Source organism: Vulpes lagopus, chromosome 7 (assembly GCF_018345385.1).
Source record: "Vulpes lagopus strain Blue_001 chromosome 7, ASM1834538v1, whole genome shotgun sequence".
Classification (NCBI taxonomy): Eukaryota; Metazoa; Chordata; class Mammalia; order Carnivora; family Canidae; genus Vulpes; species Vulpes lagopus.
Window position 1 is genome coordinate 16,619,633 of NC_054830.1, and position 142,324 is coordinate 16,761,956.

Consider the following 142,324-nt stretch of genomic DNA (forward strand, 5'->3'; position numbering starts at 1 on the left):
TTTCTTCTCTCTCTCTCTCTTTTAAGATTTTCTTTATTTATAAAGAGACACAGAGAGAGGCAAAAAGAGGCAGAGAGAGGCAGAAGGAAAAGCAGGCTTTCTGTGGGGAGCCCGATGTGGGACTCAATCCCCAGACCCCGGGATCACAACCTGAGCCACCCAGGCATTCTGGCCTATTTCTAAATAAGGTCATAGTCACAGATACCTGGGGGTTAGGATTTTAACATACCTTTGTGGGGGTTACAATTCACCCCATAACAGACTCCAATTTATTATTTATTTTTTAAAATTTATTCATGAGAGACACAGAGACAGAGAGGCAGAGAGACACAGGCAGAAGGAGAAGCAGGCTTCATGCAGGGAGCCTGACGTGGGACTCGATCCCAGGTCTCCAGGATCGCGCCCTGGGCCAAAGGCAGGCGCTAAACTGCTAAGTCACCCAGGCTGCCCCAGACTCCAATTTAATTGTTTCCCTTTAGGGAACTAGTCGATCTGCATCATTTAGTCAGTCACCTTTCCACTCCTCTCTGGCCTGCAGTGCTAGAGTCCACTGAGTGGACATGGAAGGCTTCAGTCTTTTACTGGGTTTTCTACTCCATTCCGATGCCTAATGTTATATTCCTGAAGAAATACCCACGCTGTTCCAATTACCCAGGTTTCTACCAGGACTAGACATCTGGTGGAATAGGTCTTCTCATTTTGTTTCTCTTCTTTAACACTCTTCTTTAAGGCTCTTGAGGCCTTTGCTTTTCCATCTAAATTTGAGAAGCATCTTCTCAACTTCCACACACACACACACATACACACACACAGACACACACACACACACACAAATTAGGAGTTTGACAGGAGTTGCACTGAGCCTAAGGATCACTTCTCTTCTTCTCCTCACCAACCCCATTAGGCTCTCTCTGTCCCCCACAGATTCAGTTTCCCTACCCTGTTCTGTGGAGGTGATTGGGCCTGAGCACACCAAACCCCACCCCTGTTCTGCCCCTGTGGTACATTCTTTCCTCTAGTTCCCCCTCACACATTTCCTATGTGTGCCTATCCCAGACCTCTCTGTGAAGATCCTGAGGCAGCAGTTCTTCTGCCCCTACTGCTCTCTATAGGGCCCAGAACAGAGTCCTGGGAATCCATAATTCTTGGTATAGGTCCTTCCTCTGAGGCACCACCCTCTACAGCCCATCAGTATACCAGCCAGTGTAACCCTTAAACCTAGGTCCGATCATATCCTTCCTCTGTTCCGGAGCCTCCCATGGTTCCGGCATCCAAAGAAAAGCCCAGATCTTCACCATGGCTTTTGAGACCCTGTACCGCCTGCAAAACCCTACCTGACCTCTACCAAGTGCCTCTCTGACCCTGTCTCTTACTGTTTTCCACACACCCTGGCCTCTTTGTTGTTCTCCAGACACAGCCTTGGCTCAGGGTCTTTGCCTTTGCTATGCTTTCTAGAACTCTCTTCCCCTAGCTATGTCTCTGGCTTGCTCCTTTACTTCCTCAAATTACTGCTCAGACATTATCAATGAAGCACTTTCTCACCATCAATATAAAAGCTACAAAACTGCAGATATCCCTTCCTCATGCTCCCATCCTCCTTTCTCTGCTGCTTTTTCATCTTAACCATAGCTGTTATCGCCATCAAACATACCATATATTCTTTGTTCTGTTAATGTCTGTGTCCCCTCACTAGATTATGACCTCATGATGGCAGAGATTTTGGCCTGTTTTATTCAACAGCACCTAGAACAGTGCATAGGACACAGGCAGTGTTGAGTAATTATTATTATTTTTTAAAGATTTTATTTATTTAAAATTTAAAATTTATTTATTCATGAGGCACACAGAGAGGCATTGACATAGGCAGAGGGAGAAGCAGGGTCCCTGCAGGGAGCCCAATACAGCACTTGATCCCAGGACCCAGGGATCATGCCCTGAGCCAAAGGCAGATGCTCAACCACTGAGCCACCCAGGTGCCCCAGTAATTATTTGTTGAATAGCTTAACTGAGAGGGAGGACACCCTGACCCAGCCTGGACTCTTCCATTCACTTGCAGGGAGACTTAAGGGATCCAATCATCAATCCAGACCTCAGTTTCCGCTTCTGTAAAATGGGGAGGATGTCTTTGAATCCTGGAGCCTAGTCAGAGTTCCCTTTTGCCACTGCAGTTCCACTCACTTGGAATGCCTGCCTCTACGTAGAGGTTCTCTGTCTTAGGAGACTTCCTACTCCTGACCTGTCCCTTTCTGACTGTCCCTGCCCATACTAACCTACAACTGCTTAATTTTGACCCCTTGCTGGTCTTAAGGTTGGGGCCTGAGCTGTCTATGTCCTGTGGCCAAACTGCTTCCTGTATCTGCCTGCTTCCCTAGCCCTATGTCCTGAATCTTGTCTTTTTTTCTTGCTCAGCAATGTTTTTTTTCTTTTCTTTTTTTTTTTTGCTCAGCAATGTTATGCTATAATTAGTCTCCCATCCCCCAGCCTGCTCTGGTTCTAGCTGCTGTATCCATGTCTAATGCTTCCCTGATGGCTGGCCACTACCTCACTATCAGAGAACCCCTACATAAGCTGCTTTCTGCTTCTGCATTTCATTTACTATAAACTGTGTTGGAGCAACTTTCTCCTCTTTCTCGTGGTTGGGATTTTTCAGGGCATGGGCCTTATCCTCAAGGATAAGTCACCGGTGATCAGGTGACCCCAAGATGCTCCTCCAGAAACAGGCTCTTTTAAGATATCAGTAAATTTTTCTCTTCTTTAAAAAAAAAAAATTAACTGTAAGATCTTGCCTTTTCTTTTTTTTTTTAATTTTTAAACATTTATTTATGATAGTCACAGAGAGAGAGGCAGAGACACAGGCAGAGGGAGAAGCAGGCTCCATGCACCGGGAGCCCGACGTGGGATTCGATCCCGGATCTCCAGGATCGCGCCCTGGGCCAAAGGCAGGCGCCAAACCGCTGCGCCACCCAGGGATCCCCAATCTTGCCTTTTCTTAAAAAAATTTTTATTGTAGTAAAATGAACCTAACATAAAGTTCAGTATTTTAACCATACAATTTGGCATTAAGCACATTTACGTTGTTTTGCAACCACCATCCATCCCTAGAACTATTTTATCATTTCATACTGAAACTCTATATCCATTAAACACTAACTCCCTCCCCTGGCTCTGGTAACCACCATTCGACTTTTAGTCTCTATGAATTTAACTATACTTAGGTACCTCATATAAGTGGAATCATACAGTATTTGTCCTTTTTTTTTTTAAACATATTTGAGAGAGTGCGTGTGCAGGAGAGCACAAGGTGAGGAGGGGAGCAGAGGCAGAGGGAGAAGCTGAGCAGGGAGCCCCACCTGGGACTGGGTTCCAGGACTCCAGGGTCACGACCTGAGCTGAAGGCATGCTTAACCAACTGAGCCACCCAGGCGCCCCAATATTTATCCTTTTTGCTCTGGTTTACTTCACTCAGCATAATGTTTTCAAGTTCATTGATATTGCAGCAGGTGTCAGAGTTCCCTTTTTTTTTTTTTTTTTGACAGGTGAATAATAGCCCGTGGCATGCATTTGTCACATCTTGTTTATCCATTCATCCATGATACACATTTGCTTTGTTTCCACCTTTCGGCTGTTGTGACTGACATTGTTAGGAACACTGGTGTGCTCTCATTTTCTTTTCCACGAAGGTTGGCTCGTGACTGAGTCTTGCAAAGTCTGGGGCCAAACTGGGCCCAAACTGCGCTGTGGGTGAATCCTCCCTGTGAGCCCCCATACCACATTCCAGGCTCTCCTTTGCATTCCTTGAATGGCTCAAAGCCATCCATATCCGGCTTCACACAAGACAGACCTGAACTCTTCGCTTCCCCTGGCGTTTCTCCGCTTTACACCCCATCTAGGCGTTCTTCTCCCATCCCTGCAAGGGGACACGTCAGTGTCTGAGTCCCAGGCCTTTCAGACCGAACCGAGTGTACCAGTCTCCAACCACTCACTTCTTTGCCCCAAAGCTCCGCACTTGGGATAAAAACCCTTTGCTGTCTTCTCAGCCCCATGTCCTACCCAGCCCGGGGGTCCCTCCTTCAGGGCTCAGTTTCCAAGTCACCTTTAGGGCGGCCCACCTGCCACGCTATCTCTATCAGAGCACCTGCCTCTCCCCTCTCTGTCCTTCCGCTCCGCTTGGGACTTCAAGCTTCTGGGTGAGTTCTCTAACGCCCTTCCCACGAGATAGGAGCGCCGAGGCGAGGCGGAAGGCAGGCCCGCAGGTCCCCCCGGCCGGCCGGGAAAGGAAAACCAGCTCGCGCCGGCTTCGCAGCTACGTGCAGGAAAACTATCACTCCCAGAAACCCTTTCTCCGGGCGCTGGAGAGTCGCCCTCCACGCCCTTCCTGCGGAGGAGACTGAGCATGCGCAACGGCCGCAGCGGTTACCCCGCAAGGCTGCGCGGGCGGGGACTGCATCTCCCAGGAGGCCCTGCGTGCAATTTTCATCGCCGCGTGACGAGCGGCTTCCGGCGCGGAGGGGCGGGGCGCGCGGCTGAGGCAGCAGCTAGGGCAGCTAGGGGAGCGGTCGGGTGGCCGGCGGGCGCCAGCCGCCATGGAGGCCGTGCCCCGCATGCCCATGATCTGGCTGGACCTGAAGGAGGCCGGAGACTTCCTCTTCCAGCCGGCCGTGAAGAAAGTAAGTCCTTCCCCCCATCTCTCCCGCGGAGCGCCGTCTGCCAGCGCGTGACGCCCCCTGCGCGTCCATCATCTCCCTAGGCCCTGGTCGCAGGGTCGGGTGAGGCCGGGAGGGGCCTCCGCTGGATTTCCTCAGCCCGCGCCCCCCCCCCCCCCCGCAGACATTCCTGTCCCCTCCTCGCCCGCTCGGGGCTACCACCCGCAGCCCGTCGAAACCTGCTTCCCGACTTCTGCTCCGGGCCATCCACGGTTCCCACCGAGGCACCGCACTTCCTCCGTGTGACGCTCGGGACCTGGTTCTGCCCCGCCCCTCCTCCACGCCGGGACCGCCTCGCGGGGAGAGGTGGGCGGCCCTGGCCGTCTGCTCTGAACTGTGCCCTGCGTGCGCTGTCTGTCGTTCCAGGACCTGCCTGGGACGAGCGCCTGGGATGGCTCAGCGTGTGTGTGTGTTGAGGCGGGAGCCAGAGGAATGCCTGACCTCTGCGATTGGGGTCTCTCTGACACTTGGTGCAGTTCCCTCTGGACTCTTAAGAAGAACCATATTCGGGAGCCCCCTTAAGACCAAAAGATACAATTCCTTGTCATTTTTTTGGGAGAGTTACTGCTTTTCTTAATTGCCAGGAGGGGGTAGACAGCGTTGTAGCTCCTGGAGAAACCTTAGCAGTCGTGTTTGGACCTTCAGTTGGACGGAGGAGACCCAGGCAGGTTTGGTGGTGATGGAGGCAGGGGACCTGTGTTGTGAGATCAGGTGGGGCTGGTACAGAGAAGGGGCCAGGTGTGTTGAATGAGCATCGGGTGCCCTCTGAGACTTCAGCCTTGGGGAGGGCCACCTAAGAGCATTGGGTCAGAGCAGAAGTAAACAGGAACAACCAGGTCGTTACAGGTTGGCATCCTCGTGATTTTAGTAGTTTAGAAAGACAGGAAATTGGATTCATCTAAAACTTAAGAGTTTTGTTACCTCTTCCCCAGACTTTGGCCTTCTAGCCATCTGCTCTTTCATACAAGTACAGTTAGATGAGTTTTCCTGAAACATAACAAAACTTTGTTTTCTAATTCAGCTCTAATCCATTTAGAGTTCTCCCCGACCAACCACAGCTCTTTCCGTAGTTTTTGAAGGCCCACTGTATGTTTGATCTGTGTTTTTTTTTTTTTTTAAGATTTTATTTATTTATTTGAGAGACCAGGTGAACTAGAGACCACAAGCAGGGGGAGGGGCAGAGTGAGAGGGAGAAGCAGACTACTCCCTGATCAGGGAGCCGGATGAGGGGCTGGATGCCAGGGCCTCGAGATCATGACCCACGCGGAAGGCAGACCCTCAACCGGCTGAGCCACCCAGGCATCCCCTTGATCTATGTATTTCTGATATAGGTTCTGTTCACAGTCAGCCATTTGCTGTTCTCTTAACATTCTCTGTATATTTGCTCTTCTATGCCTTTGGTTGTGGAATCCTCCCACCCAGAAGTGCCCTATTCTTTGTCGTGTGGGATGGGCATGGGGCCCTTCTTTAATCTCATAGGTTGATTGTCTCCATCTTTCAAGGTCCAGTTTAAGTTCTTTCTCTTCCAAAAGTGTTCTTTAATTCTTTGATTTGGGTTAAACTTCCCCTTCTCTGAATCCTTTTTTCCATTCTTTTTCTGGTGTTAGTATGTGTGCTATGTTTTAACTCCTATTCAATTCTTAGTGACCTGAGAGGCATCTCCCTGCTCCTCGAAGCCTAGCGGGGTCCTCTCTACACAGTTGGCATTCAGGAAAATATTGCTCAAATAAGGACATTTGAGAGAGAATTTAGTCATGGTGACCATAAATTTATGGAAATCCAGTGGATAAAATCTCAGCCCAGAAAAAATCCTAGGAGATATTTTTGTTTAAACTTAGCCTTTGAGGGCAGCCCTGGTGGCTCAGCGGTTTAGCGCCGCCTTCAGCCCAGGGCCTGATCCTGGAGACCTGGGATCAAGTCCCACGTCAGGCTCCCTGCACGGAGCCTGCTTCTCCCTCTGCCTCTCTCTCTCTCTCTCTGTCTCTCTCCTTCTGTGTATCTCATGGATAAATAAATAAAATCTTAAAAAAAAACCAAAAAACTTAGCCTTTGATATTCTGGTTACTCTTACCTAACCAACATGGTTTTATGTGAGTAATGACTTCCCTGGAAGCCTTCCTGAGTCTCCATGAAAGTAGTTGCTAATTAGCCGTTTAGCCTGAGGTGGTATTAAATGCTGAAGAAACTATTCATTTCCTAGACTTCAGCTCTTTTTCTGTGTTTCCTCCTGGGGATTGGGGAAGATACCGCCATGATTGTGGCATGTATTTGCATGAATCCATTGAAAAGGACTAACAACCTGTGGGTAGGCTGGGCTTGCAAATGGCCAACTCCCTCAGGGTACCCTGGAGCTCTTCCTACAGGAGACTGCAGAAGCCACTGCAACCTGGGAACTCTTCCTGACCTGGACTCTTCCCCAGCCCTTGAGCCCTTGCTCTGCCCTTGTCCTCTTCTATCCTTTCTCTTAACCATGGGAACCTTCACCAATGATTTGGAGCTGAGAGAATTTAAGTTAGGATACTGGGGTAAAAATTGATTCTGTTGAGGTCACCCTGTTGAACCCATCTGTATTGGTAATACAGATGAATAACAGACAATTCTGTTTGTTTTTCTTTCATGGAGTTCAGTTTAGTAGAGGAAACTTAAAAATTAAATGGCAATATCAGTGGAAGAATATGTGTAGGGTACAGAAGTACCAGCCTAAGGAGGGGCCATCAGAGAAGCCTTGGTGGGATGAATAGCCTTTGCAGGATGAATTGAAGTTTTCCAGATAGCTGAAAGGGTTTGTTTCATTGTAAGGCCTGGGCTGTTGAAAGACCTTTAATAATGATTAGTATTGTTTTTTGCTGCTGATGGACATGCCTTCAATTATGAAATAATGTAAAATAAGAGCCAGGAGAACAGCAAGCTGGTTTTGAACTTTGAACTGCAGTGCCATGTTTTGGGTTGAATACCGCGGCCCATGTAATTTTTTAGTGGAAAAATGCTGCTGTTCCTGCACTTCCTTTTTTTTTTTTTCTTAAGATTTTATTTATTTATTAATGAGAGACACAGAGGGAGAAGCAGGCTGCACGCAGGGAACCCGATGTGGGACTTGATCCCGGGACCCCAGGATCACGCCCTGAGCTGAAGGCAGGTTCTCAACTGCTAAGCCACCATCATCCCGTCCCTGCACTTTCTTACCTGAGCCCAGATTGCTGACTCACTGGAAACTGATGAAGGCTGATTTGTACTTTTCATCATTGAGTGATTTGGTGACAAGTGTTGGTATTTGAAGTTGTTTTCTCTTCTGGTGCCAAACACCTTCCCCTAATCAACTGCACTGGAGCATAAATCAAACTGACTTGGACTTAGGTGTTAACATCATCTCTGATTCATTCATTGAGCAAGTGTTTATTGAGTGACTGTATGTGCCAAACCCTGAGAATTCAGGGCTGTGTGTAATGATAAAAATTGTTGCTTTCAGGGAGCTTATCTTTTAATGATCCACATGGTAACCCATCCTCAAGGGAAGATGTATCATGTGGTAGCCACCCTGCCATCTGAGTGGCTCCTTGGCCTTTCCCCCACTCCCACTCTGGCTGGATTGATCTCTAAATCTTCCGTTTCCCACCAGGTTCCTCCAAAGAAACTGCTTCAGCCTGCCTCTCTCTAATTCATTCCCTCAGGCCTCTCCTCTAGGAACTGTCAGCCTCTTTTCCTTCCACATCTGATCATTGCTCTTGCTCTGGTCCTTACTGGAATTCCTTTTCTCTTGTTCATTACTCTGGTTGAACCATACCTCCCCAGCTGCCTGGCTATTGAACAACACTCCAAATTCAGACAGGTCTTAGCACTCAGCTTGTCTGTACCACAGAGTGCACACTCTTCTTACCTCTTGTTACGGTTCCTCTTATTCACATGTAGGGAGAGTCTGGTTTTTAGGTTTGTGGAATTACCCCCCCTTCCGTGTTTCTCATAGGATAGCTGCTGACTCCTTTGAATCACTTGCAACATACACAGAAAAGATTATGAGACAACTGGAGGCCTAAAAGGGGACCTGCCTCCTCAGCAGTGAGGAGCAAGGGACATTGCCAGTTACCTCTGGTGTTGGGTGACCTGTCTTTTCTCTTATCACAGATTTAGAGTTACCAAACCTGTTTGCCTACTTATGTTTTACACAGGATGACTTTAGGAACAAATGACATGCATTGTCTAGTTCATTCTTCTCTGACTTTAGTCTTATACACCAAAAACCTGTATCCATTTCACTCCAGATTCTTCCCTTTACTCGGGAAGTAATAAATATCTGTATGTGGAGAATGCTTTACAAGTGTTGGTTGAATGACCTAGTCTAGTTCTAGCACCCACTGGGAGATGTAACATGAGTTGTCCTTGCTGATATTGTTTAGATGAGATGTGGAATAGGGGTTAGGCTAGGCAGGGACGAAGGTCTGTTCTCTTCCTCTGTGCGGTAGGGCTGTAATTTGGTTTTAGGCTTGCTGACATCAAGGGTGGGACTTGATCCCGGGACTCTGGGATCACACCCTGAGCCAAAGTCAGATGCTCAACCACTGAGCCACTCAGGCGTCCTAATAAAATTAATCTCATTTGAAATTCAGTAGCAAAGTATATATTGTATTTATTAACAGTCCTGTATGTGGGACTTAGTTTTATGTGTGTTTCCATGGACCTGCCTAAGGAATGGGCTTCAGAGTGTCTGTGAACTAAAATTGTGTGCACATTTTTGGGTTTGTGCATAGTTGAATATTTCTAGGGAGATTTCTTTTATGGCTTTTGTAGTCTCAAAGGACTCAGAAAAAGGCTAAGAACTATGGATATAGGGGAAAGTCTTTTTCAGGTACCGTTTAATTCTTCAGCAACTCTTAAATATTTGTTTTCCACATTTCCAACGTACAGAAAAGTTGAAAGAATAATAAATTTAATAAATAATAATAATAAAATTCTCTCTACCTATTTTTGATAATTATGTTTCACCATATTTGTGTGTTCTCTGTGTCTTTGTGTATGTATGTGCTTACGTGCATGTGTATGTATCTTGTGAACCTTTGAAAGTAAGTTGTACACATCTCAGCACATTGTAAGACTAAGGACATTCTCCTGTGTAACCATATTATCATCACACATAAGAAAATCCACAGAAATTTTCTACTATATGTTAAAACTTCACCTATTGTCCCCAAAGCATTTTTTAAAGATTTTTTTTCATTTTTTTAAAAATTTTATTTTTAAGTCATCTCTACACCCAATGTGGGGCTCAGACTTATAACTCTGAGATCAAGAGTCACATGTTCTACTCAAGCCAGTCAGGTGTCCCTCCCCCCAATTTCTTTTCCCCCAAAGATTGTATTTGTTTATTCATGAGAGACAGAAAGAGAGAGGCAGAGACATAGGCAGAGGGAGAAGCAGGCTCCACACAGGGAGCCCGATGTGGGACTAGATCCCGGGACTCCAGAATCATGCCCTGACCTGAAGGCAGGCACCCAACCACTGAGCCACTCAGGCGTCCCCCCCAAAAAAAAATATTTTTTATGACTTTTTCTTCCTCAAATTTGGATTCAGTCAAGGTTCTCATATTGAATTTAGTTCTCTTTCTTTAATATTTTAAAATCTAGACTGGTCTCCTGTTTACCCCACCACCACCATGACATTGATTCTTTTCAGAGACTGGGTTAACTGTTGAGCAGAAGTCCCAGCTTTTGAATATTCTTGAGTGTCTCCTTTTAGTATTTTCAGTTTGTTCACCCATTCTCTGAATTTCCTGTAAGTGCCACCATTTGCAGAGCATCTGACACATCTGATAAGGCTCCTACCATTCCCAATGCACTCATTGTTTGGTGCGGGTTAGAGGGGTGTCACTGGCATGACCCTGCCACGGTGCCAGGCACAGTCTGGTGAAGGCATGTTTAGAATGTAGAGAGAGCAGCAGTTAAAGTTTAAGGGATTGACATTTCAGCTGAGTCCCTTTTTTTTTTTTTTTATTCATGAGAGACACAGAGAGAAGCAGAGACATAGGCAGAGGGAGAAGCAGGTTTCCCGTAGGGAACCCAGTGCGGGACTCGATCCTGGGACCCCGGGATTATGCCCTGAGCTGAAGGCCGACGACACTCCATCGCTGAGCCACCCAGGCGTTCCTCAGCTGAGTTAATATTGGAGAGGGGACAACATGTGGGCAAGCATTGAGACCTGAAAGCAGCAGTTCCACAGGACTGTTGGCTTGGCGTCCCCAGGAGTCACTTGAAGACAGTCCTTGAAGGCAATTGGGAGCTGGTTGTGAAGGGCCAGGAACTCTGTGCATAGGAGAGATTGGAGACTTTGGAGAGCCATTGTTGCACATCCTTTTCAGATTATAATTTTTCTCTTTAGATTGCAACTCATTTCTCATAATCTCACTAACCTGAGAAAAGTGTTTGGGTTTATTTTTTCCCCCGGTGTGTGTGTGTGTTTCAGAAGGCTTTGAAGTTAGGAGTGACAGTGAAGTTTGCTAGAAAGAGATCTCTGGCCTCTAGGTAAGGGGCACATTTAAAGGGGTGGCAACAGGATAGAGAAGAGGGCTCATGGACACACGGGATTTGCAGGAGGTAAAACCAGCAGAAGAGGTGGGCATCACTGCCCTTTGTGGTTGTGGAATGGGTATATCTGGCTCCCCCTAGATTGCTAAATCAGCCAATAGGAACCATAACAGGGGTGGTTCCAGCTGCCTTAGTCTGTTGACCTTAGGTGAACAAGGGGTCTTTTGATGCAAGCTGTGCCTCCAGACTGATGAGTTTGCTCATTTTTGAGAGAGTCTGCTCCTGAGGTGGTGAGTGCTGTTGTGGCCAGGCATGCCAGTCCCCTATCTGATGTGGGCACTGACTTTTCCTTCTATCTTGATTATTCCCAACACACACCTGCAGGCCTTTCTTCAAGGTGAGGAAGATGTAAATTATTTATTCTGTGTTGCCATATCGTAGCCTGGAGAGCTGGCAAAGAAGGCTTCGCACTCCCACTCTTGTTTGGTATCTCTTGCCTATGTTTGTGGTTGGATTAGGATTATGGTTGTAATCCCAGAACACAGTAAGGTCTAGTCCTTGAGGGAGGCTTGAATTTGTGGCCTATTGGGATGTTCAGTAGGATCCCTTTTCAGCCAGCTAAGTTCCCCTGCTTCCTGAGCTGCCAGAGTCCTGGACTTCACAGAGAGGGCTGCAGCATGATGAAGACCAGTCAGGGTGTCCACCTAAAGTCACCCAGCATTATTTTCTATTTTGCTCAAAGGTAGAGGCATCTTAGTGCTGCTCCATCTTTGAGGTAGAGTTCATAGTGGTCCGGGAGATAGGCTCATGATTGTGGATCTAGACTGGTGACTGCCAAGGACTCAGGGCAGGAGTGAGAGCAGGGGAGTGTTCTGCATTCATGGTCTAAGTTGTTTTCTCTTTCTCTTTTTCTTTCTAGTTTGTCCTAAAAAATTATGGAGAGAACCCAGAAGCCTACAATGAGGAACTGAAGAAGCTGGAGTTGCTCAGACAGGTAGGAGGATAGTATTTTTATGCACTTGTAAACAGGACTGCTTGGTAAGGAGGTAAAGAAACCACCTGAAACTGTTGTTAATTTAATATTTTTTCCTCTTTAAGAGCAGCAAAGTTAATGGTAAAAAAAATTTGAAAATGCTTAAAAAAAAAAGACAGTTTTTAAAAAATCCTTCTCACATTTTTGTATATATTTTATAATTTTTATATAATCAATCCTTGAACAACAGGGATTTGAACTGTGTGGGTTCGCTTATATGCAGGTTTTGTATCGTACAGGCTTTACATGTATTTTCTTTATGATTTCTTTAATATTTCCTTTTCTCTAGCTTACTTTATTATAAGAATACAATATATAATGTATATAACATACAAAATGTGTGTTAATTGACTGTGTTTCCAGTGGGGCTCTGGTCAACAGTAGGCTATTAGTAGTTAAGTTTTTGGGAAGTCAAAAATTATAGTAGATTTTTGACATGGGGGTCAGCACCCTTTAACCCACACTGTTCAAGTGTCAGCTGTGTATACTATATAAAAACACAATAGGATCCTACACTGCCTGTAGAGCTTATGTAGTCTGTGCTTGCTTGCTTGCTTGCTTGCTTGCTTGCTTTATTTATTTATTTATTTATTTATTTATTTATTTATTTATTTAAAGATTTTATTTATTCATGAGAGACACAGACAGAGAGGCAGAGATACAGGCAGAGGGAGAAGCAGGCTCCATGCAGGGAGCCCGATGTGGAACTCGATCCTGGGACTCCAGGATCACGCCCTAGGCCAAAGGCAGGTGCTCAACTGCTGAGCCACCCAGTCGTCCCATGTGTTTTCATATAATGCATTGTAGATTTGTTTCTTTATCAATGAACATAGAACAGTAGTATTTTTCATGTCTTGTGATCGTTACATTGCACTGTGATTTAATCCATCTGGTCTCATTGAACATTAGGTTATTTCAGTTTTCACCATTGTAAGTATAATCCATGTCTGTGCATACTTGGGGCATTTATGGGATTGTTTCTGTAGGAATTAGTGGGTGAACAGGATGCACTGGCTTTCGTTTCCACCTCCAGCATGGTACATGCTTATTCATGCTGTTACTTTTCAGTTCTGGCAATCTGGTAGGTGAAAAGGGTATTTAATTTTAATTTTCAGTTATTTGGCTAATAATAAGGTTTCACAATTGTTTTTTTGTTTTGTTTTGTTTTTTTTAATTTATTTATGATAGTCACACACACAGAGAGAGAGAGAGAGAGAGAGAGGCAGAGACATAGGCAGAGGGAGAAGCAGGCTCCATGCACCGGGAGCCCGACGTGGGATTCGATCCCAGGTCTCCAGGATCGCACCCTGGGCCAAAGGCAGGCGCCAAACTGCTGCGCCACCCAGGGATCCCAGTTTCACAATTGTTAATGTGTTTGTTACATATCTTCTTTTAGGGCTTGCCAATATCTTTTGTCCATTTTTCTATTAGAGTGGTATAGGCATACCTTGTATTGCGCTTTGCTTTATTGCACTTGACAGATACTGTGTGTGTGCGTTCTTGAAGATTTTATTTTTAAGTAATCTCTGCACCCACTGTGGGGCTTGAACCCACAACGTCAAGATCAAGAGTCACATGCTCCACCAACTGATCCAGCCAGGAGCCTCTAGATATACTGTGTTTTTTACAGATTGAAGGATTGGGCTGTCTTGCATGGAGCAAATCTGTTGGTGCATTTTCCCGATAGTACTTGTTCACTTTGTGTCTCTATGTCACATTTTGGTAATTCTCACAATATTACAAACTTTTTTTTTTTTTTTTTAACAAACTTTTTCATTATTGTATTTGTGAGGGTGATATGTGATCAGTGATTTTTGAGGTTACTGTTGCAATTGTTTTGGGGCACTGCACACCCTGTATAAGACCGAGAGCTTGGGGATCCCTGGGTGGCTCAGCGGTTTGGCGCCTGCCTTTGGCCCAGGGCGCGGTCCCGGAGTCCCGGCATCAAGTCCTGCGTGGGGCTCCTGGCATGGAGCCTGCTTCTCCCTCTGCCTGTGTCTCTGCCTCTCTCTCTCTCTCTCTCTGTCTATCATAAATAAATAAATCTTAAAAAAAAAAAAAAGACCGAGAGCTTGGGGCAGCCCGGGTGGTTCAGGGGTTTAGCGCCGCCTTCGGCCCAGGGCGTGATCCTGGAGACCCGGGATCGAGTCCCACATTGGGCTCCCTGTATGGAGCCTGCTTCTCCCTCTGCCTGTGTCTCTGCCTCTCTCTCTCTCTCTCTCTCTCTCTGTGTCTCTCATTAATAAATAAATAAAATCTTTAAAAAAAAAAAAAAAGACCAAGAGCTTAATGGGTAAATGTTCGGTGTGTTTTGACTGCTCAATCAATCCACTGTTCCCCTTTCTCTCTCCTTGGGTTTCCCTGTTTCCTGAGACACAACAGTATTGATATTAGGGCAATCAATAACCTCGCAACAGCCTCTAAGTGTTCCAGTGAAAGGAAGAGTCTCACATTCTCATCTTAAATCAGAAGCTAGGGACGCCTGGGTGGCTTAGTGGTTGAGTGTCTGCCTTTTGCCCAGAGCGTGATCCTGGCGTCCTCTGAGATTGAGTCCCACATCGGGCTCCCTGCATGGAGCCTGCTTTTCCCTCTGCCTGTGTCTCTGCCTCTCTCTTTCTCTCTGTCTCTCATGAATAAATAAAATCTTAAAAAAAAAATAAATCAGAAGCTGGAAATGATTAAGTTTAGTGAGGAAGACAGGTGGAAAGCCAAGGTAGGCTGAAAGGTAGGCCTCTTGCACCAGTTAGTCAGGTTGTGAATGCAAAGGAGAAGTTCTTTTTTTTTTTTTTTTTTTAAATTTTATTTATTCATTAGAGAGGCAGAGACACAGGCCGAGGGAGAAGCAGGCTCCATGCAGGGAGCCCGACGTGGGACTCGATCCCGGGCCTCCAGGATCACGCCCTGGGCTGAAGGTGACGCTAAACTGCTGAGCCACCTGGGCTGCTCTGCAAAGGAAAAGTTCTTGAAGGAAATTAAAAGTGTTACTCCAGTGAGCACATGAATGATAATAAAACCACATCAGCAATGGCTGATGAGGAGAAAGTTTGAGTGGTGTGCATAGAAGATCAAAGCAGCCACAACAGTCCCTTAAGCCAAAACCTAGTCCAGAGCAAGGCCCTTACTCTCTTCAATTATATGAAGGCCCAGAGAGGTTGAGGAAGCTGCAGAAGGAAAGTTTCAAGCTAGCAGAAGTTGGGTTATGTTTTTTTTTTTTTTTTTTTTTTTTAAGATTTTACTTATTTATTCATGAGAGAGAGAAAGAGAAAGAGAGAGAGGCAGAGACACAGGCCAAAGGAGAAGCAGGCTCCATGCAGGGAGCCCAACGTGGGACTCAATCCCGGGTTTCCAGGATCAGGCCCTGGGCCGAAGGCGGTGCTAAACCGCTGAGCCACCCGGGCTGCCCGGATTACGAGGTTTAAGAAAAGAAGCCATCTTCGTAACATAAAAGTGCAAGGTGAAGCACCAAGTGCTGATGGAGAGATCCGGAAGATAATTCATGAAAGTGGCTACACTAAACAACAGATTTTCAGTGGAGACAAAACAGCCTTCTGTTGGAAGAAGATGCCATCTAGAACTTTCACAGGTAGAGAGGATAAGTCAATGCCTGGCTTCAAAGCTTCAAAGGATAGGCTGACTCTCTTGTTGGGGGCTAGTGCAGCTTGTGACTGTAAGTTATAGCCAGTACTCATTTACCATTCTGAAAATCCGAGAGCCCTGAAGAATTATATTACTTTGCCCGTGCTCTAGACATGGAACAACAAAGTCTAGATGGCAGTACATCTATTTACAATGTAGTTTACCAAATTTTTTAAGGCCCCTTTTAAGATCTCAGAAAAAAAAAGATTCCTTTCAGAATATTACTGCTCATTGACAATGCACATGGTCACCCAAGAGCACTGATGGAAACTTACAAGGGCTTTTTATTTTGTTTCGTTTTTACCCCCCCGGGTTCCTCAGTAAAGTTTTCTTCATGTAGGTTTTACACATAACTTGTTGAGTTTATTTCCGGACTTTTTTTTGATTGTTGCTATTATTGAATATTCCTCCCCCTTCTTCTTTTATATTTTCCACTTCTTACAGTAGAAAAAAGCAACTGAGCAATATATTTTGTTTTTTGTTTTTTATTTTTAATTAATCTCTACATCCACCATGGGGCTTCAGCTCATAAACTCTGAGATCAAGAGTTGCATGCTTATCCGACTAACCCAGTCAGGCACCCTGAGCAATTTAATTGTTTTCTTTCTGATAGTATTTGAGTTCACTTTCTTTTTCTTATTTATTTTTATTTTTATTTTTATTATTTTTTAAAAATTTATTTATGATAGTCACACAGAGAGATAGAGAGAGGCACAGACACAGGCAGAGGGAGAAGCAGGCCCCATGCACCGGGAGCCCGACGTGGGATTCGATCCCGGGTCTCCAGGATCGCACCCTGGGCCAAAGGCAGGCGCCAAACCGCTGCGCCACCCAGGGATCCCTTGAGTTCACTTTCTTGGGTTTTCCAAGTACTTGAGTCATAGCATAAACACATAATGATTTTGCTTTCTTTCTAGTGGTTGTACTCCTTATTTTCTTGGAATTAGGCATTTCCAGAGCATTGCTAATAATTGTGAAAATGACTTGTTTCTGGTGTTGAGGTATCAGCTTTGAGCACAGTGCTGGCTGCTGTACCCTGTGTCTGAGGGCTTGTTTCTGCATTTGGGGGTGCAGTGGCCCGTAGCAGTGGCTCTTAGCAGCTCATGTCTGTCTCATAGGGGCAGGGGTGTCTGCACATTTGCTCATTTGGTGTTCTGATTATTAACAGATCATAAAAACTATAGAAAGCTTTGAAAATAAGAGAAATATAAAGAACAAGACAGTCATTCCCACAGACAGTCATTGTGATTTTACACATTTCATTTTTATTTAAAAAGCGAGAAGTTAAAATAACATTGCCAAAACACTATAGACTAAATTATTTTAATTGTTACAGTATTTGCTTAAATTTTACTATGTTTCTAACCTTTCTTAACCCTTGTTCCTTAGCAATAAACAATGACCAATAACCAAATGGTGTTTCTGTAATTAATATGAAGAAAGCATTTTTCCCAGTTTTTGAATAAGAATGACATAAAACTGAATGATTTCAGCTCAGCTCTTGCTGGGGGCAAAGCTTGAGCACCCAATAGAGAACTAAGAGGAGCTCTTTATCTGTCCTATTTATATACCGGACTTCCAGTCATGCTTTTTATTTATTCCATTAGCAAACATTTGTTGAACGTTTTCTTAATTTCAGGTACTGTTCTAGGTACTGAGATCCAACAGTGAAGAAAGCGAAGTTCTTTGTTATGTGACATTCTTTTTCTTTTTTTTTAAGATTTTATTTATTTATTCATGAGAGACAGAGAGAGGTGCAGAGACACAGACAGAGGGAGAATCAGGCTTCATGCAGGGAGCCTGACATGGGACTCGATTCCGGGTCTCCAGGATCACACCCTGGGCCAGAGGCAGCACTAAACCACTGAGCCACCCGGGCTGCCTGTTATGTGACATTCTAAATAAGATTCTTTGAGCACAGTGGCACTGGTGTGGCACCACTGGCAGTGGGCTAAGCTTCCAGTAGCAGGGAAGAGGACAGAGGAACCAAATTCTGAGGGTTAGGGGAAAAAAAAAAAGGATGCCCAGTGAACGAGAGGCTTCATGAGGGATCCAGGAAGCATGATGCTGGAGTGGTGGTTTCATTAGGCAGTCTTGGGTAAGGCCTTCATGCTTCCATAGGACTTACTAAATGCCTCCCTCAGCCTTCTGTGGTGTGGTCCCAACCATCCATATGGTGGTTCATCGAAGACACAGTTATGGAGCACCAAGTATGGGAACCAGATCTAGAAGATTTTTTTTTAAGGTTTTATTTATTCATTCATGAAAGACACAGAGAAAGAGGCAGAGGGAGAAGCAGGCTCCATCAGGGAGCCTGATGTGGGACTTGATCCCGGGACTCTGGGATCACGCCCTGAGCCAAAGGCAGACAATCAACTGCTAAGCCACTCAGGCTTCCCCAGATCTAGATTTGATGTAGGTGCAATTCTCAAGCAAGAAGTTGTTCTCCTGCCTACAGCATTTTGGAAACAGTGGTATCAAGGCCAAGTGCCAGTTTGCTTATTTTATTTTTGAAAAATTTACTCAAGTTTCAACAGTGAAAGGCTGCAATTAAGGAAGCTGCACATGAGTCCCCTTGCAGATCTTTTTTTTTTTTTTTTTTAAGATGTATTTATTTATTAGCAGGGAGTGAGGTAGAGGGAGAGAGAAAGCATGTGCACATTGGGGGGCAGGAGCAAAAGGAGCTTGAGATGGGGGAAGGACAGGGGGGAATCTCAAGCTGCCTCTGCACTGAGCATGGAACCTCATGCAGGGCTCAATCCTATGACCCCGAGATCATGATCTGAGCTGAAACGAAGAATCCGATGCTTAACCAACTGAGCCATGCAGGTGCCCTCTGGAAATGGAAGCTGGATACATCTTGGGGAGCTGTAGGCTCTTCTCACAATCTGGTCTGTTTCCTCATCGGTAAAGCAGAGGCTGGAAGAGTTGTCTCTAAGAACACCTTCCAGGTGCAACTCTGAGGTAAATTCTTGATTTATAGAGCATAAAGCTGGCAGGCATGGTGAGGGGCTTGCTGGGAATGGTAGGAGTGGCATGGTCTCAGAGCTTCCTTACCGACCCTCCTGCTCGCTTCAGCTTCTCCACGTGCAGGTATTAGAGAACAGGGCAGGTGGGACTGGACGAGGGGAGTTCCTGGCTGGATTAAAAGTGCCAGTGGAGGGGTGCCTGGGTGGCTCAGTGGTTGAGCATCTGCCTTTGGCTCAGGGCCTGATCCCAGTGTCCTGGAATAGAGTTCCTCATCAGGCTCCCCACAGGGAGCCTGCTCCTCTTCCTGTGTCTGCCTCTTTCTCTGTATCTCTCATGAATGAATGAATGAATAAAATATTAAAAAAAAAAAAAGTGCCAGTGGAGTTGTGTGGCTTAGAGAGAGGGCTGCTTTCATTGTTTCCCAAAGAAGTACAAAGACAAATCTTTTGTTTTAATCTTTTTGTATAGGCTTTAGTATTAAAAAAAAAAATGTAACTATAACATCAACCCTGTTGTTGCAAAGAGGTGACTGCTTAGGATGTGGCTCCACTTGGAAAAATGGCTCAGCCTAAAGGAAAATGTTAACTCTAGGTGGTATCTGATTATGGCAGAGAAAGATGGGGAGGGGGTAGTGACTCTGATTCCAGAAGTCCTGGTCTGAGGGTCACACCTTAGCAGTTTACGTGGCTGTGGGCCTCATCTTTGCTCTGGGCCCTCTGGAGGCTGCTTCCTGAGGGAGCTTACATTCCTGTTCAGAGAAGAGACAGGCCCTAGGGAATGCTGCTGAGTGCAACTGGTGCTGGCTAGCCCTGCCCTGTTGTTCTTCTGAGAGCATCCCTGGCAGGGCCTTTGAGCCCAGCTCTGGGGGGTGGTATCCTCCAAGAAGGGTTTCTTCTAGCCAGTGCTGGCCAGCTCTCTGCTGGGCCCCCTGGCTGCTAAAGTCTTCTGGGAGTGTGTGTGGGGGGATACTCTGATTCTCTCCAGCAGGTGGGGGAGAGTGTTCACAGTGCTGCTAGCCTGTCCCTTTGTTTTGTGTTTCTTGGAGAGTAGGTTGTCTGCTCTTCTGTTTGTTTGAGCACGGGGTTCATCTGCTTTGATTTATTTCCCCAAAATGGGAAGAGCTTTATTGTTTTTAATAAAAAGTGAAAGTGGGGGCAGCCCAGGTGGCTCAGCGGTTTAGCGCCGCCTTCAGCCCAGGGCGTGATCATGGAGACCCGGGATCAAGTCCCGTGTCAGGCTCCCTGCATGGAGCCTGCTACTCCCTCTGCCTGTGTCTCTGCCTCTGTGTGTGTGTGTGTATTCTCATGAATAAATAAATAAAATATTTAAATTAATTAAAAATATTTTTTTTAAAAAGTGGGGGAGGATCAAGGGGGATGGGGTAACTGAGTGTTGGGAACACGTGATGTAATAAGCACTGGGTGTTATATGCAACTGATGAATCTCTGAACTCTACCTCTGAAACTAATAATATACTGTATGTTAATTGGATTTAAATGATAAAATAATAGGAAAAAGGTGAAAGTGTTTAATATGAAGAATAAGCAATACAAAGAAATATATGTCTCTACATGTGTATATAGAATAGGATAAGTTACTTAAACCCTGTTACCTACCCAGTGGTAATCACTTAACATTTTGGTGTATACCCTAGAATCTTGTGTATGTATCTAGTTGGCTATCAGTTTCTATACGATTTCACATAAATGAAATCATACTGCTCGTCTGTTACCTTTTTTTTTTGACTCAATAAATATATCATGAACATTTAAACATAATACTCTCATCTTGGGTCCTTGTGGCTATAGGGGTATTTTCTTTTGTGGGTAGTCTTGACATTATTTAAACAGTCCTGTTTAATGGAAATTTTGGTGGCATCCAGTATTTGACCCTGTTAATAATATACTGTGATAAATATCCTTGTATGCTCACCAAGCATTTGCTTTTCTGGGTGTATTTTACTGTATGTTTTAGATACAGAACTGTGGGTCAGGATCAAGTACATGAACATTTTTAATGCATGTTATAAAACTGCCTTCAGGAGAAGTGGGACTGAATCAGCCAGCCCTGGCTGGTGGGGTGGTTGTTGAACAGCTGCAGGCATAGCTGTGGGCTGTCTCTGGATCCCTTGGAGTGTGCAGTTGCCTAGCTCAGATGCAGATTTCTTTCTTGGGGATCTATGGGCAGACAGACCTGCCTGTACTCTACCCCAAGTGATGGCAGGCCTGCTTCTCCCATCCACCCTCCAGAATGCTGTCCGTGTCCCACGGGACTTTGAGGGCTGCAGTGTCCTCCGCAAGTACCTAGGCCAGCTCCACTACCTGCAGAGTCGGGTCCCCATGGGCTCAGGCCAGGAGGCTGCTGTTCCTGTCACTTGGTGAGAGCTGGCAGGCAGGGCTGGGGGGAGCCTGAAGGGTGCCTGGGGCAGCCCAGGGTGTTTGGGTGATGGAGATGTCCCAAGCCCTTCCTTCCCTCCCCTCCCCTCCCTTCTTCCTCGCTGCAGAGGATGGGGAGTGGCTTGGTGTGGTTGGTCTCCTTAGGTATCCCTCTGACCTGCACTGGGGTGGCTGGTCCCTTCACCTGGCCTCAAGGCCCTAGCTGGCTCCTTTCCTTAAGATGATGTGGGTGGCATGTCTGCAGGACTGAGATCTTCTCTGGCAAGTCTGTGGCCCATGAGGATATCAAGTATGAGCAGGCCTGCATTCTCTACAACCTTGGTGAGCTGCCTACCACTTTCCCCATGGTCCTATCTCCCAGCCCTGCCAACCCAGGATCTCAGCTCAGCAGGTCACAAAGGCGGTGGGTTCATGGGCAGAGGACCCCTGGGTTCTGACCCCTTCACTGCCTTCCTCATAGCTCTGCCAGCACCTCTTTTATGGGCCAAGGGGAGCCACCATGCTGGGGAGGAGCTCCGCTGGGCTGGCCACCATGTGGTGTTGCTGCTGTGTACTCTGGCCAGGAGTGGTGACCTCTGTTTGACCGGACACTCTGACCCCCGCTTATGGCTTTGGGCTGCACCAGTCAGGAGAACAAAGCTGGCCTCAACTAACCCTGTTATCAACCCTGATGACTTAGCCTCAGTGTGGCTCAAGGGAGAATCCTGGGGAGCCCGAGTCCTATATAGGCATCCCTGGGGCTTCAAGACTGGACCTGTAGGCTGGGTGCTATGTATGGAAGTTCTTCCTTCCTCCACTCCCACATCTGCCTGGTGTAGAGCAAGGCAGAGGGGCTTGGGCTGGACTTGTGAGTTTTTCCTTCTGGGTGTCCTTGGACCAGCTCCCTGATCACGAGTGACAGCACTGCCCCTCCTGCCTTATGCTCAACAAAGGCGTGGGGCAACCTGAGAGCAGCCCCAGGGTAGTTCTGACATTGTGTCCTCTGACTTCCCAGGGGCGCTGCACTCCATGTTGGGGGCCATGGACAAGCGAGTGTCTGAGGAGGTGAGGAGAGGTGGGGCAATGGGTGGGACATAGGACATAACAGGGAGAGGTGCTGAGTGTTCTTCATCTCCAGAGCTCCAGAGTTTACATCCTGTCCCGTGGGAGTGGACCTGGGCAACTCTCTGGCTCTGCCTCTGGCCATCCTCCTCCTCTCCCCTCCCAGGGCATGAAGGTCTCCTGTACTCACTTCCAGTGTGCAGCAGGCGCCTTCGCCTACCTGCGTGAGCACTTCCCTCATGCCTACAGCGTTGACATGAGCCGCCAGATCCTCACTCTCAATGTCAACCTCATGCTGGTGAGGCAGTGCCCTTGTTGGGGCCCAGTTCACTGCAAGGGAGGGGGAAGCTGGCACTGGAGTCTGGACCAGGCCCCGTGCACATAACAGTGGGGCCTTGGCTTTGAATTTTTAAGCCCCAGGTGGATCAGAGTAGGGCAGTGTTTCTTGGAGTAGGAAGGCTAGGAGAGGACAGGGCAGGGTATCTCCATTGGTCCGATGGGGAGGGTGAGATCTCTGGGTGAATGAATGACTGCACCTGCATTTGTCCACCCAGGGCCAGGCTCAGGAGTGCCTTCTGGAGAAGTCAATGTTGGACAACAGGAAGAGCTTTCTGGTGGCCCGCATCAGTGCACAGGTAGGGGCAGGGGTAGATGGTGGCATGGCCCCCAAGGGACTGTGAGAATAGGCCTTTAGTTTACTCCTGATCCCCACTCCTGACCCCCTCCTGGTTCCCAGGTGGTGGATTACTACAAGGAAGCATGCCGGGCCTTGGAGAACCCCGACACCGCCTCACTGCTGGGCCGGATCCAGAAGGACTGGAAGAAGCTTGTCCAGATGAAGATCTACTACTTTGCAGCTGTGGCTCATGTGCGAGCACTGTGACCGCTGGGGTGGGGTGGGCTGGGGTGTCCACAGCTTGGGGAATAAGTTGTGGCCTCTCTTCTTTCTTGCCAGCTGCACATGGGAAAGCAAGCTGAGGAGCAGCAGAAGTTCGGTGAGCGGGTGAGTGAGCCATGGCAGGGAAGGATTCGACTGTTTCCAGCCTTTTCACGAGGTGCTAGAGGGGTCCCTTCTCTATAGCATAGAGGAGGCTCTCCTCACCGTCCCTCACCCCCACATGCTTGGCCACCCCCTGACTGCAGGCCTGGTGTTTTCTTTTGTGTTGTTCCATCTGCTTTACCCTCATCCCTAGGGAACTGCAGAGGTATAATAGGCTCCCCGCCAGTGGGGACTCCTGGTGGGAGGCGTAGCTGTAAGGTGGAGTGGGCTGTGTGCTCTTGGCTGGGCTGGTGCCTGGCTCCTTCCTCAGCTTCTGGTCTAGTGGGTCACCTCATAGCCAGGCAGGGCTTAATGGGGTGGCATAAGGAGGGAAGGATGGACCAGGCTCTGCTTGTTGCTCCCCACAGGTCGCGTACTTCCAGAGTGCCCTGGACAAGCTCAATGAAGCCATCAAGTTGGCCAAGGTAAAGCTGAAGAAGAGTCTGGTGGGTCTGAGGGTTGTCCTCACTCTGGCTTTGATTGGTGTTGAGTCCCCTCCCATCTCTGTCCTACAGGGCCAGCCTGACACTGTGCAAGATGCATTGCGCTTTGCAATGGACGTCATTGGGGGCAAGTGAGTCTGTGGAGCTGGGGATGGCCTTGGTTCCTTCCTGTTGGGAAGGGTCTTGGCCCTCTGCATTGTTGGGAGGAAGCCACTACCTGAGAGCAGTGGCCTGATTGCTGGACTTTCCACTTCCCTTTCTGACCCCAGGTACAATTCTGCCAAAAAGGACAATGACTTCATCTACCATGAGGCTGTCCCAGCACTGGACACCCTTCAGCCTGTAAAAGGTCTGGAGCTGAGGGGGGCCGAGGATTGGGAAGGGGTGAAGATGGGAGTATAGAACAGAGGCAGACCCGAGGCTTGTGTGGGCCTGGTTTCTACAGTTGTTACTCTCCCTCCCAGGTGCCCCCTTGGTGAAGCCCTTACCAGTGAACCCCACAGACCCAGCTGTTACGGGCCCTGACATCTTTGCCAAACTGGTACCCATGGCTGCTCATGAAGCCTCATCACTGTACAGGTGGGTGGGAATGGCTAGCTCTGGTCTTAGCACAGATGGGGTTGGGATGTCTCAAGACTCAGGTTTCCAGCAACTCCTTTGTCACTTTGGCAGTGAGGAGAAGGCCAAGCTGCTTCGGGAGATGATGGCCAAGATTGAGGACAAGAATGAGGTCCTGGAGTGAGTTCAGGGCTGGAGGTGGGAGGCGTGGGAGGTACACAGCAGACCTCTGCGGGGTCCCCAGTGCTGCTTGTACAGGGAGAGGAATAGCAAATGTCTTCTTGTACCAGGTTTCCTAGCTCAGCCTTTCCGGCTCATGGTCTTGGGTGCTAGATTTATAGGGGGCAGTCACTTGGCGTGGGAGGGCGATGTTCCTGTGGCCTGTTGTTTTTAGCAGTGCCCTGGGTGTATTCTGTGGGCCAGGCCAGACTCTGTTGGTGGAGGTCAAGAGGCTGATCTGCCTCTGCTAGGACCTCAGACTTAGTTTCAGTGGTGAGGGAGGGAGGAGTTGGGTTGGTGCCCACCTGGTTCTAACCCCCCTGCAGTCAGTTCATGGATTCAATGCAGTTGGACCCTGAGACTGTGGACAACCTTGATGCGTACAGCCACATCCCACCCCAGCTTATGGAGAAGTGTGCAGCTCTCAGTGTCCGGCCAGACACCGTCAGGAACCTTGTCCAGTCCATGCAAGGTGAGCAAGGGGGAGAAGCAAGTGAGTGGAGTCCTCTGTGGTGGCCTTCTCCATGGACCCTGTTCCTAAGGACAGAGGAGGTGCCAGCACCCGCCCTCATGCCTCTGTAGATCCCTGCACCGTGCATCTGTCCTGCTCGGCAAGTCTGGGGCCACACACAAGCCCTTGATCATGGGGGTGGTTCTGTCTCCCCGGGGACGGGCGCAGGTTGGGTGCCTGGTGTGCCTGCATCAGGAGCTGTTCCCCTTCCACAAACCCTCTCCAGTGCTGTCAGGTGTGTTCACGGATGTGGAGGCCTCCCTGAAGGACATCCGGGAGCTGCTGGAGGAGGACGAGCTGCTTGAGCAGAAGTTGCAGGAGGCCTTGGGGCAGGCTGGGGCCAGCCTGGCAGGCTCCAAGGCAGAGCTGGCTGAGGTGAGGCGCGACTGGGCTAAGTACATGGAGGTCCACGAGAAGGCCTCATTCACCAACAGTGAGCTGCACCGTGCCATGAATCTGCACGTCGGCAATCTGCGCCTGCTCAGCGGGCCACTGGACCAGGTCCGGGCTGCTCTGCCCACGCCAGCTCTCACCCCTGGTGAGCCACCCCACCCCCCATCCCATGCCCCTGAGAAGGGATGTGGAGCTGTGGCCTTGGGTCTCACCCACCCCTGCTGCACCCAGAGGACAAGGCTGTGCTGCAGAACCTGAAGCGCATCCTGGCCAAGGTGCAGGAGATGCGGGACCAGCGTGTGTCCCTGGAGCAGCAGCTGCGTGAGCTGATCCAGAAGGATGATATCACGGCCTCCCTGGTTACTACGGACCACTCAGAGATGAAGGTGGGATTGGTGGGCCAGGGACAGTCTCTGACTCTGGGATCCACCCCGAAGTAGTGAGGCCCTGAGTATCTGCTCTCCACCCCCCACCCCCGCAGAAGCTGTTTGAGGAGCAGCTGAAGAAGTACGACCAGCTGAGGGTATACCTGGAGCAGAACCTGGCGGCCCAGGACAATGTCCTGAGGGCGCTGACGGAGGCCAACGTGCAGTATGCAGCTGTGCGGCGGGTGCTCAGTGAACTGGACCAAAAGTCAGTGTCTGGCCCTGTGCTCCAGCCCAGACTCCCACCTGGAGCTTGGCCCGGCCACTCACCTCCTGCTGGCCCTTCTGCCTGCCAGGTGGAACTCCACACTCCAGACCCTGGTGGCCTCCTACGAAGCCTATGAGGACCTGATGAAGAAGTCGCAGGAGGGCAAGGACTTCTATGCGGACCTGGAGAGCAAGGTGGCTGCTCTCCTGGAACGGGCCCAGTCCACCTGCCAGGCCCGCGAGGCTGCCCGCCAGCAGCTCCTGGACAGGTGGGTGTGGCCTCGGGGCAGCTGCAGCCCAGCCCTAGCTCGGCTGGTGGGGGCCCTGCTCCACTCTCTGCTCCTTCCTGGTCTTCTGTAGGGAGCTGAAGAAGAAGCCACCCCCTCGGCCCACAGCCCCAAAGCCACTGCTGCCCCGGAGGGAGGAGGGCGAGGTGCTGGAGACCGGAGACCTGCCTGAGGAGCTGCGCAGCCTGCCCCCTGAAATGGTGGCTGCTCCCCGGCCACCTGACACCTACTTGGCCGCTGCTGCCGTCCTCCGTTTTCCTCCTAGCCCCTTCCCCAGCTCTGCGGGCCCAGGACCCCACTATCTTTCAGGCCCCTTACCTCCAGGTGCCTACTCAGGCCCCACCCAGGGCTTGCAGCCCAGGCCCCCTCAGGCCCCAGGCCCCCCTGCTGTGGTCCTGGCCCCTGGTCCTGCTCTCTACCCTGCCCCTGCCTACACTCCAGAGTTGGGCCTTGTGCCCCGGTCGTCCCCACAGCACGGTGTGGTAAGCAGTCCCTATGGGGGGGTAGGACCACCCCCGCCAGTTGCAGGTCTGCCCTCTGCCCCTCCTCCCCAGTTCTCAGGCCCCGAGATGGCCCTGGGGGTTCGGCCAGCCACGACCACTGTGGATAGTGTCCAGGCCCCCATCTCCAGCCACACTGCTCCACGGCCAAACCCCAGCCCCGCTCCACCCCAGCCCTGCTTCCCAGTGCCCCCACCACAGCCACAGCTGCTGCCCACACCCTACACCTACCCTATGGGGGCCAAGCCGCCCCTCACAGCTCCCCCTGCCCAGCACCACTTTGCTCCTGGGATTCCCCCAGCTTTTCCGGCCCCCAGGGTTGGGCCCCAGCCCCATCCCACAGGAGTGGCATTCACACCCCAGCCCCCCCAGCAGCCCCTTCCGCTCCAGCATCCGAACCTCTTCCCACCTCAGGCTCAGGGGCGGGTGCCCCCACAACCCCCCTACCCTTTTGCCCCTCAGCCTAGTGTCCTGGGACAGCCCACACCGCCTCTGCACACCCCTCTCTACCCAGGCCCCTCTCAGGACCCTCTGCCCCCCCACTCGGGGGCACTGCCCCCCCACTCAGGGGCTCTGCCCTTCCCTAGCCCCGGGCCACCTCCGTCTCCCCATCCCACCCTGGCGTATGGTCCTGCCCCGGCCCCTAGGCCCCTGGGCCCTCAGGCTACCCCGCTCTCCATTAGAGGCCCTTCACCTGCCGGCCAGCCCACCCCTACCCCCCACCCAGTGCCTTCACCTGCCCCGTCACCAGGGCCCGGCCCAGTGCCGCCTCGGGCCCCTGCAGCAGAGCCGCCCCCATGTGTGCGCCGGGGCCCTGCAGCTGCAGACCTGCTATCCTCCAGCCCGGAGAGTCAGCACGGGGGTACACAGCCTCCTGGGGGTGGGCAGCCCCTGCTGCAGCCCACAAAGGTGGATGCGGCCGAGGGCCGCCGGCCACAGGCCCTGCGGCTGATTGAGAGGGACCCCTATGAGCGCCCTGAGAGGCTGCAGCAGTTGCAGCGGGAGCTGGAGGCCTTTCGAGGCCAGCTGGGGGACACTGGGGCACTGGACGCTATGTGGCGGGAGCTGCAGGACGCACAGGAACATGACGCCCGTGGCCGCTCCATTGCTATCGCCCGCTGCTACTCGCTGAAGAACCGGCACCAGGACGTCATGCCCTACGATAGTAACCGCGTGGTGCTGCGCTCGGGCAAGGACGACTACATCAACGCCAGCCGCGTGGAGGGGCTCTCGCCCTACTGCCCGCCCTTGGTGGCCACCCAGGCCCCACTGCCCGGTACTGCTGCCGACTTCTGGCTCATGGTGCACGAGCAGAAGGTGTCCGTCATTGTCATGCTGGTGTCAGAGGCTGAGATGGAGAAGGTGAGGGGGTGGGCAAGGAGGACAGGGGAGGGGGTGCCCAGGAGGGGACCCAGAAGAAGAGCAGACCTCACCACCTTCCTTGTCTGTCCCTTAGCAAAAGGTGGCACGTTACTTCCCTGCTGAGCGGGGACAGCCCATGGTACACGGTGCCCTGAGTGTGGCACTGAGCAGCGTCCGTGCCACCGAGACCCATGTGGAGCGGGTGCTGAGTCTGCAGTTCCGGGACCAGAGCCTCAAGCGCTCACTTGTGCACCTTCACTTCCCCACCTGGCCTGAGTTGTGCGTCTGCTGCCCCCGGTGTGTGGGTGGTGGGTAAGGGTATCTATCTGGCCCTGCTCATGGCCCTCTGGCCTGCACCCTGCAGGGGCCTGCCGGACAGCCCTGGCAACTTGCTGCGCTTCATCCAGGAGGTGCACGCACACTGCCTACATCAGCGGCCCCTGCACACACCAGTCGTCGTGCACTGCAGGTGGGGCCCAGGCTGGTGGGTGAGGGTGGGGGGGTGTCTGAGGGGGGACCCTTGGCCCAGCTGACACCTCGCCTTCCCACCGCAGCTCTGGGGTGGGCCGCACGGGAGCCTTTGCACTGCTCTATGCGGCGGTGCAGGAGGTGGAGGCCGGGAACGGGATCCCTGAGCTGCCTCGGCTGGTGCGGCGCATGCGGCAGCAGAGGAAGCACATGCTGCAGGAGAAAGTGAGGGGCGGGCTGGACGGTTGGGTCTGGGGCTGGGGGGGGTGCAGGGGGGACACCCTCAACCCTAGGGCAAGGAGGCCCTGTGCTGTTGACCAAACCGAGGGCCCTCTCCAGCTGCACTTGCGGTTCTGCCACGAGGCGGTGGTGAGACACGTGGAGCAGGTCTTGCAGCGCCATGGCATGCCCCCTCCAGGCAGATCGTCAGCCGGCACAAGCGTCAGTCAGAAGGTAGGGAGCCCTTGGGGCTTGCGGGAGGGCAAGGGGGCACAGCCACAGCCTGGTGGACTCATGTACACCCATTTCTGTCTTCCCAGAATCACCTTCCTCAGGACTCCCAGGATCTGGTCCTCGGCGGGGACGTGCCCATTAGCTCCATCCAGGCTACCATCGCCAAACTCAGCATCCGGCCTCCCGGGGGCCTGGATTCCCCGGCTACCAGCCTCCCAGGCCCTGTAGAGCCCCCAGGCTTGCCACCAGCCAGCCTCCCAGAGTCCGCCCAGCTCCCATCCTCCTCCCCACCCCCTCTCCCTTCACCTCTGCCGGAAGCCCCACAGCCTGAGGAGGAACAGCCAGTACCTGAAGCCCCCAGCGTGGGGCCCCCCTCCTCCTCCTTGGAGCTGTTGGCCTCCCTAACTCCAGAGGCCTTCTCTCTGGACAGCTCCTTGCGAGGGAAGCAGCGCATGAGTAAGCAGAACTTTCTGCAGGCCCATAATGGGCAGGGCCTACGGGCTGCCCGGCCTGCTGATGACCCTCTCAGCCTTCTGGATCCGCTCTGGACGCTCAACAAGACCTGAAGAGGCTTTGCCTGCCTGGTCCTTACACTACATCATCTCCCCCGCCGGTCTGCCCACCCTAGCAGGGCCTCTCCAGCGGGCCTGGTCTCTTACTCCCATTCCTGCTGCCTTCAGCCATGCCTGGCCCAGCCCGCACCCCTGTGGGGTGGAGATGCCTTGCGGGCCTTGGGTCAGGTTCTCTCCTTTGTGGGACCTGACATTTTTCAGCTCTTTGCTATTAAAGTAATCAACCTGTTCTGTGGCCAGTGTCTGCCCATTGCCTCAAGCGAGGGAGCCTGGGCCTTGGTAGCACCGCCTGAACCATGGTGCCTTAGTGAGCCTGGATGTGGCCGCCCTGGCCTTTCACACCTCTGAAAGGTTAAGAAAGCAGGCCCGTAGACCGGGCTCGCTGAGCTTCCCCGCCCCGTAACCAGCTCACAGAAGCGTGTGAGCCAGTGCTCGCTTTTAGGCCCAGGGAGGGTGGGTGTGTAGCAGCTCTAGGGGAAGACGTAAGTGGCTCGAAAGGCCAGTGGCAGATGGGATTTAAAAAAAAAAAGTTTAATATTACAGTCACAAGGCAGAGACAGCTTCCAGAAGACTCGGCTCTGCACCACAGCTCCTGCCCGCCACGTCCCCACTCAGTCCAGCTTCTCCAGCACAGAGGGCACATACACCAGGCTGAGCTCGCTGCCAAAGTTGCAGACGATGGCAGCATTGTCGAGCACCAGGATCTGGCGGGTGGGCTGGGCCTCGCTGTTCTTTCCCAGGTAGACTGTCTGTAACAGGTCCCCGTAGTTTAGGTCCCAAAAGGAGACACAGCCCTGGCCGCCAGTCACCAGCAGGTTGTCGGAGATGACACCCAAGCTTGCACCACAGCCCAGGTCCTGGAGGCAGAGACACGATGAGCTCTAGGTCTCGAATCCCCCTCCCTAAAACACCCAAGAATCCTGTGGCCCCCAGTCTGCCCACCTGCTGAATGGAGTAGAGTTTGATGCCCGTGCTACGGTCCCAGATGCTGATGAGGTCATCCAGACCACTACTGATGACGCAGGAGGTGGTACAGGTGAGGGAGGTGACGTCACCACGGTGAGCAAACATGTGGCTGACCCGGCTGCCGGTCAGCACGTCCCACAGGCAGATGGCCCCATCTTGTCCTCCACTGGCCAGCACCATGGTCTAGGGGAACAGGCCCAGGGGAGCCGGGTCACTGGTGGAATACCTTTGTCCACGGGGGTGTCTCTACCCTGGGGACTGGGGGGCTTCCCGCTCTGCTTCCCACATGGTTCTGGGGGCCAGCTGTCCAGAGTCAGAAACAAAGGCCATGGCTTGGTACCCCTGCAGCCCACCACAGCACCCCCCTCCCCTGACCCCCTCACCTGGTCAATGTACACAGTTGTGATGGCCCCTGAGTGGCCCTGCAGGGTGAAGAGGCAACACGAGTCCTCCAGACGGAACACCTGGGGCAGGGGTGGGCATCAGGTTCTGGTCTCTGGGGGCTTCCCACTTGCATTTTGGCCAGGAAATCCCTTCTGCATCCTCTCCCTGACTGACCCTGAATGCTTGCCCTCCTATGGCAGGCCACCCCAGCACCCACAAGATGGAACCAACTCTCACTCTCAGCGTGTGGTCTTGGCTCCCAGTCACAAGCCGCCCAGCTGCGGCCTTGAGGGCAGTGATGGGTTTCTGGTGTGCACAGGGCACGGTGTGGGTCAGGCGACAGGATACTGTGTCACTGCTGCTGTACACAGGGGACGTAGGGGAACTGCTCCGCCCTGGAGTCCCTGGGGACAACAGACCAAGTGAGATCTCAGAGAAACACACTGCAAGCAGCGACCACCCTCCCCGCACCAGGTGCAGACACCTGCACAGGCCTCTGACCTCGGAACTGCAGGGGACTGAGGACGCTGTGGGTCTCCAAGGAGAAGAAGTCCAGGGAACCGTTGAGCCGGGCAGCCACAATCCTGCAAGAGAAGAGTGGCCGCTGGTGGCTCTCCCTCAGAACACCCAGGCTTGGGGCTGAGCACTGCGGCCACCTGAAGGGTCAGCTCCACTGGGCATATGGGAACAGACAGAGGGACCACGGCCAAGATGCAATCACAGGTGCTGAGAAACCTGCTGAAGCCAGGGAACGTGGGGTGCAACTCTCCTTTGCCTTTATCTGTGAAATGGGGACAACTACCCACCTCATGGGATGAGCCTGAGGGTAAATGAGTTTGTGTGTTAAGAGGCACCTGGAGAATATCATGGAAGCCTAGGGGTCAAGAGCCCTCAGCCTGGAGATTAGGAGGGCCTTCTGAGGAGGGAGATGGGCCCCAGGGCGGCTGTGGTCTCTGCTCTCTGAAAGCAGCTTTGATCCAAGCTCCACCCACTGCACTTCCTTTTTCCACAAAGAAAGGATTTCTTCACTGCCAGGGGGATTCCTAGGCAGAGACAGGGGCATCTGCCCAGCGGCCTCAAAGCTTTGAAACGAGTGGAGTTCCAGATCTTCCTCCGGCACAAGGTGGTGCTTGCCTATGAGCCCTGAACAGGGAGGGCCCACCAGAGCCTGCGAAGGCAGGGGTGCAGGGAGGAGAGGGCGAAGGGAAGGGGGAGCACACACGGGCACCGGGAACTCAGGGCAGGGCTGACACCTGGGGGCTTTCCCTGAACCTGAAAAAACAAGCAGCAGGGAAGAATTTCCAAATGTGGAGGAAGCCTACAAACCTGGCCAGGCTGGGGGAGAGAGTGACCGCCAAGGCCCACGCAAGCAGCCTCTGCATCAGGGCAGAGATGACAGTGGCAGCCACCAGAACCGAGGGCCAAGTGTACCCCGCCCCAAGAAGAAAAAGGCTCCAATTTTAGCTTAGAGGCTGGTACCACTGGGGACCAGCAGGGGTCAGGCAGGTCAAGTGTTGAGCAGGAGGCGTCAGGTCTCAGTGAGACCTGGGTTTATTGGCTAAGAATGAGGAGCAAAGAAAGCTCTGGTGGCTGGGCCCCCGGGGAGCACCCACAGCCAAGAAGCAGGCCAGGGAGGGAGGCGAGAGCAGCGGACAGCACCAAACATGAAGGAAAGTTTTAAAAAGGTTCTACTGAGAAAGCGTCTTTCTGTCACGGAAAATGCAGCTGAGACCTGGTAAGGTCTGCACTGATGCGCTCGTCTGGGAAACCCTGACTGAAACAGAAGGGAAACCAAGGTGCAGTCGTTAAGGGCCCCAGGCCCTCGGCGGTCACCCCCGCGGTTCACAGGTGTGGGGCTGCAGTACTGAGAAGGGCCATCAAGCACGGTGGGAAAGGGGCCAGGACATGGGCTTGGGGAGGGCAGGCAGCCCAGCGCGCTTACCTCTTGTCCAGGAAGACCAGGGCCGTGATGCCCGAGGACACCTCCTCGCTGCTGCAGCGCAGTGTACCCTCGATGGCATCCCAAACCTGCAGGCGCAGAGGCCGTGAGCGCCTGAGGCCAGGGAGGCCCCCAAGCCCACGCAGGGACGCCCTCCGCCCACCCCCGGCCCACCCCCGGCGCCGCCCACCTCTAGGCGGCCGCTGCTCCGCCCCACGACGATGAGGCTGCCCTGCAGCTCCAGGCTCCAGATGGAGCCGTCTGCGCTGGGGGCCCAGGCCAGGCAAGGGGAGCCCTTCTCGGGAGGACCCTCGTCCTCGGGGGTCAGGGGCGGCCCCGGCCCAGGGGAGGGCGGGCGCAGAGCTGGCGTGCAGCTGGGCGCGAGGCCGTCCTCCTGGTACACGCGCTGCACCAGGCGGCTGAAGTCGTAGCCCGGGCCGTCGCGCGCTCGGCTGCAGCCCGCCCGGTGCCGGGGCTCGGGCTGCGTGGGCTCCGAGAGCCTCGGCTGTGCCGAGAAGTTGGTGTCGATCAGGCAGGTGAGGTCTGGCTGGTCCCCGAAGAGGGCAGGAGGCGGAGGGCCCCGGGGCCGGTGCCGCAGCGGAGGGCTGTCCCCAGGCTCCTCCGGGCCCCCCTTCCCGCTGTCGGACAACCGTTCCCAGCTCTCCTGCGCCTCGAACGCGATGCCAACGCCACTATCTCGGCGTTGCCTGCGGGGGTCGGGGGAGGCAATGGAGTGAGCGTGGGGGTGGGGGGTGGGGGGCGGGGGGTAGGGGCGGGCGGGCACCTACCCCGGGCGCGGGATGCGCGTGAGACAGTCCCCGGTCTGCGCGTCCCACACGCAGACGTGGCCCGCCAGGCAGCAGCTCACCAGCAGCATGCCGTCGCTGGCCAGACACTCGATGTCCTGCGGGAGGCGAGCGGCGGTCAGCACGTGGGCCTCGCCCCGCCGCCCAGCCGCCCCGGCCGCCCCCTCACCATGAGGTGTCCGCGCAGCACCAGCGGCACGATCTCCGTCTCGGGCGGCGCGTAGCCGTAGTCGTCGCAGGGCAGCTCCCCGCGCCGCCGCCGGCCGGGCCCGCTGCCGGGCTGCCCGTAGTTGCGCGGACACAGCACGCGGTAGAGGCAGAGCAGCAGCAGCACGAGCGCCATGCCGGCCGCCAGGCCCAGCGCAGCCACCCTGCACGGGCGGGAGGGGTGAGGAGCGCCCCGGGCCCCCTTCGCCCCCGCCCACGCCCTCCTCACGGGCCTTACTTGTACAGGGTGACGTCGCCGTGGGCCGGCGCCACCCCCGGTGCCCTGGGGCCGGCCTCCCAGAGCCCACCGGGCCCGGGCCGCCGCTGGGGCCAGGCGCTGCGGCCGTCCTGGGGGTGCCGCCCCTCCAGGGCCTCCCTGGGGTTCAGGCGCAGCGTGACCGGGATGACAGGCAGCAGGCTGATGTACCTGGGGGCGGCCGCGGATCAGCGAGAGCCTGCGAAGGGCCCCTCCCCACTGCCCAGGCGCCGGCTCACCGGCCAACTCCAAGCCCCGCTCCCTCTGGGGACAGGCTTCCCAGCAGTCGGGGGTGGGGGTGCCTTGCTCTGTTACAGCCATCACTGCGCGCGGGCTCCCTCCTTCGCCCATCCTGGCATGGGCGGGTGACGGCTGGGGGGCTGAGGGACTGGCAGCAGCACCCTGTTACTGTCCTGGGCTGTGTGCTGCCTGGAGCGCTGGGTCCTACCTCACAGCCCTATGGGTGGTTCTTTGAAAGGAAAGCCAGATTTCAAAGCAATGGGTCTCCCACCTGAGGGGGAAGGGATGCTCTGGGGACCATGAGCCGACACCAAATGGGAAGGTGGCAGCTGGCACCGCCCAGCTCACCTCTTGGCCAGGGTGATGTTGTAGTAGCTGAAGAGCGTGGGCCAGTGGCGGAAGGACAGCTTCCTCCAGAGTTCCTCATCCTCAGGCCCCCACGTTACCTCGGGGACCAGGCTGTCATGGGCGCCCTCTGCTGGGCCCCCAGGCTCAGGCGGCTCTCCAGGCAGCGTCTGGTTCTCAGGTAACTTAGGGCCATCAGGTGGGAAGATGGAGAAGGCAGGGTCCGGGTGGCTGGCGGGCAGCACGCCACCAGGCACGGGCATGGGAGTCAGGGCACCCTCACCCAGTGGGCTCTGTTCTGTCACCTGGGCGGCAAGGTAGGTGCGCAGCCCTGCTGGGTCTGTGTACACCAGGATGCCGATCCAGACAACGGTGCCAGCCTGCAGTGGGGTAGTAGGGTGCTCTCAGCAGGGCCTTTGGGTGGCCCTGACCCCCAGCAGCCTTGGCCCTTGTGCCAGAAGGAAGCAGCACAGGGACCTCATGCCTGGTGGGGGGAGAACACAGGCCCCAATCTATCCTCCCTTCTGCCTCATGAAGTCCCACCACTACCATCTGGGCCAACTGCCATTGGAGGGACCTAGTTCCCTTTTCATGGTCATGGTTTCGGTTTCCTGGCCTAGAGATACAAAGAGTACCCTTAGAACTTCCCCAAACCCATCTCAGCTGGGGCCGGAAGGCAGGCACCATTCCCATGGTCAGCAGAGCAAGAGGGACCTGCTCAGAGATGCCGTGGGTCCCCCCCAGTCCTCAGAGGGCCTCAGCCTTGCTTCCTGCAGCCCCCTGGGGGCGCCACCTGGGCGGCAAGGTAGGTGCGCAGCCCTGCTGGGTCTGTGTACACCAGGTGCGGGATGCGCCTGCCAGCAGCCTGCCCTGCTCCTCTCTTGCCCAGCCCAGCAAGTGAATTATTCTGGCCAGCATCTTCTGATGCCTGTGCACTATATAGCAGGGGAGCCCTGGCTTGGGGAACCACGGTAGCTCCATTCCAGAGCATTCCATCTACCAGGTTCCGTCCTGGGTCCCTCTAGGGAGATGATGACTCTTCTACCCAATGCCCCAAGGGCTGCTTCTTCAAGGGATAGATTTATTGCCTTAGAAGCCCCGGTGGCTCAGAGGTTTGGCGCTGCCTTCAGCCCAGGGCGCGATCCTGGAGACCTGGGATCAAATCCCACATCAGGCTCCCTGCATGGGGCCTGCTTCTCCCTCTGCCTGTGTCTCTGCCTCTCTCTCTCTCTGTCTCTCATGAATAAATAGTTTTTAAAAAATCTGTTTAAAAAAAAAAAAAAAAAGAAGCCTCTAGGATCTGGGCAAGACGGTATGGCAGGCAGCTTCCCAAAGCCAGGATTCATGGAGCCACGAGGGCCTGAGGAGCACCCCCCACCTCCAAGGCAAAGTGCAAAAGTCCAGAGGGAACGGAGCGCTGGCCCTCAGAGGGCAGGGAGGGGTGGCCAATACCATGATAAGGCGCTGTGCCAGGCGGGTGCGGGCCAGGAAGTAGATGACGCGCAGCCTCTTGGGAAGCCGCAGGTTTCGGAAGGAGGACGGTTGCAGGGTGATGGTGTGGGGTGTGGATGGCCGTACAGCCAGCTGCCGTTCGAAGCGTGCTGGTCGCCCTACTGGTTTTGCTGGAGGCAGGCAGGCCTCAGAGGGCAGCCGCTTGTTCAGGTCCGCTAGCTGTTGGGGGCGCAATGGTCAGGGCTTGGGGCTGCCCAACAGGGTGGATGCCCCGGACAGGATGCCCTGAACGTGGCCAGGGCCAGAAAGGCAGGTAGGGCAGGGCCCAGCTCACTCCTACCTCCATCCGGCGAATGTCAATGGACAGGACAGTGGTGAAAAATAGCATCTGAAGGAAGAAGTCTGACACGAGGCCCACGACGGCAAAGAGACAAAACTCCTGGAATTAGAACAGATGAGGAGACACGATGACATCACAGCCCAGCACCTGAGAAGCATCTCCCTGCCTGCAGGCCCCTCAGAATCTGTGGGGCAGCAGCAGGGGGAGGGCAGCAGAGAGAAAAAGAGACGCTGGTTACATTCGGAGTCTCGGAGTGGCGGCGGAGGGGCAGTGCCAGCTGCCCCCCTCCCCACCAGGGGGCAGCAGAGAGAAGGCTGAAGGGGGGTGCTCTCCCGGAACTTTCCAGTCCCCCTTGAGAGGAGGGCCTGATCCAGCCTGGAAAGCACTGAGCCCCACCAGCCCGCTCCCCAAAAAGCCCTCCCCCACTGCCCCTCTGGCCCTGCTTAAGTCCCATGACCAATGCCTACCTAGAGCCCAGGCCTGACCCAATGTCAGGACACTCAGAAAGCTTGTTGGCCGGTGACTGCCAAGGACCAAAGGAAAGAGGGCAGGAGGAAATTAATTTACGCCCTGAAACTTAAAACAGGTAGTCTCTGCTCCCCAAGCTCTGCCAAGAGATGAAATCTGCTCAGATTTCAGTTTCCTCCCCTGCCCTTCACCACAGCTTCCACTCAATCTGCGGTAAGATGAAGGACCCAGCAGGTGGTGGCACAGTGGCCATGTCAGTTTCATGTCCCAAGATGGCACTGTGTCCCGCGGACACCCTCTGGGGAGAAGCCTACAGCCCTGTGTTGTCTGCTCTCCCCCACAACTCAGTAGGCCCACCAGCCATGGGGGCAAGTAGCGGGGAACAAGATCCAGCACTCCCTTCCTGCAACCCCTCAAGCAGTGGTCAGCAAGTCTGGGTTCTGACTCAGTGTAGGGTCCCCTCCACCTGCTCACAGCCCCACAGCCAAGTGGGGGCACTGGGCCAAGAGCAGGAGCTACTCTGAGCAATGGGTGGTGGCCCTCCTGGTCTGGAGGCTGCAGATGTGGGTGAGGGCTAAACCTAGGAAGGAGGAGGGGCCCCACAGTGCTTCTGCCTGAGAAATGAGCAACAGGTCTGCCTGGAGCCGCGGGAGCACTTCTGAAGCAGACCTGCTGGGAGCACTCTGTGCGTGGAACACCATCCCTGGCAGCGAAGAGGTCCCATCTCCTAGGCGAGGGTTGCCTGCACTGAGAAGGGTACACCCTGCACGCTGCTGCACAGCTGGGGAGCTGAGCAGCTGGCTCCACACTCACCCAAGGAGAGAGCCTTAGGGCCTTACCTGGATGGCGGGCACCAGGGTGAAGTAGCCAATGAGGATGATGCCCAGCTCCGTGGCCATGTTCTTCATGATGGACCAGCTCTCACTGCTTAGGCCTGCGGAGGACGACAGGGCCATGGGGCCAGCACATGTCTGCACCCAGCCTCCTGTTCCCCAGAGGGCAGAGGCTTTGGAGGCTGAGTGCCCAGCTTTTTGAGGCAGCCGGCCCACCACAGCGCCCAGGCTCCGGGTGCTGCCATCACTGCACAGGTGCTGCGGGGAGGGGCAGGAGGGTACAGAGGAGAGCTACAGCCACCATCAGAGCCAGGGAGAAGCAGGGTGCTGAGACGAGCAAATCCAAGAGGAAAGCCGAGCGCCACCCACTCTGCCACGTCCAGCCTCCAAGTACTGCTCTGCCTGGTGCGCACGGGCCCCACATGGGGCGGAAGACCCAAGCAAGGGAAGCGCTGGCTATGGTTTTCCTCCAGCCCTCCCCTATAGGAAGCCTCTGCTGGGTGAGGGGCCATGTCTCCTCCTGCCACCAGAGCCCCCCATCCAGTGCAGGGCCTGGCCTCTCACAGAATTTCACAAAGGTCTGTCCAACAAATGAACAGCCTGCTCTCAGCCCTGTTCCCACAGACTAGGGGTTAGGAGGAGGAAGCACAAAAGTTCAGACTTCCGGGTATAGGCTCTCTGCCCACTTTCCTCAGAATCCTGATCCCCAACTCCTGGGGGAGTTCACAAGGACTGAGTCCACAAGGACCTTTTGCAGCAGCTGTGGAGGCAGTCTCTGAAGTGACCAGCCTCAGGAGTCTGGGCCTAGTGTGGTGGAGTGAGGCAGGAAGCAGCAGCACCAGGTGCCAGTCTGGACAAAAGGCCACCAAACACAAGCCCTGCAGAGTCCAGTCTGTGTTCTTAGGGACACATGAACCAGGACAAAGTAAAGTCCAGCAATTCCATGGTTCCTCAGGGCATGTGCTAACAAGCTGCCAGGGCCTGGTGGTCCACACCATGTTACACTAGAGGTCAGAGCAAGGGCAATTTCTGGACCTGTCTCCTCCACAGCAGAAAGCACAGCATAGGCCCTCCCCTGTGTACCCCCCCAACTGCCAGCATTACCTTGAGCGATGCGCAGCTTCACCTCGAGGTCCACTGGGGTTGAGACCACTGACTTGGTGAGCACCAACACGTTCTCTAACCCAATAACCACCACAAGGTAGGGGAAAATCTCGCTGGGGACAAAGAGGGAGAGGGTGAGGACAGTACTGAGGAAGGCTTCTCAACAAGTCTGGGTCCCGGGAAGGCTGTGGGGTTTGCAGCCTGTAGTGGGAGGATGCTGAGCACAGGGCCCAGAAGCCCAGGGCCCAAGCCCTAACCTCCCCCACCTAGCCACACACACGCCTGTCTACCTCGCTTTCAGTTTTCAGGCGGCCCTGGAAGCCTGGCCAAGTGGCCAGCAAGCATCCCTGCCTCTATCTCTGCAGTATGGTGGCTCCCAGTGCACCCCTCTCTCCCTGTCCCTCCCATACCAGACTCTGCTGGCCAGAGCAAATGGCCAGGAGCCCTCAGCATTGTTGCCGGCCAAGCCGTCAGGATGAAGTAATGGCAGATGAGAGGGGTCTCAAGCCCTGCTCACCTCTACAGAGGGTGTTTGGAGAATGGGTCCTAAAGAAAACTACTAGCTTTCCAGGAGCTGAGGCTCACACTACTGGTGAGGGACTATGAGAAACTGGGCACACCAGCTGAGGTAAACCTGGTGGGACCCCTGCTGTGGGGTGGTGGGAAGGAGGGCTCTGAGGATGGCATGGCAGACAGCCATGAGGGAGGGGGTGTTAGCACCATCAGGTTCAGGAAGGAAGCAAGTGTTCCAAGAGCAAAAGAAGTAACAGAAAACACAACATCACTGCTCCTGCAACCAGTCTGACAAACTCCGGTAGGGGACAGGCCAGGTGGCCAGCAACCATGAGCAGACAGGGGGGCAGGGCCTAGCCAGAGCCATGCAGGCCCAAGACAAACATGGAAACGGGCTTCCAGCCCAAGAGTTGGAGAGAAATGGCAAGAGAAAGCACACATCAGTGGAAAGGTGGCAAATTAGTGTGTGTCTTTTAAAAACTTACTCTGAAATGACCTATTTTATTAGTCTTTTAAATGTTTTAGTGGTAAAAAAAAAAAAAAGGGAAGAAATGTACCTTTCTTAACTTCCTACCCATCTGTGCCTCAAACCATCATGAAGCAGTATGCGTGCTTGTGTATATAAATATATATAAATGAACACACACCCACATCCACTTATACACACAAGCAGGACAAGACCACACACGTGCAGAAATACACTTATATCTACGTATATGAATGCATGTCCCCCCCCACACACACACCTATACATGTATTATATGTATATACAGATACGCTATACATACATCAATATGAATACAGGCCAGGTAAGTCAAAGGTAAAAATGTTCCTCTTAAATGTCAAAATAACAATGCGAAGATATGAGAGCAATCATCCGGTCCCAGGCATGCCCAGAGGCTCTCCGGCCCAAGGGCACCCCTGAAGCTCAGTGGAGCCTGGTGAGGACCTACCCGCCATTGAGGGTAGGGGTCAGGCCGAAGAGTGTGCAGAGCCCCACAGACATGAGCAGCGAGCTGAGCACTGTAACCACGGCAGCCAGAGCCAGCCCCCATTTGGACTTGACCATGTCGATCTTGCCTGGAGGGCAGAGAGGGCACATCAGGGCAGCATCTTCCCCAGATCCTGACACACCCCGGGCCCTTCTGTGCTTATCTCCTAGGAGTAGAGAGTACCCTGACATCTGAGGAAGGGGAGGCCCCTGGTTTCACCAAAGAAAAGGACACCCACGTATACTTCCCAGTCTCAGAAAAGCAGTGTGTCTTTTGGGAACCCTAACCGAGAAAGGGTCTTTTCTGGAGAAGCCAGAGAAGGCCTGGACCCACCCAAGCCCAAGACTATTGGGGGATGAAGCCCTGGCTTTTGTGACCACTGGGCATGTTTGTCATCTCTGCCTACGCCACCTCCAGAGGCAGGGAAGCAGGTGGTGTGGAACGCCCATTTAGCTTGGAGGAAGCCCTGAGCCTCTGCACTGGACCTACGTGTGGAGAAATAGATGTAGGCAAACAAGATGATGTAGGTGGTCACGAGGGGGATGAGTTCGGCGATGCCAATCTCCTCCTTGAAGTGCACGTGGACCAGGCTCTCCGCCCGAAGGCTGCAGTTGGGGCTGGGGTGCAGGAGCATCAGGCGGGCCCGCAGGCTGCCCAGGAACCTGCTCATAGAAGGGGGTGATCGATGGACTGGCTCTCTTGGGCCCGGGGTAAAGACAATCCCTTGAAGGAAGGCCCATCAGGGCCAGGGCTTCCCCCCTCCCTGTGTTGGAAGGAACTTTTCTGTGGTGTCTGAGTTTCCCAGTCTTCAAGGGGCCTTGGAAGAATTATAAAGTTGTCTTAGGAGCACCCCAGGCTCCTTCCTCAACACCCTTTTCCTGACCTGTCATACCACTCTGAGTGCCAAAGGCCCAGGAGAGTCAGTTGGAGGCATCCCCAGTGCTCTCTGCCTAGGGAGGGAGCTGCCTGCAGCACTTGCTGGGAAGGCCTGAGGCCACATGCCTATGGCACCAGCCAGGCTCTACCAGAGGCTCAAGAAAGACCAGTGGAGGCATCAGGACCCTGAATTTGCCTTCATCCCTTATTCTTGACCACGTGTCAGGTCACCCCCACTCAAATGTGAATCTAAGGGAGATAAACATTTTAACAGGAGGCCTAAAAACTCCAATTCCTGGGGGACATTATGGATACCCTAAAACAGAACAGGGACTACTCCGAGCCTCGTGCCATTCCACAGCCTAGCCAGGAGCCGAGTGCCGATGGCCTTACTTGGCATGGTAGCGCTGGAAGACCAGGGTAATGGTATACGAGACCATCCTCTTTCTGGTGTAGAGGCTCACCCCGCTGTACTTCCCAGGAACACCAAACAGCAAGTCTGCAGACAGAAACCAGCAGGCACTGACAGAGGAAGACAGCCGCTGTAGAGCCAAGGACCCCTTCCCACCCCGAGCCAAAAAAACAAGGGGTAACCCTTGATCTGCCAGAGCGGCCATCAAAGAGGGCATGGTGACCAACAGACACCCTTTGCAGGTCCCTGGGGAACCTGCCCTGGGGGTACCTTTGAGCGTGGCTGAGGTCTGTAGGGTTTTGGGCTCATGCTGGTGGATAGTCCCGATGATGTCAGGATCAGCATGAAAGCGTTCCCGGTCATTCTGCCAGAAGTTCCCAGGGGATAATAACAGGCATCCATGCTCAGGAAGTAGATTCCGGAGCTTCCTGAGGCCTGGCAGCAGGTCGGTCACCTGCAGGCACACCTCCTCCAGACCCCTGGTCCCGGAACTGTGTAGGAGATAGCACAAGGCACCTGCTGTGTCTGTGAGCACAAGGCAGGCCCACTGCATTTATGGGGGACCCTCTGTCATCAGGCTCCCAGATGCCTGCTATCTCAAAGAGCCTAAGGATGAGGACAGCAGGGAAAAGTTCTTCCAGGTGGTTGACAGCATGTGGCTGATGCACCTTCAAAGTACATGTGGGGTCCCAAGGCTGTGAGAAGTGAATTCTGGGACCATACGCAACCTCTCACCCACTAAGATATCTCGGCCAATTCAGTGGGCAGAGAGGCTAGGGTGAAAATTAGGGGCTTCATTTCATTCACCAAAATGCACTGTCAAAACCCTCAGCTAACTAAAACCCAGCGGGTGAAGCAGCCTGTGAAGCCAGCACACTCCAGAGACCCACTGGGAGCCGGGGGGCACCATCTTGGCTGGGACGCCCAAAGTGATCCCCAGGTGGAGTGTGCTCCTCCTCGGCTTGGCCACCATCATATCCACACCTAAAAACCACTGGGAAGTAAGCCATCTGAGGCGTGAGGCAAGCAGCTCCCCATCAGCTCAGCCCTAAGGACACCTACTCTGAGACCTGAGGACAAAACTGCCTGTGCCATCCACAGAGGTCCAGGGGGAGTGCAGCCATGCGGGCCCCACAGGATGCTGAGCCAGGAAGCTGGCTCACCCGTCACTCTTCTCACTCGTTCAAGTTCTGCAGAGCTGGCTGGCTCAGGAGAGTTATGCCAAGGACTGTCCCTCCCTTCAGTCTGGGATGGATTCAGGGCGGCTGGGGTCCCTGGGAGGGGTACCTGTCTCTCAGCACATGGTTCCGGATCTCTTCCACCAGCTGGAATGCCCGGGACAGAGGTGAGCGAAACACATCCACTGCCAAGAGGTTCTTGTGCCAGGGAGACACCGAGGACTTCACAAATATCTGCTGGATATAAGCCACAGGGGCACCCACATACTGCAGAAAAAATAGGGGAGGGGTGGAAAGGTTAGCTCACACAGGAGGGAGAAAGGCGGGCCCACATTTAGTAAGGGTTTACTGAGCAACTCTACGGGCAAAGCACGTGGGGCCCAAAGGACAGGCTTTCAGAAATGAAGATATCCACAAGGGGCTTTTTATCAGCTATCAACCACTTTCCTACACACTTCCCATTAGACCAGGGGTTGGCAGACTATGGCCACGGGCTAAATCAACCTGGATACCTGCTTTTCTAAATACGGTCACCCCATTCTGTACTGTCCGTGGCAGCTCTCAAAACCAACAATAGCAGAGGTGAGTGTTTGCAACAGAAACTGTGTGAGCTGCAAAGCCTAAAGCATTTACCATCTAGGTCTCTACGGAACATACCTGCTGACCTCGTGGTGGACCATAAGCTCCCAACAGGGTGCAGCCTGTTTTATCAATCCTTCCACTTGTAGGTCAGTGGTTTTTAAAGATTAAAAGACCCAATTTTAAATCCCAGCTCTCCAACTGTATGGCCTTTGAAACACTTTGGATTTCAGTTTCCTGACTGTGAAGAGGGGGTAACCGACATCCTGAATCCTGGTTCATCCTGAACCATTGAAGATGCACACACACTCACACACACCTCACACCACCATGGACACTATTACACACATATGCATACAAACAACACATGCAGAGATTAAGTATTAATGGAAGTTTTAGCAATAAACAGTTGTGGCACATCTCTTCATCAACTCCCCCATGACAGTCCTATGGGAAGCAAGGTGACGATGCAAGATTTCATGACTCATGCAGGGTGGTGCAAGGACCCAAGCCCATGTCTCCTCACTGAACATCACGACTTTCTCTCTAGAACATGCCATCTGCTCCTGAAGAGCTAACAACAGGCACCTGACCAAAGCATTCAGACATGTAACAGGCAAGGAGTAACTCCCAGGAATGGAGAGTTCGGGGGGCACCCCCAAAATGAGGTACTGGATTAGCCGTGGCAGGATTATGGCCAAGGGAGAAACTGAGTGGAGCCACATGGAATGGCAGGAGAGGGACAGGGAGGGTCTCTGAGAGCACAGCCAGTCTAGACAACACAAAGGAGTCTTGCCAATAAATAACAGAAATCACAGCTAGAACGATGAGGGGTGGCAAGGAGGACGCATGACTGAGCTGTCTGGATTCTAACGAGCTGAAGTGAAAAGCCTCCAGGTGTCTCTGAGAGGAAGGGTGACCCCCGATTAAAGCAGTGCTCTGGAAGCCTACTCTGGAGTTACAGCGTCATCTAGCTGGAGGCCAGGAAAGACTGCCCACAGCCATGACACACGGTGGGACCAGCTGAAAGGGCTGTCCTCATGTCCGTGCCACAATCAGGGACTCTCAAGGGGAGAGGAGGAGGTGAAGGAAGGCCACTTAGCCACTCAATGATGCCTGACTAGAAATTACTGTACAAGCAAGGGTCAGGAAGCTGAACACAAATACCAAGTTACGGCTTCCTGGGCATAAAGGAACAACCCAAGGCAGCCACCTGCACCTTTGTGAAGTTTACATTTATGAAGCCATGTCTTACAAAGGCTCTGGGAAAACAAGGCCTCACCTGCTTTGTCATTTGCTCTGGCCTGCTAGAAGCTGTCCAGAGGAATCTGGATGGAGCTGGCTGCCGCAGGCTCTGACCTAAACAGCAGCTCAAGGGCTCAACTCATCACACAGGCCTGATTAGGGGAGGAGCTGTCTGGAGATGAACAGCTCTACAAGGAGAGCCATCCCCATGGAATCATCCTCAAACCCTGTGAAGGACACAGTGTGTCACCCAGGGACAGCATGACTGTGGAGCCTCCATCCTGGGTGGATCTGTCTGTTGGCCACAAGGTGGTGTCACACGTATCACCTCCTCTGCCAGCGCCCTTACTGGGCCCTCCACCTCCGACCTCAGGCCCACCGGAGCCTCCGCAACTGAACCCTTAGTTTCCAGGCGTCAAACTCCTCCTCGCTCCTCGGCCCTCCAGCCCCCTTCCCAGCCAGGCACCTTCTCCCCAGCCAGGAGCACCATTTCAACAAAGTACTAATGAACATGACAACCGGAACTTTCTCCCTGGGCTCTGGGGATGGCTCTAAGAGTTCTGCCTATAAGCGAACATATGTACATATGGTTTTGCTTTTGTTTTTAATGTTTCTGCATAAAAGTATACATATTGTCACTGCTATCGTCATTTTCGGGGGAGAGGATCCTTGGCTTTCATCAGATTTTCACAGGAACATGTAACCCCTCTATCCCAGACATCTCTCCATTGTCCTTCCACCAATGCTGGGCAAATCCACTACTCATTTGTTTGCACTCCTCAGCTGGCAGGCCCCGCCAGGCAAGAACCAGGGAATAGTGAATCCTACTGTAGAGCCCTGTTCCCTGGCATTGACCAGGCCTCCCTCTGCTGGCAGGCTCTTGACTCACCCTCCCTGATTTCCAAATGAACTTTCTAAGCAGTTATTCCACATCTTTCCAAACCTTCAAAGGGCTTGGTCTGCTCATGTTTTAACATGATTGTAGCAAACTCGTCGCCCAACATATGTGCCCTCAACCCCCCTCTTCTGGGCATCGAAATTCCCTTACAGTGGTTTATTCAACAGGCATGGACCTGACTCTTGTCATCCACTACCTAGTCTGGGTTCCCCAGGAGTGGACCCTAAGATGGGTGCTTTACTTGGGAGGTACAGAAAGCACAGGGAGGGGAGTAGGGGCAGGAACAAGGGAGGGAAAGCGGCCAACAAAGGGTATTACCGGCCAAGTGACCTCTGTGGGTAATGGGGTTTAGCTGAGTCATCTCACCTAAGGGATTAGGGAGCTCAGGTACTACACGTCAAGCCCTGCAGCTATTGCTTGAGGGCTGCTCATAGGGGCATGAACTCCCCAGCACTTCCAGCTGGCTGCACCAGAGGTCCTTTGACTTACGAGATGCAGGTACTGGTGGCTGGAAAGCAGGTAGGCAGGCACTGAAATGGCAGTGAGGATTGGCAAGGGCCCCCCACTCCCCATCTGGGTGCTATTGTCATCACTACTAGATATTCAAGTGAGAAACAGACATGGAAACAGACACAACACATGGTATCTGAAGTGAGTGACAGAGGAGGCGTAAGGGCCAGTGGATCCAGATGCCAGTGGGCACAGGGTGCAGACTCCCCACGAGATGGAGGCTGTGGCAGGCAGTCTTCTAACAGGGCCCCGGTCACCCCAACCTCCCTGTGCTCATGCCCACGTGCAATACCCCGAGTGGGCTGCGCCTAGTGATTTGCTTCTAACAAACACATTAGAGCAAAAATAGTGAGATGTCATTTCTGAGATTAGGTTACAAAAGACTATAGCCCTTGAGGACATTATGCTGAGTTAAAATAAGCCAGTCACAAAAAAACAAGTACTGTACAATTCTACTTATACGAGGTACCTAAAGTAGTAGAGACAGAAAGAACGGTGGTTGCCAGGGGCTGCAGGAGGAGGGCAGTTATTAATAGGTATATAGAGTCTCTGTTTTACAAGACGAAAAGTTATAGAGATGGATGATTGTACAACATGAATGTATTTAATACCAGTGAACTATACACTCTAAAGAGCTTCGATGGTAAATTTTATGTTGTATTTTGATACACACATACACACACTCACACACAATTGGAAGAAATAAAGATATAATTCTTCCTCTGTCCCCCTCTTCTGGAACCACGACTCTGATGAAGTCAGCCATTTTGTGAGCTTCTCGAAGGTCCACAAAGCAAGGAACTGAGGTGACCCTCAGCCGGGACATGATGAGGAATGGAGCCCCTCTGCTCAACAGCCTGCAAGGAGACTGTTGCCAGCTGGCCACTGAGTGAGCCTGGAAGCTGATTCTCCCCAGTTGGGCCTGGAGATGAATGCAGCCTTGGCTGCTCACCTTGAGTGCAGCCTCAGGAGACCCTGAGCCAGAAGACCCAGATAAGAAAGCCAAGGCCCAGAGAGATAAGCGATGTGTCCAAGGACAGAACTGACAGGCAGCTGAGCCAGGATTAAAGCCAAGGCCGCCCAATTCTCCAACCTGTTTTTTCTCAACAGCCAACGTGTCTGGGTAGTTGGGAACCATGCAAGTTCCCACAGAGAATAGGAAACGGATGGGAAGGCCCAGAACAAGCCGTGTAGGAGGGGAGCTGAGGTTCTGGGGACCCCTGGGGTCTCCAGCCATCAGCATTCACAGCAAGAGGCCCTGACCAGGGCTTCTTGGAAATCCTGTGTCCAGGCCAGGCTCAGCCACCAGCACAAACACTGCAATGCTGGCCCTGGGAGCCTAGCCAGCTCTGAGGCCTGCCAGGTAGGCCTGATGACCTGGTCTAGAGAAGGAAGCCAGACCTGTGCAGATCTCAGGCTTGTTTTGTTTTTTTTTAAACACGGTTGTTCCTCTACATTTGGATAGAGCAACCTAGAGCTCCAGGGATTTACCTTTACACTGACACACCCAATGGCTCCCTTTAGAACATGACAGAGGACACTTGTTACTCAGCAATTCCAAAAACCAGGGCTCCTGGTTTCTTGTCATCCAGCCCTGGGCATGTACGGGGTGTAGCGTGGGGAAAGGGCAGGCTCAGGGGACCCACCTGGGTCCAACTTTTAGTGCTGGCCTCAGCTGTGTGCCTTGGACAATGGTGCCTATACTCTCCAAGCCCTAGTCCCTTCCTAGGAGCAGGGATGGAACCCTAGAGCCTACATGTCACTGTGAGGACCAAACAAAACAACACACATAACCATCCAGCAAAGTGTCTGGCCAAAAACATGTCAGTTACGTGGAGCTACATCATCATGGCTTAAACTTACTGAAATTAGCTTTGCCATCCTCTGAAGATCAATCCCTCTGCTCCTTCCACACCCTGACCCTTCTCCTAAGCATGGGCACCTCCATCTCCAAGTTCAACATGACTGATCTCCTTACTGCCACTTTCCTCATGTCCTCACCTCTGGGGGACTGGCTTCCCACTGCCCAAAGTTGAAAGCCCACTGCCTCAGCTTCAACTAGGTCCCATCTACCTTATCACCTGTCATGCTCCAAGAAAAATACCTCACTTTACATTCCTGGCCTGCTAAATAAGTGGCACTGTTTCTCTGTTCAACAAGAAGCCTTTCTTCAGTATCTACTATGTGAAAATAGTGGGCTATACACACTTGAATGGAACACGATTCCATTCGAACACGATTCCTACTAGGTGGAAATACAGAGCAGAGAGAAGCAGGGAGAAAGAGCTGGGGAAAGCTTCCTGGAAAGAGTGGCATGTGAGCTCAGGCTAAAGGACTGCAGGCCTGGTGTGCCCCAGAGGTAATCCAAGCATATAAACTTTGGTCCTCCTCCAGAACTTTGGCCAGATCTGATCAATGACAATGACAACAGTGCCCAGGGACTGCATGCCTTCATGTAATCCTCTGACAACTTATGACATAGATGTGATTATCATTTCCATTTTATGAATGCAGAAATGAGGGCACGAAAGTGTGAATTAACTTGCCTGAGGTTAAAGCTTGTGCAAAGTGGAAAGCCTCTGCCATTTCTGCTTTGCTCTTCTCTTCCTCTGGGAAAAACATCCCTCTTTCCAGAAAGTTCCCTTCCCAACCCAACAAGGCCATTCATTAGTGACTCCAACAGAAGGTGGGCCTGACTCAGAGCACCAGGACCCGGCAGAGAGGATCAGAGACCTCTCTGCAGGACCCACAAAGGTGAAACTGCACAGTATAGCTGGCATTCCACTGTGGGGACCCTATAGCAAAAGGGGAGGAAGAGATAGCCATCTCCAGCATATGAAATGACTTACAATTTCATAAAAAGAAATCCAGACAACTTCATTCAAAATGGGCAAAAACCTAAAGGAAGACATGCAAATACAATAAGCACTTGATGTAATAAACCAGGGAAGGCAAATGAAGACCACAATGAGATTTCTCTATGTACCCATTAGAAAGCCTTTTTTTTTTTTTTTTTTTTTTTTAGGTTTTATTTATTTATTCATCAGAGACAGAGACAGAGAGAGGCAGAGGGAGAAGCAGGTTCCATGCAGGGAGCCTGGACATGGGACTCAATCCCGGGTCTCCAGGATCACACCCTGGGCTGAAGGCAGCGCTAAACCACTGAGCCACCCGGGCTGCCCTATCATATTTATTTTAAACTGACATCTTTGGGGTCCCTGGATGGCTCAGTGGTTGAGCGACTGCCTTTGGCTCAGGTCGTGATTCTGGGGTCCTGGGATTGAGTCCCGGATCGGCTTCCCACAGGAAGCCTACTTCTTTCTCTGCCTATGTCTCTCTGCCTCTCTCTGCAGGTCTCTCTTGAATAAATAAAATCTTAAAAAAATAAAAATAGGGGGCACCTGAGTGGCTCAGCGGTTGGGCAGAGTGTGCCTTCAGCTCAGGGCATGATCCCTGCCCAGGGATCAAGTTCCACATCGGGCTCCCTGAGGGGAGCCTGCTTCTTTCTCCCTCTATGTCTCTGCCTCTCTGTGTCTTTCATGAATAAATAAATAAAATATTTAAAAGCAAACAAACAGACATCTTTGTCTTCTCTTTCTAACTAGACAGAGATCTCTCTGGAAGCTGTGGGGGTTCTAGGTGTCCCCTAGATCATCCTGCTAGGCACACGACACACATGCAATAAACATTCGATGAATACAGGAAGGAATGAGGGAATGAAGGATGTTCTGGTTCCGGGGTGGGCAGCAAGTACTTGTGCTACCCGGTGCCTGAGCCTCCTGATTTTCCTTTGGAAATTGTCCTTCCTCATTCTCAGCCTCATGATGGAGACAACTAACTGATGAAGCCAGTCAACAAAGTACCCACCTTTGCCACAGGATTTGGGATGGAGACAGGCAAGTCACCTCACATAACATCAACGTGGCACCCTCTCATCCTGCACCAGATTGGATACTGCAAGAATAAAGCACTGAAGCTGCTGAAGCTACTGTTAGGTAGGATCAAGAGAGGAGCTGACAGAGCGGAGAGGTGGGCTCCTTCTGAGACCCCAGCCATACTATGCCTGAGTTCTGGGACTTCCAAAGTTCCCTTCTGGCTTACTCTGGTTTGGGTGGAGTTTTCCATTCCTTTTAACTAAAGCAGTTCTTACCACTCCTGTTTTGCTGGCCTGAATTTTTATCATGGACTGTCAGTGGAGGTAAGATAATGGAACACCGACTGGGTAACAGGTGGCCGCACTGAGGCCTTGAAGGGGTGGGGGCTCCAATGAGGAAGAGAGAAAACACAATCCTCTGACCGCGGAGCCCTGAAGTTATTGTACCCCTGCTCACTATCATCATCCCAGACCAAAGAAGGGCACTATGGAAGTTTAAAGAGCTTACAAACAAGTCTCTCCCCACTTGCCCCACCCCATAGCTGTATCATTAGACATCTCTCCTGTACCATCAGGCCCAATGAACTCTTGGGAGTCATGAAACATCCACAAACATAGACTACCCTGCTGTGACCAGGAGCCATCAGTTTCACTATGTGGTATAACTGCATCAGGAAGTTAATGAAGATAAAAAGTGTGAACCAAGAAGATCCCATGCTGAGCCAATGGTCAAGCTGGGACATGAAGTCACAGAGCTGGTTTCTGCCAGCAACAGATTGTGCTCCCTCTGACCTTCATGGACAGGGTCCTAGTAAGCCAGATTAATGTACAGCTTAACACTCACCCAGCTTCCCAGCTAGGACTCTCTCTGTTGAGCACCAGTTGGGCTAAGTTTATAACAAGGACCTGACCGCTACATTACCCACAAAGAAAACAAAAAGGCTGTCAGAGAGAAGGCAAGAGAGGAAGAGCTCTGTTCTCTGAACTTTGGTTTTCCTTCCCAACAACGGATTCAGCCCCAGCACAAATCCACAGGACCAAAGCACAGTGTGTGAAGGAAGGACACTTTATCCACTACCTGGCAGGTAAAAGCTTTAGAGATGGGCTAATTGAGCTTTTAAGATTTCCAAATAATGAGTCCAGCATCACAGTGAGTGACACCTGAGACTCTGGATTGGAGCAATGGTTATTTCTTGGTGGACATCAGGGCTCAGCTCAGAGATAGTTAACTGAGAACAGTATGGTCCAGAAGCAGCAGGGACCTGGGGTTCTCATGCAGCAATGACCCCATGTGTGCTAAAAAACAGAGGCCCTTCATCACTCTGGGCCCCACTTCCTTAACTGGAAAAGGAATTTTAAAAAACCCAAAACCTCAACACGTTTTACCTAACTGCACTCTAAGGAGAAAATAGGACCTAATCAATCTGAAAAAATTGGGTGCACACTGCAAACATTAGACAGTGTCAAGACTCCAATGACAGAACATTCTCTAGGGATGCTTCATGGTTCTCATGACCCACTGGGGCAAGGGGATGGCTTGTTTGACAGAGCACTGCTTGGCCCTGGGCATGGTTGTGTGAGCAGCCCAGGTAGGCATCCAGACCCATGTAGCCACAGCTCCGACAACCAGAGATCCCACCCAGTTGTTGTAGGACAGTTGCACTTCTGTGTCATTTGGTGTTTCCCTTCAAAAAGGGTTACTCGTTAGCTGTGTGACTAGGTATCTGTGGTGCCTTTGTAAAACCGGTCATGTATGTGTATTCACCAATCAGAAGCTGGCCACCTTCACTCTCACTCCCAGAACCCCTGCCTGGGCCCATCTCCACCCAACCCTTGGGGCTCTCCCCAGCCACACACTGAGCACCTACCCACTCTGGCCGCTCACTGGGCTCCCCTGGTTTGTGGTCAGGGGCCACAGGCGGGGGCGAGTAGTCCTTCACAGGAGTGGTGAACTCCACCGGTCCTGTCCCTGGCAGGGGCAGTTTCAGCAGTGGGCAGCTGGGATGAACAAGAAGGAGAGAAGGGTTAGGACATGGGCGGGAGCACCATCTGCGCCGAGATGAGTGATACAGGAGCCACCGCAGGTGCACTGCGTTCTCCCTGCTGGGACTGTATGTGTGCGAAATACTGGAATCTGAAAACTGCAGAGCTAGAAAGACACTCAGAAGCCACCTAGATCAGAATTTTTCAAGCTCATTTTTAGTCACAGAAAGCTTACAAGGAAGTCCAATTCATAAAACAGACTGGTTGAGTATTTTTGAAATGTAACAAAGACAAGATGAAAAAAAAAAAAAACACCACCAAAAAAACGAAAAATAAAACTTCTCAAATTAGATGTAAGCAAGACTATAAAAAACAGGGGAAAATCTATAAAAATCCCAAGGATCCTGATGCATATTGCAGGGCAACTGCTACAATTTAAAGAGACCACAAAAATTGTGTGTAACATGCTGAGGGTATGGTATGGTTTACACTCAGACCCACCATTTACATGGGAAAAATATTGGCTTTATATCAAAAAGCTGGCAAACCAATATGCATTTTGTTTCATGTCTTACTTTTTAACAAAACTTGTTTTTGAGAATTAACTTTTATATAATACAATGCACAAATCTTAACTAATGAATTTTTCCATATGCATACACCTGTGTAATTACTACCTTTATCAAGCTATAGAACATTTTCCAGAATCTCGAAAGGCAGTCCTCTGCCTTTGTGAGCATCCCCCAAACTACTATCAGAACTTCTAGAGTCAGTCAAGTATCTGACTTCTTGATCTCAGCTCAGGTCTTGATCTCAGAGTTCTGAATTCAAGCCCTGCATTGGGCTCCACACTGGGTGTGGAACCTACAATCAATCAATCAATCAATCAATCTTGGGACACCTGGGTGGCTCAGCGGTTGAGCATCTGCGTTTGGCTCAGGGTGTGATCCTGGAGTCCTGGGATCAAGTCCCATATCAGGCTCCTGCATGGAACCTGCTTCTCCCTTTGCCTATGTCTTTGCCTCTCTCTCTGTGTCTCTCATGAATAAATAAAATCTTTGAAAAAAAATCCATCTTCTATCACCATAAATTAGTTTTGCTTTTTTAATGGCTTATACATGAAACCACCCATTCCATGTGTGTACTCTCTTATGACTGGCTTTTTTCACTTAAATTTTATCTGCTAGAACCATCCATACCAGTGGGTGCAGCAGATCACTCCCACAGATATGTGCTATTCCACTGAATTATACTTTAGTGCATTTTTCCATTCTGCTGTCAAGGAATGTCTGGCTGTTTCCAGTTTCACTTATTAAGAATAAAGATATTATGGCCATTTTTACATGTGGCTTTGGTGGCCATAACCACTCATTTCTGTTGGGTGTGTTCCTAGAAGACAATTTCTGAGCTGTAGGGTGTACATGTTCAGCTTCGTAAATACTACCAATTTTCCAAAGTACGTGTACAAATGTATGTTCCCACCAGTAGCATGACAGGAGTTTTAACTGCTCCAGATCCCACCTCTAGATACTGTCAGGCCAATTAATCGTAACCATGTAGAGGAGGAGGCAGTGATGTCTCTCTGTGGTTTCAATGTTCAACAATGTTGAAAATTCTTTTGCATACTTGTTGGCCATTTGGATGTACTCTCTTTTGTGAAGCCCCTCTTCAACTCTTTCGACCATTTTTCCCCCTAGATATGAGTACTGAGTCTTCTTCACAGCTACACATTTTCCTCCTAGTAGTACTACATTCACAGCACCCCATCAGACTTGGTGTATTGTGTTTCTATTTCTGTCCTCACTTCAAGGTATTTCCTAATTTCCCTTCTGGTTTCTTGGCTCACTGGTTGTTTTAGAACGTATTGTTTAACTTCCATTTATCTGTGGATTTTCCAGTTTTTCTCCTAGTATTTTTTGTTTCATCCCACTGTGACTGGGAAAGACATTCTATATGATTTTGGTCTTCTTTCATTTATTAAGACTTGCTTGTGGCCTAACACATGGTCTCTATCCTGGAGAATGTTCCATAAACACTTAAGAAGAATGTCAATCTCGGGCAGCCCGGGTGGCTCAGCGGTTTAGCGCCACCTTCAGCCCAGGGTGTGATCCTGGAGACCTGGGATCGAGTCCCACATCAGGCTCCCTGCATGAAGCCTGCTTCTCCCTCTGCCTGTGTCTGTGCCTCTCTCTCTGTGTGTGTCTCTCATGAATAAATAAAAACTAAAAAAAAAAAAAAGAAGAAGAAGAATGTCAATCTTGCCGTTGCTGGGTGTTCTCTACATGTCTGTTAAACGGTCTAGCTAGTAGACAGTTTGTTCAAGTCCATCTTCTTATCATCTTTTTGGTTTTCGTAGCCAATACTGAAAGTGCAGTATTCAAATATCCAACTATAACTATGGATTTCTCAATTTCACATTTCAATTCTGCTCATTTTTGCTTCATATATTTTGGGGCTCTATTGTTAGGTGTGTGTGTGTGTGTGTGTGTGTGTGTGTGTGTGTGTGTTTATAACTGTCATGCATTCTTGCTGTATTAAAGCATTTTTAAAAATATTTAAGATTTTTTATTTATTTATTCGAGAGAGAGAGAGAGAGGCAGAGACACAGGCAGAGGGAGAAACAGGCTCCATGCAGGGAGGCCGACGTGGGACTCAATCCTGGGACTCCAGGATCATGCCCTGGACCAAAGGCAGGCGCTGAACCGCTGACCCACCCAGGCATCCCAGTTTCAATACTATCTAAACACTGACTCTATAGATCTCTGTCTCTCCTCTTTTGTACTGTTATTGCTACAGATTACAATTTATTTTTTTTTAATTTATTTATTTACTTATGAGAGACACAGAAAGACACAGGGAGAAGCAGGCTCCTTGTAGGGAGCCTGATGTGGGACTCGATCCCAGATCCTGGGATCACGCCCTGAGCTGAAGGCAGATGCTCAACTCCTGAGCCACCTAGATGTCCCAAGGATTACAATTTGTACACTGAATGCCCATCACCAAATATTTAAAAATTACTGTTCAATGCACTTGCTTTTAACTCACAAAAGACAAAGATGTTACAAACCAAAGTATACAAGTCTGGTTACTTTTACTAGTGTTATTTTTAATGATGGTCTCAAAGTACTGTCTAGTATCCCTTTATTTCAGCCTGAAGGCTGAACAAATCTCCTCAGCTTTTATCTGGAAAGATCTCAATTTCTCCTTCATTACCAAAGAATCATTTTGTAGAATACAGGAATCTTGGTTTTTTTTTTCATTCAAAACTTTAAATGTTATCCCATAGCCTTCTGGGCTCCATGGTTTCTGAGGAGAAACCACTCAAACTGACAGTCCCTTCTATATGAACAGTTACTCTTCTCTTGCTGCTTTCAAAAGCTAAAGTTCAATTGTTTGAAGGCAGGTGTCAAGGGCTGACTCCAGACTTAGCTAAGGTTGTGCTATGGAAAGCTTTGTACAACACATGGGCTGAGCCTGGGCTCTTGGTGTGCAGCACAGCCTTAGGGCCCAGAGCTAATGCTGATGGGAAAGCAGGCAGTATTTTTACATCCACATTCACTTTCCACACTAGAGCTGCTCAAACACTGACTGAACTAAAGGCAGCTGGTTTCTCAAACGGTGATTTAAAACATCTGTGAAGGGCAGCCCAGGTGGCTCAGCAGTTTAGCGCCACCATCAGCCCAGGGCGTGATCCTGGAGACCCAGGATCGAGTCCCACGTCAGGCTTCCTGCATGGAGCCTGCTTCTCCCTCTGCCTGTGTCTCTGCCTCTCTCTCTCTGTGAGTCTCTCATGAATAAATAAATAAAATCTTAAAAAAAAAAATCTGTGAATTCCAGGAGTCTAAACACTGCAGCAGGAAGAGAAAGGACAGGATACTTCAGAGCATCCAACTTTCTTAGGATAAAGGCTCCTAGGAAAATGTCTACAGGCCTTGAAATTCTTCAAAAGGTTCCTAGTCCTTCTCCAACCTTGCCCTGGAGCCACACAATTGCTCTTTTGCTGCTGAGGCTCTGCTCCTACTGGAACATGCTTGCCCATGCTTTTCCTAGATAACTCATCTTTGAAGCCTCAGTTGTAGTACCACTTGCCTCCGGAAGTCTGTCCCTTTCCCCAAAGTGTGGTTTGGGAGCCCTCCTCCTGTGAGCTACCCAAGTGCCCCATACTCATCCCAACCTGGTTCTTATCACTGACAGTGAACCCGTTTCTGTCCCTGTACCAGTAATGGTTTCTCTCACTGAGTACCTATGGGCCAGGCACCAATCCCAGTGCCTTCCATCTATTTGCACATTTAAAAGCCCTACCACAGGGGATCCTACCACAACCCAATGAAACACACAGAAACTATAGCCTCACTAGGAAGTGACAAAACCAGTATGTCAACACAGGCAGTCTGGCACCAGAGTCTGTGCTCTTAACATCATACTCTAATACCTAGTATTGCATTTGTTTTGTTAAAAAACAATTTAAACAACCATATATTCCTCTTAACATAGACAAAGAAAAACACCAAGAAAAAGATTCTACAAAATTGCAAAATGCGAGGTCAAAATCACCATCCATGGCTACCAAATTCTAGCCAAAAGGAAAGCTTGGAAGAAAAGTGTCAGGCAACTTTGAGAAGTAAAAACACTCACTTTTCCAAGGTTAGAAAACAGACTAGAGGGGCAGCCTAGGTGGCTCAGCGGTTTAGCGCCACCTTCGGTCTAGGGTGTGATCCTGGAGTCCCAGGATCCAATCCCACGTCAGGCTCCTGGAGCCTGCTTCTCCCTCTGCCTGTGTCTGTGCCTCTCTCTCTCCCTCTCTCTCTCTCTCTGTCTCTCATGAATAAAAAAAAAAAAAATCTTAAAAAAAAAAAGAAAAAACAGACTAGAGACTTGTAAAGAAACTGGGGATTTCTACCACTACCCCCATGTTGCTTCCGCAAAACCCATTTCTAAGGCCAGATTATATCTTGGCTTACCCTGATCTTACAGGGGTAAAGGAAATTAACCAGGGCTCTAAACCTCCCCTGCCTTTCCTGTCTCAGCTCCACCCATCCAGCTGCTCAGGCCAAGCACTTTGATCTTGACTCCTTTTTTTCTCATACTCCACATCTGGTCCTCAGATAATCCTGAGGGTTCTACCTTCAAAATATAGCCAGACACTGCCACGTCTCACCTCCTCCAGGCCTTCTGCTTAAACTAAGCAATCATCAACTCTCACCTGGAGCAATGCACTAGTCCAGCGAGACTACTTCTACCTCTGGTATCACTCACCTCTTAATCAAGTATAGAACTGAAATCCCAAATCCCCACCACCACCCAGCCCACACACTTTCTGCTACCACACCTGTCCAGCCTGCTCCCCAAATGTGGCCATCCAACTCATTCCCAGAGGCTGCTGGTGCCCTCCCCTTACTTCCTGTTCTTCTGGGCATGCTGGCTCAATTTCCAACTGCTAGCACTTGCATCTCTTTCCCTGAAATTGTTCTATTACTGTTGGAGTCCTCTCTGCCTAGGTGGTGGGAATTGATACTAGCTGGAGGCAGCCCTCAACCAGTGGTTGATGCTGTTGTATAGATCAGGATTGGCAAACTACAGCCTATGGCCCATTTCTGTGTGGTCTGGGAGCTAAGAATGGTTTTTACATATTTAAAAGGCTATTTGTTTTTTTGATTGTTTTTTTTTTAAAAGATTTTATTTATTTATTCATGAGAGACACAGAGAGAGAGAGAGGCAGAATCACAGGCAGAAGGAGAAGCAGGCTCCATGCAGGGAGCCCGACGTGGGACTCGATCCCAAGTCTCCAGGATCAGGCCCTGGGCTGAAGGCGGCGTTAAACTGGTGAACCACCTGGGCTGCCCCTTAAAAGGTTATTTGAAACAAATAAATGGGGATCCCTGGGTGGTGCAGTGGTTTGGCGCCTGCCTTTGGCCCAGGGCGTGATCCTGGAGACCCGGGATCGAATTCCACGTCGGGCTCCCGGTGCATGGAGCCTGCTTCTCCCTCTGCCTGTGTCTCTGCCTCTCTCTCTGTGTGACTATCATAAAAAAAAAAAAAGAAACAAATAAATGTGGGTGCCTGGGTGGCTCAGCCAGGTAAGTATCTGCCTTTGGCTCAGGTCATAATCCTAGGGTTCTGGGATGGAGACCCACATCAGCTACCTGCTCAGCAGGGAGCCTGCTTCTCCCTCTCCCTCTGCCCCTCCCTCCTGCTCGAGCTTTCTCTCGCTCTCTCAAATGGATAAATAAAATCTTAAAACAACAAAAAAAGGAATGCCTGGGTGGCTCAATGGTTGAGCGTCTCCCTTTAGCTCAGGTAGTGTTCTGAGGTCCTGGGATCAAGCCCTGCATCGGGCTCCGCAGAGGGAGCCTGCTTCTTCCTCCGCATATGTCTTTGCATCTCCGTCTCTCATGAATAAATAAAATCTTTAAAAAACAAACAAACACAAAGAAAAATACATGACAGAGACCATATGTGTCCTTACTATCTGGCGCTTAAGGGAAAGAGTCTGCTGATCTCCGGCACAGACTGTCCAACTCCCCCACATGCAGGTGGGGAGCTCTGAGATGGACGTCCTACATCGTTTCTCACCACCCCCCAGTGAGATTACACAGCTGCCTGCGGTGGGAACTTGCTGCCTGATACTCCTTCTTTCCCAGCTCACTGTTCCACCTTCTGCCAGTGCTCATTTCATCTCACACACAAGCTACATGTACTCAAATCCTTGTCTTAGGGGAGCACAAACCAAAACGCTCCCCCTGCCCTCCAAATGCCAACCAAATTCCTGCTTCTCCTTCAAGGAGATACTGCCTCTTTACTCCTCTGTCCTTTTTTTTTTTTTTTTAATGATAGAGAGAGAGAGAGAGAGAGGCAGAGACACAGGCAGAGGGAGAAGCAGGCTCCATGCACCGGGAGCCCGACGTGGGATTCGATCACGGGTCTTCAGGATCACGCCCTGGGCCAAAGGCAGGCGCTAAACCGCTGCACCACCCAGGGATCCCCTACTCCTCTGTCCTTAAGCAGGTAGGTACCTCTCCTCTGTGCTATGGCAACAGGCTGATCCAGAGACCTGTACTCATCTGCATGATCAGATGAAAAATGTAGGTAGAGGACATGCCATTTTAGTTTCTGCATCCCCAATACTAGGCACGTGGAAGATGTTCAAAATTATTTATCCACCAGATGGTCCACACAAGGCTGCCTTCATGGGTATGAAATCCATATTGCCACACAGCACCCCATGCTCAGTCTCAGTGCTTGGGGTTTAATGCTCTTCAGTAGCAGTATGGAAATTCTTAATAAATTTATCTTTAAACTTGTGTTTTGAAGTCCATTACAATGGAATGTGTGTTGAGGGTACAGGCTGTAGTTTCACCCATGGCTCCTCCTCCCTGGGACAGGTTCTTGACCACCACCAGCTCCTCTGCCCCCTCACATCCCAGGACCTGGGTTTGCCCTCCCTATACACATAGGGATATGCTGCTGCCCTCTGGTAGGCACCTGAATGTAAAAACAAGGAGGAGGGAGTTGGGGTCAGATGTGCACACCCTGTTGTGTCCTAGGGCAGGGTGAGGCATTGGCCATCCAGTAGTCCAGACTGGCAGCACCATAGCACATCTAGTGGGTTTTGGCTGGGGACTTTCACCCACTGCCATGCAAGTATATTTAGGACCTTTAATGGTTCTTTCCCCTGCTTCTTGACCAAGCAGCCCTGCACTGTCCTATTGCTTGGGTCCCACAATTACGGGGATGCTCCTGGCTCTAGTCTTGTCCCTTTTCACTCCCAGTCATCTGTGGGTTCAGGACAGGGACAGGGGTTCAGGAGATGCTGAAGACAAGATGGAAACAGCAGCCACAGAAATGACACTAGGAGATATCGCCTGAAGCACCTTTCTGGAGACATCAGGGTGGGAGAGGTTTTCTCTCTTCTCTTCTCAGGGGAAAATAGTACAAGACTAGGGATAGGGTAGTGAAACACTAGAAGGTGGTATTTCTGAAATCTCCTGCTTTCTTTTGTGTTTGAGGAAATCTTGGGTGGTAAAGGAGGTCTTTGATCTCCCACAGGCATTTCAGAGCTTTTCCAGAGCTTGTTTGTGAAGCCAGGAGTAACTTTTGCTGGGGGGGCTCGGCTTTGGTATGCTGAACAGGCCAGCAGCATCCTGGAGCAGCTGCAGGAGCTGGTCCCTTGGGCTCTGAGGTGTAGGCTTCAGGGCAGAGCTCAGTAGTGCTTTGGGACTCGTTCTCAGCTATCCAGCCTACCTCTTCAGAACACAGTTGCAGACAGGGCTTCAATTACTTAGATTTCTTTATTGTCCACGAAGAGAATATAAATGTGTTTAGAGCTGCCATACAGGCATAGAAAAACGAAGCCTTTAACACAAGCCCCTGTGTGCACAACCCCCCAAGAAGCCATGGTGATCTGGGGAATTTCAAGATGTGGGCAGACTCGGGGAGAGGCTAACAGGCAGAGGTCACTGCACCAGAGATGTGCAGCCTTAGCCTGAAGGTACTGTCCCTCCAGAGAAAATGGAAGAGGAAAGGAGCCAAGCCTGCTCTGGAATACCCACACAGGCTGCATAATTACCATCCTTCATGAGGTTTAGAATACCCTCGTTGTGATTTAACTTGCTCTCCAAGTTAAAATCATCATCTTTGGCCATGAGCAACAGGTTGTAGAATCAACAAGGGACCCAAAGACCTTCAGGCTAAGGTCTGACCTGCACACAGGCAGGCCAGTAGCCTGGCATCCAAGCACTCTTTCTTCATCCCACGGTACACCCACCATACAACTCCGCCTGGGAGCAGCAGTGCCCTCCGCCTCGCTGGGCTGCTGCTGGGGTGCACCTCGGGTGGCCTAACCTCTGGGAAATGTGAAGACACCTCTTGCCACAGTGCCTGTGTGCTACAAGTTTCATCAGCTCTCCCGAGGAAAGAGCATTCACTGACAAACAGAGCTGACAAACAGGTCTATGGCTCAGGTGGCTGCTAGGTCTGGACAGGGATATGGAGTGCAGGAATCCTTTGGGTTCAAGCTGCACAAGTACCTCATTCCAGGAACAATAAGAGGTAAGCAACTAAGTAGAATGTGGATATATCTAACAAAACTACTAAAAGCTGTCTGTGACCCACACTTGGTTTTCTGCAGGCAACCTGAGGTCTGAACAAAAGTGGGGAAGACCCTGCTCTGGACAGAGAACCTTCTCAGGTTAAAGAGGAGAGGAAGGCTTATGCCCTAGGTCCCCAATATCTGGTCTCTTAGACAAAAAGGCCCAGAATCTGTGGATTCTCTGATATAAACTTTGTCATTTTAAGAGGCTGACAGGCTTCACTGATCTGGCCTTGGATAATTTTCCCTAAGCCAATCAGATTTTAAGAAAAGTTGTTAAAAAAACTCCTTTGAGATGACACGACAAGATGCTGGTTTGGGAAAGTAAGCACACAGCACTAACGATGAGAGTACATAAGACTGGTTTTCCTCTTCAAAGAAAAACCTTGTGACTACAAAGACATGAGAAGACTGTAGTGCTGTCAGAGAGGGTGGGACCAGAAGAGGCAGCAGGTTCTCAGTGGGGCTCCCCGGGACACTGCCCTCCCTGCCCCTCTGCTGAGTGAACTGATGGCCATAGCCATAAACAGGACAGGGGGGAGACGGCACTTATTCTTCCTGCAGGGTTTGGCTCAGAGCTTCCCCCACCACCACCCACCACCTCCCGCTGCCCTGAGAAGCCTCCCTGACATTGTCTCCCTTTGCACCAAGGCCAGGTCACAGCTGCTGGGCACAATATCCAATGGCCCTGCAACCGTCTGTTTCGGGCCCAGACCCCGCTTCCGAGAAGGATATGTACACCACTAGTCTGGCACGGTGCCTGGCATAGATTATTGTCACCTTTATTAAAGTGCTATGAAACTCAACTTTGTGCTCTCTCAATTTCCATTACATAAGGCGACTGCCTCAAAAAGCCTCTATGCTCTCTGTCTAGGCACAGCCTGCTGGGCCTTGCTCCTGGCCCAAATCAGTTGAGACCATCTCTCTTAGGTTTCCTGTTCAGGGAGCAAACTCCTTGCAATTAAAGCTATTGGCACTATGTGGTATTCTTCAAAAAGTTCCCATCACTTTGCTGAAGTGGAGAAAGTACAGGGCTTTCCTCAAGGACCTGTTGGTTGAAACACCACTTACCACTTACCAGCTCTCCACGCTAGTTTCATCATCTTTAAAAAAACTAGGACATAACCACCCCCTCCAAGGATGTCAGGCATCAAACAGAACAGTATGTGTGAGGAGGAAGCACCTGAGGACCCAGGAAGCCAGGGGTCAGTGAAAACCTGTCTTCCATGCCTTCCCAATGGCCCAGTCCTACCCTGAGCCTCACCCACCCCTTTCCTGGGACTGATGTTCAGCCAGGAGCACCTGTGCGATATAAGGCTGGCTTGGCTGCATCTGGACTGTGCTGGAGGTTAAATATGGTTATCATCACATCTGTCTCTTCTTCCCTTCCAGCCCATTCTAATTCACCCTGAGTCAAGAAGGGATCCTCCAAACTTGAGACCTTAGCCATCTCCTAAGGTTTTCATACCAGAGGCCCTCACCAGAGGCCATTGGACGGTCATTAATCCAAGGACCATCTGCTCTGAAACACTTGTGTAACAGCAAATTATTCGTTCAAAGGTAAAGCCCAACTGCACCCAAGCAGCTGCTACATGTATCCCATATCCGAGGTTTAGGAAGCTGCCTGGTCTCAGCTGGCGACACCCACTCCCCAGAAGATGAATAGCAAACGGGAAACATCCTTTCCTTTTCCTGTAACTAGAGTTATCTTTGTGGAAGGAGAATCACAACTACCACCTCTCCAATTCAAACTGTCCACACAGCATACAAGTTTATTTCAAGGTACTCATCCATCAAGTATTTCTTACCACCTTCCCATGTGCTGAGGTGGGTACAAAGAGGCCACTGAGGAACTGAGAATGTAGTGGAGGGGAAGCTCAGTCCCCCCACCCTCAACAGAAGGCCATACCAGTGATAATAAACATGAGCATCTCCATGAGCTGCTGCTCTATAAATCAGAATAAAAGAGAAAACACTTTTAGCTGAGACACAGTAGAGTTTCAGGGATATTTTCAAGAAAGACAGTCTAGTGGTTCTGGGCACGTGATCCCAGGCCTGGAGACTGTTCGATATACAAATTCTTGGGCCCATCCCAGACCTGATGAATGAGAAACTCTGGGGGTAGGCCCAGCAGTCCGTGTTGGGCAGTGTCTCCAGGTGATTCTGTTGCTAGCTCAGGTTTGAGAACCACTGACTTATTACATATACCAGGCCTAGAAAAGTGTGATTTTGAAGGACAGAGATGACTTTTAAGAAGTATGATCTTGAGAGATTTTGAAAGATAATTAACTTAGAGAAAAAAACAAACGCAAGAGCTGGGTTCTACTAATATATCTCCTATAGGATGTAGCCATGTCTTATCTTTTACAACACAATTTAGCAAAATTTAAACATCAGTACAAATACACTGAGCCAAAGCAAGGATGGTCAGGGTGACAGAGTGCCATGAGGGCAGGCACCAGAATCCCTAGGCCTAGACTGAAAGTCCAGTGTCCCTGCTTACTAACTATGTAGATCACACAAGGCTCCAATCCTCCATTCTCCTTCGGTTAAATGGAAATATAACTGGACTGTTTCCCAAGATTATTATGAGGACTGATGAGATTAATTATATGCCTGAAGTACCCAGCAGGAAATTCTCGAGATACTCATCTTTCTTAGTCCTAATTAGAGAACTTGGAAGCGTTAACAACAGTGAGCTCAGTCCTGAACCACCCTCCTTCCAGCACTGAATTACATCTAACAAACTTCAGATGTACAAAGAATGTGGAAACCAGAATGCTTTCCAGAGGCAAGGATAACACAGTGGGCTCTTTTCATGGCTGTTAGTGTTTTGGAGTCAAAAACGGCTGTCAGATAGCCTCTTACACCAAGCCTGCCCTTTTACAATGTCATCGTCGGCCATAGCCTCATAAAGTCCTCTAACAGACAGACAGACATGACCCGAAGGCAGCTATAGCAGGCACAACCACAGGCCCCAAGAATCAGCAAGAAGTCAGAAAGAGGCTCCTGGTGAACACAAGGAAATGACCAGAGAGCAGAGAACTTGGGTGAGCCTGCATGAGGGTGTCCAAAGAATTGTTCCAATGGATTTTGTTTTACAACACTTAAGTGCTGTCATCCAGGTACCAAAATGAAACTGTCAACTGTTGAGAAGGAATATTAAAAAATCATGCCTTTCAATTATCTTGAAGTTTCTTAGAAGCATCTAAACATTATTCTGAAATAGATTCCTAGTGACGTGAACAAATCTGCTGACTCTCTAAGTTGGGGCCAGCCTGGGCTGTTTCAGTTTAGTGGCTAAACACCCCAGGCCTAGAGCTCTCCATTCAGCAGCTCCAGTGAGCCTCCAGTTCCACTGTGTAAGAAGTATACACAGTCTGAGAGTTACAGAGTAGTCAGGATTAGGAAGCCTACTGTCCCAACACAGTGGCCCACCAAATCCAGGGCAACTCAGAAGAACCATACCAGCAGGCTAAGATGCAAAGCCCCGTGAAGAGGATGATAGGGATGGGGTAGGATGCGCAGAGCAGCCCATGGTTGTAGAAGGCCTGAGATATCTTCTCACGAAGCCTTTCAGTCAGGGTCATCCTCAGTTGAAGTCACCTTGCTGCCATCCCGGAAAGTGACCATGGATCAGCCTGGTGTGCGCTGGACAGCACCGACAGTGGAAACCATCTGCAGGTACCTGACAAGGGAAAAAATTCAATGAGTGCTGGTTCTGCACCCTGGGGCTGCTGGGGAAGGCAGCTGTGATGTGTGGCTGGTGATGTGATTCAGGATGCCTACATGCAAGATCTGGAGCCATCACCCCCCCCCGCCCCCCCCCCCCCCCACATCTCTCTGGTCAGCTCTTAGTTTCTGTGGGCAGTTTTTAAGTCTAACCAAAGAGGCCAAAAACTGCCCCTCCAGCACTGATAACACAATCTTAACCCTCTTCCATACAGACTTTTTTTTTTTTTTTTTTTTTTAAGATTTGAGAGAGAGAGCAAGCATGCACATGAAAGAGAGAGAGCATGGGCATGGGGAGGGATGGAGAGAGAAAAGCAGACTCCTCACCAAGCGGGGAGCCAGATGCAGGGCTCAATCCCTGTACCCCAGGATCACAACCTGAGCTGAAGAGAGACACCTGATGAAGCCAACCAGGCACCCCCATGCAGGCATTTTTCAAAGACCACTCCCTCAAGTGGGCACTGTTCCCACAGGTGGCACAAGAAAGCACACCTGAGTGACAGACATCCCTGTCAACTGCTCCTTGATAGAGGGGCTTTCTGGGCCTCCTCCCCTGGGCACAAGCCAGATGGACAGAGATCCTTGGGGAAAGACTTTACACAGGGCTGATGCCTCAAAAAATACAGTCTTGCACAAACAGTGTTTCATTGGTAAAGAATGTTCAGTGGAGTCAGCCTCTAACATACAAACAGCCAAAAAGCCCCGGCCTCTGACAGAAAACAAATTTCAGCATGGCAGCAGCATCAGGTGGAAGCTATTGTTCCTGAAGAGGTAGCTGTTCCCAGGACGCAACCATGCTGCAGCCTGCTCAGCACCTGTGTCCTTCATGGCGCAGAGGAGCCTCCTCTTTCCCTAGGATTGGGCCTGGACAGGCTGTCAGCCCAGATGCTCCTCCCTGACGCACACCAGGCCAGTTGGGCCTCTGTCCCTGGACTTGGACTTCTAAGAGAAAGAAGCAGGAAGTGGATGTACTGGAGCTTATTCAACTCCAAGAGGTTCCTGCTCCCAAGATCATGGCTTCTCTGACGCCAGCCCTTTCTGAAGACAAGGCTCGGCAGCTTTTCCTTCCAGCCTGTGAGCCATCCCATATCCTTCCAATAAATCCTCTTTCCGCTGGTGTCAGCCAAAAGTAACTTCTGTTGCTTCCAAGTAGAAAACCTTAAACCAATAAAGTCAGAATAGAAAACTCTAGCAGAAGGCCCTGGGATCTAGAATTCCCTTCCTCACTGAGCTTGCCAATATTACCCATGTATAAACCCACTTTTCCTGCTCCATGTTGCTGTTTTCTTTGGTCTGTGTTACAGGGAACGTGCCGGGACTTTTGTCTTGGTTTGATCAGGCTCACTGATGGAAACCTAGGCCAAAGAAGAAACTCTTCAGCAGCATCAAGACCAGAAAGAAGCAAAAGGAGTCACAACACAGACAATTCACAAGAAGATGTATGTATGGCTACCACTCCTTCTACCACCTTCCTGGAAACACAAGCATTCAGTGCATATGCAATTTTCTGGTCCAGCAGCCTACTAAGGAAATACAAAGAACCCTCTGGGGGTCAACTCAACAGGCTACTGACAGAGGAGCCAGCAGGTGGCAGGTCCAGCCAGCATAGGAGTTTGTGGTAGCTCAACCATTCATAAGGCTTGCCAAGAGCATGGCAGGTTAAAGAGGTCTCTAGCAGAGCACCCACAGCAGGCGACCCGCAATAGTGCTCCACCCAAAGTACACAAGGACTCTGGGAGGCAATGTTTCTGCTCCTGTGCCCTGGCCCTCCATCCTGCCCCCGGGGTGTGGGTAGGGAAACAAACACTAATGAGATGTACACCTGCAGGGAGAGAGACACTATCACAAGGATCCCTGAAGACTGAGGCCATAAACCAACTGTGCCTCTTCCAAGCTCAGTCCTCTGACAAGTCTCACAACCCTTCCCTTAAGTGTTGCAAAACTAAGCCCTCCAGAAAATTGATTTTGTAATCCCAATCTCCTTCTCTACCTCCTCTGCACACACATTGGCAATACAGGAGGGGGAGGAGCCCCACCTTTGTAGTCCAGCTCTTATATGTGGAACTAAGGAGAGAAGAACTATCTAACTCACTTGCGGTTTGCAGCAAGCACAACTTTTTCTGACATGATCTTAGTTAATTTCAGCTTCCTCTGATCTTAATATTATCAGTTATACTAATTGTTAATATTAACAGCACCTGGAAAACAAAGCAAAAAAAATCCCAAATTCTAGTTTATTACACAATCAACCCACCTGAACCGTCCAAAAGGAGACATTATTCATCTCTACTTTACTGCACACATTTTACTGCGAAGCTACTCCAAAGCAAAATTTACACAACTTAATCCAAAAACCTGTTTTTCTTACATTGCCCCATACTTATAGGTTTCTTCAGATCAAAATCTACAGCTCTGCTTCCTGAATTTAAAGAGACACAACAGGGCAGCCCGGGTGGCTCAGTGGCTTAGCGCCGCCTTCAGCCCAGGGTGTGATCCTGGAGACCCAGGACTGAGTCCCACATTGGGCTTCCTGCATGGGGCCTGCTTCTCCCTCTGCCTGTGTCTCTGCCTCTCTCTCTGTCTCTCATGAATAAGTAAGTAAAATATTTAAAAAAAATAAAATAAAAAGACACAACATGTGGAAAGGATGGAGGCCTGGGAGGCCTAAGTGGACATTACATAAAAATGTAGACAATCCTTCCACCTGCCTTTGTGGGAGACCCCATTATAAGCAAAAGCAAAGAAGAGGGGATCCCTAGGTGGCTCAGCAGTTTAGTGCCTGCCTTTGGCCCAGGGCGCGATCCTGAAGTCCTGGGATCGAGTCCCACCATCGGGCTCCTGGCATGGGACCTGCTTCTCCCTCTGCCTGTGACACACTCTGCCTCTCTCTCTCTCTCTCTCTCTCATAAATAAATAAATAATTCTTAAAAAAAAAAAAACAGAGAAGATTGTTACTAGACACCTAAATTATTGACCTGCCCACATAAAGAAAAAAACTCCTAGAACCAGTCAGAACAGCCTGAGGAATTCTATAGAGGACAAGCCCAGATCAAACCAGACACTCTGGCTCAGAAAATAAAGGGCACTAGGAATGGAATGTGTCTGTGAGGAGACACTAACGAGGCGGCTCATCCTACTTTGTCATCAGCTTTCTTGAGGTGCCCACAGTTCTGAATCAGCCTCAGATGAGAAAATACATGTGAAAACTTCAGAAAAATCCAAATATATACAACATATTATCATAAGACTTAAAAAAAAAAAGATGATTATCTTTTTGTGCCTATATTCACCGAACATTCAATATTTAAATCCTCTTCAACCGGATGCCTGGGCGGCTCAGTGGTTGAGCGTCTGCCTTCAGCTCACGGCGGGAACCCGGAGTTCTGGAATCCTATGGAGTCTGCTTCTCTTCCCTTGCCTATGTCTCTGCTTCTCTCTCTGTGTCTCTCATGAATAAATAAAATCTTATAAAAATAAAATAAAATAAAATTCTCTTGAATCACCTCACACATATTAAGAATCAATCAAGAAAAATAAATGTGCCAAAGACACAACAGAGGTGGGGGGGGGGGGGACAGGAAAAAAGAGGTAAAAAAACTATATAGACTACAGGCTCTGTCCCACAGCTTTCCAGGATCATTTGTTGAAAATACTCACCATCTACCCCAAGGTTCAGCCGCAATGGACCTATCATGCTTGTTTTTTTTTTTTTTTTTTAAGATTTTATTTATTTATTCATGAGAGACACAGAGTGACAAGAGAGGCAGAGACACAGGCAGAGGGAGAAGCAGGCTCCATGCAGGGAGCCTGACGTGGGACTTGATCCCGGGTCTCCAGGATCATGCCCTGGGCCAAAGGCGGTGCTAAACTGCTGAGCCACCCGGGTTGCCCTCATGCTTGTTTTTAACCACAAAGTTTACTGACTATCCCATTTCTTTGGAATAAATGCCTAGAAGTGAAACTGCTAAGTAGTATGGTACGTTGACATTTTCTAAGAAACTCCCAAAATATTTTCTAGAGTGCCTGTACCATTTTATATTGCCATCAGCAGCATATGATGTTATGTTTCTTCTCATCTGCCATCATTTGGTATTTCCACTGTTTTTTATTTTGGCTGTGCTAACAGGTGTATACTGATAATTAACAGGGTCTTAAACTGTATTTCCCTAATGACTAGTTGATAATATGTGCATGTCTGCCACGTGTCTGTGTATGCCTTAAGATGTTACGTACATGAGATCATGTCATTTGCAAGTAGAGTTAGTTTAACTGCTTCTTTTCTAATCTGGATACTTCTTTTTGTTTTTCTTATAAAACTGTCTTGGCTAGAACTTCCAGTACAATGTTGAACTGCAGTGGTGAGAATGAATCCTCAACTTATTCCTGAGTTTAGGAAGAGAACATTCAGTCTTTCACCATTAAATATGGTATTACATGGAAGTTTTTCATAGATGCCTTTACCAGGCTAAGAGAGATCCTTTCTATTCCTAGTTAAAGGTTTGTTTGTTTGTATTTTGGAGAGTTTTTTGCAGGGAGGGGACACACAAAGGGAGAGGGAGAGAGAGAATCTGACGCAGGTTCCATGCTCTCAGTGCAGAGCCCAATGTGGGGCTTGGTCTCACAACCCCAGGATCATGACCTGAGCTGAAATCAAGAGTTAGATGCTTAACTGACTGATGCACCCAGGCATCCTAAGAGTTTTTATTTTTAATTAGTTTTACTTTTCAAGTGGGAAATTTTAAAATCAACTCAATTTCTTTTCCTGTTTCCTGCTATTCAGATTTTCTATTTCTTCTTGGGGCACCTGGGTAGCTCAGTCAGTTAAGTGTCCTACTCTTGTTTTCGACCCAGGTCATGATCTCAGGGTTGTGAAATCAAGCCCTGCATCAGGCTCTGTGCTGGGCGTGAAGCCTGCTGGGAATTCTCTCTCTTCCTTTCCCTCTGCTCTTTGTTCACAACCCCTCTTCTCTCTCCCTCCCTAAAAAAAGGGGGGAAAATTCTAATTTTTAAAAGATCTTATTTATTTTAGACAAAAAGATCAAGGGAGGGGGGGAGGTACCCCTCTAGATCTTCTCTAGTAAGTTTTCTTAGTTTGTATGTTTCTTAGTTTGTATGACCTGTTTCATCTAAGCTAATTTATCAGTATCATATTTACTGTTCATAGCATTTCCTTACAATCATTTCTGTTTAGGTAATTTCCCTACTTTCATTAATAATTCTAGTAATCTGGGGCACCTGGGTGGCTCAGTGGTTGAGTGTCTGCCTCCGGCTCAGGGCGTGATCCTGGAGTCCCGGGATCGAGTCCCTCTGCCTGTGTCTCTGCCTCTCTGTATCTCTCAAGAATAAATAAAGTCTTAAAAAAATAATTCCAGTAATCTGAATCTTATTTTCTTGGTCATTCTGGCTAAAGGCTTGCCAATTTTGTTGATCTTTTAAAAGAATCAATTTTTGGTTTCACTTACTCTGATTTTTCTATTCTCTATTCATTTGTTTCTACTCTAGTCTTTATTCTTTTCTTCCTTCTGTTTTTTTTTTTTAAAGGATTTTTTATTCAACTACTCTGTGTTCCTGATTACTCAAGATGCACCTATTTAGTGAAGCCTTTTTTTTTTTTTAATTTTTTAATTTATGATAGTCATAGAGAGAGAGAGGCAGAGAACAGGCAGAGGGAGAAGCAGGCTCCATGCACCGGGAGCCCGATGTGGGACTCGATCCCGGGTCTCCAGGATCGCGCCCTGGGCCAAAGGCAGGCGCTATACCGCTGCGCCACCCAGGGATCCCCTTCTTCCTTCTGTTTGCCTTGGGTTTATTGTGTTCTTCCCGTTCTAGTTTCTGAAAGCAGTTAATCGCTGAGGTTACTGACTTGATATCTTCCTTCCTTCTTCATACAAGAATTTACAGCTATAAATCTCTCTCCAAATACTTTAGCTGCATCCCATAAGTTGCCATTGTGATTTTTGTTTTCTCGTTTCTCTTGTGCCTTCTTCTTTGATCCATGGGGTATTCAGGAATTGCTGAGATTTCCTCATATTCTTTTGATAGGAGTCTCCGTATGATATCTTTTTTCAAAGATTTTTTAAAATTTATTCATGAAAGACACACAGAGAGAGAGAGGCAGAGACACAGGCAGAGGGAGAAGCAGGCTCCATGCAGGGAGCCCGATGTGGGACTCGATCCCGGGTCTCCAGGATTAGGCCTCCGGCCGAAGGCGGCGCTAAACCACTGAGCCACCCAGGCGTCCCTGATATGTTGTTTAGAAATATTTTCTCCCACTCTGTAGCTTTTCCCACTCCCACTCTTTTAAATTCTTTCCACAAACACTTTGACAGAGTCAGTTTCTAATTTCGATGAAGTCTAATTTACCCATTTTTTTATTTTATGGATCTTGCTTTACTTATCATCTATAAAATTCCTTTCACCAAGCCGTACTTCTGAAAATTTTCTGATGTTTTTCTAACACTTTTTATACTTTTACATCTGAATCTATGACCATTTGAGTTACTCTTTGTATAAGATGTGAAGCATAGAAAAAAAAAAAAAAAGATGTGAAGCATAGGCCTAGGTTTGTTCTTTTTCCGCCCCCTCTATGGATATCGAATCGTTCCAGCACCAACTGTTGAAAAGACCACCCTTCCTCCACTGAATTGCTCTGGCACATCTTAGTCTATTTGAGCTTCTGTAACAAAAATACCATGCACTGGGTGACCTAAACAACATACATTTATCTTTCACAGTTCTGGAAGCTGGGAAATCCAAGATCAATGACCCTAGCTGATTACATTTCTGGGGAGTGTCCACTTCCTGGTTCACAGATGGCCATCTTCTCACTGTGTCCTCACATGGCAAAAAGGAGAATCAGAGCTCTCTGGGGTCCCTTTTATGAGGGCACGGATCCCATTCGTGAGGGTTCCATCTCCACGGTCTAATCACCTCCCAAAGTTCCCCACTTTGTAGTAGCAGCCCACTGGGCTTAAGATTTTAACATGTGAATTTGGGGGAGTTACAAACATTCAGTCAAAAAGCAGTTGGCTCTACTTGCATGGATCTATTTCTGGGTTTCCTATTCTGTTCCTGTGATTTCCATGTCTATCTCTCTCCACCAATACTATAGTCTTGATTACTACAGCTATAAAATAAGCCCTGAAATAGGTACTGTGATTCCTCCCATTTAAAACTGTTTTATCTAAAGTGTTTTTTTGTGGATTCCTTGGGATGTTCTAAATGGATATGTCATCTGCAAATTTCTTCCTTTCCATAATTTCCTCCAACAGTTTTCTGTACCACTCCATCACCTCTCTTTATGGGATTTCGGTAATATGAAAGCTAAGCTCGGTGTTATTGTTCCATAACTCCCTACAGCTCTGTGTACTCTTCTTCAGTTTAATTCCTGCTAGGTTGGACTGGTTCATTCTCACTGCTCTCTGTCTTCAAGTTAACAGACTCTTCAGTTACCTCCACTCTGTTACTGAGGCCATTTGATAAATTTTTAATTTAGCTTAAGTTGTAAATTTTCCAACCTTAAATATCTAATTTTCCATTTGTTTCAAGAGTGTTCACTCTTACTTATTAAAAAGAGGTTTTAATTATATTTTAACTATACTTTCTACCTTAAAGTTTTTGATAATCCTAATACCTATATCGTGTCATAGTTACCATCTGTTGACTGTCCTTTCCCCTTAGGACACAGTAAGATTTTCCTCATTCTTCATATGTGGAGCAATTTTCAATTTCTGGATATTATGCTATGTTTATCTGAATCTTGTTTAGGTGAAATGGAAAATGTTGGATTTTTGTTCATTTTAACAATAATTAACTTGATTAGGTCCAATTCCACAAATTCCTATCCATCTTTTGTAGGCTGTGATCCAAAGTAAGTGTAGTTTTCACAGCTCTTGTACTATTTTGATCTGTCCCAGGCACATCATGGAGTGGCAGCAGAGGACTTGGGGCAGTAGTCTACTCCACAGTTGAGTCTTAAAGGCTCTTGGTATGCTGTTTAGGGTCAGATACATGCATGCTATTTCAAAGGAGATCCTAGGAGTTCATACATAATACTCTGGGTTTCCTGGTTTCCTTTGTTGAGTTCCTTCCTCTCTGCAATCTTCCTGACACCTTCCAGTGCCCAGGGGCTCCTTTCCCAGTCTTCTGTCTAGAAAGGAAAAGTTTAGTTTCTCTGTTGAGCACCTCCCACAGCAGTGACTGCCTCTAGGGTAAAGTGGTGAGAGGAGAGAGAGAAAAAAAAAAAAAATTAAGTGAATCTCTCCATGCTCTTGGGACCATAATCCCTCCAAATAAAAGGATTCCTCTCCCATCTGGCTGCCAATATCACTACTGCCTCCACTGCTACAGAATTTCATGTGGGCCAGGGCAGGAGAAAGGGGAGAAGCATGGGGAAGCAATCAAAAAACAAGAGCTTCTCTTTCTCCATCTCTACTCCCTAACCCATAGGAATACCCTTTCCTACTCCCAAGACTAGAAAGAGAAGGGTTCTCTTGAACCTTCTTCTGTCTACACCCAGTGCCCAGTTCCCAGTATTTTGCTACCTTTGAGTCCAGGCTCGAATGTCCATCTGCTATCATTTATCTTTCAGGGTACTCAGCTGATCCATGCAGTCAGTCCAGGGATTTTATTTGTATTCAGTCAGAGACAAAGGGTAGAATGTGCTTACCACATCTTGACCAGAATCAGAAACTTTTCATTTCTTGATGTAAATATTTTCCTAAATTCCTGGATTTTTTTGCCATTAAAGAAACTTAATGGCTATCCTACCCGTTAGCACCTTTCTGTAATCATATCATCCTTCCATTGAGAGAAGTATACAATGCATATACTTTTTACAAGTTTAACAAGTTTTCCACACAGAATATGTGTTATTTTTACAGTCTGAAATAATGAAATAAGGGTTATAGGCAAAAAATGCACATCAGGAGAATGGAAGGAAATGTTTTGTTTTTTTAAAGATTTATTTATTCATTCATTCAGAGAGAGCGAAGAGAGAGGCAGAGACACAGGCAGAGGGAGAAGCAGGCTCCATGCAGGAAGCCCGACGTGGGACTCGATCCCGGGTCTCCAGGATCACACCCCAGGCTGCAGGCGGTGCTAAACCGCTGCGCCACAGGGGCTGCCCAGGAAATGTTAATACTGGTTGTTTGTCTTCATGTGGTTATGAGATATGTGAAGAGATATTTTAAGTCAACTTTCTGTACTTTTACATTTTTTATGAGTACTGCCTTTTTTATTTTAAATAAAATCTTTAAATTTAGCATAAAATATTGCAGAAAAGTATACAAATTTTATAAGCATACAGTTCCATGAAATTAAACACAACCATTTAACCTAAACATCACTCACATCAAGAATTAAGAGCATTACCCCAAAGTTCTCCATTACCAGCCACAATAGTGATTGCTTTTCCATTGTAAAAGTTGTACACGCGGATTTATATTTAAATAGTACCAGAATGTATTTCTGATTTTGGTTATTGTGATGCTTATCTCTTTATATATTGTCAACATTTATGTTTACTTCTTAAATTGTTTTAAAAAATCTGTACATTTTGTATAGGTAGCTTCTAAAACACAATAACCATTTAAAAAGCGTTTGGAGGGGGTGTCTGGGTGACTCAGTAGGTTAAGCGGTTAAGTATCTGCCTTCAGCTCAGGTTATAATCACAGGGTCCTGGGATCAAGCCAAGAGTCTGTATCCCTGCTCATTGCGGAACCTGCTTCTACCTCTCCATCTGCTGTTCCCCTTGCTTATTCTCTCTTGCTCGCTCGCTCTCTCTCTCTGTCAAATAAATAAATAGCACTCAGAGGGGTGCCTGGATGGCTCAGCCAGTTAAGCATCTGACTCTTAAAATTTTTTTTAAATTTAATTCAATTTAGTTAATGTATAGTCTATTATTAGATTCAGGGGTAGAATTCAATGATTCATCAATTGCATGTAACACCCAGTGCTCATTATATCAGTGCCCTCCTTAATGCCCATCACCCGGTTACCCCATCCCCCTACCAACCTCTCCTCCAACAATCCTCAGTTTGTTTCCTAGATTAATACTCTCCTGGTTTGCCTCCCTCTCTGTTTTCAACTTATTTTACTTTTCCTTCCCTTCCCCTATGTTCATCTGTTTTATTTTTTTGATCTCAGAGTGTGAGTTGCTGGGTGTGGAGTCCACTTGAAAAAACAAAAAGATAAAAAGCATTTGGAATATCTGATAATACAACTGTCATTCACTGGGAAAGCCTCAGGATCCCCGGCAAGCCGACAGAGAAGGTATTTTTCTCCCAAGGCCAGTCCATCAAGGCTAGAGAAGGTGACTACTTCTTCAAGCAAACACAGCAACATAAGACATCCAGGAACATGAAATCAAGAAAACAAGACATCACCAAAGGAACACAGTAATTTTCCAGTAACTGACCCCAAAGAAATGGAGACCTGCAATCTACTTACTAAAGAATTCAGCCAGGGAAACAGAAAGACAATTCAATGAAATCAGTAAACAATACAAAAAATGAGAAGTTTAGCAGAAAGATAGAAATTATAAAAAAGATCAAAACAGAAATCCTGGAAGTGCAGAATGTAATGAGTGAAATGAAAAATGCAGTAGAGGGCACCAACAGCAGACATGATTAAAGCAGATGAAAGAATCTGTGAAGTCATAGGTCACTTGAAATTATCCAAAGAACAAAGAGAAAATAACAAAAAAGATTGAAGAAAGCCCATGTGAATTATAAGATACCATCAAGAAATTATTTAAGCATTGCTGGCATCCCAGAAGGAAAAGAGAAGGAAAAAGGACAGAAAGCTTATTTAAGGAAATAATGAGTGAGGCCTTCCCAAGTCTGGAGAGAGATTTAACATCCATATTCATAAAGCTCATAAGTCCCCAAAAAGGTCTTCTCCAAGACACACTATAATAGTGTCTCCAAAAGACACACTTCTTAGAGAAGACACACTATAATAACGCCATCTAAAATCAAAGAGAGAGGGGATCCCTGGGTGGCTCAGCGGTTTAGCGCCTGCCTTTGGCCCAGGGCGCGATCCTGGAGTCCCAGGATCGAGTCCCATGTCGGGCTCCCGGCATGGAGCCTGCTTCTCCCTCCTCCTGTGTCTATGCCTCTCTAGGTCTACCATAAAATAAATAAATAAATCTTTAATAAATAATAAGTAAGTAAATAAATAAATAAAATCAAAGAGAGAATTTTTAAAGCAGCAAGAAAACAAAAATTCTTCACATATAAGGGAACCCCCATAAGGTTATCAGTGGATTTCTCAGCACAAACACTACAGTTCAGGGGATCCCTGGGTGGCTCAGAGGTTTAGCGCCTGCCTTCGGCCCAGCGCGCAATCCTGGAGTCCTGGGATGGAGTCCCACGTGGGGCTCCCTGCATGGGGCCTGCTCCTCCCTCTGCCTGTGTCTCTGCCTGTGTCTCTCATGAATAAATAAATAAAATCTTAACAAAAACAAAGCGCTATAAGAGACTGATTGAGGAAGATGACGGTGGAGTAGGGAGGGTCAAAGGCTGGCCTTGTCTCACAAATACAACTAGATAACTATCAAACTATCCTCCATACCCCAGAAATTTATCTGAAGACTGACAGGAGAAACTCCAAAACTAAAGATAGAGAAGAGGCCATATCAAAGAAGGTAGGAAATGCAGAGATGCAGTTTGGGAGAGAAATGGATACTACATTGGCTACTGCAGTAGGGAGGCTACTGCAGTAGGGAGGGAGCCACAGCTGAGAAGGGCAAGAGACAGAGTAGCACAACAGAGGAGTGCATAGGGAAAACAAATCCCCAGAGCAATTGCCTTGGAAAGCAAAAGGACTCAAATTTCGAATCTCATGAGTTCTTCCAACCACTGGGGCTTGAAGCATGCTTGGCTGTGGGAGAGCTGAGAGGACACTGCAGCTGCTCTCAGAGAAAAGGCAGGGCAAATAGCCTGCAGGCATATAGTGTAGAGACAGTAATCTGAAGAGGGTCTAGGACACAGAGTGGGGAGGTTAGTTGCTTATCTGGGAACATGCCCCCAAGAGGCAGTGTTCACAGAGAGACACTCCTTCCCTCCCACTCCTCCCCCCTGCCCCCACACCAACAAAGTAACTGGACAGTGCCATTTCCCTCCTCCACCCCTCAGTGTAAACACAAAGCCACTGCCTGGAACCAGTGCAGTGGCTACATTCCCTACCTAATTTGCTTACATCAAGCTCCTTCCTACCACTCACCTCCCTGCACTCAAGTGGAACTGCCCTTCCCAGCCACACTTGCCTCAGTCCCAATCTGGGGAAAGGAAGGCACCCTCCCCTGGAAGACTGGCCCAAACTCCTGCCCATACCGTGTCTCTCAATCCAGAAGCTTTTGTTTTTTAATATTTTATTTACTTATTTGACAGAGCAAGTTAACATATGAACACACACAGGTAGGGGGAGCAGAAGAGGAAGAAGTAGGCTCCCCATTGAGTAGGGAGCCCAATGCAGGGCTCGATCCCAGGACGATCCCAGGACGCTGGGATCATGACCTGAGGCAAAGGAAGACTCTTAACCAACTGAGCCACCTAGGTACACTCCAACCGAGGAGTTTTGCGAGGCCTCAGTTCCAGTGGCAGCAGCAACAGGTCTCATTTCACAAGCAGGCCAGAGCACACCAAGTCAAAACATGCCACACTCAGGCCAGGGACCAAACACTACCCCACAACAGCCAAAGAAAGCCTAAGCAGACAACTGTCCTGAAGGATAAAGGCCAGAATACAAGAGTAGAGCACACACAGCTCACACTGGAGACAGTCCCAAAAGTACCATGCCCTGGAATCAGGGGACACTACACTGCAGGGGACTACATGATCTCCTCTTCATAAAGCCATTACCCTCAAAAACAGGAGATGTTCCTGACTTCCCAACACAGAGAAACAGGCACAAAGACTTAGACAAAATAAGAAAGCAGAGGAATTTGTCTTAGATGAAAAAAGAAGACAAGATCACGATCGGAGACCTGAGTGAAACAGATATAAGTAACATGCCTGATGCAGAATTTAAAGCAATTATCAAAAAAGTAAATAAATAAAGCAATTATCATGGGGCACCTAGCTGGGTCAGTTGGCAGAGCACACCATGCTTGATCTCAGTGCCATTAGTTCAAGCCCCATATTGGGTGTAAAACTTACTTAAAAAAAAATACAAACCTAAAGCAATGATCATAAGATCACTGGACTTAAGAGCAGAGGGCATCAGTAAAACCATTAACACAGTGCTAGGGAATAACATAGAAGAGATAAAGGGCTCAATAAACACAATGAGAAACACACCTGATGGAATGAACAGCAGGCTGCAAGAAGCAGAGAAACAAAGTAATGACTTAGAAGACAGAATAATGGAAAGTAATCAAGCTTAACAAAAGAGAGAAAAAAGAATTATGCAAAATAAGAACAGACTTAGGAAACTCAGTGACTCCATCAATAACATCTGAATTACAGGAGTCCCAGAAAAAGGAGAGAGAGAAAAAGGGGGCAGAGAATTTATATAAAGAAATAACAGCTGAAAATGTCACTAATCTGGAAAGAAAACAAACATCCAGATCCAAGAGAAACAGAGAACCCCTCAACAAAATCAACAAAAGCAGATTCACATCAACACATATTGTAATTAAAATGGCAAAATAGGGATGCCTGGGTGGCTCAGTGGTTGAGCATCTGCCTTTGGCTCAGGGCATGACCCCAAGTTCCAGGATCAAGTCCCACATTGGCCTTCCTGTATGGAGCCTGCTTCTCCCTCTGCCTATATCTCTGCCTCTCTCTCTCTGTCTATCATGAATAAATAAAATCTTTAATAAATAAATAATGAAATGGCAAAATACAGTGATAAAGAAAAATTATTAAAAGCAGCAAGACAAAAGAAGATAGTTACATACAGAAGAAACACCATAAGCCTATCAGTGGATTTTTCATCAGAAATTTTCCAAGCCAGAAAGGAGTGGCAAGATTCACTCAAAGTGCTGAATGTGGAGCACCTGGGTGGCTCAGTGGTTGAGCATCTGCCTTTGGCTCAGGTCATGATCCTGGGATCGAGTCCCGCATCAGGCTCCGCGTGGGGAACCTGCTTCTCCCTCTGCCAATGTCTCTGCCTCTCTCTGTGTGTCTATCATAAATAAATCAATTAATTAAAAAGCCTTAAAAAAATGCTGAATGGGAAAAACCTGCAGCCAATAACACTCTGTCCAGGAAGGTTATCATTTAGAAGAGAAGGAGAAATAGAGAGTTTCCTATACAAACAAAAACTAAAGGAGTTCATGACCACTAAACTAGCCCTGCAAGAAATATTAAAGAAGACTCTTTGAATAGAAAGAAAAGACCAAAAACAACAGCATGAAGGTAGGAAGTACAAAACCAATAAAAAGAAATATTTCTGTAAAAAAAAAAAAGTTAAGGAACACAAAATAAAAGGATGTAAAATATGACATTATATACCTAAAACATGGGGAGGTGTAAAGAATGGGTTCAAACTTAAATGACCATCAACTTAATATAAACTGCTAAATTCAGAAAATATACACAAACTTAATTGTAACCACAAAAAAACACACTAATAAACATGAAAAGAGCCTTTTCCCTGTCAGAACAACACAAGGATGTCCACTCTCACCACTTTTATTCAACAGTATTAAGTCGTACTCATAACAGACAACAAAAAATAATAAAAAGCATCCAAATCATCAAAGAAGCCAAACTTTCACTATTTCTAGATAACATGATACTATATACAGAAAACCCAAATGACCACACCCCAAAACTGCTAGAACTAATAAATGAATTCAGTAAAGTTGCAGGATACAAATTCAATGTACAGAAATCTGTTGCACTTCTATACACCAGTAATAATAAAGCAGCAGAAAGAGAAATTAAGAAAACAATCCCATTTATAATTGCACCCAAAATAATAAGATACCTAGGAATAAACCTAATCAAAAAGGTGAAAGACCTGTACTCTAAGAACTGTAAAATACCAAGGAAGGGATCCCTGGGTGGCGCAGTGGTTTGGCGCCTGCCTTTGGCCCAGGGCGCGATCCTGGAGACCCGGGATCGAGTCCCACATCGGGCTCCTGGTGCATGGAGCCTGCTTCTCCCTCTGCCTGTGTCTCTGCCTCTCTCTCTCTCTGTGACTATCATAAATAAATAATAATTAAAAAAAACACCAAGGAAATTGAAGATGACACAAAGAAATGAAAAAACATTCTATGCTCATGGATTGGAAAAAAATATTGTTAAAGTGTCTAAACTACCCAAAGCAATCTACACATTTAATGTAATCCTATCAAAATAACAACAGCATTTTTCACAGAGCTACTATAACAAACAATCCTAAAATTCGTATGGAGGGATGCTTGGGTGGCTCAGTGGTTGAGTGTCTGCCTTCGGCCCGGGGCATGATCTCGGGGCCCCGGGATCGAATCCCACATGGGGCTCCCTGCTCCTCCCTCTGCCTGTGTCTCTGTCTCTCTTTGTGTGTCTCTCATGAATAAATAAAATCTTAAAAAAAAATTCGTATGGAAATACAAAAGACCCCAAATAGCCAAAGCAATCTTAAAAATGAAAAGCAAATCTGAAGACATCACAATTCCAGATTTCAGGTTATATCACAAAGCTGTAGTAATCAAAATTTGTATGGTACTGGCACAAAAACAAACACATAGATCAATGGAACAGAATAGAAAAATCCAGAAATAAAACCACAATTATATGGTCACTTAATTGTTGATAAAGCAGGAAAGGATATCCAATGGAGAAAAAGGACAGTCTCTTCAACAAATTGGTGTTGTGAAACTGGACAGCTACATGCAAAAGAATGAAATTGGACCACTTTCTTATACCATACACAAAAATATATTAAAAATTAGTTAAAGGCCTACATGTGAGACCTAAAACCATAAAAATGCTAGAAAAGAGCACAGGCAATAATAACTTCTCTGACATCAGCTATAGCAATTTCTTTCTAGATAGGTCCCCTGAGGCAAGGGAAACAAAAGCAAAACTATAAACTACTGAGAAGACATCAAAATAAAAAGCTTCTACAAGTAAAGGAAACAATCAATAAAACTAAACAGCAACCTAAAGAATGGGAAAAGATATTTGCAAATAACATATCCTTTAAAGGGTTAGGGTTAGTATCCAAAATATATTTACTTATAAAACCATGAGATGCCTGGTGTCTCAGTGGTTGAGCAACTGCCTTTGGCTCAGATCATGATCCTGGGGTCCTAGGACTGAGTCCCACCTCAGGCTCCCCTATGGGGAACCTGCCTTTTTTTTTTTTTAAAGATTTTATTTTATTTACTTATTTATGAGACACAGAGAGAGAGAAGTAGAGACAAAGACAGAGGGAGAAGCAGGCTCCATGCAGGGAGCCCAATATGGGACTCGGGCTAAAATCTTTAAAACAAACAAAAAGGAACTTATAAAACCCAACACCCAAAAAACAATCCAATTTAAAAATGGGCAAGAGACATGAACAGACATTTCTCCAAAGAAGACATACAGATGGCCAACAGACACATGAAATGATGCTCAATATCACTCACTCTCAGGGAAATGCAAATCAAAAATACAATAAGATACCACCTCACACCTGTCAGAATAGCTAAAATAAAACACACACACACAAAAACAGGGGTTGGTGAGTATGTGGAGAAAAAGGAAGCCTTGTGTACTGTTTGTGAGAATGCAAACTGGTGCAGCCACTGTGGAAAACAGTATGGCGGTTCCTCAAAAATTTAAAAATAGAACTACTCGATGATCCAGCAATCACACTACAGAGTATTTACCCAAAAATTACAAAAACATTAATTCAAAGGAATACATGTACCTCTATTTTTATAGCAGCATTATTTATAATTGCCAAGATGTGAAAGCAGCCCAAGTGTCTACTGAAAGATGAATGGATAAAGATGATGTGGTATATACATGCAATGTAAAACTATTCAGTCATAAAAAAGAATTGCCATTTGCAATAACATGGATGGAGCTAGAGAGTATAATGCTAAGTGAAATAAGTCTGAGAAAGACAAATACCATAATTTGTCACTCAAAGGTGGAATTTAAAAAACAAAGGAGCAAAAGGGTAAAAAAGAGAGAGACAAACCAAGAAACAGACTCTTAACTATAGAGGACAAACTGATGGTTACTAGAGGGGAGAGGGTTGGGGGAATGGATGATATAGGTGATGTGGATTAAGGAGTACACTTGTCATGATGACTACTGAGTGATTCAAATAAATACTTAAAACAAAAACCACACAAAGTGTTGCAAGAAAAAAACTCCGAACCAAGAATACATTATCCAGCAAAGCTGTCCTTCAGAAATGAAGGAGAGATAAAGACTTTTGTGGATAAACAAAAGCTTAGAGTTCATCACCACTAGACCTGCTTTATAAGAAATGCTGAAAGGAGTTCGGCAAGCTAACATGAAAGGACAATAATTAGTACTGTGAAAATATACACTGGGTAAAGGCCAAGTATACAGTCAAATTCAGAATACTCTAATACTGTAATATGGTGTGTTAATTACTTAACTCTAGTATAAAGGTTAAGAGACAAAACTACTAAAAACAACTACAGCTACAATAATTTGTTAATAGCTACAAAGAAAACATAAAAATAGTCAACAGGTACATGAAAAGGTGCTCAATATCCCTAATCATCAGGGAAATGAGATCAAAACTACCTCACACCTGCTGGGATGGCTTTTATTTAAAAAGACAACACGGGGGGCACCTGGGTGGCTCAGTTGGTGAAGTGTCCTTGATTTCAGCTCAGGTCATGATCCCAAGGTTGTGAGCCCCATGCTGGGCTCATACACTGGACATAGAGCCCACTTTAAAATAAAATAAAAAGATAAAAAGACAACAGAGGGATCCCTGGGTGGCGCAGCGGTTTGGCGCCTGCCTTTGGCCCAGGGCGCGATCCTGGAGACCCGGGATCGAGTCCCACGTGGGGCTCCGGGTGCATGGAGCCTGCTTCTCCCTCCGCCTGTGTCTCTGCCCCTCTCTCTCTGACTATCATAAATAAATTAAAAAAATTTAAAAAAAAAAAAGACAACAGATAACACGTGTCAGGAAAGATGTGGAGAAAAGAGAATCCTTGTACACTGTTGGTAGAAATGTAAATTGGTATGGTCATTATGGAAAATAGTATTAAAATTCCTCAAAAACTTAAAAACCAAACTATCTTATTATCTAGCAATCCTACTTCTGGGTATATATCCAAAGGAAACAAAATCATTATATTGAAGAGCTATGTGCATCCCCAAGTTCATGAGCATTATTCACAATAGCCAAGACACAGAAACAGTTGTCTTTGAACAGATAAATGGATAAAGATGATGTAGTGTATATATACAGTGGAATACTATTCAGCCATAAGAAAGAAATCCTGCCATTTACATTATATACACCTACATATAGATAGATACAGACTTCATATATCCTTCTCAACCCCAAAGCCAAAATCAAGCCAATTGGGAACACATTAGAATAATTCCCATCAAAGTAAAAGGTAAACAAGCCTACGCATTTCACCATCACCATTTACTACTGTCGTGGACGTACTAGTGATCACAATTAGGTGACAGACAGACAATAGAGGTATGCAACTGGAAAAGAAAAAGTAAATGACCATTATTTGTAGATGACAATATTATATACCTAGAGAATCAACTAAAAACCTTTACTGTTTTACAATCAGATATGGTAGTGAAAACTAATATATAGAAATCCATGCCTTCACATACATCATCAACAATAGGTGGAAGATAAAATGCTTCAACGCTAAAAATAAAACAAAAGACCTGAGAATAAACTTAACAGGAAATGCCAAGAAATCTCTCAAAGAGATTTCATTGGGATGAAAGAAGGCTCAAGCAAAGAGGAGAGCATACAATCTTAGTGGGGAAGACTCATCACCTAAATATCACTCTTCCTACATTAATCTAAAAATGGAATGCAGCGCCAATAAAAAAGGATTTTTTTAAAACAGGCAAATTTATCTTAAGGTTCATATAGAAAAACAAACATAGCTAGGAAAGTTCTAAAATTAAAGGTAATGAATGATAATTAACTTTACCAAATATCAAAACATGATCTAAAGCCAGAGAGAAACAACGTATACCCAAACAAAAATACACAGAAAAATGTATAGAACAGAAAGTCCAGAAATAGACCCAAATGTATATGATACGTGGCAAAATATATCACATTTAGTAAAGAACATTTGAACAAGTGGGAGGAAAGATGAATTGCTCATTACAAGGTATCCCAGCAAATGTGTGGCCATTTGGGAAAAATTAATTTGGACCTACACTTCTTACCAAAATAAATCCCAAATGGATGAAAAATATAAAGGTGAATAATTAAAATTTAAAAGCACTTTAAGAAACCACAGGATAGGGATCCCTGGGTGGCGCAGCGGTTTGGCGCCTGCCTTTGGCCCGGGGCGCGATCCTGGAGACCCAGGATCGAATCCCACATCAGGCTCCCGGTGCATGGAGCCTGCTTCTTCCTCTGCCTGCGTCTCTGCCTCTCTCTCTCTCTCTGTGACTATCATAAATAAATAAAAGTTTAAAAAAAAAAAAAAAAAGAAACCACAGGATAATTTTTCATATTCTTCTACTAGGGAAGATCTGTCTAGGTATGATAAATCCAGAACATGACCCAATAAAGAATCTTTTTTTTTTTCCAATGACATCCTAAATAAAGAGAAATAACAATCTGAAAAAATACAACTGCAATTTATATCACCAACAAAGTGCTACGTTTCTTTTTTTTTATTTTTTTTATTTTTTATTATTTATGATAGTCAGAGAGAGAGAGAGAGAGAGAGAGAGAGGCAGAGACACAGGCAGAGGGAGAAGCAGGCTCCATGCACCGGGAGCCCGATGTGGGATTCGATCCCGGGTCTCCAGGATCGCGCCCTGGGCCAAAGGCAGGCGCTAAACCGCTGCGCCACCCAGGGATCCCGCTACGTTTCTTCATATAAAAACAATTTTTACAAAATCAATGTTAAAAACACCAAAGCCTCATAGAAAAATGGGCAAAGAAAATGGAAATGCTTCTTCAACCTTATAGCAACAGGAGAGCTACAAATTAAAAAATATAAGTGTTCACTCTATTACTCTTTTAATTTTTCTATAGGGCAAACTAAGTTTTGGAAGAAAAATACACACAAATACTTTTTATTTTACCTGTCAGAGTTCAAACTGTGTACTATCACAGTATTGGTGAGACTGTGGATATACAGTCACTGTCACATACAGTTAAGGAGCATACATGGACAAAGCCTATTTGGAGGTTTATCTTTTGTATTACAAAAGTACATGCTCACCAAACCAGCAGTCCTGCCTCTGGTAAGTGACCAGACTGATGTACTTGCCTATGCATCAAATGATGCATATAGAAGGTTACTGAGTGTTTCTGCACTAGCAAAATTTACAACACCTTATATTTCCATCAGTAGTGCTTTTTCTAAATAAAGGTACATCCTGACAATGGAGTATTATCCAGTTGTGAAAGACAATGAGAAAGCGCTTATGTATGGATAATGAACTATCACAAACAGAGAAAAAAGCAAAGGATATAGTGTGCTACTTTCACGTAAAAGAAAAGAGCTCTCTTGTGTGTTTGTATTATGCAAAGAACACCTGTGAACAGATACTTGAGAACTGGTAACACTGGCTGCCTCTGGGGAGAGGATGTGGTGGCCAGGGGCAAGATGTAAGGAAACTTTCCTGTGTATACTCTGTTGTTCCCTTTTAATTCTATGCCATGTGAATCTATTACTGCACTGAAAAGCCAAAATTAAAAATAATGAACGTTTCCCTGTGGAAGCAACAGCCTTCTTCTCTGAGCTTCTGTAACTGTGTATTTCAATCATGCCTGTGTTCATTCAGATTCTTTCGGCCTCCTCTGATTGATTGTGGTTTCTTTGAGGAAAAGGTCACTGTTGAATCACCTTTGTATTCCCTAGAGCACCCAGCACCTCATTTGGTGCCAAGTGGAAAGTAACTGCTGGTCTGTTCACTGTACTAAACTAGTCCACTGGTGCAAATAGTTCATCCTTGGAGGAAAGAAGATTTTTCTGAAAGTTGTTTTGTAAAATGGACCAATGATTAGAACAGGAAATTCTGCTTCTGTGAGCATCAAAATTAGCCAAATAAGCCAGAAGAATGCTCAGCAGAACAAGTTAAAAGTACTGAATAGAGGGATGCCTGGGTGGCTCAGTGGTTGGGCACCTGCCTTCGGCTCAGGTCATGATCCTGAGATCGAGTCCCACATCCAGCTTCCTTAAGGAGCCTGCTTCTCCCTCTGCCTATATCTCTGCCCCTCTCTCTCAGTCTGTGTCTCTCATGAATCAATAAATAAAATCTTAAAAAAAAAAAAAAGTACTGAAAAGAGAAAGAGGTTTCAGTTCATGAGTGAAAGCTGATTCCAGAGAATGTGAAGCCTGAAAACACATATATTCAAGAGAATGATTACTGCCACATTTAGAATAACCTTTCAGATGACACAGCAAAACCCAGATTGAAGGGAAGACAAAAATATATTAACTGGTTGTAATGACCATCACAGATAACCACGTACTTACTCAGCCATTAGAAACGACAAATACCCACCATTTGCTTCAACGTGGATGGAACTGGAGGGTATTATGCTGAGTGCAGTAAGTCAATCGGAGAAGGACAAACAGTGTATGTTCTCATTCATTTGGGGAATATAAATAATAGTGAAAGGGAATATAAAGGAAAGGAGAAGAAATGTGTGGGAAATATCAGGAAGGGAGACAGAACATAAAGACTCCTAACTCTGGGAAACGAACTAGGGGTGGTGGAAGGGGAGGAGGGCGGGGGGTGGGGGGGAATGGGTGACGGGCACTGAGGGGGACACTTGACGGGATGAGCACTGGGTGTTATTCTGTATGTTGGTAAATTGAACACCAATAAAAATTAATTTATTAAAAAAAAAGATAACCACGTACATGATGCCAACCCTCTTTACAACTGGACATCAACAAATATATTAAATATTTTCTTCCACAATGCCAGCTACCTACATTCTTATTCCCTCTTGACCTGGTTAGGAATGACTAACAAAGAGACTGAACTGACCCCTGCTAAGAATATGGGCAAAGAATTTGTTTTAAAGCTAGACACAGGGGCGCCTGGGTGGCTCGTCAGTTAAGCATCCAACTCTCTATTTCAGCTCAGGTTATGAGGGAAAGAACTGCAAAGAGAGCCAAAAGGTGAAGTTCACCTGTAGCTCTTCTCCTTGACACAATCTTGTCAACAAATGGTGCTGGGAAAACTGAACAGCCACTATGCAAGAGTTAAGTTGGACCCTTACATCACATACAAAAATGTGAAATGCATCAAAGACCTAATCAAAGAGCAAAAACTGGGATCCCTGGGTGGCGCAGCGGTTTGGCGCCTGCCTTTGGCCCAGGGCGCGATCCTGGAGACCCAGGATTGAGTCCCACGCCGGGCTCCCAGTGAATGGAGCCTGCTTCTCCCTTGCCTATGTCTCTGCCTCTCTCTCTCTCTCTCTCTCTCTCTGTGACTATCATAAGTTAAAATAAAAAAATAAAAAAATTTAAAAAAGAGCAAAAACTATAAATCTCTTGAAAGAAAGTAGAGTAAAAGTTTCATGACATTGGATTTGGCAGGATTTCTTGGATATGACATCAAAAGCATAGGTCAAAAAAAAAACTGACCTCAAAAATTAATATTTTTGGTGCAAAACAAAGGAAACTATCAACTGAGTGAAAAGACAACCCAGAGAATGGGAAAAAGTATTTGCAAATCACATCTAATAAGCAATGAATATCCAGAATGTATAAAGAACTTTTATAAGTTGGCAACAAAAAAACAAATAACCCTATTCAAAACTGGGCAAAGGATTTTTTTTTAAAGGATTTACTTTTTTTTAAATTTTTATTTATTTATGATAGTCACACAGAGAGAGAGAGAGGCAGAGACACAGGCAGAGGGAGAAGCAGGCTCCATGCACCGGGAGCCCGACGTGGGATTCGATCCTGGGTCTCCAGGATCATGCCCTGGGCCAAAGGCAGGTGCCAAACAGCTGCGCCACCCAAAGGATTTGAACAGGCATTTCTCTAGATATACAGATGGCCAATAGGCAGATGAAAAAATGCCCAACATCACTAATCATTAGGGAAATGAAAATTAAAGCCATAAGAAGATACCACTTCACATCTACTATGATGGCTCTTATTAAAAAATAATTTATTCTTAAAATTTATTTATTTATTTATTTATGATAGTCACACAGAGAGAAAGAGAGAGAGAGAGGCAGAGACATAGGCAGAGAGAGAAGCAGGCTCCATGCACCGGGAGCCCGACATGGGACTCGATCCCGGGTCTCCAGGATCGCACCCTGGGCCAAAGGCAGGCGCCAAACTGCTACGCCACCCAGGGATCCCTAAAAAATAATTTAAAAAATGCAAATAGGAAATGAGTGTTGGTAAGGACGTGGAGCAACTGGTAACTCTTGTACATTACTGGTAGACTATGAAATGGGGCAGCCGCTGTGGGAAACAGTTTGGCAGCTCCTCAAAAAGTGAAACACAGAATTACCAAATGGTCCAGCAATTCCTCCCCTGGGTACATATCCATAGAACTGAAAGTAGGGATTTGAACAGATATCCATACATTCATGTTTATAACAGCCTTAGTCATAATAGGCAAGAGGTAGAAACACCCAAAATGTTCAGTGACAGATGAAAAGATAAATAAAATGTAAATAGACTTACAATAGAATATTATTTGGCCTGAAAAAGGAATGAAATTCTGATACATGCTTCAACATGACCAACTGAAAACACTATGTTAAGTGAAATAAGTGACATACAAAAGGACAAATACAACATGATTCCACTCATGTGAGGGACCTAGAATGGGCAAAAGCAGAGACAGAAAGAAAAATAGTGGTTGCTAGGGCCTAGGGTGAGGGGAGAATCAGAACTTGTTTAATGAGTAGAGTTTCTGTTTGGAATAATGAAAAAGTTCTAGAAATAGACAGTGGTCATGGTTGTACAACATTGTGAATACATCTGATGCCAATGAATGGTACATCTAAAAATGGTTAAAATGGTGCTCACTTAAGGAGCACATATAGTAATATATGAACAATACATCCTTGGCCCCTGTGCAAGGACGACACACAAATTTGTGAAGCATTCCATATATATATATTTTTTTTAATTGTTAAAATGGTAAGTTTTGTTATGTATATTTTAACACCAAAAAAAAAAAAAAAACAAACAAACCCTCAAATAACTTAGAAAGAAAAAAAGGGGATATGTACCCAGGGGAGGAATTGCTGGCTCAGAGGTTTAGCACCACCTTCAGCCCAGGGCGTAATCCTGGAGACCCAGGATCGAGTCCCATGTCAAGCTCCCTGCAAGAAGCCTAATTCTCCCTCTGCCTATGTCTCTGCCTCTCTCTCTCTCTCTGTGTCTCTCATGAATAAATAAATAAAATAAAAAGAAAAACATAAAAAGAGGAAGAGAGGAGAATACAGATGAAGCAAGAATGCCCTGAGTTGAGTAAATGACAGATATAACTAAGTGATAGGCACACAAAGGCTCATGCTTTCTGCTTTTGTATATATCTGAATTTTACCATAATGAACATTAATAAACAAAGTCCTTCAGAATGAATTCTTACAAAACCTTTTAAGAATTTATCCCCTTACAAAATTTAGCAAGATTGAATATGTAAGGTTCAAAGATCTGGGGTACTTGGCTGGCTCAGTTGGAAGAGCATGTGATTCTTAATCTGAGGGTTCTGTTGTGAGTTTGAGCCCCACACTGGGTATAGAGATTATTTTAAAATTTTTTTTTTAAAAAGGGGCAGCCCGGGTGGCTCAGCGGTTTAGCGCCGCCTTCAGCCCAGGGCCTGATCCTGGAAAGCCAGGATCGAGTCCCACGTGGGGCTCCCTGCATGGAGCCTGCTTCTCCTTCTGCCTGTCTCTCTCTCTCTCTCTCACTGTCTCTCATGAATAAATAAATAAAATCTTAAAAAAAATTTTTAAAGGTTAAGAAAATGTTCAAAGACCTAAACTTAAGACCAAAAACTATAAAATTCTTAAAAGAAAACAGGGGGAGCCTGGGTGGCTCAGTTGGTTAGGCATCTGCCTTTGGCTCAGGTCATGCATGATCTTGGGGTCCAGGGACCCTGGGATCAAGTCCCACATCAGCTCCCTGCTCAGTGGGGAGCCTGCTTTTTCCTCTGCCCCTCCCCGCTGCTTGTGATCTCTTTCTCATTCTTTTTCTTGCAAATAAATAAAATCTTTAAAAAAAAAAAAGAAAGAAAGAAAGGACAGCCCTGGTGGCACAGCGGTTTAGCACTGCCTTCAGCCCAGGGTGTGATCCTGGAGACCCAGAATCGAGTCCCACATCGGGCTCCCTGAGTGGAGCCTGCTTCTTCCTCTGCCTGTGTCTCTGCCCCTCTCTCTGTCTCTATGAATAAATAAATTAAAAATCTTAAAAAAAAAAAAATTCTAAAAAAAAAAGAAAGAAAGAAAGAAAGAAAAGAAAACACAGGGCAGGGGGCGCTTGCCTGGCTCAGTAGGAATAGCATGTGAGTCTTGATCGTGAGCAGGGTTATGAGTTCAAGCCCTACACTGGGTACAGAAATTACTTAAAAAAAAAAAAAAAATAGGGCAGGGCAACCCCGGTGGCTCAGCGGTTTAGTGCCACCTACAGCCTAGGGCGTGATCCTGGAGACTCAGGATCAAGTCCCACATCAGGCTCCCTGCATGGAACCTGCTTCTCCCTCTGCCTGTGTCTCTGCCTCTCTCTCTCTCTCACTGTGTCTTTCATGAATGAATGAATGAATGAATGAATGAATGAATGAATAAATAAATAAATATTTTAAAAAAGAAAAAAACAAACTGGTTTCATAAAAAATTTTAAATTGTGTGCATCAAAAGATATAATCAACAGAATAAAAAGGCAGCACACAGAAAATATTTACAAATCAGGTATCTGATAAAGAGACTACTATCCAGCATACATAGAGAACTCCTAAAACTCAACAACAAAAAACAATCTGATGTAAAACTGGGCAAAAAACTTGAATAAACATTTCTCCAAAGATATACCAATGGCTAATAAGCACATGAAAAGATGCTCAATATCACTGACCATTAGGGAAATGCAAATCAAAACAATGAGATACCACCCCACACCCACTAGGATGGTTACCATCCAAAAACAAAATAAAAACAAAACAGAAAATAACAAGTATTGGCAAGGATGTGGAGAAATTGGAACCCTTGTGCATTGCTAGTGAGAATGTAAAATGGTACAGCCACTGTGGAAAGCAGTATGGTGGTGCTTCAAAAAATTAATCATAGAATTACTATATAATCAATTGCACTTATGTATGTATCCAAAACAGGAACTTGAACAAATATTCATACACCTATGTCCATAGCAGCATTATTCACAATAGCCAAAAGGTATAAACAACCCAAATGTCCACCAATGGATAGATAAATGAATAAACATAATGCAACACATAAATTTCACAGACTATTATTCAGCTTTAAAATGGAAGTAAATGCTAATACATGCTATGATACAGATGAACCATGAGGACATCATGCTAAATGAAACATGCCAGTCACAAAAAGACGAATACTGTATGATTCCACTCACATGAGGTACTTAGTGTAGACAAAAACATAGAGACAGGAAGTAGAATGGTGGTTGCCAGGGGCTGAGGGAAGGAGGGGATAGGGAGTTAGTGTTTAATGGGTAAGGAGTTTCAGTGTTGCAAGATGAAAAGAGAAATAAAGAAGAATGGGAATGACAGCTGCACATTATGAACGTATTTAATACTACTCAACTGTACACTTAAAATGATTAAGATGGTAAGTTTTATGTATATTTACCACAGCAGAAAAATTAAACAACAATAACAAAGAATGAGTACACAGGAAGGGATGGGGGAAGACAGGGGGAGGAGAGATTCAAGTGTATCAGAAAAAAAGGAAATAGGATGGGAACAAATATTTGGCTACAATATAATCACAGTAACATTCAGAACAGGGATGAAATGTGTTATATATTTTATGGTATAATCTGAAAAAGCAAAATAACTAGCCATTAAACAGAATATTAGTAATCTTAACACAGAAAGCACAAGTCATAGAATTCTGAATACAAACCTGACTCTGAGCTCCCTAACAATCAACACAAAGAGGGAAACATTATTGACATAGTTCATGTTATACGTTAAGACAAAATCAAACCAGTGGCTTAGAAGAGGCACAGTCAGTTTTAAATTGTGTGCATCAAAAGATACAATCAACAGAATAAAAAGACAGCACACAGAAAATTATTTACAAATCAGGTATCTGATAAAGAGACTACTATCCAGCATACTTAGAGAACTCTTAAAACTCAACAGCAACAAAAAACAATCTGATGTAAAACTGGGCAAAAAAAGGAAATAGGGAACTTCACTTTCTTCACTCCAGGCACTGAAGGTGAAGAAATTTCTAATTGGCCTCACAGACTTTCTTGGGGGCTTCTCACATAGATCTCAATGCAAGCTGATGGGGCCATGCAAAGTCAGTTTATCAAAAAGCTGGAAAAGGGGCCATTATGTTGCTTCCTAATGATCTGACTTCACCCAAAGACAAAATATGGCTTGCAATGTGTGCATTAAAACACCTTCCAGCACAGTCTGATGAATGTGCTTTCTCACAGATGAACTTAGGATTGGCATTTGGGGGATCCCTGGGTGGCGCAGCAGTTTGGCGCCTGCCTTTGGCCCAGGGCGCGATCCTGGAGACTCGGGATCGAATCCCACGTCAGGCTCCCGGTGCATGGAGCCTGCTTCTCCCTCTGCCTATGTCTCTGCCTCTCTCTCTCTCTCACTGTGTGCCTATCATAAATAAATAAAATAAGATTTAAAAAAAAAAAAAAAAAAAAGGATTGGCATTTGGGAAGTGAAGAATTCAAGATTACCCTTCCTCTCTGACAAGAATATGATATGCAACATTCTCTGTTGTTTGCTAAAGGCAGGTCTTGATGTTTCCAGTAGTCACTGTGGCAGGGAGGACAAATTAGAATGCATGTCCAAATCCAACCAGGGCTCAGACTAGAAAGAAGGGACCTTCATGGAGATGAGGTGGCATCAAGAGCTGGTATGGAAGAAGGGCTGGGCAGGCCAGCTTGGGGAAGATCATGAAAGCAAGGGTATATGGAAGACTGTTGAAGAGAACCACAACTGAAGACTTGCTGAGTAATAGTATAGTCTTCTGAAAGGTACAACCCACAGCCAAACACAACAAGCTGTTCAAAGGATTCAAGTTATTGGGAAACACACACAAAAAAAGAGATTTAAATAAAAAAAAAATGTTGTAGACTAGTGTCTCTGTTCACACACAACAAAAAATAGACACAAAACAGTACCATCCCATTATAAAGAGAGAATGATTGATTGAGAACAAGAGAATGAGCAACAATGAAGCCTGCTGGTGGTCACCACTGGGATTACAGACAAAAACTGCACATGCACACGTGCCTATTTGTTGTTCTTCAAAAATTATTATTAAAAAAAATACTTCTAGCTTTTCAAGAAATTTATATAGTGTTACAGTAAAAAATATATAGCAATATAATTGTGAATGAAATCTCATTTATGACATCATCTAAAAATAAGAACTGTCTAAAAACAAGAGCCAGTTATGTACTTGGCAAAACTATACTATACAACTGACTGATGCTGATGGGAATCAGTGTGAAATATGTAAGCCCTGGCATCATGCTTTGGTTTTAGGTGCACTTGTACAGAGCCATGGCTCTCAAAGTATAGATCCATAGACCAGCAGCAGCAGCACCTGATAACTTGTTTGAAATTCAAATTCCAAGGCCTATCTCTAACCTACAGAGTGAGAGACTCTAGTGAAGTGGGATTAAAATGAGCCCTCCAGGTGATGCTGATTCACACTAAAGTCTGAGAACTTTCATACTTTCATTCATACTGAGAAAGTATTAATAAGGTCTCACCTATCTTGCTAAGGGAATATATTTCTTGCTCAAATCCCTTTCTGTTATTTTAACCTCAACTCCTGAACAAACACTAATCTATTCAATTGTGAAATAAGCTGGAAGATAATTTAAAGATGTTTTTTAAATTAGGTAGAATTCTGGAATTGCTTGTTTTGATATAATGTACCAACCACTGCAGTGGAGTGACCTGAAGAAAGCCAAACCTAGTTTGTAAGAAGTGGTAAAGAATCAACATATTTGGAATTTCAATATATCTAACTATATCTAAATATCATCTAAGATTTGCAAATACTCTAAAGTTGGCGAACAGCACAAATACTACTATTACAACTGCCACATTTACATTAACTATTTTAGTTTCTCTTGCTTCTGACATTAACAGGTTCAAAATATAAGAGGTTCAACAAAATTTTAATTTCTAAAGGGCTATATCAGTCACTATAGCTTCAAACTTAAGATTGCTGCTACATATGAGACATAAAGACCATAAAAATACCAGATCCTCTTTCATAAAATCATGACTGCAATTTTTAAAGTAACTTATAATTGGTTATTTTTGTTTGTTTTTTAAAGATTTTATTTATTCATGAGACACACAGAGAGAGGAAGAGACATAGAGGGAGAAGCAGGCTCAATGTGGGACTCAATCCCAGGATCAGGACCTGAGCCAAAGGCAGAGGCTCAACCACCGAGCCACCCAGGTGCCCCTATAATTGGTTATTGATACGAAATCCCATTCTCCCTGATTATGTGGAATTACACTGAATTTCACTAAACTTCCAACTCAGCACAACTTACCTATCTGATACAAATGCTAAATAAATATCAAGTAAATCAGTAGTTTCAAAATGTTATTTGATTTGAACCCCCATAAGAATTTATGTATACATCCCAATATATGTATATTTGTATATGTTAAATATACTACTGTAATAAATAGCATACATTATAAAATAACCTAATAAAAATTAAGTAAAGCTAAAATAAACATAAAGATCAGTTTTGATTTTTTTGCCCCGAGACCTCCAAGCATCCTTGATGCACGCACACCCCGCATCCTTGGACTCCTTCGACTCCCCTGAAAAGCTTACGTATGGCCCAGCAACCCTGCAAGCATTCTCGGACAGGGCAGCATCGCCAGCCACTCAAGTGGAAGCTATCAAATGCAGCAACCAAATTGCTGTCTCCTTCCTGCTGAGTTCCACACCTCTGACTTGGATCTTGTGATGCTGGCTTCTTCCCTTCACCCCATCACCTTCTGCTACCTCTCTCCTGCCAATGGGCAGTGGAGGACTGTGAGGCCAGCAGGTGCAAGAAGAGCATAAAAGCATGGACTGTTGTCAAGCAAACCTGGGTCTGTACCTGGGCTCTACCTCTAACTCAGCAGGTGACCCAGGGCAAGTCAGATAACATCTATAAAACTCATCATTAAAGGGGGGTGATAACAGTATCATTTCACCTGGTTACTATGATGATTAAATGAGATAAGCTATTATTAGAGTACCTAGCACAGTACCTACACAGCACAGGTGTTCAATAAATATTTTACTCACAATTACTACTTCTGGCAGCAGGGGGGAAAAAAAAGTCATCTGGACTTTGTTTCATCAGCCAATTCAGGAAGGAAGCAAGTTACAGTAGAAGCAGCTCTGGCAGTAGTTTGATAATGAGGGTTCTGTTGTGGTTGAGCCCCACACTGGGTATAGAGATTATTTTAAATTTTTTTTTTAAAAGGGGCAGCACCGGGTGGCCCTCAGCGGTGCTCAGCGTTTAGCGCCGCCTTCAGCCCAGGGCCTGATCCTGGAAAGCCAGGATCGAGTCCCACGTGGGGCTCCCTGCATGGAGCCTGCTTCTCCTTCTGCCTGTCTCTCTCTCTCTCTCTCACTGTCTCTCATGAATAAATAAATAAAATCTTAAAAAAAATTTTTAAAGGTTAAGAAAATGTTCAAAGACCTAAACTTAAGACCAAAAACTATAAAATTCTTAAAAGAAAACAGGGGGAGCCTGGGTGGCTCAGTTGGTTAGGCATCTGCCTTTGGCTCAGGTCATGCATGATCTTGGGGTCCAGGGACCCTGGGATCAAGTCCCACATCAGCTCCCTGCTCAGTGGGGAGCCTGCTTTTTCCTCTGCCCCTCCCCGCTGCTTGTGATCTCTTTCTCATTCTTTTTCTTGCAAATAAATAAAATCTTTAAAAAAAAAAAAGAAAGAAAGAAAGGACAGCCCTGGTGGCACAGCGGTTTAGCACTGCCTTCAGCCCAGGGTGTGATCCTGGAGACCCAGAATCGAGTCCCACATCGGGCTCCCTGAGTGGAGCCTGCTTCTTCCTCTGCCTGTGTCTCTGCCCCTCTCTCTGTCTCTATGAATAAATAAATTAAAAATCTTAAAAAAAAAAAATTCTAAAAAAAAAAAGAAAGAAAGAAAGAAAAGAAAACACAGGGCAGGGGGCGCTTGCCTGGCTCAGTAGGAATAGCATGTGAGTCTTGATCGTGAGCAGGGTTATGAGTTCAAGCCCTACACTGGGTACAGAAATTACTTAAAAAAAAAAAAAAAATAGGGCAGGGCAACCCCGGTGGCTCAGCGGTTTAGTGCCACCTACAGCCTAGGGCGTGATCCTGGAGACTCAGGATCAAGTCCCACATCAGGCTCCCTGCATGGAACCTGCTTCTCCCTCTGCCTGTGTCTCTGCCTCTCTCTCTCTCTCACTGTGTCTTTCATGAATGAATGAATGAATGAATGAATGAATGAATGAATAAATAAATAAATATTTTAAAAAAGAAAAAAACAAACTGGTTTCATAAAAAATTTTAAATTGTGTGCATCAAAAGATATAATCAACAGAATAAAAAGGCAGCACACAGAAAATATTTACAAATCAGGTATCTGATAAAGAGACTACTATCCAGCATACATAGAGAACTCCTAAAACTCAACAACAAAAAACAATCTGATGTAAAACTGGGCAAAAAACTTGAATAAACATTTCTCCAAAGATATACCAATGGCTAATAAGCACATGAAAAGATGCTCAATATCACTGACCATTAGGGAAATGCAAATCAAAACAATGAGATACCACCCCACACCCACTAGGATGGTTACCATCCAAAAACAAAATAAAAACAAAACAGAAAATAACAAGTATTGGCAAGGATGTGGAGAAATTGGAACCCTTGTGCATTGCTAGTGAGAATGTAAAATGGTACAGCCACTGTGGAAAGCAGTATGGTGGTGCTTCAAAAAATTAATCATAGAATTACTATATAATCAATTGCACTTATGTATGTATCCAAAACAGGAACTTGAACAAATATTCATACACCTATGTCCATAGCAGCATTATTCACAATAGCCAAAAGGTATAAACAACCCAAATGTCCACCAATGGATAGATAAATGAATAAACATAATGCAACACATAAATTTCACAGACTATTATTCAGCTTTAAAATGGAAGTAAATGCTAATACATGCTATGATACAGATGAACCATGAGGACATCATGCTAAATGAAACATGCCAGTCACAAAAAGACGAATACTGTATGATTCCACTCACATGAGGTACTTAGTGTAGACAAAAACATAGAGACAGGAAGTAGAATGGTGGTTGCCAGGGGCTGAGGGAAGGAGGGGATAGGGAGTTAGTGTTTAATGGGTAAGGAGTTTCAGTGTTGCAAGATGAAAAGAGAAATAAAGAAGAATGGGAATGACAGCTGCACATTATGAACGTATTTAATACTACTCAACTGTACACTTAAAATGATTAAGATGGTAAGTTTTATGTATATTTACCACAGCAGAAAAATTAAACAACAATAACAAAGAATGAGTACACAGGAAGGGATGGGGGAAGACAGGGGGAGGAGAGATTCAAGTGTATCAGAAAAAAAGGAAATAGGATGGGAACAAATATTTGGCTACAATATAATCACAGTAACATTCAGAACAGGGATGAAATGTGTTATATATTTTATGGTATAATCTGAAAAAGCAAAATAACTAGCCATTAAACAGAATATTAGTAATCTTAACACAGAAAGCACAAGTCATAGAATTCTGAATACAAACCTGACTCTGAGCTCCCTAACAATCAACACAAAGAGGGAAACATTATTGACATAGTTCATGTTATACGTTAAGACAAAATCAAACCAGTGGCTTAGAAGAGGCACAGTCAGTTTTAAATTGTGTGCATCAAAAGATACAATCAACAGAATAAAAAGACAGCACACAGAAAATTATTTACAAATCAGGTATCTGATAAAGAGACTACTATCCAGCATACTTAGAGAACTCTTAAAACTCAACAGCAACAAAAAACAATCTGATGTAAAACTGGGCAAAAAAAGGAAATAGGGAACTTCACTTTCTTCACTCCAGGCACTGAAGGTGAAGAAATTTCTAATTGGCCTCACAGACTTTCTTGGGGGCTTCTCACATAGATCTCAATGCAAGCTGATGGGGCCATGCAAAGTCAGTTTATCAAAAAGCTGGAAAAGGGGCCATTATGTTGCTTCCTAATGATCTGACTTCACCCAAAGACAAAATATGGCTTGCAATGTGTGCATTAAAACACCTTCCAGCACAGTCTGATGAATGTGTTTTCTCACAGATGAACTTAGGATTGGCATTTGGGGGATCCCTGGGTGGCGCAGCAGTTTGGCGCCTGCCTTTGGCCCAGGGCGCGATCCTGGAGACTCGGGATCGAATCCCACGTCAGGCTCCCGGTGCATGGAGCCTGCTTCTCCCTCTGCCTATGTCTCTGCCTCTCTCTCTCTCTCACTGTGTGCCTATCATAAATAAATAAAATAAGATTTAAAAAAAAAAAAAAGGATTGGCATTTGGGAAGTGAAGAATTCAAGATTACCCTTCCTCTCTGACAAGAATATGATATGCAACATTCTCTGTTGTTTGCTAAAGGCAGGTCTTGATGTTTCCAGTAGTCACTGTGGCAGGGAGGACAAATTAGAATGCATGTCCAAATCCAACCAGGGCTCAGACTAGAAAGAAGGGACCTTCATGGAGATGAGGTGGCATCAAGAGCTGGTATGGAAGAAGGGCTGGGCAGGCCAGCTTGGGGAAGATCATGAAAGCAAGGGTATATGGAAGACTGTTGAAGAGAACCACAACTGAAGACTTGCTGAGTAATAGTATAGTCTTCTGAAAGGTACAACCCACAGCCAAACACAACAAGCTGTTCAAAGGATTCAAGTTATTGGGAAACACACACAAAAAAAGAGATTTAAATAAAAAAAAAATGTTGTAGACTAGTGTCTCTGTTCACACACAACAAAAAATAGACACAAAACAGTACCATCCCATTATAAAGAGAGAATGATTGATTGAGAACAAGAGAATGAGCAACAATGAAGCCTGCTGGTGGTCACCACTGGGATTACAGACAAAAACTGCACATGCACACGTGCCTATTTGTTGTTCTTCAAAAATTATTATTAAAAAAAATACTTCTAGCTTTTCAAGAAATTTATATAGTGTTACAGTAAAAAATATATAGCAATATAATTGTGAATGAAATCTCATTTATGACATCATCTAAAAATAAGAACTGTCTAAAAACAAGAGCCAGTTATGTACTTGGCAAAACTATACTATACAACTGACTGATGCTGATGGGAATCAGTGTGAAATATGTAAGCCCTGGCATCATGCTTTGGTTTTAGGTGCACTTGTACAGAGCCATGGCTCTCAAAGTATAGATCCATAGACCAGCAGCAGCAGCACCTGATAACTTGTTTGAAATTCAAATTCCAAGGCCTATCTCTAACCTACAGAGTGAGAGACTCTAGTGAAGTGGGATTAAAATGAGCCCTCCAGGTGATGCTGATTCACACTAAAGTCTGAGAACTTTCATACTTTCATTCATACTGAGAAAGTATTAATAAGGTCTCACCTATCTTGCTAAGGGAATATATTTCTTGCTCAAATCCCTTTCTGTTATTTTAACCTCAACTCCTGAACAAACACTAATCTATTCAATTGTGAAATAAGCTGGAAGATAATTTAAAGATGTTTTTTAAATTAGGTAGAATTCTGGAATTGCTTGTTTTGATATAATGTACCAACCACTGCAGTGGAGTGACCTGAAGAAAGCCAAACCTAGTTTGTAAGAAGTGGTAAAGAATCAACATATTTGGAATTTCAATATATCTAACTATATCTAAATATCATCTAAGATTTGCAAATACTCTAAAGTTGGCGAACAGCACAAATACTACTATTACAACTGCCACATTTACATTAACTATTTTAGTTTCTCTTGCTTCTGACATTAACAGGTTCAAAATATAAGAGGTTCAACAAAATTTTAATTTCTAAAGGGCTATATCAGTCACTATAGCTTCAAACTTAAGATTGCTGCTACATATGAGACATAAAGACCATAAAAATACCAGATCCTCTTTCATAAAATCATGACTGCAATTTTTAAAGTAACTTATAATTGGTTATTTTTGTTTGTTTTTTAAAGATTTTATTTATTCATGAGACACACAGAGAGAGGAAGAGACATAGAGGGAGAAGCAGGCTCAATGTGGGACTCAATCCCAGGATCAGGACCTGAGCCAAAGGCAGAGGCTCAACCACCGAGCCACCCAGGTGCCCCTATAATTGGTTATTGATACGAAATCCCATTCTCCCTGATTATGTGGAATTACACTGAATTTCACTAAACTTCCAACTCAGCACAACTTACCTATCTGATACAAATGCTAAATAAATATCAAGTAAATCAGTAGTTTCAAAATGTTATTTGATTTGAACCCCCATAAGAATTTATGTATACATCCCAATATATGTATATTTGTATATGTTAAATATACTACTGTAATAAATAGCATACATTATAAAATAACCTAATAAAAATTAAGTAAAGCTAAAATAAACATAAAGATCAGTTTTGATTTTTTTGCCCCGAGACCTCCAAGCATCCTTGATGCACGCACACCCCGCATCCTTGGACTCCTTCGACTCCCCTGAAAAGCTTACGTATGGCCCAGCAACCCTGCAAGCATTCTCGGACAGGGCAGCATCGCCAGCCACTCAAGTGGAAGCTATCAAATGCAGCAACCAAATTGCTGTCTCCTTCCTGCTGAGTTCCACACCTCTGACTTGGATCTTGTGATGCTGGCTTCTTCCCTTCACCCCATCACCTTCTGCTACCTCTCTCCTGCCAATGGGCAGTGGAGGACTGTGAGGCCAGCAGGTGCAAGAAGAGCATAAAAGCATGGACTGTTGTCAAGCAAACCTGGGTCTGTACCTGGGCTCTACCTCTAACTCAGCAGGTGACCCAGGGCAAGTCAGATAACATCTATAAAACTCATCATTAAAGGGGGGTGATAACAGTATCATTTCACCTGGTTACTATGATGATTAAATGAGATAAGCTATTATTAGAGTACCTAGCACAGTACCTACACAGCACAGGTGTTCAATAAATATTTTACTCACAATTACTACTTCTGGCAGCAGGGGGGAAAAAAAAGTCATCTGGACTTTGTTTCATCAGCCAATTCAGGAAGGAAGCAAGTTACAGTAGAAGCAGCTCTGGCAGTAGTTTGGCAGATCTGGTTTGAAGGCCTGATCCACCACTTATAAAGTGGGTTACTCAGGAAACCCAACTTCTGTATAAGGGGCAGTCATCTCATCTGTTCAAATGGAAGTGACGACATAAGCCATATACAAAGTACCTGTCAGGGGATCCCTGGGTGGCTCAGCGGTTCAGTGCCTGCCTTCAGCCCAGGGTGTGATCCTGGAGACCCGGGATCAAGCCTGACATCGGGCTCCCTGCATGGAGCCTGCTTCTCCCTCTGCCTGTGTCTCTGCCTCTCTCTCTCTCTCTCTCTGCCTCTCATGAATAAATAAATAAAATCTTTAAAAAAAAAAAAACAAAAAACAAAAAAAACCCAAAGTACCTGTCAGAGCCAATATAACTAACCTTGGCCACAGTAAATGGCTACCAACGGTGAGGGTAAACATACAGCACATAAACCTAAGTGTCATTCCAGGGTCCTCAGGACAGATTCATAAGCATGACTAGATAACAAGGGAGTAAGCATCCCTAAAGACTGCCACCAAATGTTAATAAATGCATGAGTACTGACCCCATAGGCATGGTTTGCTTTTTGCAACTGGACAGTTTACTTGCTCACACATGACCTCGGGCTATTCATCATCTTTCTGCTTTCATCTTCTAATCATAAACTAGGAGTAGATTTTTTACCTACCTCACAACAGTAAACTGTATGATGGGAATGGAGAAGGGGGCAAATCAAAGATTACAAAGCACATGGAGACCTCAGGAGAGGCACTGTTTTTGCACAATAGGAAAAGAGAGGTCTCAACCACCAGATTAGTTCAAAATAGATGAGAATTCTTTCAATCTATGGCCAAAAAAATGAATATGAAGATACATTTACATATATTTTGTTTGTTTTACATCATATGCCTCGTGGGAATGCTGCAAATGTGTAAAACACCTAAAGCCAAAACTATATTAACATGCACTTAAAAAGGTACAGGTCACAGGGGCCTGGGTGGCTCAGTCAGTTGAGTGGCTGACTCTTGATACCAGCTCAGGCCTTGATCTCAGGGTCATGAGTTCAAGCCCCCGGTTGGGCTCCAAGCTGGGCGTGGAGCCTACTTGAAAAAAGAACAGATACACGTCAGATGGTAACCACTCTTATGATAAGCATAATATACTGAGAAGTTGAATCACAGCTGTACACCTGAAAATAATGTAACGTAACTATGCTCCAAAAAAAAAATTTTTTTTTAAATGGCACCATTTAAAAAAAGATTACAAAGGGTAAAGAAACAGCTGGTCAGTTAGGCAGCACTCGGGAACACAAACCAGACGTTCCTGATCCTAGCTCCAATCTTTAGCAGGATATCCTGAGACTGCAGCACACCAGTAAGACACGGTATAGTCAGGCTTCCAAAGAGAAACACTACACTAGCATCACTAAGAAAACCTTCCCTAGGTCTTCTTCACGAGAACGGTTACAAAATCCCCGGAAAGACTATCATCACGGAGCCACAGAAGGTGGGAAAGCAAGGAGCCCAACAGAGGGGCAGCTCCTGCCAGGGCCCCCGCAGGGGCCCTCCGCCCCCTCCCGCCGACAGCATTTCCACCTGTGCAACTTTCTGCGCTTCTAATGGTCCAAGCTCCCTGCAACTGATGCCACCGTGACGTTATAATCCCGCATGATACACTGAGACAATAAACACGAGGCAACACAGTAAACACAGGCAACGTGAGCGAGCAAAGTTTGGGCTTGGGCAAAACACAAAACTAGAAGCCAAGCAAAACCCAGCAAAGCAGCTACGTGTTGCCTCAAAACCAGACACGGCCCCAGGGAGGCAGGAGTGGACAGCATGCTCCCCCCGCACCGTGGAAACCCAGACAGCCCCAAAGCAGGTTCTAGAAGCGCCGCTTCCCCGGCACGGCGCGACCCCCTCCCCCGGGGCCAGGAGCTGGGTGGGGACGCGGGCGCGCGGGCGGGGGCGCGGCCCGGGTGGGGGTGGGGATGGGGGTGGGGGTGGGGTGGGGACGCGGCGGCCCGGCCCCCTCTCGCGGCTGCGGTCTCCCGGCCCGCACGGCTGCTGGACAGCGCCCACGCCCGCGCGCCCGTAGCCCCGGCGGCCCCCAGCCCCGACCTCCCGGGGCCGCGCGGCCGGAGGCCCGAGCCCAGGCTGGCGGAAGGCGCTGTAGGGACACGCGCGGCGGTACCTGTGGCGGCAGCAAGCAGCTCCCGGGCGGCGGCGGCGGCGGCGGCGGCGGCGGCGGCGGCGGTGGTGGCGGCGGCGGCGGCGGCGGCGGCGGCGGGGGCGGGGCGCGGCGTGCGCGCTCCCGGCCCGCGGTCCGGTGCGTGGTGCCCGCCCTCCTCTCCCGGCTGCCGGGCGCCCGCGCAGCTCTCCGCCCCTTCACCTCTCACCTCCTACCTTTCCCCTCCCGCCCTCACCGCCCCCCGCACGTGTTCCAGCGGTGCGCACATGCGTAGTCGAGCCCCGCCCGCGGCTCCCGCCCGCCCCCTGGCGGATGCCCGTCCCGCTCCCCGGAGGGAGGGAGAGCGACGGTCCCGGGCGGGGACGGGAGGGCGGCGGGGCGGGGCTTGAAGATGCGGCAAGGCCCTGAGGACCGCACCGGGATCCACAGCACTTCGCGGAGAGGTATCAAGGGCGTGCACAAGATGCCTAGGTCCCCGTTGAAAACAGCAAAAAATTAAAAGTGACAATACAGATAGAGGCACGACAAATACAGATGGGTCGATAAACCTTGTCCATAAAAGGAGTTTCCTCGCAGTCTTTTTAAAGGATGAGTTTCATGAATACTTAACTGATGTTGAAACTCGTGCTTGAAAGATGGTGCAAAGTGAGCTGTAACGTACGATCTCATTTTTTATTGAAAGACATCCACGGAGAAGGTGGGGTCTGGGTGCTGCGGCTGTGTAGTGGGTGGATATGTCTGGATGGCGGGCTTAGGGTGCTGTTTCCCATTCGCCGACGGGCATTTAGCCGTTTTTACACGGCCCGTGTCACAGCCGCGTCCGCTGAGCGTTTACTCTGTGCCGGGTGCCGAGCGGAGCACTCATCGGCGAGCAAGTCTCCTTACTGAGCCTAACACAGGGGAACGGAGGAGGCTTCGCCCGCGCTGCGGCACAGGTCCTGGCCCGCCCAGCGCTGGCCACCCCGGGATGCTGCCCGGGGCCCGCGCGGGGATCCCGATCGCATCCCTCTCGCTCTCGCGGGGCCGGGTCTCGAGTATACGGATCAGCCCCACCTACCCCAGGGCAGACCCTAATCCTGCCCTCAGGGACAGCAGCTCTCGGACGGCTTAAGATGTAGATCTAGCATAATGCAAGGTTGGACTCAGGAGCGGCTCTTCTGCCGGTGTAGCCCCCTGGCCCCTTCTAAGGTTTCTTCAGAGTCATACCCCCTCCTTCACACCCATTCATTTCCACTGGACTCAGGACCACCTGTCCAATGCCACCCACGTTTTGCCTCCCTCCCTCCCCATCACACTATTGTCACAGGGAAATTAAACAAGAGTGGAGACAACTGACCTTGGTCTAAAGTGACGTTTACGATTTTGCTCTGTATTTGGGATTGGCTTCTGGTTTTATTTTTTAAAGATTTTATTTATTTATTCATGAGAGACATAGAGAGGCAGACATAGGCAGAGGGAGAAGCAGGCTCCATGCAGGGAGCCCGACACGGGACTTGCTCCCCGGACTCCAGAATCACACCCTAGGCCAAAGGCAGGGTTAGGGTTAGGGTTAGCGCTAAACCGCTGAGCCACCCAGGGATCCCCTGGCCTCTGGTTTTAGATGGTAATTTGGAGAGGACACCTGAGTCCTGAGGATAATTTGGAGAGGACACCTGAGTGTTTGGAGTGTCCACCTGAGCCACCCAGGGATCCCCTGGCCTCTGGTTTTAGATGGTAATTTGGAGAGGACACCTGAGTCCTGATGGTAATTTGGAGAGGACACCTGAGTGTAACGTGAGTAATATCATTACAGTTGATTATTCCCTGTTCCCTTTCTGTGAAGGGATCATACACACAGGCATGCCCATTGTCAAGTGACAGTGGTGCCTCCAGGCAGGGTGAGTGCACTTCCCTCTCTAGTGTCATCTTTGGTCACATGTCTTGCTTTGGCCAACAGTCATGAGTGAACATGACTTGTACGGGCCTGGTAGAAGCTCTAAGAGCCATTGCTTGGGAGAATGAGGCTCTCATTCTCTCCCTTAGTAAAAAAATAATAATAAAAAATAAAAAATAAATTGAATGGATAACTATTTCAGAAATAAATAGTACTAAAACTGGCACAACAAAGTTATAATATATACAGACCAATAACAAAGAAATATTTTTAAACTACATCAAAAAACTACTTGACCTTAAAAAAAAAAAAAAAAAAAAAAAAAAAAAAAAAAAAACTACTTGACCTTGACCAACGCAAGCCCTAATCTGGGATAAAAAACACTAAGAATTTCAATGTATATAAAATATAGTGAATTCCTCAACATGGTTTATGAGGCATATATTGCTATTTTTTTAAAGATTTTTTTATTTATTTGAGGGAGGAGGGGTAGGGGAAGAGGGGAGAGAATCCTTAAGGAGACTCCCTGCCAAGTGCAGAGTCTGACATGGGGCTTGAACCCAAGACTCTGAGATCATGACCTGAGCTGAAACCAAGAGTCAGATGTTCAACCAACTGAGCTATCCAGGTACCCCAAGGCATATGTTGTCCTAATGCTCAAGCAGCCAAGCTCAAAGAGATAAGCAAAAAACTACAGCTCATTTTTGCTTACAAATACAGATTGCATAATATCTCAATAATATTAATTTAAAAATCTTAGCAAGCCTAACATAAATAGCAGGTTATAGAAAATACAACAAATACCAGTAAGACAAGGCTATAAAAAGAATCCAGGGCTCACACAGCAGAGAAATGCTCTCAAATCATCCACAGGAAAAATAGTGCCGATATTTCAATAAGGCTGAGAAAGTACAGAATTCACTAATAATTACTTATTAAACTATAAAAGGGGGGACAGGAGATTGAGGAAAATTTTTGTTAAGATTTTTATTCATTTATTTGAAAGAGAGAATAAAATGAGCGGTGGAGAGGGGCAGAGGGAGAGAGAGAGAGCAGCAGACTTCCCAGGGAGTAAGAAGCCCGATACAACACTCCATCCCAGGACCCAGGGATCACGACCTGAGCTGAAGGCAGACACTTAACTGCCTGAGCCACCCAGGCCTAAAGAGCATTTCTTTTTCCTTTCCCTTTCCAAAGTTATTTCACTGACTTGATAATTAATGTATTTTAAAAGAATTACTCTAAAAAATGCTTCCTATTCCCTTAAAAACAGAAATGAAGACAGTAAATACCTTCACACCACTCTTAACAAATTTCAAAATGCTGACTAAAGTTATTCGGGGGTAAATAAACTATTGGAGCTACATCAAACTAAACAAACTTCTGCATAGCAAAGAAAGTCATTAACAAAATGAAAACGCAACTGACCAAATAGAAGAAATTTGCAAATGATATGTGATAAGGGGTTAATATCTAAAATACATAAAAAGCTCCTGCAACTCAACACTGAAGAAAAAAAAAAGTCCAATTAAAAAATGGGCAGTGGACCTTAAATAGACATTTTTCAAAGAAGACATCCAGATGGCAACAGCCACATGAAAAGATGCTCACCATCACTCATCATCAGGGAAATGCGAATCAAAACCACAATGAGCTATCACTTCATACTTGTCAGAATGGCTAGAATCAAAAACACAAATAACAAGTATCAGAGAAGATGTGGAGAAAAAAGGAATTCTCATGCACTATTGATGAGATGGTAAACTGGTACAGCTCCTGTGGAAGATATGGAGGTTCCTCAAAAAATTAAAAATAGAAATACTACATGACCAGTAATTCTACTTGTGGGTATTTACCCAAAGAAAACAATACTAATTTGAAAAGATAATGCACCCCTATGTTTATTGCAGCACTATTTACAACAGCTAAGATATGGAAGCAACTCAAGTATCCCATTAATAGATGAATGGATAAAGAAGATCCCACACACACATAGACACACACACACAGGAATATCACTCAGCTATAAAGAAGAATGAACTGGGCACCTGGGTGGCTCAGTTGGTTAAGTGTCTGCCTTCGGCTCAGGTTGTGATCCCAGAGTCCTGGGATCAAGCCTCACAACAGGCTCTCTGCTTAGTGAAGAGTCACCTCCTTCCTCTCCTCCTGCCCCTATCCCCTGCTCATACTCTCTCTCAAATAAATAAAAACTTTAATAAAAGAGAGAGAGAACTGTTGCCATTGGTGACAACATGGATGGACCTAGAGGGTATTATACTAAGTGAAATAACTCAGAGAAAGACAAATAACATGATTTCACTTACGTATGGAATATAAAAACAAATAAAAAACAGAAAGATACATAAATCCAGAGAAGGTGGTCCCTCGACAGGAGGGGGGTAGGAGGATAGGCAAAATAGGTGGAGGGGATCAAGAGGTACAAACTTTCAGTTATAAAATAAGTAAGTCACAGGGATGCAAAATACATCATAGGAAATATAGTCAATAATATTGTAATAACTTTGCATGGTGACAGATGAAAATTACCATTACTTGTATGGTGGTGAGCATTTCATAATGTATATAACTGTCGAATCACTATGTTGTACACCTGAAACTAGTAAGTCAAGCCTGTGTGGCTTGGTCGGTTGGACATCTGCCTTCAGCTTGGGTCATGATCCCACCGTCCTGGGATCAAGCCCTGCATCGGGCTCCCTGCTTAGTGGGAGTCTGTTTCTCCCTCTCCTTCCACCCCTCTGCTAGCTTGTGCTCTTTCTCTCTGTCAAATAAATAAATAAAACCTTAAAAAAAATAAGTCAACTATACTTCAATAAAAAATTTTCCCTACTTAAAGGAAAATTAAGCAAGGTTGGCATATATTTGCAGATGTTAATATCTGAAAAAAGGAAAACAAGAAAAATATCTAAAAATTCAGAAACATCAATTGGAAAATTATAGAGTAGTTTAGAAAAACTATAGGATAAGTTATAAATTTTAAAAAGTCACCTACATCCCTATGTCAAAGACACTATAGAAAAATCCACAAAATCAGGTTCACCTGGGTGGCTCAGTTGGTTAGGCATCAAGCTCTTAATTTCAGCTCAGGTCTTGATCTCAGGGTCATGGGTTCAAGCCCTGCATTGGGCTCCCTGTTGGCATAAAGCCTACTTAAAAAAAAAAAAAAAAAGTAAAAAGTTCCACAAAATCAGATCATTTATTTTCCGATACTAAAAAACATCTAATAAGAGGATATTGGGATGCCTCAGTGGTTCAGCATCTTCCTTCAGCTCAGGGTGTGATCCTGGACTTCTGGGATCAAGTCCCATGGAGCCTGGCATGAAGCCTGCTTCTCCTCCCTCTGCCTATGTTTCTGCCTCTCTCTGTGTGTCTCTTGTGAATAGATTTTTAAAAATCTTTAAAAAAAATTTTTTAAAGAGGGTATTAATTTCTCCACAAGTGTTTTTATTTTTATTTTTTATTTATTGATTTTTTAAAAAGATTTTATTTATTTATTTATTCACGAAAGACAGAGAGGCAGAGACACAGGCAGAGAGAGAAGCAGGCTCCATGCAGGGAGCCCGATGTGGGACTCGATCCCGGGTCTCCAGGATCATGCCCTGGGCCGAAGGCGGCACCAAACCACTGAGCACCCGGGCGTCCCTCATTAGATCTTAATAACCACTTTCTTAAGTGACTTGTACACATAATTTTCAAATATTCTACCAAGTCTGTGTTATTTTGGGGGAAAAAATGGCTAATGTTACTGGTTATCAGTGGGATAAGTAACACAAGAGTATGAATTGAGGAGTGATGAATTGCTCCCTTTGACAAAAACTAAAAAACATGAAAAGTTAAAATTAAACAATAGATATGAAATTTCCTCAATCCCTACAGAGCAGTGTTATTTACTTTTAGAATCAGTGTTTTATTTGCATACAACAAAAATGTACCCAGTTTATGGAAGGCCCCTGGCGTCCACTCCCGGGTGATCTTGGCTGATGGGCTGTGTGGCATCTCTGGGACGCTAGGGCAAGAGCTCACGTCTGAGGGAGGCTGCAAGTTGCCAAGGCCCCATCTTGCCTGGCAGTAAGAACACTCTCTACCCTTCTCACCACAGAAAACCAGGAGGAAGCGAGCCGGTGACCCGAGTGGGGAGCCTGCCCCTGGTTTCTGTGAGGCTCAGTCAGCGAGTGAGGACTCCAGAGTCAGGCTCCATTCCCTGCAGCCTGTTCTACAGCCTTGAGACGCTGCCCAGACTCCTGAAGCTGGTTTTCTGACTGGACTGAAGGGCAAACATCTCTGCAGGATGCAGTGGATGAGACAGTCCACTACGAGGGAGCCAAGACATGAGGACTCTCCTCACGGCAGCCATGATTATCCAGTGTCGCCCGGAGGCCTGCCAACTGTCTCCTAGCTGGTACAATCATACCCACTCTGGCTGTGAAAGGCGACAGCAAAAATGGGTGGTTGAGGCTGACGCGGATATAATGAAAGGCTCCTGGGACCACTTTCACCCTGTTTCAGCCCGTCCCTCTCCACAGAGGCCGGGTTGCAGGTCCTTCTGTGCTTTCTAACAGGGCCCAGGGGAGCGAAGGCATGCCATCAGAGCACCCTTTCCCTGCCCCGTGTCGCAGTGGGGCTGCCGGTCCAAGCTGAGATGCCACTTCAAAGGTGTACAGGTCCACTGCTGCTGGGTGCTTTATCTTTCACGTCTGAAAACAGTCGAAGGTCACCACGTTTGCTTCTCAATCAGGTCACAGAATAGCAGGAGACATTCCTTTGGCAAAAAAGGACACACTCTTGTCCTGTATCTTGTACTGGTAAGTGAGGCTCCGGTCCCGCTGGGCTGCAGGCTGTGATGGTGTCCTCCAGAGGATCTTCAGCTACGGAACAAGAGGAATGAAAGGGAAGCAGCCCCCAAGTCCCTGCCTCCTCCACAACCTGCGACCAAGGCCTCCAGAGGTCCCAGTCAGGTGCCATGCAGCCATGGGACCCACTTCTAAAACAAAGCTTCTTACCAGCTAACTACAACTACAGAGATCACTCCCCTTCATTACAGGAGTGACAGCCGCTCATCACAGAAATTGTGAAAGAGAAAGAGAAAGAAAAGTCGCCATCCAGAGAAAAACCACTAAGGTATTCTTATGTGTTCCCTTTTGGTCTTTTTTTCTATGTGTGGTTTTGTTGGCTACACTGATTTTGAAAATCAACTCATTAGAGTCAGTACATTCATTTATTTTATCCTCATCTGTCTCAATGCGAGGCTTGCTAGAATGCTCAGGGGGACTGGCCTCAGAGGCGGCCCAAGCTGCTGGGCAAAACCCTCTCCTCATGCTGTGCACACACACACCACTGATACGGCTTTCCTTGGCTTGCCCATATTTGTTCTCTGTTCTGTACCTGCCCGTGAATGACTCCGGGCCAAAACTCCCACCCGTGCCTCATAGGTCAAGAGTGGTCAATGTCAAGCTAACCTGGAAGCTGTGACGGAGGCTTTGGGGGATGGTTCTGAAAGAGAAGGTCCAAGAGGCAGAGAATCATGGCAGCCCTCTGGAGGGCTAGAACCTGACCTCCATCCCAAGGCAGGACCCTTGGCTTCTGCCTGAGTTCTCAAACATTCTGGTCAGAGGCAACAGAGGGGGTGACAGCCCCCCCAGCTATGGGTATGGTTCCCCCCAGGTTTGTGTTTTAAAAGACGCAGCACTAACTTCTTATTCATAGCCTGCTGAGGTCCCACAGAAGCATCCTTCCATTCTGACAGCAGGGTCCCAGCATTCTGCTCTAGATGGCCGTTTCCTTTTTAGAGAGTTCCGCTTTGGTCGCATATGGGGTCACCATGGAAAACATGCACTAGTACCTGAGGCTAGTGCCCTCGGGAGCAGACGCTGCCTTGCATTCACACAACTCCTGAGGCTGCCCTAGCACCTGAAGGAACACCCCAACCAGACAACCCCTGGGGCCCGACACGATCCCACGTACAGTCTTGGCTCAGGCGCAGGGTGAGGAGCTGATGCCCAGTGAGCCCCTGTGTACCTGCCCATGCACGTCCCTGCAGAAGCCAGTAGCCAGACCCTCGGCCCTCAGAATCAGGTGGCTCTGGTGACTAAGGCCATTCAAAAGGATGTCGTTCTCCTCGTCCTCAGCGTCTCCACTGTCGTGTACCAGGGCCACTATGTTTCCCTACAACAGAGAAATCAAGATGCAAATTCAATCCCCCCAGCAGGGCCATCAAGGGAGCACTGGGCTTGCAGCATCTTCACTCCCCTGCATGTCTTTACCCAGATCAGCCTCCATGCTGCTGCTGCTGCTGCTGCTGCAATCATCCCCACCGTGGGAAGGACCATTGCCTGCGCTCCAGGTCCCTAATTCCAGCCTCACCAGCACATCCAACCTACACTGCCGGCTCAATCCCTCTTAAACCAGGCTTGGCTTGGCCTATGGTCCTCCATATCAGCCCAAGTGCCACCTTTCTACCAGGCTCCTGGTCATCTGGTCAGCTGCTCCTGAGTGCTCGGCATGAGCCAGACCCCGCAGCACGGAGAAGAGGGGATTGGTGTGGGCCCCAGAGACAATACAGGACATGAGCTAGGAGAAAGGGGAGCAGGAGGGGCTGAGTGAACACAGGGAAGAGGCATCCTATCTGGCCCAGAGAGAGTCAAGGAGGTGGGCACACATGAGCCAAGTCAACAGGGCCAGTAGGAGTTAACCAACCAGAACTGGAGGGAAGGCCGAGCTGTTGAAGGGGATACCCTGAATAGTAGTAAGTCCTTTCAAAGGAAGACTGTCCAGTTGTTAAAAAGAATGTGGCCGATCTGTGTGTTGTTTCAGGCAAAGGATGCCAAAATATACTATGTTATGAAATGGCATAGCAGTGACATGAAAAATGCAGAGACACAAACATACGTAAAACAGGTTCACAATTGCACAGACTCTCTAGAAGAATATACATGTTGGGAAAGAGACAATTACTTTTTACTAAAGTCCTCCTCACACTCTTTACTTTTTTAACTATAAGAAACATTTTTACAAAACAAGTGGCAGTGGGTCACAAAGCAAGTTAAGCTGCAGGCATTGTGCCTGCCTCAGTGTTGCTGCTCAAGGCATCCACGACTGTTCCATTCCCTCTTCCTCCCATTCTCTCCATGTCACCTGGCTCCCAGCCCTGTGATTATGGCCATACGGCCCTGGAAGTTCTCCTGAACCCAACTGTCAGGCAAGTCTTTGCACACAGGAGGTGCTCAACACATATCGCTGGGTATATGCACCCCTGGCTGACTCCACTAGTTCATCCCAACTGCTGCCCAGCACCCCAGCCTGACCACACAGGGCACCACCACATGCTGAAGAGTGGTCACTGTGGGCCAGATGCCGTGCGGATGTGTTGCAAGCTGCATGTCACTAAACTCTTACAGTTGGGTTCCTGTGAGGCAAGCACAACAGCCATTCCTGTTTTATAGGTGGGTCTACCACCATTGTTTAACTCTCTGTTTTAGCAAAATGCCCATTTCTGCCACATAATTTGACAATAAAGGTTATGTCCTATACTTGCATCACATCTCACAATTTTTTTTAAAGCAGTTTACATCTCAACTGATCAAAACACAGGCAGAGTGATAATGACTTATCCCAAGACATAAGGGAGTGTGTGCAGAGCTAGGACCGGTACAGTACCACACACGACTGGCCACATTCAAGACAGTACTGGTCAACCTTTTAATTTTAAGGGCTTTATTTTTTTGCAGTGGCAAGTAGGGGAGTGGAGCATGGGAGACCAAAAGATTTTGGGCCTGCCAGAGTAAACCCAAACCCTCACGCAAATAAACAAGAAAGATCACTGCAAGCCAGGGAGGTATGGACCCCTCTGGGCCCATGGAGGCCACAAGCAGGAGCACAGAGAGCAAGCCAATCCATACCTTTTGTTCCCAGCACACAGCAGCTCTGCAGTAGTGAATGAAGTCCAACACAGCCACCGCCCCCATGCCCAGGCTCAGCAGCACACTGAGGTCATCCACCAGCAGCACCGGGCACCTCCACGCAGCCTGCCCATCGTCCGCGGGCTTCAGAGCCTCTCGTACAAACTCATAAAGTGGCTGCAGGTTCCCAGCATCAGCCTCCCTGGAACATCAGGCAAGGATCGATCACTCTCTACAAATGTTTATCTGGGACCAAGCAACACCACAGGAAAAGGGCAGGGCAGAGGAGGGGGAAGGCAAAGAACTGGATCACAGTCCTCAGCCAAAGGGGCTCCTGATCTGGTTGGAAAGAAAAAGGAATGCATGCATACATGAGCAAACTGCACTTCAAACACTCCTTGAGGCCTACGAGGTACAAAGCACTGTGCTAGAAACTGGGGGACACAAAAGCAGTCAGTCTCCTGGATTCTCAAGTAACACCACACAGCCCCTCTCTGAGGGAGAGCCTCAGATCTTAGGGCATCAGAAGATTAACCTGGATTGGGCCGGCAGGAGAAGCCTTCCCGGGAGGTCATAATGTGTACAAAAAGCTAAACAGCAATTCATGTGACCTGTCGGTGACAGGCCAAGGTCTGAGGCTGTTTGTGTACCTAACAGATTCCACCTGTTTCTGAACAAGATGGCCCAGCTACCTCCGCCTCCCCAGTGACTACCCTTGGCAGTCACTTCCCAGCAAAAGAGGCTCAGAAAGCACGAGAGTACAGGGCCTAGGCACAGGCCCACACTCCACATCCGAGCACCGCTAACAGCGAAGACAACCCCCACAACCTGGGGGTGAGGTATAACCAGGCCCATCATTCAGACAAAGACACCCAGATTCAGAAACAGAATAGGCTGTATGTGAGATCACACAAAGTCAGGGCATAAGACCTTCTGACTCTACATGGCCTTCAGGCTGCTGCATAAGGCTGAGTCTAAGAGAGGGGGCGTGGTGGGGAGACTTCCCGTATGGACTCTTTTGTAGTGGAGGAAGAACAGCAGCCAGGTGAGGAGTATGCACAGAGCTATGTTTGTGGCTGACACTCTTCAAGGACAAGAAACAGGAAAACCAATCTCAAAATAGCAAACCCAGGGTTAACAAACTTGTTCTTAAAGGGCAACAGTAGTATTTTGGGCTTGTGGGCCATATGGTCTCTGTCTCAACTACCCAACTCTGCTGGTTGGAGTGCTAGAGAGCCAGGGACAATATGCAAATATGTGAATGCAGCTATTCCAATAAATCTTTATTTACAAAAGCAGGTAGCTGGCCCATGGCCCATACTCTGCTGAGCCCTGTATCAAGCCAAAAACAGAATAAAAGTGTGTTCTAGGGTTCTGAGCCAGGATTGGGAAAAACATACTCTTCTGCTATACTCCCAGCAAATAATGCTTTCCATAGCATCTGGGTCAGCCATATAGAGCCATACAAAGCCAAGGGCTTTCTGATAAAGCTGCAACACCAGGGAAGTGTCTGCCAACTGAAGCCAGCTGCGTCCCCAGCATAGTTGGGGGAAGAATCACATGGCGAGCCCGGTATGGGCCCACCTACCAGGTGTGCACTTCTGAGCAGGGCTGCAGGCTGGCTGACCTGAGGAACTGCAGAGGGTGTGGCTCCGCCTGAGCCCGGAAGAAGACATCCACGGAAGACTTGAGACCCTCCAGGAACACAAGCTGCCCACATTCCCGTGCTGCAGTCAGGCTGACACCCTAAACAACACAGAGGAGAGTGAATCACCATGTCCCGCAGGGGAACCCATCGTAGAGGTCAGACTCCAGCTCACAAAAGAGGACAGGACACACTCTAAACCCTGCAAATGTGCACCTGTCCACCTTCGGATGGGGCCTATGACTTCTTTCCACTGGATGTTCCCAACTCACAATCCCCACTGTGCTCAGGTGTGCCTTTACATTTGTCACTTGACAAAAAAAACTGACACCTTGCTCACATGTTCATTTTCATGACCCCTGAATACTTGCTTTTAATTTGCAATTGTGTCATAAAACTTCCTTTTTAAATGTACGTATTTAAACGTTATGTACATTTAGACACAATCATGATGACAACAAAACAGTGGGAGAATGACCGAGGTCTGAAAAATGCTGTTGCAGAAGGGCCAGATCTTGGCTTTGAATTTCACAACCCTCTTGTGTGCCCATCAGTGGCACAGGACCTCAGACCTGCTCTGAGGCTTTCAATAACATAACTCATAGATCATAACTGCCAAACTGCCTGTATTACACGAAGATCTTATCGCCAGCAAGTTCTTGTTTTCTTTCCTCTTCTCTGAGGAGGCACTCTCATGAGAGCTAAGCAAAATGAATTCCTGATGCACTAGTTCAAAGGTGGGCAAAGTTTCTCTGCAAAGGGCAAAACAGGCTTTGCAGGCCATACAGTCTATGCTGTAATTAACTCAATTCGGTAGAGTGACAGCAGCCGCACACAATTCATACACAAATGGATATGGCTATGGTTTGTCAACCCCTGCTCTAGACTTTTTTTTTAAGTTTTTTTATTTTTAAAATTATCTCTACCTCCAACATAGGGCTTGGGCTCAAACTCATGACCCCAAGATTAAGAATCACATGCTCTTTGGACTGAGCCAGCCAGGTGCCCCTAGACCAGAACTTAATATGGCTCTTCATGAACTACCCGATTAAGAAGCTCTTGTGTCGGGATCCCTGGGTGGCGCAGCGGTTTGGCGCCTGCCTTTGGCCCGGGGCGCGATCCTGGAGACCCGGGATCGAATCCCACATCGGGCTCCCAGTGCATGGAGCCTGCTTCTCCCTCTGCCTGTGTCTCTGCCTCTCTCTCTCTCTCTCTCTCTCTCTCTCTCTCTCTCTCGGTGACTATCATAAATAAAAAAAAAAAAAAAAAATTAAAAAAAAAAAAAAAAAAAGAAGCTCTTGTGTCACTCGATTAAAAAGGCAGATCCCTGAGTGCCACTCCACAACTCCAGAACCAGAAGCTTTGCAGGCAGGGCCCAGGAATCTGCATTTCGACAAACAAAGATGGATATAATTTAAATATGCAACCCAGGGCAGCCCGGGTGGCTCAGCGGTTTAGCGCCGCCTTCAGCCCAGGGCCTGATCCTGGAGACCCAGGATCGAGTCCCACATCGGGCTCCCTGCCTGAAGCCTGATTCTTCCTCTGCCAGTGTCTCTGCCTCTCTCTCTCTCTCTCTCTCTCTGTGTCTCATGAATAAATAAAATCTTTAAAAAAAATATATATATATATATATATATGCAACCCAGCTGCTCAATCTGTGCAAAAACAGACTAGGCTCCTCATGCCCCTAAACCAAGTTTCAATTGCTCATTCGCACTCCAGCGTCCTCCACTATGTAGCTCCACAGCCACCCCTGGTAGCCAGAAAGACTCCTATTTATTACCTTTGCTCTTGCTCGTTACCATGCTACTAATGGCAGTTCAATAACACACCAAGAGTGTGGAGGCTCACACTCTAGCCCTTCACCTGCCCAGTACTGTGCACGCCATTCCTGCTGTGTTGATAATAATGATTCAAAGGTGAGAGGAAAGTAGCCAATCTGGACATGAGTGTACACAGATTTCTTATCTAGAAACACAGATACCAGAGTCACAGAGACACACTTCACAGACGTGGAATGTAATGTGTGTTCTTGACATGACCGTTCTCCCTGAGCTCAAGCTCTCACCTCTAACACAGGAATTTCCTCCTTCTCTGCAAAGGATGGGAAAGGGTCTACCCTCCTCTCATCCTCTCATGTGTTTCTCCCCATCAGAGTGACATTGGGCAAAGACATGGCCCAGTAAGAACACTGGCATTTCAATGATCACTCCTAATGTGTGGCCTGCTTCTTTCCCTAAGGCTGGCCTATTAAAAACAAAACAAGACCAAAAAAACAGAAACAAAAACAAAAAACAAAACAGTAAGTCCCCCTGGTCATAGGTCATGGGTGATGGCCTAGGCTAAGCCGGAAGGTTCAACACCTCTTGGCCATCTTATTCTTGCCTACCTGCATCTGACAAGATGAAGGGCAGACAAATATGAAGTAAGGAACAAGTGACAAAAGCAGCTCCCCCCACATTTGGGTCCTAAGCCCTAAACTTAGGGAGACAGTAGGAGGCATTCAACTTGGTGGAAGACCAAGCTGTGATCTCCAACTCAGGAGGACTGAGATTAAAGCGCACACTGAGGAGAAAATCTTAACTGGTCCAGAGTCAGTAGAGCTGCATTTGATTAATTAACAACAGATCTGGTTCTATAAACTCTAAATTAATAAAACAGGTAGAGATGCGGCCTTAGCCCTTCAGATAAGGGGTTCAGCACTCCATGATTTCTTCAGTGGCTCTCCTGCTAAGTTCTCTACAATCCAAACACAGGAGCCTAGCCTTGGCCCCACTCACACCTGCATGACCCACATACTCAGAGACTGCACTGAGGAGGTCTTCAATATTTACCAACTTCTGTCCCACGATATTGTAGTGACTGAAGGACTGGATGAGTGCCACAAAACAGACTTTACAGTTAGCTAGAAAACAAAACAGATTTTTGATGAAGTCTTTGCTTACAATCAGTCTCATAGAATCCATACTTCTGGAAACAAAAGCATTGAGGCAGGTCTAGACAGACGCAAGGGGCCTTGCAACCTGATACAACCAATCTGATCTTAAGATGCACTTTTTTCTTATATAATAATTATATCTTATTTCATTGACCCTAAGATGTACTTCTGTTACGTGTATTGCTAGATATTGTACTTTGTTCTACTATAAATAAATTGTGGTTTTTTAAAAATATTTTTCGGGCAGCCCCGGTGGCATAGTGGTTTAGTGCTGCCTGCAGCCCCAGGCGTGATCCTGGAGACCCTGGATCGAGTCCCGCGTCGGGCTCTCTGCATGGAGCCTGCTTCTCCCTCTGCCTGTGTCTCTGCCTCTCTCTCTCTCTCTCTCTCTGTGTGTGTCTCTATGAATAAATAAATAAAATCTTTAAAAAAATAAAAAAATAAAAATATTTTTCTGTTTGCTATTGATGTACTAAAATACAGTTGATTTTTTAAAAAACTGGTCTTATATCCAAAAAGTTACGAGAGGAGCAGAAAGAAGTTCTAGCTACCTTACTGAACATAATTATTCTAATAATTTATCCACAGATTCTCTTGCTCTTTTAGTGCTGACAATAATATCACCTGGAAAAGAAAACTTTCAGAGCTATGGATTTTTACGACTAAGAGTACCAACTCTACCCTCTATCCTGACCTGGCTCAGTAGGGGCTCAAGGAGAATCAGTTGATAAAGGAGTCTTTTTTTCATTTTGGCTGTTTTCATCTTATTATCTACTTCCATATATAAATTACAGTGGCTCTTCAGTTTTCCTTTTCCTACGTTCTTTAGAAACCATCTCAAGATAAACAAGGAATGAGGAGCAACTAAACCAGGAGGCCACATAAGAGTTTCAGTGAGACAGTGTCCACACAGTGGTAGAGAAGGGAAACTAGGACATGGATACAGAGAGTATATATCACCCTTTGGGAGGGATGGGCAGGGAACAAGACAGTCAAGTAACCTGTTACCCAAACATCAAACCCCTGGTTGGTTAATACTATTCCCGTTGCAGGGGATCCCTGGGTGGCTCAGTGGTTTAGCGCCTTCGGCCCGGGGCCTGATCCTGGAGTCCCGCATCGGGCTCCCTGCATGGAACCTGCTTCTCCCTCTGCCTGTGTCTCTGCCTCTCTCTCTGTGTCTCTCATAAATAAATAAATAAAATCTTTTAAAAAAATACTATTCCCATTGCCTTAGGTTTCTTTTTACAGCATCAACGAGTCTTATACCTTTGAGGTAGAAGGAGAGAAAGTGGTGCACAAGGAAGCTGCCATCTGTCTTAGCATCACAGAGTAGAGTCAGTTTCCCCTACAAGAACACAAAAAGGTGAATTAGACTCCCTGGAAAGAGGTCAGTATCTACACACACACACACACACACACACACACACGGATTACCAAAAAGAAGAAAATAAGTCAAAACTCTGGAAAAGCCAACAATTAAAGTGATTGCTATTAAGTCACTTACAAGCAGCAAGCCTATCTCAGCTTCCAGTTTCCCAAGACAAAGAATAAAATGCCTCTCTTCCTCATTCACTTTGGTAACTCAGGGATCAGTCTTGGGAGAACTAGATCCTGAACAAAAGAAGCTTTTACCATCAGAATCCAACAAAAATCACAGCCTGCCAAGATTGGAATGGACCTTCAAAAAAACTAATCTGATCCAACTTCTTTCCTATTTCTGATACCAATTCTGTCCAACAGAGTGGGGGAGAAGGGAGTGGCAGTAGTTGACAGAGACCTCCAGTGACAAGGTTCTCACCCCAATGGCCCTGGACACTGCTTCAGGCAGAGCTCTAATCATGGAAAGTCCTGGAAAGACCCCTAGAGATGGTCTCCACAGTGGCTGGCTGCCCTGCTCTTGCCATCTCCAGTTCCTTGTCAGTGATAGGGGAGGTCGGGATCAAGTGGTACCAGATAACACTTCCATGTTCTGACCTTTTTTCACTTATAGAACATGAAAGATTGGACTATCAGAACTTGAGGGTCATCTCCAGTGCCGTCATTTCCTGGTGCCCACTCTGATCCTCCATTACTTCGCTACTCTGGCCCTGGGGTGAACACTTAGGAGGTGCCAGTACTAACTAGCAAGGTCGCCAGTGCCACCTGCTGGCTTGGGGAACTGAAATCCACAGGGTCTATTAAAAACTGTAATTTGCCTATTAAAAAGGCCTGACTGGGGGCAGCCCGGTGGCTCAGATGTTTAGCGCTGCCTTCAGCCCAGGGTGTGATCCTGGAGACCCAGGATCAAGTCCCATTTTAGGCTCCCTGCATGGAGCCTACTTCTCCCTCTGCCTGTGTCTGCCTCTGTGTGTGCGTGTCTCATGAATAAATACATAAAATCTTAAAAAAAAAAAAAAAAAAAGGCCTGACTGGTACACGTGGTGTCTTAGCTGCCTGGAGGAGCTTGCCATTTCCTTAGGAAGACAAAGGTTATAAAATAAACCCGGTTAAGTTCCTGGGAGAAGTAACACTCCAGATTTAAAATGTGAAAAATCTCGGGATGCCCCGGACTGCGGGAAGGAGGGTGGAAAAAACAAAGTGGCGAAGCTGTTGTGCCCAAGGCCGACTTGATCCAAGCCGACGCTGACCGAGAGCAATTTGGAAGAGCACCATTCAAGACCACGAAGAGGAAGAGGAGGAAGAGTGTTCACTCCCGACCCTCAGGCAACCTGCTCTGGGCGCCGGGACGCCCACCCCAGGGAGGACGCACAGGGCACCCCAGTACACGTCTGGGAACGTAAGCCACTGCACAGTCGACCGTTTCCCGGGCACTTTCGAGGGTATGCGGGGCCAGCGCCGAGCCCAGTTCCCGGGGCGGCCCTTCCCGGGACTACAATTCCCAGGCGCCCCCGTGCCCACCGACGTCGCGTCTTTCCCACGGTACACAAGTGCTTCATCCGGCGCCGTGGTCTTCCGCCACGCTCCGGGACCCGCCCCCCCTTCCCACCGCGCGACGTCCTACCTGCTCCGCCCTGTCAGGGGTGGTGTTGAGAAGGTTATTGAGTTCCGGGAACATTCCGGGCTGCGGGCACTGGCGTCCCGAAGCGGGAGCCGGGGCGGCGGCGGGGACCACGGAGGTCGAGGAGCTACACGCCACTCGGGCCCGCGCGGGGGAAGCGCGCACGCGCAACGCCACTTCCAGGCGCCGCCGCAGCCAATCAGGCGGGCGCCCGGACCCGGCCGCCGCCGGCGCACGCGCGAGAGCGCGCATCCGGCGGGCGTGGTAGCGGGCGCTGGTCCTGCAGCGCCCTCTTCCGGGGTCCGCCGCGCGGGAGGCCTCGCGGTGGCCCCCGAAGCCCCGCAGGGCAGGTCTCCTCCGCGAACTCTTGGCCTTGCCCTCTCCGCGGCCCCGGGCCTCCACACGTGCCTGTCGAGCTCCTACTGTGTGTCCCTCACGGCTCGGAGCTCGGGCTGCTTTGCGAGCGAGATGGGTGAGGACGCCCGCCCTTGCTCGCCAAGCAGAAAACGAACGCAATATGCACGGAATTGCGTATAGAAAAGTTCTTGGAAAAAAGCAAAAGCAGGATAAGGGAGTAACGGTGGGGTAGGGGTAGGTTCGGAATTAAAGAGGTTGTCGGGGTAGGAACACTGAAAATGTGATTGGAGCACACCTTGCGTGCCCCTACTCAGGACTTGTGCACCAACCGTGCCTCCTTCCTAGAATTCGGTTTTCCCAAATACTCAGAAGATTTTTTAAAATCTCCCACTTTTTTGAGATCTTCGTTCAGATGTCACTAACCAAGGCCTTTCTTGACCTTCCTGTTTAAATTGCAACTGCCTGGGGATGCCTGGGTGGCTCAGTGGTTTAGCACCTGCCTTCAGCACAGGGTGTGATCCTGGAGTCCCAGGATCGAGTCCCACGTCGGGCTTCCTGCATGGAGCCTGCTTCTGTCTCTCTCTCTCTCTCTCCCTGTGTCTCTCATGAATGAATAAATAAAATTTAAAATATATAAAAAAATAATAAATTGCAACTCCCCTTTCTCCAACACATGCTTTTCCCCTACTTTTCTTTTTCCATAACATTTATATCTACCAGTGAGCCTCAGAGCACCGGAGAGAAGCCTGTAATTCAACAAAATTGAGTTTACTTACTCAATGCAATGAGGGAGGTAGCATACCAATAGAGTCCAGGGGCCTGTCACCAAACAAAGGAAAGGGAGTTATTTTAGGATTTGGCAAAGGATGGCTTTCAGGTAAAATTTACATGAAGTAGCGTTTTGTTGATAGGCTGGAAACAGCACAGATGTGTGTCAGGGGTCACTATCTGGCCCAGATTGTAAAGTGGACCAAGGTTTCCAGTGCATATCGCGAGGTTAAGATAGATGTGGAATGGGGAGGTGGTTTGGGATGGGTAAAATAGATAAAGGTAAGAGTACACTTTTTTTCCGCATTAAAACACTCATAATTGAAATATTTTTAATTTTATGTATGATGAGTTGGCGTCAAGGTAGGTATCTTGGATGACCCAGTCAAGGAAGTTCACTTAATCCAACTTAATGAAACCTATGTCCTTCGCATATTGATGGAACACTGACAGCAAAAATTGAGGCTGTATTTCTGGATCAGACCTTACTGGTTTGAGCAGGCAAGAACCCTGGCCGTCTATCCTCAGGTGGCTCCAGTAGAGCTGCTACTGACCCAGGTTGCTCTCTCGGATGCAACAAGGCAAAAAGGGGAGCACCCTGATGAGCACTGAGAAATGTATGGAATTGTTGAATCATTATATTGTACACCTGAAACTATTACAATATTGTAGGTTTGTACTTCAATAAAAAAAGGTTTTTTTTTAAAGATTTTATTTATTCATGAGAGAGGCACAGAGAGAGGCAGAGATATAGGCAGAGGGATAAGCAGGCTCTTTAAGGGGAGCCTGATGTGGGACTCGATGCCAGGACCTCAGGAAAACGACCTGAGCCTAAGGCAGACACTCAACCACTGAGCCACCCAGGTACCCCCAAAAAAGTGTGTGTATGTGCTTTTTAGGATACATGTTAAGTAGTCATTCTCTTACTTGAAAATCCCCACCTGGGCTGGAAATCGAGGCTGCTTCTCTGTGTCAAAATTACTTAGATTCTCCAGCCAAGAATGGGATGTTACACGCTTACTGATATGCAAGAAAGAGAAAAGCAGCCCCTGGCATCCAGGAGCTGGCCTGTCACAACTAGTTCTTGGTGTTGTCCTGTTGAGCATAAACAATTTCACAAAACATCAATATCAAACTGATTATGATGGATCAGGACAAAACAAGTCCACTCTATAGTTACGCTAAACAAGAAACAGGAATATTGTCCAAGCCAGACTACCACATATCCCCTCTCCCAGCTAATGGACTACTGCTTCTTTACCATCACAGCTTTAGCCTCACTCTTGTCAGCCCTCCCTGTAGAGGAAGTTTATTAAGATACTTGATCATGGAATTAACCCTTCTTTCTGACAGCATCCAATCCCAAACCCTCCTCCCAATCACCTAACAAGCCCAAATCCTATAATGATGTTCTAATACTCTTTAAAAAAATTTTTTTCTAGGCAGCCCAGGTGGCTCAACGGTTTAGCGCCACCTTCAGCCCAGGGCCTGATCCTGGAGACCCAGGATCGAGTTCCACATCAGGCTCCCTGCATGGAGCCTGCTTCTCCCTCTGCATGGAGCCTGCTTCTCCCTCTGCTCTCTGCCTGTCTCTCTCTCTCTCTCTCTCTCCCCCCCCCTCTCTCTCTCTGTCTCTCATGAATAAATAAAAACTTTAAATTTTTAAAAAGTTTTTATTTATTTATTTGAGGGAGAAAGAGAGAGTGTGTGCACAAGTGGGGGGGGGGGGGATGCAGAGAGAAGAAGCAGACTCCCTGCTGAACAGGGAACCAGATTCTGGTCTTAATTCCAGGATGCTGGGTCATGACCTGAGCTGAAGGCAGATGCTAAACTGACTGAGCCACCCAGGGGTCCCTGTTCTAACAGTGTTAATGATACATGCCATGATTTCCTATGGTGTGCATTCTCTATCAGAGCAATGAATAATAAACCCTATTTTTCAATAATAGATAAATTCCTGGTGGTTGTTGCCTGGAAAGAATTGACAGGATTTCAAACAGTTTCAATCTCAGAAACTTTAGGAAACAGTTTCTTGGTAAGAAAGCAGGAATCACTCAAAGAAATGGATTACTATCAGAGTATAGCTGCAGCGTGTCCTTGAGAGAAATACTGTATCAGCTGGCTTTATCTGTGTTGATGAACAGCCAGACAACTTTTTACAATCTGAGCTAATTGTTCCTTTCTTGATGTCCTTATTTGAATCTTCACACTAGAAGGCAGAAGAGCTGGGGGTTTTGTCTCCCTTATTCATTCTCATTTCTCAGTGCTTGCTATGTGCTCATTTTAAAGGAATAGATGTTTGTATTTTTCTATAATGGTGGACTGTATTTTCATTTTCTTGATGGTGTCCTTTGAAGCAAAGAAGTTTTTAGCTTCAGTGAAATCCAATTTATCTTCTTTCCTTGTTTGCTTGGGCTTTTGGTGTCATTTAAGAATCCATTGCAACATCCAACGTCATGAATATTTACCCTTGTGTTGTCTTCTAAGGATTTTATAGGTTTAGCTCTTGCAGTTAGGTCATTGATCTGTTTTGAGTTCATTTTTGTACATGGTGTGAGACAAGGATTCCTTCAGCTTGTATCCTGGTAGGGCCTGTGTTGAATCTGTAGATCAATTTGAAGAGTATTGCCATCTTAACAATGTTAGGTTTTCCAGTTCTTGTACATTGGATAATATTTTTACATCTACTTGGATCTTTAATTTCCTTCAACAATGTTATTTAGCTTTTGGAATGTAAGTTTTGCACTTTGGTTAGATTTACTCCCATGTCTTTTTTTCTTTGTTGTGCTATAGTGAATGGAATTTTTTCTTCTATCAGCTTTCATGATGTTCATTGCAAATGTGTAAAAACTACAAATGGGGTACCTGGGTGGCTCAGTTGGTTGGGCTTCTGCATTCAGTTCAGGTCATGAGTCCAGGGTCCTGGGATCAAGCCCCATGTTGGGCTCCTTGCTCAGTGGGGAGCCTGCTTCTCCTTCTCCCTCTGCCACTCCCCCTTGCTTGCTCTCACTTTCTCTCTCTGTCAAATAAATAGATAAAATCTTTTTAAAAATGCAATTAATTACACATATTCAGTTGGTATAATGCAACCTTGCTGAACTTTCTATTCTAGGGTTTTTTTTTTAGTGGGTTCTTTTGGATTTTCTGTATATAAGATCTTGTCCTCTACAGATATAGTTTTACTTCATCCTTTCTGATCTTGAGGCCTCTTATTTGATTTTCTTGCCTAAATGCCCTAGATAGAACCTCTAGTGTGATGTAGAATAGGAGAGGTAAGGGCAGACATCCTTGTTTTGTTCCTGCTCTGAGTAAGAAAGCATCCAATCTTTCACCTTGGAGTATGATGTTAACCTGGGTTTTTCCATGGATGCCCTATATCAGGTTGAGAAAGTTCCTTTCTATTCCCAGCATAGTCCTTTTATTCTTTGTGATGCTTCTTTCCCCAGTCCTAGGCAGTTCCTCACCTGCTTCAGAATACTTGAGAGTGACCCTCTGCAGATCTTGAGGATCTTTCTCTGTGCAACTCTCTCATTGCTGGTACTCTGTCCTGTCTATGAACTCAGGCAGCCTCAGTCTCCCCAGGCTCTTAACTCCATTTTTTCAACTCAGAGAGTATTCATCTTAGTTCCTCCTCCTGGTCTGAAAACAAGGCAGTCAGCTAGGGAAATCACAGGGCTCACCTTGTTCTTTGCCCATTTCTCGAGGATCACTGTCCTTTGTTGTCTGATGTCCAATGTCTTTCATGTTGTTGTTGCATATATTTGTATACCTCATCTTTTCCTTTTTTGTTGTGGGTTTTTTTTTAAAAGATTTTATTTATCTATTCATGAGAGACACACAGAGAGAGTGACAGGCAGAGACACAGGCAGAAGGAGAAGCGGGCTCCATGCAAGGAGCCTCACGTGGGACTCGATTCTAGGTCTCCAGGATCACGCCCTGGGCTGAAGGTGGTGCTAAACTGCTGAGCCACCCGGGCTGCCCTGTTCTGGGTATTTTTTTTTTAGGCAAGAAAATAAATCTAGTCCTTTCTACTCCGCTTTGGATAAAAGTAGAAGTCTGTGAATTATCTAAATGAACCAGAATTTGGCAAACTTCCCCCCCCCTTTTTTTTGTGAGCTTGTTGAGTCTTCTTTTTTAAAAAATATTTTTTAAATTCATTTATTCATGAGAGACAGAGAGAGAGGCAGAGACATATTCAGAGGGAGAAACAAGCTCCCTGCAGGGAGCCCAATGTGGGACTTGATCCCGGAACTCCAGGATCACGCCTTGAGCCGAAGGCAGGTGCTCAACCACTGAGCCACCCAGGGATCCCAAGCTTGTTGAGTCTTCTTTAAGTAAATCTTCCTTGGGCAGCCCGGGTGGCTTAGTGGTTTGGCCCACCTTCAGCCCAGGGCCTGATCCTGGAGACCTGGGATTGAATCCCATGTCGGGCTCCCTGAATGGAACCTGCTTCTCCCTCTGCCTATATCTCTGCCTCTCTCTCTCTCTCTCATGAGTGAATAAATAAAACCTGAAAGAAAGAAAGAAAGAAAGAAAGAAAGAAAGAAAGAAATTAGAAAGAAAGAAAGAAAGAAATTAGAAAGAAAGAAAAAGAAAGAAAGAAAGAAAGAAAGAAGAAAGAAAGAAAGAAAGAAGAAAGAAAGAAAGAAAGAAAGAAAGAAAGAAAGAAAGAAAGAAAGAGTCTTCCTTACCCTAGAGTTCATAAGGATATTCCAGATTTTCTCCAAAAGTTGAGAAGTTTTTCTTTTCATGTTTAAGCCTTTAACCCATCTGTAACTGGTTTTTGTGTTTGGTGTGAGATAAGGGATACACATCAATTTTGGAAGTAGTATGTTCCATTTAACCTTGCTGTAACTTAATTGGTATCATATTGAATTGTTAGATACTGTTTGAGAAGAATAGGTATCTTTTTAATACAAAATCTTGACTCTTCTTGTATTTATCCATTTTCCTATCAATAGTGATAGGTTTGTTCCAGATTTTTCCTTTGACAAAGAATACCTCTGTGAACATACTCAAGCATGTCTTTTGGTGCATGGTATACATGTGCAAGAATTTTCCAAGGTATGTATCTGGAGTGAAATCGTTGGGTCATAGGAAGGGTGAATTTACCATGAAGCTAATAAGGCTAATTTTATATTCATCACGTTGTATTCCTTTTCTTTCTTTCTTTTTCGGTAGGCTCCACACACAGCATGAAGGCCAATGCCGGGCTTGAACTCAGGACCCTGAGATCAAGATCTGAGCTGAGATCAAGAGTTGGATGCCTAGCCAACTGAGCCACCCAACTTCCCCTGTATTCCTTTTCTTAATGAGAATTCCTCTCTTCCATTGTACAAGCCTAAGGTCCCCAAATCACTGGATTTGCTCCCATAGTTTATGCATATATTAAACAAAGTAAGCAAATCTGGAAAATTCAAACAGAAGGATTTGATGTAGGAAATTGGGTCAAACGGTGTGGGAAGGACTGTAGGAACAAAAGGAAGAAGGGGATCTTACATAACAATTAGGAAATTGGTACTGTCCCTGGGCTGAAGAGCCCTCCTCTATAAGAAGGGGTCCAAAAGCCTGCAAATTACACTTTCTGGATTCCTTTGCCAGCTGGTTTCTTGTTATTTCTGCCAGGGAGATACTGGCAGCAGACTAGAAGGCAAGAAGAAGGAAGACGCCATTTTTCCTGCTTTTGGTGACTCTGCTGGCAGTGATGGTCTCAGGGTGGGTGACTGTGGGCTGCAGCAGTGGTGGGGAGTTTCAGCAGCATATAGGCGCCTGGGTTCCAACAGCAAAGCCCACAGCAATGCTTCCAGTAGCTCCATGGCTCCCATTGCTCCCTCTTTGTCTAGTCCTCTCACACCCTCTTCCCACCAGATCTCCAGCTCTGTTTAGATCTACTGGCCTTCAAATGTCCATTTTCTTTCCATGATTTGGGACTTCCCAGCCATATTCCCTTCCCTTCCCAGCAGGATCTCATGACTGCCCTGGAATTCAGAGCTCTCTGGCAAGCTCCCCCAGTGTTTTCACCTGTTCTCCTCCTGGGAACAGTGACTGCTCTCCAGCTTCCAGCCCCAGAGCATCCTTCAGCCCCACTTCTTTGTCTCTGACCATCCCTGGTAGAAAACATCACACAACCCTGCCCCAGATCCACTCCAAATCCTGTTGCATCCATATCATAGTTTCCCTTTGCCTTCCTGTACCTAAGCTTTTTTTTTTTTTAATTCTCTATTTATTTATTAGAGACAGAGAGAGAGAAACAGGCAGAGGGAGAAGCAGGCTCCATGCAGGGAGCCCGATGTGGGACTCGATGTGGGGACTCGATGTGGAACTCGATCCCAGGTCTCCAGGATCATGCCCTGGGCGGAAGGCGGCATTAAACCGCTAAGCCACCGGGGCTGCTCCCCTCTGCCTAAGTTGATGAATTGTTTCTGCCAAGTGCTCCCTGACACTTCCAGGATCAGTGACAAAAGAGTTTTTATAGCCCGAGTTGAAGGTGAACCCAGAGGACCCACAGACTGCTTGCAAAAGCAAGGCTGGAAGTGGGTTTGGGTAATCTCCAGCACATCCACCAGACGGCAGCAGACACTGCCTAAAGGCAGGGTGAGCAAGCCCCCAGGGATCCTGAAAGCATTGCATTCCAAAGCATTTCTGGGGTGCCGAGGGCTGAGAGTCCTTAGCTTCCTTCCCTGAAAGCTTGGCAGTGGACTCTTCACACGCTCTCCTGCTCCAGAATCGCCTTCCCTCAGCAATGTCCTGGCTGCCTTAACCACCCCCCACCTCCCGTCCCCACCCCCCACACCTGTCATGGCGCCCCACCTGCTCAGAGTAAACGTGGGAGTCCTCACAGGGCCTAAGAGCTGGCTCACTGCTGCTCTGACCTCCTCTGCTGCTGTTCACTCACTCCAGCCCCACCGTGCTAATGGAGGCCTTGGAGGCCAGCTAACCCAGGGCCTTGTGCTTCTCTGTTCCCAGTCTGCAGGACTCTTCCTCTACATGTCTCAGCCTCCCCTTCCCTAAACGCCTTCAAATCTCTGCTCCACCAGTCCCCCCCTGAGGCACATCTCATGTGGTAGACTCAGAACTGCACTAGTCGAACCCGCTTTCCAGAAAGACCTGCAGGAAGAGCTATCATGAGACAACCTCCAGCTCTCAGATCTGCCAGGGTCCACCTGGGCTGCACGGAGTCTCCCCTGAGTCACAGTCTTCCTGGGCAGGGCGGGCCATGGTGGCTTGGTCCTTCCCACCCTAGGTAGGACACTCCACCAGACCATACTCGCTTCAGAACTCCCCACCGTGGCTTTGTTGCACTTGTACCAGTGCAGCTCTCCCTCTGCCCAACCCTGCTTCCTCTGCCTTCCCTTGATGGGCTTACCCAAGGCCCTCTTCATTAGAATGTAGGCTGGTGGTTAAGGGGCAGGGATTTCATCTCCTTATTAATCAAAGACCTAGGAGGGTGGGGTGATACAGTGGGTGCTAAATAAGAGTGATGAATGAATGAATGGAACAAGCACCTGTAGTTGGTTTGTATAGCTGGAAGAGGTGCTTTCTAGAAGGTTGCAAAAGATAAGAGGGGTGCATTCTTAGCCTGGCTTCCCTTAAAGCTCAGCTGAGATGAAGTTACTTACTGGGAAGGGTGCTTGGAGCAGGGAGAGACAGAAGTGGGGGATCCCGGGCAGGGCTGTGTTGTCAAGGTGCAGGAGTCCACTGGGAAAAGCATGCAGAGTGCCTGCCCCACCCAGAAATGTATACCTGCGGGACAGGGGACTGGAACCTTCTTCTGTTGGTTTTCATCCCCACAGGTTGAGGGCCATCCGGGGAGCGCGCATTGCCAGCACCCTTGAGCTCTCTGTGGAGCCTGTCCTTCCTGAAATTGGAGGAGCCTCGGGCATGTGAGACTCTGCTTGGGGTGAGAGGCTGAGCACACAGAGCGAGTCAAAGCTGTGTGGAGGGGCATCTGTGAGGTGCTGTGCCCTCTGGGGTGAAGGTGGGGGGGTCTCAGGGGCCATGCTGGCCAGGAGGTGAGAGTGATGCCCTCAGGGTGTAGCTTAGGAGGGCACAGTAGCTGCATTAGAGTGGGGAGGGCAGGAGGCCAGCAGCAGCTGAACCAGGCTTGGCAGTGAGGATCAGGGGAGGAGAAATCTTAAAATGCCATGCAGGCTAGAGGATTGACAAGAAGGGAGCAGGGGAAAGGGCTGAGGTGAGCGGGAGATATCGAGGGCAACACGGGAGCGGGGCACCAGGATGAGTTTCAGCTGAAGATGCCTGAGGCCCTAGGGGCCATGGAGGTGGGCATGTCCAGCAGCCCCCATGGGAACCTGGGGCCCAGTCAGTGGTCTGGGTCAGAGACTAAGTGGAGGATCACCACTCTTCTGGCTGGAGTGAGGAGGGGCCATCTCTCTGGGCCTCCCCCCGGGGTCTTCTCTAAAATCCCAGAGTCTCTAAGGCTTCCTTTAGTTCCAGATGGCTGGTTGAGCTCTGGCTGATATGACTCCCATACCCAGGCAAGGCAGGGCCTCTCCTTGCCCCCTCGGGGATTCTCCTTGTTACCTCCAGGAGTGAATAGATACCCAGGGGCCCCAGCCCCTGCCTGCCCAGTTAGCTGCCCTGCCCGGCTCTGGAGTGGAGGGAGAACAGAAGCCCTTGTCAGGCCGCTCACTACCAAGCTCGGACAGTGTGTGTTTGGTCTGGGCTGCTACCTCTGAGGCTTCCTGAGGCCAAAAGAAAGACAAGTCATTATTTAAAATCTCAAGTGCCAGGGCACCTGGGTGGCTCAGAGGTTGAGCATCTGCCTTTGGCTCAGCTTGTGATCCTGGGGGCCTGGGATGGAGTTCCCCCATCAGGCTCCCCACAGGGAGCTTGCTTCTCCCTCTGCCTGTGTCTCTGCCTCTTTCTGTGTGTCTCTCATGAATAAATAAATAAAATCTTCAAAAAATTAAAAAAAGGGCCACCTGGATCCCCAGGAATTGTGTGGATGAGCAGGACTAGGTTGGAATGAGACCTTGCAACAGCACAGTGCGTGGGCCCTGCGGGAGCCGGGCAGTGAGAAGTCTAGGCCACAGGCACAGGTGCCAGGGGAGCAGGTGGAGCTTGCGGCTGCCAAGGACCATGAAGAATACGATGTCTGGTATTACTTCTTCAGCCCAGGTGTGATGTCATCGTGCCACCCCTCCAGGACCTTGATGTGACTGGCTCTATCTGCAGAGTCTCCTATGAAGGGAGTTTGGGGAATTTAGAAGCAGAGTCTGCAGCTCCAGCCTGCGGGCACCTGCCCCTTGCGGGAAGATGTTTCTCCTGGGAGCTGGCAGGAGAGGGAGCACAGAGCTCTTGGCCACACAGGTCAGGACTGGAGTTTCCATCCTGCTGAATGAAAAAGAGGGGAGAGGAAGGAGGATGGCACTGGTTTGAATGCCATAGCTTTCATTCTTCTTACCAAGTGTTAGTAGTCATTCTGAATAAGCGTTTCTTCATTTGCTGTATGTCCTTAGGTCCATCTCCAGAGACTTTAAATGTCTGTGTTTCTTTTTATCATTGTCAGCAGTTGGACGGAGAAGGGGGACGCAGAGGTCCTCACGTTGTCATGCCAGGTGTAGACCACCAGTGGGCTGTTAAAAGTATTAGTACTTTGCATGAATGTTACAAGATGTTACATCACCAGGTGACTGTCACTGGTATTTTCTGCAGCTCTTGCCTATAAGAAGAGCAGAAACTAGGAGGGGCAGCATGCCCATACTTCTGTTCCTGCCCCCAGTTACCTGTGGCTGCGGCTAAGCTCTAGGTGGGTGAGGCTAAGGCGGCAGCTCCCTTAGTCTACCTAGGTCCCACTCATGGGAGGGAGGCTGTAGCTTGGGTACAGGATCACTGAGGATATTGGGCCCCTGTCGTCCTGGCTCCTAAAGTGCAGGTGAGGCAGCAAGAACGGATGCTATTTGCCTCCTCTACTATGTGACCAGTTCCTGAAGTGGGAGGTCACTCAGAGAGAGATGTGCCCTGTCCCTGCCATCATCCTGAGCCAGGGCTCTCAGAGACTTTGCCTGGGGTGAGGGGAAGGCAGGGAGCTCCAAATCTTTTCCTAGAGGAATTGACTCAGTTGGCAGCAGAGGGTAGAGAAGTTCTAGCCTAGGGGTAATGCAGTTTGTGGTGAAAGGCAATTATGGGAGATTCGTGCAAGCTAAATGGTAGATTGGCTAGTTTACCATCCAGAACCACAGAGAGGTATCGCTCAGAAGAGCTATGCTGGGGTCAGAACAAATCTCAAACAGGGACCATAAGAGATATTCCTTCAAAGGAGCCCCACCTAACTGGATCAGTCTATGGAACTTCATGCCCCGGGGGATTGTTGAAAACTACAGGGTGGGTGAAATAGGTGATGGGGACTAAGGAGTGCACTTGTGATGAGCACTGGGTGGTGTGTATGGTTGTGTTCTTTTTTTTTTTTTTTTTTTTTAAGTAATCTCTACACCCAATGTGGGGCTCAAATTCAACCCCGAGATCAAGAGCCTCATGCTCTTCTAACTGAGCCAGCCAGGCACCCCTTATGTACAGAATTGTTGAATCACTGTATTGTATACCTGAAACTAATACAACACCTTATGTTAGCTAACTGGAATGTAAATAAAAATTATAAAAAATAATAAAGAAAACAGTAAAGCAATCAGCCAGCAAGTGCCGAAACTAGTGGTGCTTAGGCTGGACGCTGCAGGGAAAAAGTGAGAGGAGAACTCTGCTGGAAGTGAGGTGGAGAACAAAGATGAAAGAAATGTAGAAAAAAAATTAAATTTCCTTACAACTTGCAGCCGGTTGACAAGTCCTTGAAACAGGCAGAGTGACCTTCCCCAAGGAGCTCAGCTGCTTTGATGTTGATACTTTGCTAGAAGCAAAAGGCAACCTTAGTTTGACATTAGTCCGACCCCCAGGATCCTGTAAGGCTTTAACATATAAAAATCCCTTTGGAAACTTCCATTATCCCTACCTGCCAGATATATTCCACCCCCCTCCCCCAGATATACTATCCCAATCATCCCCCGAGCATATGGCCCCTGACATGCCTATGAAGGGTCTTATGACTAAGGTTTTACTGGATGGTAGTAAGTGACCTTAACAGCAGTTAGCCCCTCAAAATCCTGGAAACCTTGCTTCCAAATTCCTTAGAGATTTATGCTCTCCCTAACTCCCTCCCAACTTGAAAATATAATCAATTGCTCCTCACCACCCCAGGGCAGCTCTTTCTGTCCACAGGCCATCTCCGTGCTTTAATAAAACCACCTTTTTGGCATCAAAGACATCTTGAGAATTTTTTCCTGGCTGTTCGCTCCCAGACCCTAGCATCACATCAGGAATGATTGCCCTGCCTGGATGATCCAGTGGCCCAAGGCTGGGGTGGACACGTAGGAGTACATACATACGTAACTCTATGCTTACCTTTTGGTGAGACTGTCAAACAGTTTTCCAGGGTGGCTGTACAATTTTATGGCCCCACCCCAGTATTTGAAGGTGGTTATTTCTCCTCATCCATCCCAATTTTCGTTTTCCTTTATTTTATTTTATTTTATTTTTTATTTTATTTTATTTTTCAGAAAACTTTTTTCAACTTGTTTTATTTACAATGCCAACTTTTAAAAGGTCATTAAACTAAAGTTAACCAGACAATGAACTTAGGCAGAAATCGCTTTACAAAGAGAGGGAAAGTCCAAAATGCCACCTTCTACAGAGAACCCACAGTTCAGTTTATTAAGAGCAAAGAAAAAAAAAAAAACTTTCGATCATACTAGAAGAAACTCAGCCATAAGTTTGGAATCTGTACTCAAACTACACATGCAAGGAGGACAGTACTGCTAAAACAACTGATTTGCTGCTGCATTTGTCTACTGTTTGTCTAATATTAACAATTATAAACAGAGCAGTGCAACTAGTATTTGGAACAATCCTTACAGTGTTACAGTGTCAGGCATAACATCTCACTTCTCTTCACACCACTGGTTCTCTTTGGGTACCTGGGCTTCCTCTTCTTCAGTAAAGTAATTTTTGATATTGAAGGTCTTCCGATCTCCTCAGGAGTTTTCCCCCTTGATCATATTGGCAACAGTCTCACATGTAACATCAAGCAAACCTTTGATGTCTAAGTAGTTCGCAGCCAGAATAAGTTCAAAAAGTGTTCCTTGGTCAACTTTCAGGAATTCTTGGTCCCAAACAGGAATATCATCTGTCCGCTTTTCTTTGTTCTCATCGTCCTCAGGAGAAGGGGGGGTCATCCTTGTGGTGGGTGCACCACTGAATGACCTTATTTAATATTGCTGCGTTAACATTTGGTAGAGGAACTGGGTCATCATCTCCTTCATCATCCATTCCCAAATCTTCCAACATGGTCTTGATAGTCACAGACTGGCAATTTCAACATCAACTTCAAATATCTCTTCATCAGAACTCTGCAACTTAATTGAAGGCATGGTGCTCAGTCTCAAGCCCACTGCGGGCTGGAGGCTGACAAGTGGAGCAGCCTCGTCGACCAGAGAAGAAAGGCGGAGAACAAGGCTTCTACCTCCTTTTTTTTTTTAATAGCCAACCTAGTAGATGTGAAATGGTGTCTCGTTATGATTTCTAATTATATTTCTCTAATGATTAATGATCTTAAGCATCTTTTCATGTGCTTATTGCCCATTTGTATATGTTCCTTGGAAAATGTCTATTCAGATCTTTGCTCCTTTTTTATTATTTTTTTAAAAATTTTATTTATTCCAGAGAGAAAAGAGGGTGGGAGGAGCAGGGTGAGAGGGATAAGCACACTCCACTCTGAGTGCAGAGCTTGATACGGGACTTGATCCCACAACCCTGAGATCATCACCTGAGCTGAAACCAAGAGTCAGATACTTAACTGAAAGAGCCAGCCATGTGGCCCTTTGCCCTTTTAAATAAATAATAAAATAGGGGAGCCTGGGTGGCTCAGCGGTTTAGCGCTGCCTTTGGCCCGGGGCATGATCCTGAAGTCCCAGGATCGAATCCCGTATCGGGCTCCCTGTGTGGAGCCTGCTTCTCTCTCTGCCTGTGTCTCTGCCTCTCTCTCTCTGTCTTGAATGAATGAATGAATAAGTAAAATCTTAAATAAATAAATAAATAAATAAACTTTACAGTTTAGTCTTAGGTTGATGTCAAAACTGAATGGAAAGTACAGAGTTCCCAACTACTCTCTGATCTCACACACACACAGCATCTGCCACTATCAACATCCCCACCAGAGTGGTAGGACTTTCACAGTCAATGACCATATTATCCCCCAGAGTTTGTAGTTTACATCATAGTTCACTTCTAGTATTGTACCTTCTATGGGTCTTGACAAATTTATAATGACATGTATTCACCATTAGAGTATCAAACAAAATGGTTTCACTGCCCTAGAAATCCTCTGTGCTCTCCCTGTTGATCCCTCCCTCTCCCCAAGCCCCTGGCAACCACAGATCTTTTTGCCACCTGCATGAGGTTTGGCCTTTTCCATTTGTAGCCTTATTTTTATTTTTTTTATTTTTAATTTTTAAAATTTTATTTGAATTCAATTTGCCAACATATAGTATAACACCCAGTGTTCTCTCATCATGTGCCCTCCTTAATGCCTGTCACCTAGTTACCCCATCCCCCCACCCACTTCCCCTTCTGCAACTCTTTGTTTCCCAGAGTTAGGAGTCCCTCAGGGTTTGTCTTTCTCTAATTTTTCCCCACTCAGGTTCCCTCCTTTCCCTTATGGTCACTTTCACTATTTCTTATATTCCACAGATGAGTGAAACCACATGATAATTGTCTTTCTCCAACAGACTTATTTCACTAGCATAATACCCTCCAGTTCCATCCATGTTGATGTAAATTGTAGGTATTCATCGTGTAGCCTTTTTAGATTGTCTTCTCTTGATTAGTAATATGCCTTTAAGTTTCGTTCATGTTCTTTCCTAGCTTGATGACTCACTTTTTAAACAACTTTTTAATTTTAAAGTAATCTCTACACCCAATGTGGGGCTCAAACTTACAACCCCAAGATCAAGTGTGGCATGCTCTACTGACTGAGCCAGCCAGGTGCCCTAGATGATTCACTTCTTTAAAACACTGAAAAAGGGATCCCTGGGTGGCGCAGCGGTTTGGCGCCTGCCTTTGGCCCAGGGTGAGATCCTGGAGACCTGGGATCAAATCCCATGTCGGGCTCCCAGTGCATGGAGCCTGCTTCTCCCTCTGCCTATGTCTCTGCCTCTCTCTCTCTCTCTCTCTCTGACTATCATAAATAAATAAAAATAAAACACTGAAAAATATTCCCTTGTCCAGAGGTACCCCAGTTTGTTGATCCATTTACCCACTGAAGGACAATTTGGTTGCTTCCAAGTTTTAGCAGTTATAAATAAAGCTGCTATAAACATCCACATGCAGGTATTTGTGTGGACATGTTTTCAACTTCTTTGGGTAAATACCAAGGAACAAGGCTGCTGGACTATATGGTAAGAGTATAGTTTTGTCAGAAACCACCAAACCGTCTTCCAAAGTGGCTGCACCATTTTGCATTCCCACCCGCAAAGAATGAGAATTAATGGCATTATTTAATTAATTTTTTAAAATGGCATTATTTTAAATGCCATTTTGGGATAGTTCATTGCTAAAGAATACAAATATAGGAGTGCCTGGGTGGCACAGTCAGTTAAGTATCTGACTCTTGGTTTTAGCTCAGGTCATGATCTCATGGGTCATGGGATGGAGCCCCTCATCAGGCTCTGTGCTTAGCACAGTCTGATTGAAGATTCTCTCCCTCTGCCACCCATCCCACTCTCCCTTTCTCTCTAAAGATGAATAAATCTTAAAAAAAAAAGAGAGATATAACTGATCTTTGCATATTGATCTTGTATCTTGCAACCTTACTAAACTCATTTATTAGCTCTAATAGTTATATGTATGCGTGTATTCCTTAGGATTTTCTGTGTATAAGTTCATGTTATCTATTGAAATATAATTTTACTTCTTCCTTTCCCATTTGGATGCTTTTCATTTTATCCTCTTGCCAATTGCCCTGGCTAGACGTTCCAGTAAACACACCATGGAGACTCACATTTCCACCCCACACCTCTCTCCAGCCACCTTACTGACATCTGTACTTGGATGCCTTAACAGACATCTCCTACTGACTCATGATCATCTCTGCAAACCTACTTCTCCCACAGTCTTCCTCAATTCTGGCCTCCAGTGTTGAAATCAGGTCCCCCTCCACTCCTCACTTTCTCTCATCCCAACAACACCTGTGTCTCCACCTTCAAAATATGCCCAGCTCTGCAACCATGAGTGCACTCCAAGCCGCCAGAGTCAGGTGCTTGGATCGGTGCAGTAGACTCCTAACCAGTCCTCCTGCACCTGCCCTTACCCACACCTCAGTCCAGTGATTGATTGATTGATTGATTGATTGATTGATTTGAAAGAGAGAGGGAGATAGCAAGAGAGAGCATGAGCAACAGGGGTGGGCAGGGAGAGGAGAAGCAGGCTGCCTGCTGAACAAGGAGCCCATCACAGAGCTCAATCTCAGGACCCCAGGATCATGACCTGAGCAGAAGGCAGACAACCAACTGAGTCACCCAGGTGCTCTCTAGTGACCCTTTTATTTATTTATTTTTTCTAGTGACCCTTTTAAAAGTAAGTCACAGCGTTTGTCCAGGTGTAGCTATCCTGATAAAGCATAGTATTTGTGAAGGGAGGGGAAGAGCTTTTCCTTATGGTAGCTGAGTGTGGTGGGGATGGAAGGGTATTACTTTGTGTTTAGGTTAGGATTTCCCCTCGAGGTGGAAAGTTCCACCTCCTATAAGGTTATAACCAACTTTTTATTAAAAGCAAGACTCAGGAGGGAATCAGGTAGGAAATACCCCCTTCTTCCTGGGGCTAAATGTTCTCCCTTGAAAACAAGTTCAGCATAAGGATGGATTGACCTACTTTAGCAGGGAAAGCTCTTATTGCTTGGTGTTCTGTTTATAACACAAGGCAGAGTAATATTTTTATATTTAAATGAAAAAACAGGGCAGCCCAGGTGGCTCAACGGTTTAGCGCCACCTTCAACCCAGGGTCTGATCCTGGAGGCCCGGGATCAAGTCCCACGTCAGGCTCCCTGCATGGAGCCTGCTTCTTCCTCCGCCTGTGTCTCTGCCTCTCTCTCTCTCTCTCTTTCTCTGCGTCTCTCATGAATAAATAAATAAAATCTTTAAAAAAATGAAAGAAACAAAAAAAATCATATATATGGGTGTGTGTATATATATATATAGGTGTGCAGATGTATGTTTTTCTAAAGGAGGAAAGCATTCTGGTCACTGGGAGCCAACTTTGAGGTGAATATCCTGGTTAGGAATAAGGATATTTTTTTAAAAATTAAGTAAATATGATGAGATGTTTACGCTTTTTAAAAAATAGATTTAGGGATCCCTGGGTGGCGCAGCGGTTTGGCGCCTGCCTTTGGCCCAGGGCGCGATCCTGGAGACCCGGGATCGAATCCCACGTCGGGCTCCCGGTGCATGGAGCCTGTTTCTCTCCCTCTGCCTATGTCTCTGCCTCTCTCTCTCTCTCTCTGTGACTATAATAAATAAATAAAAATTAAAAAAAAATAAAAAGGAGTAATATTTAAAAAAAATAAAAAAATAAATAAAAAATAGATTTAATTAATTTATTTGAGAGAGAGAGTGCACACAAGCAGGGGGAAGGGCAGAGGGAGAGGGAGAAGCAGGTTCCTTCCTGAGCAGGGAGTTAGAGTTGGGGCTCAATCCTGGGACCCCAGAATCATGACCTGAGCCGAAGGCAGACACTTAACTGAAAGAAAGAATCTAAAAGAGTACATACTATACAATTCCATTCACAAGGAATTCTAGAGCCGGCAAAACTAACCAGTGGTGGGAAGACAACGGCCTTGGTGCCTTTCTGGAGGCCAAGGCCAACTGGCCAGGCCAGGCAGCCCTTTCTTCTAGTCCCAGCTCGGACCTTCCCTCACGGAGTGACCCTGGGCAAGTCATGGCCCTCTCTGGCCTTTGGTATCCTCCAGGTAAATCTCAGTGGTGGCTGGAGTAGCAGCCGATGCTTCCTCTCATCCCGACCCCCCAGGGTGCGGTGATTGCCCTGCAAGGGCCTCAGGGAATGCCCCGTGCTAGCCCTCAGGTGGCCCAGGCCTTCGACGCAGGGTGAGGAGCCTTCCCTCCGGCTCTGGAGCTCTGGACTCCGGCAGACCTGGGTGGAGCTGGATGCCAGGCACCCACCACGAGTGGGGCTGGGGCTCCCTGCTCTCCCACAAAGCAGGGGCTTGGAGGGTGACAGATTTGCCCTCAGCTTTTGTTCCTGTCTCCAGGGCTTGGCCAGCCAATGACAAGGTAGCCCTGAGAATAAAAGCCCCTGTCCAGAGTTCTGAGCCCTAACCCTCTTACATGTCACCAGCGGAAAGGTGGAACCAGTGGCAGAAGGGCCTCTCTGATTTCTCGGCCAGCCGTCCCTCGTCCCTCACTCTGGGCCCAAGCCGGTCCCATCACACAGCGCTGGCACCTTGGCTGGGCGCCTGCATGGCTGAATATAATCATCATTCAGGTCTCTAATGATGGAGCCGTGAGACTGGCCAGCCCGGGAGAATCTGAGCATCCACTGGCCTCGAGAGCTACAGACCCAACTCTGCCCAGTGTGGCCTGGAGGAGGGTCTGCCTCCTTCCCTTGGGGGCCCAGATTGTTCCTTGAGCAGCAAGGGGGACTTGATTGGGTAGCCACAGGTTCTCTCTGGGTTCACTCAGCCCTTCAGGAAGCATGGTCAGAACCCCCGTCAGCGGAGTGGAGGGCAGCTGCCTCCAACCAGACAAGAAGTGCCACAGCACCAGTATGGCCAACCCAGGGAGGCTGGGCAAGATTATGAGGACTTTGAAGAGCCAGGAGGAGATGGGCAGGTCCCTGGGATCAGGCTGGGAGAAGAGAAGGAGACAAGCCCGTTTGGGAGGATGGCTTTCTGAGTATGTAGGGGGGATGCCGCTGGCAATAGTCACACAGACACTGTAGAATGTAGCTGTGCTGGAGGCCGGGGCAGCTGCAATGAGCATATATACCCCAGGGAGACTGGACTTCAGAAGGCCAGGGGGCAACCTGGGCATCGGTTTTACTTGAATATTTAGTTGAGGGAAAAGTTAAGAATTTAACATGTAGGGAAGCCCGGGTGGCTCAGCAGTTTAGCGCCGCCTTCAGCCCCGGGCGTGACTCTGGAGACCAGGGATCGAGTCCCGTGTCGGGCTCCCTGCATGGAGCCTGCTTCTCCCTCTGCCTGTGTCTCTGCCTCTCTCTCTCTCTGTGTCTCTCATAAATAAATAAAATCTTTAAAAAAAAAAAAAGAATTTAACATGTAAGTGGTACAAAAGTCAATCCTTTAAAATAAAGAGCCATATAATAAACGAAGTCGAACACAAATTTCATGTGAGCTTTAAAGATGAAATGAAGAAACTTAAAAAAAATGTGTGTTTGTAGAGACACTTTGCCAACAGACCCAGGGCCCTGAGCAGGGTGGAGCGAGACTTAGGTCTACACTTGCAGGGACCATCTTGCTAACAACCCCCCACCCCGCCTCCTCAGGAAAAGCCTCCGCCGAGGCTCAGCCCCCCCACCCCTCACCCCCCACCCCACCCCAATCCCCCCTTCCCCAGTCACACTGCAGCACTGCAGGCTGCCTCTCCCCAGTCTGTACTGCAACCGCTCTCATCGCACTTCCATCTGCACCGCGTCACGGACCTGCTCGAGTCAGGGTCATTAGGGACGCCTGGGTGGCTTATGCACCTTAGGGAGCATCAGCGGCCCTTCACGCAGCCCGTCACTCCCTGACAAAGGTTCTTGGGCTCATGGCCTGATGGGCCTGCTACTCCCCAGACTGTTCCTTCTCAGTGTCCTTTGCAGCTTGCTCCTCTTTTCTCTCCAAGCCTACTCACCGCGGTGAACCCGTCGGCTCGGAGCCCACAGCGGCTTGGATTTCTGGTTTTGACATAACTGCTGCCAGTGTTGAGGGCTCTCTGCTAGGTGTGGGCAAAAGAACAGCTCCTTCCTTGCTCCTACACCTCACAGCCCTGACCTCCCACTAGGAACCCTGCACCAACTAGACCCTCATCTTATACAGGATCTTTTATTATTATTTTTATTTAAATTCAATTTAGGTGACATATACTATATTATTAGTTTCAGGGGTAGAATTTAATGATTCTTCAGTTGCGTAAATACCCAGGGCTCATTCCATCACCCAGTTACCCCAATCCCTCACCCCCTCCCCTCCAGGGACCTTCAGTTTGTTTCCTAGAGTTCCCCCGCTCTGTTCTCTTCTTATTTTATTTTTCCTTCTCTTCCCCTTTGTTCATCTGTTTTGTTTCTTAAATTCCATATGAGTGAAATCATATGTTCGTTTTTCTCTGACTGACTTATTTCGCTCAGCATAATACTTTCTAGTTCCATCCACATCATCGTAAATGGCAAGACTTCATTCTTTTTGATGTCTGTGTAGCATTCCATTATATATATACCACATCTTCTTTATCCATTCATCTGTTGATGGACATCTGGGCTTTTTCCATTGTTTGGCTATTGTGGACATTGCTGCTATAATCATTGGGGTGCGATGCCCCTTTGGATCACTGTATCCTTTGGATAAATACCTAGTAGTATAATTGCTGGGCTGTACGGTAGTTCTATTTTTAACTTTTTTTTTTTTAAAGATTTTATTTACTCATGAGACACAGAGAGAAAGAGGCAGAGACACAGGCAGAGGGAGATGCAGGCTCCATGCAGGGAGCCCAACGTGGGACTCGATCCCCGGTCCCCGGTCTCCAGGATCACACCCTGGGCTGAAGGCGGTGTTAAACCACTGAGCCACCAGGGCTGCCCCTATTTTTAACTTTTTGAGGAACCTCCATCCTGTTCTCCAGAATGGCTGCACCAGCTTGCATTCCCACTAACAGTGTAAGAGGGTTCCCCTTTCTCTGCACTCTTGCCAACATTTATTGTTTCCTGAGTTGTTAATTTTAGCCATTCTGACTGGTGTGAGGTGAGATCTCTTTGTGGTTTTGATTTG

General features: G+C 47.3%; 3 protein-coding genes and 2 pseudogenes across 5 annotated transcripts; 2 read left to right on the forward strand and 3 right to left on the reverse strand.

The window, feature by feature from the left end:
- The first annotated feature begins 4,180 nt into the window (after window positions 1-4,180).
- On the forward strand, window positions 4,181-29,957 carry PTPN23 (protein tyrosine phosphatase non-receptor type 23). Its single transcript, XM_041761770.1, has 25 exons — window positions 4,181-4,667; window positions 12,135-12,209; window positions 21,104-21,231; window positions 21,495-21,571; window positions 22,245-22,294; window positions 22,458-22,589; window positions 22,846-22,926; window positions 23,028-23,159; window positions 23,247-23,294; window positions 23,699-23,755; window positions 23,846-23,904; window positions 24,043-24,122; window positions 24,238-24,352; window positions 24,446-24,511; window positions 24,877-25,022; window positions 25,288-25,599; window positions 25,686-25,840; window positions 25,936-26,087; window positions 26,176-26,355; window positions 26,447-28,235; window positions 28,330-28,514; window positions 28,600-28,704; window positions 28,790-28,928; window positions 29,043-29,156; window positions 29,243-29,957. The coding sequence occupies exons 1-25, from the start codon at window positions 4,584-4,586 to the stop codon at window positions 29,720-29,722; spliced, it is 4,941 nt and encodes a 1,646-aa protein (XP_041617704.1). The 5' UTR covers window positions 4,181-4,583; the 3' UTR covers window positions 29,723-29,957.
- A 281-nt stretch (window positions 29,958-30,238) lies between these two features.
- Window positions 30,239-103,907, reverse strand: LOC121494817 (SREBF chaperone). 2 transcript variants are annotated; one of them, XM_041761772.1, is made up of 23 exons: window positions 103,777-103,907; window positions 64,823-64,904; window positions 52,014-52,143; window positions 43,149-43,306; window positions 42,132-42,352; window positions 41,843-41,948; window positions 41,063-41,235; window positions 40,535-40,661; window positions 39,069-39,181; window positions 37,971-38,065; window positions 36,664-36,762; window positions 36,324-36,542; window positions 34,875-35,251; window positions 34,269-34,457; window positions 33,993-34,194; window positions 33,806-33,921; window positions 33,208-33,724; window positions 33,021-33,106; window positions 31,580-31,662; window positions 31,316-31,482; window positions 31,078-31,158; window positions 30,671-30,877; window positions 30,239-30,585 (listed from the first exon to the last, which is right to left on the reverse strand). In XM_041761772.1, exons 2-23 carry the CDS (start codon window positions 64,831-64,833, stop codon window positions 30,340-30,342), a joined length of 3,723 nt encoding a protein of 1,240 aa, XP_041617706.1. In that variant the 5' UTR covers window positions 64,834-64,904; window positions 103,777-103,907; the 3' UTR covers window positions 30,239-30,339. The 2 variants fall into 2 exon arrangements, with proteins under 2 accessions (XP_041617706.1, XP_041617705.1); XM_041761771.1 differs by having other exon boundaries at window positions 64,685-64,904.
- LOC121496355 lies at window positions 89,092-89,189 on the forward strand (annotated as a pseudogene).
- A 5,643-nt stretch (window positions 103,908-109,550) lies between the features above and the next one.
- Window positions 109,551-121,450, reverse strand: ELP6 (elongator acetyltransferase complex subunit 6). 2 transcript variants are annotated; one of them, XM_041764623.1, is made up of 7 exons: window positions 121,144-121,450; window positions 119,409-119,487; window positions 118,039-118,109; window positions 115,148-115,305; window positions 113,560-113,761; window positions 111,680-111,826; window positions 109,551-110,529 (listed from the first exon to the last, which is right to left on the reverse strand). In XM_041764623.1, exons 1-7 carry the CDS (start codon window positions 121,390-121,392, stop codon window positions 110,401-110,403), a joined length of 1,035 nt encoding a protein of 344 aa, XP_041620557.1. In that variant the 5' UTR covers window positions 121,393-121,450; the 3' UTR covers window positions 109,551-110,400. The 2 variants fall into 2 exon arrangements, with proteins under 2 accessions (XP_041620557.1, XP_041620558.1); XM_041764624.1 differs by having other exon boundaries at window positions 115,187-115,305; window positions 121,144-121,325.
- A 12,612-nt stretch (window positions 121,451-134,062) lies between these two features.
- On the reverse strand, window positions 134,063-134,702 carry LOC121495731 (annotated as a pseudogene).
- Window positions 134,703-142,324: the final 7,622 nt, after the last annotated feature.

Coding starts and splice junctions, on each gene's coding strand:
- ELP6 (XM_041764623.1), bottom strand. CDS start 121,392: ATGCGCGCTCTCGCGCGTGCGCCGGCGGCGGCCGGGTCCGGGCGCCCG. Junction 115,306..118,038: donor ATATCGTGGGACAGAAGTTG/GTAAATATTGAA, acceptor TGTGTTGTTTAG/GGTGTCAGCCTGACTGCAGC. Junction 113,762..115,147: donor TGCTCAGAAGTGCACACCTG/GTAGGTGGGCCC, acceptor CTGATGTTCCAG/GGAGGCTGATGCTGGGAACC.
- PTPN23 (XM_041761770.1), top strand. CDS start 4,584: ATGGAGGCCGTGCCCCGCATGCCCATGATCTGGCTGGACCTGAAGGAG. Junction 4,668..12,134: donor TCCAGCCGGCCGTGAAGAAA/GTAAGTCCTTCC, acceptor TTTTCTTTCTAG/TTTGTCCTAAAAAATTATGG. Junction 23,295..23,698: donor AGCAGAAGTTCGGTGAGCGG/GTGAGTGAGCCA, acceptor TGCTCCCCACAG/GTCGCGTACTTCCAGAGTGC.
- LOC121494817 (XM_041761771.1), bottom strand. CDS start 64,806: ATGACCCTGACTGAAAGGCTTCGTGAGAAGATATCTCAGGCCTTCTAC. Junction 39,182..40,534: donor ACCCCTACCCTCAATGGCGG/GTAGGTCCTCAC, acceptor CTTTGTCCCCAG/CGAGATTTTCCCCTACCTTG. Junction 33,922..33,992: donor TGCTGCGCGGACACCTCATG/GTGAGGGGGCGG, acceptor CGCCTCCCGCAG/GACATCGAGTGTCTGGCCAG.